The 139,613-nt window shown below is 40.2% G+C and overlaps 2 protein-coding genes across 6 annotated transcripts; both read left to right on the forward strand.

The window, feature by feature from the left end:
* The first annotated feature begins 1,966 nt into the window (after positions 1–1,966).
* On the forward strand, positions 1,967–52,454 carry LOC110302686 (E3 SUMO-protein ligase RanBP2). 2 transcript variants are annotated; one of them, XM_085842819.1, is made up of 30 exons: positions 1,967–2,334; positions 8,688–8,755; positions 10,023–10,134; positions 11,255–11,407; positions 11,899–12,129; positions 12,722–12,867; positions 14,660–14,852; positions 19,040–19,127; positions 20,358–20,567; positions 22,373–22,554; positions 22,637–22,812; positions 22,958–23,081; positions 23,619–23,780; positions 23,996–24,133; positions 24,214–24,360; positions 25,641–25,820; positions 25,912–25,995; positions 28,990–29,125; positions 33,604–33,698; positions 34,520–39,182; positions 39,677–39,754; positions 41,374–41,544; positions 42,239–42,325; positions 42,769–42,947; positions 44,034–44,235; positions 46,166–46,267; positions 48,116–48,261; positions 49,945–50,218; positions 50,336–50,670; positions 51,212–52,454. In XM_085842819.1, exons 1-30 carry the CDS (start codon positions 2,263–2,265, stop codon positions 51,515–51,517), a joined length of 9,240 nt encoding a protein of 3,079 aa, XP_085698945.1. In that variant the 5' UTR covers positions 1,967–2,262; the 3' UTR covers positions 51,518–52,454. The 2 variants fall into 2 exon arrangements, with proteins under 2 accessions (XP_085698945.1, XP_085698944.1); XM_085842818.1 differs by lacking the exon at positions 39,677–39,754 and having other exon boundaries at positions 1,969–2,334.
* A 3,138-nt stretch (positions 52,455–55,592) lies between these two features.
* Ccdc138 (coiled-coil domain containing 138) lies at positions 55,593–113,945 on the forward strand. Of its 4 annotated transcripts, none has more exons than XM_021174251.3 (16): positions 55,593–55,698; positions 56,828–56,872; positions 57,025–57,082; positions 63,165–63,285; positions 65,079–65,206; positions 68,666–68,844; positions 75,343–75,501; positions 78,540–78,659; positions 79,519–79,596; positions 80,078–80,185; positions 83,486–83,647; positions 86,014–86,130; positions 90,268–90,460; positions 105,985–106,161; positions 111,287–111,425; positions 113,385–113,945. In XM_021174251.3, exons 1-16 carry the CDS (start codon positions 55,606–55,608, stop codon positions 113,548–113,550), a joined length of 2,043 nt encoding a protein of 680 aa, XP_021029910.1. In that variant the 5' UTR covers positions 55,593–55,605; the 3' UTR covers positions 113,551–113,945. The 4 variants fall into 4 exon arrangements, with proteins under 4 accessions (XP_021029910.1, XP_085698947.1, XP_029338032.1 ...); XM_029482172.2 differs by lacking the exon at positions 55,593–55,698 and adding an exon at positions 55,714–56,322; XM_085842820.1 differs by lacking the exon at positions 55,593–55,698 and adding an exon at positions 55,714–56,286.
* Positions 113,946–139,613: the final 25,668 nt, after the last annotated feature.

Raw genomic sequence — 139,613 nt, forward strand, 5'->3', positions numbered from 1 at the left:
GCATATCTTCTAGGCTCCATCCAACAGTTACCTGGCAATGGCCAGGTACAAGCCAGGAGTCAGGCATGTAAGGAATGTTCAAGCTTCTCTCTCTCTCTCTCTCTCTCTCTCTCTCTCTCTCTCTCTCTCTCTCTCTCTCTCTCTCTCTCTCTCTCTCTCTCCTCTCTTCATTTCCCCTTTCTCTCTATCTATGCTCTCTCTTCCTACATGTCCCCAGCCTGTCACTTCCCTTCTTTCTCTCTTTCCTTTTCTGTACTTTACTGTCTTCTTCCTTTATCTGACTTTACTCTCTTCTCCAGACTCTGCTCCCTTCCAGGCCTCAAGTAAACTTCCTTTTATACTAGGCCTGTCCTATGGCTGACACATCAAAGGGACCCCTCAAACATGGGCCCACTAAGACACCCTCTCCTGCCACATCATACTGTGTTTATAAAGCACACAGCTTGGGAACACAGATTTAGGTTACCTCAAGCCCAATCACTCAACATGAAAAAGTTTTATAGTTTTATAAAGAAAGTCATATAAATAAAGGCAAGCTTAACATATATTCTGATATATGAGAGATGTAGTAACAGTAAAGCAGAGAAGCTTTTTATAGTCCTAGGACACTGCTGACATTTTGGGCTGTTTGCCGGTAGAAGCTGGTAGTCCTATAAATTAATAGATTCCAATGATTTTTAATCTATAGTTTACAGAATGTTAGTTCTGACACAGAGGTGAGCAAGATGCTGTTCTGGGACTAACCTAGTCCAAGGTAAGTGTATGCAAGGGCAAGGGGCACAGTAAAGAGACTGAAACAGCCACTCTTTGGGTAGACAAGGTAAAGTTTATTCCAAACAACAAAGGTTGTCTCTCTCAGGAAAAGCTGAGAGAAGGGAGATGGGGGAATATGTATCTGGGGGAGGAGGGGAGCAAAGAGCCAGGATGCTGGCAAGGGAGCTTTGAAGTGTATACAAGTACTTGTAAGTATGGACTGGGGAGCCTGGGGGCTAGCACAGAGCTGTAAATCCATTTCTGCCAGAGGTAAGGGAAATTACTCCTTTGGTAGATAGGAAACAGTTTCACAAGTTCCTAAGGAATGCAGGCTTTTATTTAACCACTAGAAATCCTCCACAGTCCAGGCTAAGTCTAAGTTAGATCCAATTTTGGAGTCAGGGGCATTTTGGGGGGATGGGTGGGGTACCCTTTGGATCTGACAATAAGGTATTTAACATCTGGAAATGCACCACTCTAACCTCTCCACTGCGGTTTTGATCAGTCTTTGCAGACAAAGATTCTTTTCAGCAGTTGTCGTTTACGACAGTTTATTCACAATCTTGAGACTATTACTTAAAAAAAAAAAATGTGTGTGTGTGTGTGTGTGTGTGTGTGTGTGTGTGTGTATACATGAGGACGTGTGTGCGTGGGTTCTACGGGGGTCAGAACCCGGATTTAGATAGATGCCTTGGAACCGGCTGCTGAGAACTGAACTTTGGTCCTTCAGAGGACCAACAAGCACTCTTAACTGCGGAGCCATCTCTCTAGCACGAAGAGATTATTACTTTTAATATTCTAATATAATCTGTTCTGCTCATTGTTAAGTCACAAAACAGGCCCCAGAAGGCAATTGTTGCTGACAGCGTCCTAATAGCCGCCTCGATTCTCACCCAAATAGAAACCTAAAGTCATCATTTCTCAAAACCTCGTGAAGCCTGTTTCTGTTTGCCAGGAAAGCCACCACTTCCTCCTCTGCCCCTAACCGTCAACTACCCCGTGAGGTGCATCTCATCACGTAACGCTAATATTTCCACACCGATTTATCTAAGCAGAAAGACACTGTCCAACCAATATTAATCTTTATTCTGCTGAAACCGGAGGCAATGATGACGTTTGTCTCTTTAGAAGGAAATCAAGTGTTGACCAGATGCAGCACCCGAAAAGGTCGGATTTATTTAGGGCACTGCCAGCCGCACTGCCATTTTAGGTCCGCTTTGTGACGTAGCACCAGTGAGATTTATAAAGCCTTTCCCGGGGAAAGGGAGTTCGTCTAGATCGTTTGCGAAACGGTCACGTGGTCTGGAGCGCGGGCGTGGCGGGGTGACAGAGAGCAGGCGCTCCAGGCCGCAGCGCGGCGCACAGTGATGACGCGCGCCGCACGCCCTGTCCCCATCCGCTCGCGACGGAGCTGCGTCACGGGTGTTCGGCGCTCACCTCCTGGAGCCCGCAGTCGCTGTAGGCCCCAGGGCTGGTCTGCCGCTCCCGGGGAGCCTGGTCCGCGGCGCGATGAGGCGTAGCAAGGCCGACGTGGAGCGGTACATCGCCTCGGTGCAGGGCTCCGCCCCGTCGCCCCGAGAGGTAAGCAAGTCTGGCCCGGTGGCGGTGGCGGTGGCGCCGGCGTCATGGCTCTCGGCGGCCTCGGCTCCCCGCTGGAGTGGAGGCGGTCGCGGGCGGCGTGGCGCTGCTGAGTACCGGAGGCGTGGGGACTGCGGCCGCCAGCGTTTCCTCTTCATGGCGATCCGCGGGCCCACTCGGGCCTGGCTTCCTCGGCCTCCGCTCCGTAGGCTGGCGTGGGGCGCTCTGCGGGGTTCGCCCGCCCGGCGCCGTCCGTCGGTCTCCCGGATAGCTAGGCCCTGTCACGGCTGCCGTGTCTCGCGGGGAGGCTGACACCGCACGGCGGTGGGCTTGCGCGGTTGTGTGGGTGGCTCCACGGACGAAGCAGGGCGCGAAGGAAGGGCGCGTCAGCATAAACGACACGGAAGGCCCATAATTTAAGTCTTCTAGTGCTGTGCCCCGCTTCCCCAAACCCCTTTTGGAGGCTGCTAGTCGGAATTCCTTCTAGGCGGTAGTTGCAATACCTTAACATTTCTAACGCTATTTCGCAACGTGTTTTGTGTGTGTGTGTTTAAGATCATTAACGTGTTGTGTTTTATTTTGGGTTCTTAAAGAGTGTTGGCCGGTGGAGAGAGATGTACAGAGGCTCTAGAGTCAGTTATTTTTTGGGCGGGGGAGGGGGTGTGTTGAACAATCAAGTTCTGCCATTTGTAAACTAATTTGGTACAGTGTAGACTCTTCATCAGTAAACGGCATTTTGACCTTGTTAGTGTTACCGAGGATGGTTCGTGTTAAACATTTAGGGCAGACTTTGAGATACAAAAGTCAGGACTTCGATTTTTGTTTACAAACGCCCAATTCAGTTGTATATTATTTTTTTTACATTCTGTCTCTGAGGGTTTTATGGTCATCTATATAAACCAAAGTTCGTGAACATACAAGTCAAATGGCATAATTTTTGTCGTTGTTACTTACTTTAAAGTCTCTTCTTTAGATGGCTTCTGCAGGCTAAATAATCAGTCCAGCAAATCTACAACCCTCTCCCCCAAAGCGATTTTAAAAGTCTCAAGTTCATTTAGTGCTGGTATGCCCAAAGTGGGTAATTTTACACCCAGTTTCCTCTGATGGATCAAAATCAGAATGCTAGGGTACAAGAGTTATGTGAAAGTGCTTTCAGGTTTCTGTCTATAAGGTGTACATTTTAGATAAATGTGTTTATATTTAGATTTAGGATCTCTTACCAGGATATCTAACATGCTTGAAGATATTTAGAAATCTAAAAAACAAACACTGAAGAACCAAGACCCTGAAATCTAAAAATGCCAACCATTTCAGATAAAGCATACTAAAGTATCTAATACTATTGTATTAATTGTATGTAAATGTGTAAATGGTTGTTAAATTATGTTAGGAACCATTTCAAAGTCTCTACATATTCAAATATGACTTTTTGAGTTGTTTTTCTTTGTTTTGAGACAGAGTTTCTATTATGTTCTGGAACTCACTGTGTAGACCAGGCTGGCCTCAAACTCACAGAGATCCACCTGCCTCTTCCCGAGTTCTGGGATTGAAGGTGTGTGCCACCACATCCTGCTACCATTTTTTTTTTTTTAAATATTTATCGAAGGTTGGTTGGGTTGGTTATTATTGATTTGGATAGTATGACAACTATAAAACATTTTTTGTTTTAACTAGTTCCATTGTTTTTGTTTTTTGTTTTTTTTTTGGACAGGGTTTCTCTGTATAGCCCTGGCTGTCCTGGAACTCACTTTGTAGATCAGGCTGGCCTCGAACTCAGAAATCCGCCTGCCTCTGCCTCCCAAGTGCTGGGACTAAAGGGGTGCGCATCATGCCCGGCTCAGTTATAATTCTTATTTCCAATTTTTTTTTTTTTTTGTATTTTTTAAAAAGATGATGCCAAACTCGTTCTATTAAGAAGTAATGCCACAGGCCCTTCTTTTCTGTGTTCCTGGTGACCTCTTTTTCTATTTATGAATTTGGTTATTTTTTATTTTTCATTTGTAGGATCTTATATTTGTCCTGTTAGTATATTTTTAAGGTCATCCATGTTGTAGCAGGTGTTGGGAGTCTTATTCCTTATTAAGTCCTTATTATTATTACTACTATTAATCATTTCTTTTAAAGATTTATTTGTATTTATATGAGTACACTGTCACTGTCTTCAGACACAGCAGAAGAGGGCATCAGATTCCATTACAGATGGTTGTGAGTCACCATGTGGTTGTTGGGAATTGAACTCAGGACCTCTGGAAAGAGCAGTCTGTTTTCTTAACTGCTGAGCCATCTCTCCAGCCCTTATTGTTATTCTTTAAATAGTTTTTCAGATGGGGTTTCTGTGTGTAGCCCTGGCTATCCTGGAACTAACTTTGTAGATCTGGCTAGTTTGAATTCAAGAGAGCAGCCTGCTTCTTCTGCTATAGTGGCATTGAGTGCTGGGATTAAAGGCGTGTGCTACCACTGCCCAACTTTTTTGTGGGGAGCTGTGAGTGGCTGAATATTTTAAGATAATTTATAAGATATTTATATAAGATATTTATAAGTTAACATTATAAGATAATATATTACCTTAGGTATGCCACATGTGGTTATTCATTCATTGTTGATTGACACTTAGGTTGTTTATATCTTTTGCCTAATACATATAATGCAACAAACATTGATATAAAAACATTTGAGTGCTTGCTCACCAATGTTCTGCTTGATACTTAAGCTTAATACCTTACTACATTTTATTTTGGGAGCGTGTGTGTGTGTGTGTATGTGTATGTATGTGTATGTATATGTATGTATATGTGTATGCTCACGTGTGTAGAAGTTAAAGGTAAGTTTGCTGCAGTTGGTTCTCTTCTACCATGTGAGGCCTAGGGATGGGATTTAGGTCTTTAGGCTTAATGCCAGGTATATTTACTTACTGAAGCCACGTTGTCAGTCCTAATTATTTTTAGTCTTTAAAAAAAATTTAAATTTATTTTTATGTGTGTAGGTGTACTGCCTACATGTATGTCTATGTATCTTTGTGTGTGCTTGTGCTCAAGGAAGCCAGAAGAATGCATCAGATCCCCTGCAGCCCCAGTTATCTTAAATACTATGTTCATATAGTTTACAAATTTATAGTAGCGATATATTTCTTCTACTTGTCCTAGTGAACTTGCAGATATATACGTTGATTGTATATTTTAATATGGTTTTTGAATAACTAAAGCTAATACTGAATTACAAGTTCGTCTGACTTAGCTAAAAATTTAAGGGGCTGGAGAGATGGCTTAGAGGTTAAGCACACTTACTGCTCTTGCAGAGGACACTGTTTTAGTTCTCAGAACCCACTTGGTGGCTCATAATTTAAGTTCCAGGGGATACAACACTGATTTCTGACCTCCTCCAGCATCACACAGGTATGTGGTGTACATAACCTACATGCAGACAAGTAAAATGGATAAATAAAGTGTAAAAAAAAATTTGAAAGTAAAATACAACTTGCTATTATCATGTCATGTTCAATTTTCAAATATAATCTTGTAAATCATTTGTAAAGTTGGGTAGCAGAAAGAGGTATTAATAAATTAAGACTACAACACATAAAAGATACGTCCTAATGCATAGTAGCTCATAACCTTAGGTAACCCCAGTTCATTTGCAGCCTGGGCTGTAGTGGCATTTCAGGTCAGTTTGTGCCAGAGCAAGAAGATGGCTTCAAAACAGAACCGGATTCTGTTACACGTGAACATTTGGTTCTTTCCAAAATATGGAGAAAGGTATTGCTTTGTTTAATGGGTGGGTTATCTAGTAGGCATTGCTTGAAAATTGATGGTTGGTTTTAGAAACAAAGGCTCCAGTGTATATATACTACTTGGAAAAATAAGTCTTATATTTCAAAGTAATTTTAGAGAAACTGAAAGAATATAGGGATGAAAATTTTATGAATCTCAAGTGAGAATAGCTTTTCTTAGCATATTACCACTAAAGTAAATAGCAAAGAAAACAATTTCATTGCTTAAGAAATCAGTCTTGAGCCGGGCGTGGTGGCGCAAGCCTTTAATCCCAGCACTCGGGAGGCAGAGGCAGGCGGATTTCTGAGTTCGAGGCCAGCCTGGTCTACAAAGTGAGTGCCAGGACAGCCAGGGCTACACAGAGAAACCCTGTCTCGAAAAAAAAAAAAAAGAAATCAGTCTTGCAAGCCGGGCGGTGGTGGTGCACGCCTTTAATCCCAGCACTTGGGAGGCGGAGGTAGGTGGATTTCTGAGTTTGAGGCCAGCCTGATCTACAGAGTGAGTTTCAGGACAGCCAGGGCAACACAGAGAAACCCTGTCTCGAAAAACAAAAAAAAACCAAACAAACAAAAAAAAAAAATCAGTCTTGCTTTTGTAACCCCTCTTCTGCATACTAAGTTATCAGACATTGAAGAAATGGGGGAGGGGGGAAGGACAGATGTTCTTATACATTCTAATACTGAATAGAACAAATGGATACAAACTTTATGGAGAAAAGTTGGTAATAGAAGGAAAAGGGTAAAGTTTTATATTGTTGGAACTATGAAACTGATCTTAAGGAAGTCATGGCTATGAAGATTTATGTGCTCTTTAGTGTGTGTTGAGTACCTACCACTGGTGGTTCTGTGGTTGTGACCAGGGTCTTCCTACCTAAGTGGGCCCTATAGTTGAAGGGATGGATTAAACTCCTACAAAAAACCAATCAGGACTGTGGGGTGTTAGCATAATGTCGTTAGAATGGTGGTGCCCTGACTGAGTCAGAGGACACTGAGAGACTAGCTGAAACAGTGCTGTATTCCCCTTGATGCATTCAGCTATAATGTTCTGATAATGGTTTAGGTTCATTAATTTAGACACGAGCTATCTATTTTAGTTCCCAACCCCACACCCCGCTTCTGAAAGATAATTGCTGAAACAGTCAGTAGCAGACTAAAACTACTATCTGTCACTAATGTCTGAACCAGTTCTATTAGTAACAGTCCAAAGATAGGTAAATTATCTTTCACATAAATAAGAACACACAAAAAAGATTGCCTCACCCCTTGAAAACAAAATTTCTCTACAAATACTTGTGTCTCCAAAGCCGCTGTCCACTTTTAGTTTTTAGTTTCATGTGCACGAGTGATTTGCCTGCATGTAAGTATATACACTTGCATGCTTGGTGCCTATGGAGGTTTGAAGAGGGCATTGGATCCTTGAAACTGGAGTTACAGTTGTAAGCTCTCATGTGGGTGCTACTCTTAGCCACTATTTCTCTACCCTCGAACACAATCTTGTGACTGGATTTTGGACTTGTCAGTTTATGCTAATAAAGATTGAGGGTATGAAATGGATCTCAAAGCCAGATGTGATATATATCTAATCCTATCACTTGGGAGGAAAAGGCAGGTAGATTTCTCAGTTTGAGGCTATCCCCGTTCTACTACTTACTGCACTCCACGATAGCCAAGGCTGCATAGTGAGATCCTGTCTTTAAAAAACAAACAAACAAAAAAAAGGCACAGGCCTTTAATCCCAGCACCTGGGAAGCAGAGGCAGGCGGATTTCTGAGTTCAAGGCCAGCCTGGTCTACAGAGTGAGTTCCAGGACAGCCAGCCAGGGCTATACGGAGAAACCCTGTCTCGGAAAACAAAAAAACAAGCAAACAAACAAAAAAAAAACAACAAAAACCTAAACCAAAACGAAATACCAAATTTTATTTTAGCCTTTTAAAATCCTTGTGTAAAACACTGGCCTGTAAAGAAAATAGTACGTTGACCAGGGAATTCCCAGTACCTTAATGGTTCTGAAATGCTTTCCCAAGGAGACTTCTTACACATGGTAGGAAAAGAGTGATTTCTAGTGTATGTCTCTTTCTCCAGAAAAGTTGTTTTCTGTGTACCTCTCTGTAGAGTGATGCCAGTGAATCAGTACAAAACATGCTGGGTAATACTTGGTGGGTAATACATAAAACATGCTGGGTAATACATGGCCAAGCATCCCTAGCCAGTCAGAGTGAGTGAAACTGTGTGTGTGTGTCTGTGTCTCTGTCTCTGTCTGTCTGTAAGTTCAGGCTGGTTTTGAGTTTAGGATGGCCTTGAACTCATGATCTTTTTGCTTCTATTTCCTGAGTGCTTAGGACTACAGATATGAATTACTTTACATGCCTTGAAATGTAGCTTTTGATGTCTGTTTTAACTATCCTTGAATTTATTTTTTATGATAGAAATTATAATATTTGGAACCATTAACTTTTAAAACACCAGGCAGCATTTTTTACCTTTTATATAAAAAAATAGTATTAAACTTGTTAGGGCATTCTTTTGTACTTTGAAAAAGTGCAATATTTAAAAATGTGAACAGTAAAACCACTCAACTCTTTTTTTTTAGAAGTCAATGAAAGGATTCTATTTTGCAAAGCTGTACTATGAAGCTAAAGAATATGATCTTGCTAAAAAGTAAGTACCAAACTGGAAATATGTTTTAATTTTTCATCCTTGTAATAGGAAAAATGCTAAAAACCACATTTTTCCTTTCAAGTGTATTCTGGAATCAGGAATTAACTGCTCTCAGACAATTGTTAGATTGAACCTCTAACAAGTATTTCTTACTGCTTTCTGTTTATATCTAGTGCAGAAATTACTTGGTTTAAAACACTTTTTCTAAAATTGCTCTCAGGTAGGATGAAAGAGCTCATTCCTGTTTGTAAATTTCTTCTTGGTTAGATATCTGGTGCTTCAGGTGGCTGGAGATAAGCAACACACAGACTAAGTGCTGACAGTTGAGCAGTTGCTGTCTTGTCAATAAGGCAAGAGACTTGCTGGTTCTCACTTCCTTACTCAGTAGCCTAGAGGTGGAAGTTCAAAAGGAGACAGATGTACTTAGAAAATATGAAAGCAGTGATAGGAAGAGGAGGGGACTTGGTAGTGAGAAAGGCTGCATGTAGCCTTGGGTTTAAAAGGATAGTTCTTTAATGCCACACGTAGTTACTTATCTCTCTGATGAATTTTATGTATGACATAATGTATTTATGTATACATTTTCTTGTTTAGACACTATTCTCTTAGTTTGGGAAACTTTAGTGTTTTACATATTTTCACTTTAAAATTTTATTGTTTGTAGATTATAATCATTTTGCTTATCTTATGTGAAATTCTTCAATGCTTTATTAAGTGTGATCAGGAAGAAAAAACATTTTATGTGTTCATTTCTGGTAGGTAGCAGTGGAAAATTATTTGAGGAATATAGCACTTGTAGTAAAATGAGGGGCAGGAGAGGTGGCTTAGTGGTTAGGAGTGCTCAGAGGCTCTTGAAGAGGAAGTGGGGACTTCCTAACACCCGTAACTTGAGCTCCAGGAGACCTGGTGCCACCTTCTGGTCTCCATGGGCACCAGGCACCATTGTGGCACAAATACTTTTATGCTGGCACTTAGATACACATAAAATAAAAGTGTCTAAATCATGAATAAAACAGTAAAATGTGTAAACATGTTATTAGCTCTGTATGGTCATTAGTTACTTTGAAATGAATATTTTTGAACTCTATGTTAAATAAGTAATGGTAGCCAGTAATTGAGCTACAATAAAATAATTGGATGGTTGCTTGGTTTAGGCTGTAATCTACTATCAGTATTTCAGTCTAGTTGTATTTTTATTTTAAATTATTTTAATGTACATACTAGGTACAATATATGTTTAATTTGTTATTTTTGTATTTTAAAACAGATACATTTCTACGTATATTAATGTGCAAGAGAGAGACCCTAAAGCCCACAGATTTTTGGGTCTTCTTTATGAAGTCGAAGAAAATATAGACAAAGCTGTAGAATGTTATAAGGTAATTATATGATTAAAGTACAGGTTATATGAGACTGGAATAATTAAGAGCACAGGCTGCTCTTCCAGAGGAGCTGGGTTTCCTTCCCAGCACCCACATGATGGTTCACAGACTTTTGTAATTCCAGTTCAAAGGCATCTGGCATCTCGCTGGCCTCCCTGACACATACAGAGTGCACAGACATACTACAAGCAGGCTAAAAAGCAGTACATGCTTAAAGGAAACATATGACCTTACAGGGTTGGAATAAGTAACCCAGGGTATGTAATAGATAACCACACCCATTTTATCCACGGAGTGAAAACAAACCTCAGCACTGCTAAGTGGCTTCGCTTGGAACATACTTGAGATTTTGAATATTTAAAACACAAATTTTAAGTCCATCCTGGTGAGATGGCCCAGCTGGTAAAGGCACCTGCTGCAAAGGCTGGCCATTTGAGTCTGATTCCTACAACCTGCAAGGTAAAAAAAGGGTCCCGTGGTACATACACCCCTGGAATCCAGAATAAATAAAAATGTAACTTAAAAAAAGGTCAGAGATAATGATTTCATTTATTCTTTTAATTTTCCTAAGTAATGCAAAAGTCATTTGATTTGTTCTTGCAAAAATTTGTTTTTGCTTTGTTTTTCAAGGGCATCTTATATAGTGCTGGCTGAACTAGAATTTGCTATGTAGGCCAAGCTGGTCTTGAACTCACAGATCTTCCTGCCTCTGCCTCCTGAGTTCTGAAATGAAAAGTGTGGCATATGGGGGCACCACACCACTCCACAAAAAACTATGGATGCTTGCCCAGCTTTAAACTAACATCATTTAGGAACAGGATTTTCAGAGGCTCAGCAGAAGACTGCTTCTACTCTCGTACTGAGTGGGGTCCCAGCACCCATATGGAACTGCTCAGCTACCTGTACTTCTAGCTTTAGGGCATCTGACACCCTCTTTAGGCCTCTTTGTGTACCTACATTCATGTGGGTGTTCATGTGCAAATACATATAATTTTTAAAAATTTAAAAGTCTTTGAAAAATAGATAATATTTAATGTGCACAGCTTTTTGATGACTTTATGTACTTTATGTATACAAGTTAAATTTTCTATTTTCGGTATTTTTTTTCTGACATCAGCGTTCAGTGGAATTAAACCCAACGCAAAAAGATCTTGTGTTGAAGATTGCAGAATTGCTTTGTAAAAATGATGTGACTGATGGAAGAGCAAAATACTGGGTTGAAAGAGCAGCCAAACTTTTCCCAGGAAGTCCTGCCATTTATAAGTTAAAGGTAAAGCCTCAAACCAAGAAACTTATGAATGGAGAAAACTACGATACAATCATTTTTAGTATTTTGAAGCTTAAATACTTCTTAGTAGCAACTTAACAGAAGAACATGTTCCTGCTTTCTTTAAGTAATCCCTTTAATACATTTCTGAGTGTTGTCTTACTGGGTAACATAAAACTTTACAAATGCTATCTCAGTTATTTTTCTGGAATCATGTTTTAGTGATTATACAGTTTCATAGTTTGTACAGTGTAGTTGGTATGGTTGACTGTATCATATTGTAATCAGTGGAAGTAAGGTGAGGGTGTGTGCAGCTAAGGTGTAAATGAAGCTCTGGAATAAAATCATTGGTTCATTAATTATCTACAGGTCAAAAGCTTAGAACTATTACAAAGAAATGTGTTGTAGCCTACCATAGTAGTGCATGACTTTAGTCCCAGTACTTGGGAAGCAGAGGAAATTACTCAACATTTAATGACTTTTCTCCCATATAGGAACAACTGTTAGATTGTAAAGGTGAAGATGGATGGAATAAACTTTTTGACTTGATTCAGTCAGAACTTTATGCAAGACCTGATGATATTCATGTAAATATCCGACTAGTAGAGCTTTATCGTTCAAATAAAAGATTGAAGGATGCTGTGGCCCACTGCCATGAGGCAGACAGGAACACAGCTTTACATTCAAATTTAGAATGGAATTCATGTGTTGTACAGACTCTTAAGGTAGGTGAAAGCTGTTTCTCTACAGTGTTCTAACACTTCAATTTCTTTCATTGATATAGCACAGCTATAAAATGAAATTTTTGCCAACCTCAATTTAAATCGATAAATTGGGAAAATAAATTTGGTGTGAGTCTTTGTGTGTATTTGGTATTTTTATTTATAAGGCTAATGTGAAAACTCATTTTCATAACCTATAATTTGCTCTGTGTGTGTGTTTGATATTTTTATTTAAAAGGCTAGCGTAGGGGGCTGGTGAGATGGCTCAGTGGGTAAGAGCACCCGACTGCTCTTCCGAAGGTCCAGAGTTCAAATCCCAGCAACCACATGGTGGCTTACAACCATCCGTAACGAGATCTGGCGCCCTCTTCTGGAGTGTCTGAAGTATAGCTACAGTGTACTTACATATAATAAATAAATAAATCTTTAAAAAAAAAAAAAAAAAAAAAAAAAAAAAAAAAAAAAAGGCTAGCGTAAAAACACTCAGTTTTGCAGTTTTAATAAGAGTGGGCCAAGTAGTTTGTAGGGATACAGTGGTCAATTTTTCAAAGTCTATTGAAGTTTTGTAACTTACTGTGTTTTTCTTAAAAAATAGGAATATCTGGAGTCTCTGCAGTGTTTGGATTCTGATAAAAGTACTTGGAGAGCAACCAATAAAGACTTACTTCTAGCCTATGCTAACCTTATGCTACTTACACTTTCCACCAGAGATGTGCAGGAAGGTAGAGAACTATTGGAAAGGTATGGTGATATTGAAAGAGTGTGCACAGGCACACACTTAACAAATGACAGGTTTTCTTTTTTGCAATAATTGGTCTAGGTTCTTTACATTGTTAGCATTCTTCTAGTTTACCTACAGTCCACAGAGTAAAACACTCAGAGGAAAATTACTTTTTGATTTGATATAATTATACAACTTATTTTTAGAGAATTATTTTCTTGTAATTTTAAGTTACATTCTTTTATGTATGAGGTGTCACATGCTGTGGTGAGTTACCAGGATAACTTAGAGGAGTTAGTTCTGTTCTTCCACTTTGTAGGTCCCGGGGAATGAATTCATCAGTCTTGCTATAAATAGCTTTACCCTCTTAAGCTGTATTGCCATCCCCAGAAGATTATTACAGTTCATCTTTTAAAATTAGCCTCACAGCTTAATATTCAATTTTGGCATGCTTAATAGTACAGCCAAGGGCTGGTGAGATGGCTCAGTGGGTAAGAGCACCCGACTGCTCTTCCGAAGGTCCAGAGTTCAAATCCCAGCAACCACATGGTGGCTCACAACCATCCGTAATGAGATCTGGCGCCCTCTTCTGGAGTGTCTGAGGACAGCTACAGTGTACTTACCTATAATTAAAAAAAAAAAAAAATAGTACAGCCAAATGAATGTTCTGGCTGTCACTTTTTATTTCTAATGTAATTTTGAGTAAAACCCATGAAGGAAAGTTCTTTGTCTTTCAGTGGCCAGGTTCAGAGATTTGCTAACATAAGCATTTAGCGTCACTATATTTTGGAAAACATTGTTTTGGCTTAGGAACACAGTAATTCAGACATAACAAGTTTTCATGTTCACCCTACTACCCCCACTTTAAAAAATTTTTTGAACCAAATTTCATATCACAAAAACATCGCTTTGTATTTGTGTAAGGACGGGCTGATAGGAGTTTATGGATCACTACTTTGAAAATAAAGGATTCACTGGACAGAGGTGCCAAAATTCGCTTGACTTTAATCCTAGCAGTCAGAATGCAGAGACAGGCAGATTTCTTGAGTTTGTGGCCAGCCTGGTCTAGAGAATGAGTTCCAGGACAGCCAGAGCTAAAGAGAAAGACCCTAAAAGTTAACAACAAAGTTGTGAGAAAATAAGACATTGTTATACATTTTGGTTATGTAACATCTGTCTTAATTGAACACCGCTAAGTTCTCAACTATGTCATTATGTTTCATATTTGAATTCTCTGAAAATTCATTTAGACATGTGTGGGGAAAAGAATAAAGGACAAAACATTTCTTGTTTCTTACTATTACTACAAAAATTGTTTTAACCTCAAGGAATTCCCTAAGAGATCTTTGAGAACCCATAGAAATCCTCAGACATTATTTGGTAGAAAGTCTGTTGTTCTCATTTCTTGAGATAAGCTGCTTTAAAATAATCCTTCACACAGTGTGAAACTTGTAGGGATTGGTCACTACTAGATTTTAAAAATGTTAGTTAAAATATAAAATAAAAATTTCTGAACTATGTCTTATTCTCATTTAATATTGGATATTCACATTTTATCAATAATTTGATTTGTTTCTTTTTGTGTAACTAATAGCTATTTTGGAGTAGGATATCCTTGTAGAGTGCTGGGTGAAAATTCCTACTAGCTCTTTGATGTGTGATTATCCACTAGGGTGCTTCATCTGTGAAGTGTGAATGAAAAAGATGAAATTTAACATAGGTCTTAGTAATTTTATTTTGAATTAAATAATGAAACTGATTAGTCACATTGTTTTAGGTGTGGAGTACCTGCTTACTCTTTTAATTTTACAGTTTTGATAGTGCTCTTCAGTCTGTGAAGTCTTCTGTGGGTGGAAATGATGAGCTATCAGCTACTTTCCTAGAAACGAAAGGACATTTCTACATGCATGTTGGCTCTCTGCTTTTGAAGATGGGTGAGCAGAGTGACATTCAGTGGCGAGCTCTTTCTGAGCTGGCTGCATTGTGCTATCTTGTAGCATTTCAGGTAAGCTTTTCCAGTTTTAGGTGTATTTATTATTTCAAGAAGACTGTTGTGTTTCTTATAGTTAATGTCATAGTGTATAATAAAAATATGTGAATAAATATTGTGTTAAAATTAGGATAAAAGCTAATTTGATAAATAATTATAACAAGGTCAGTGCATTGTTTAGATAGGTGAAGCAGGTGTTAATGCATTCTTGTGGACATTCTATATTGGGCTTATTTATTTGTAGATCATCTTGAAGCATTTGTTCTTTTAGCTTGGCCATCTCTAGGAACATAATATTAAAAATGAAATTTTATTATTAATGTTTTATTTTTATTTCATGACACTGGTGTTTTGCTTGCATATGTCTGTATGAGGCTGTTGGATCTCTTGGAACTAGAATTACAGTTGTGAGCTGCCATGTGGGTACTGGAAATTGAACCCAAGTTCTCTGTAAGAGCGGCTACTGTTCTTTTTTTGTTTTTGTTTTTTTGTTTGTTTGTTTTTTCAAGACAGGGTTTCTCTGTGTAGCCCTGGCTGTCCTGGAACTCACTTTGTAGACCAGGCTGGCCTTGAACTCAGAAATCCACCTGCCTCTGCCTCCCAAGTGCTGGGATTAAAGGCATGCGCCACCAGCGCCCAGGGCAGCTACTGTTCTTAACTACTGAACCATCTCTCCAGCCTCTAAAGATGAAATTGCATATGGGCTAAGCCTGATTCAAAAGGTTATATAGGGCGATGACCTTCCCTCCCTCCGTCCTTCCACTTTCTCTTCTTCCCTTCTTTCCCTTTCTACCTTTCTCTCCCCTTTCCTCTTTCCCTTCACATATTTGTTTTTCTCCCCACTCTCCCTCTCCTCTCCTTCTTTTGCTCTTTTCTTCTTTCTCTTTCTCTCCCCTTTCTCTTATGCTCCTATCCCTCTCTGTCTGTTTCCTTTGGCAAGCTTTTTTCAATTGAAGCTACTTTTATTCAGTATACTCTGGTTATTTTTCCTTCCCTTACTACCCTCAGTTCCTTCCTGTCTTTTCATCTTGATCCACACACTTTCTGTCTTCAATAGAAAAACAGACATCTAAGGAATAATAGACAAAAATAGTAAAATAAAAACAAAAAATTGGAATATGATAAAACAAGATGAAGAAGAACCAAAGAAAAAGCACAAAAAGGGTATAGATGTAGTGACACTCATATTTGCACACTTAGAATTCTTATAAAAGTCCCAAACTGGAAGCCATAATTATGTGCAAAGGACCTGTAAGGTTAAAAAAAAGAAACAAACAAAAAACTTCCCTGACATAACATGAGAGAAAGAACCTTCAAATATGCTGTTCTTTTTGTGGCCTAATGCTGGCCATGGGGCCTACCAGTAAGAGTGGTCTGTTTCTTCAGTGACACTGTCTTGGAGGAAACTTTCATTTGCAAGTGGCAGTCAATTGGAGATAGCTTCAGGGTTAGGAATGAGATATTTATTCACTTTCAGCTCTGGGACCTTATGGGGTGCAGATCCATGCAAGCCCTGTGCAGGTGTCACAGTCTCTGTGAGTTCATATGTGCGCCAGCCCTGTTGTATCTAGAAGGCCTTGATTCCTTGGCTTCCTTTTTTATATCCTGGCTCTTAGACTCTTTCTGCTGCCTCTTCTGTAATGTTCCCTGAGCCCTGAGTGGGAAGGGATTTGATTGGAACATTACTTTTTTAGGGCTGAGTGTTCCTAGGTGTTTCATTCTTTGTATAGTGTCTGACTGTGGGTCTTCATTTGCTTCCATCTGGTGCAGGAGACAGCTTCTCTGATGTTAGTTGAGCCATGCAGTGATCTATGAGTATAGCAGAAGGTTGTTAGGATCCATTTTATTGCAGCATTCCTTTAGCAGAGCAGTAGTACTTGGTTTTTCCCTAGATCATTGGCCTATTTAGTCTTAGTCACCCAGGTCGCATTGGGCATAGGTTTCATCTAATGGAGTGAGGAGGCTTAAGTCAGATCAGTTACTCGGTGGCAAGCTTTGTACACTGTCAGTGTATCTTGCAGGCAGGTCACCTTTGTAGAGTGAAGGGTGTGTGGCTGGGTTGGTATCTTAGTTTCATTGCTATGCACAGATACAGTGACCAAGAACTCTTCATAGAAAGACAGTTAATTGGGGCTGGCCTCCAGGTTCAGAGGCTCAGTGCATTATCGAGCATGGCAGCATCCAGGCAGGCATAGTGCAGGAGGAGCTGAGAGGTGTACATCTTCTTTTAAAGGCTGCTAGCAGAACACTGGCTTCCAAGCAGCTAGGATGGATGAGGCTCTTGAAGCTAATGCCCACAGGGACACACTTCCTCCAATGAGGCCACACCTACCCAAACAAAGCCACACCTTCTAATAGTACCACTCCCTGGGCCAAGTATATACAAACCATCACAGTTGGTGTTTACCATTCTCCTTTGGTAGTGTGAAGAATATCTTCCAGTACTATGAACACTATTCTGTAGGACTGAAGGCTCTAGTTAGGCACCTGCTCCCCTTCTCCATGTTCAAGGTGTTTGACAAGATTTTCATAGCCTTGGTTTGTTTGGAAGTCTGTGTCTAGCACAGGCAGGCCTTGAACTCACAATAGATTCTTCTGCTATCTACTATACCCTAATTAAAATACTCTTGGTACTTTTTTTAAAAATAGGTTCTTTTTTTTTTTTATATTTTAGGTATTTTCCTCATTTACATTTCCAATGCTATCCCAAAAGTCCTCCATGCCCCCCCTCCCCCCACTCCTCTACCCACCCACTCCCACTTTTTGGCCCTGGTGTTCCCCTGTACTGGGGCATAAAAAGTTTGCAAGTCCAGTGGGCCTCTCTTTCCAGTGATGGCCGACTAGGCCATCTTTTGATACATATGCAGCTGGAGTAAAGAGCTCCGGGGTACTGGTTAGTTCATCATGTTGTTCCACCTATAGGGTTGCAGATCCCTTTAGATCCTTGGGTACTTTCTCTAGCTCCTCCATTGGGGGCCCTCTGATCCATCCAATAGCTGACTCTGAGCATCCACTTTGGTGTTTGCTAGGCCCCAGCATAGTCTCACAAGAGACAGCTATTATCTGGGTCCTTTCAGCAAAATCTTGCTAGTGTATGCAATGGTGTCAGCGTTTGGAAGCTGATTATGGGATGGATCCCCGGATATGGCAGTCTCTAGATGGTCCATCCTTTCGTCACAGCTCCAAACTTTGTCTCTGTAACTCCTTCCCTGGGTGTTTTGTTCCCAATTCTAAGAAGGGGCAAAGTGTCCACACTTTGGTCTTCATTCTTCTTGAGTTTCATGCGTTTAGCAAATTGTATCTTATATCTTGGGTATCCTAAGTTTCTGGGCTAATATCCACTTATCAGTGAGTACATATTGTGTGAGTTCCTTTGTGATTGGGTTACCTCACTCAGGATGATGCCCTCTAGGTCCATCCATTTGCCTAGGAATTTCATAAATTCATTCTTTTTAATAGCTGAGTAGTACTCCATTGTGTAAATGTACCACATTTTCTGTATCCATTCCTCTGTTGAGGGGCATCTGGGTTCTTTCCAGCTTCTGGCTATTATAAATAAGGCTGCTATGAACATAGTGGAGCATGTGTCCTTCTTACTGGTTGGGACATCTTCTGGATATATGCCCAGGAGAGGTATTGCGGGATCCTCCGGTAGTACTATGTCCAATTTTCTTAGGAACCGCCAGACTGATTTCCAGAGTGGTTGTACAAGCTTGCAATCCTACCAGCAACAGATTGGGAAAGGATCTTTACCTATCCTAAATCAGATAGAGGACTAATATCCAATATATATAAAGAACTCAAGAAGGTGGACTCCAGAAAATCAAATAACCCCATTAAAAAATGGGGCTCAGAGCTGAACAAAGAATTCTCACCTGAGAAATACCGAATGGCACAGAAGCACCTGAAAAAATGTTCAACATCCTTAATCATCAGGGAAATGCAAATCAAAATAACCCTGAGATTCTACCTCACACCAGTCAGAATGGCTAAGATGAAAAATTCAGGTGACAGCAGATGCTGGCGAGGATGTGGAGAAAGAGGAACACTCCTTCATTGTTGGTGGGATTGCAAGCTTGTATAAAAATAGGTTATTTTCTAATTAACTGGAGATTATTTAAGAAATAGTATGGAAAGGAACATCTAAGTGTTGGGAATATGGGTATCATTGAATTAAATTACTTTTATTCTAAAATTGTCAGGTTCCAAGACCAAAGGTTAAATTAATAAAAGGAGAAGCTGGACAAAATCTACTGGAAACGATGGCCCATGATCGCCTTAGCCAGTCAGGTAACATAATATTTTAACTGATTAAATTCTGAAATGATAAAACATTTAAATTTTTTTCCTTACATTTATTTATTTGTGTGTATGAGTTGTATGCGTACTCACTCATACTGTACATCACTTAGGAGTTGATTCTGTCTTTACCATGTGGACTCTGGGGTTGAACTCAGGTCCTCAGACTTAGTGGCACATGCTCTTAAAGTTGAGCCATCTTGCCATCCTAAGATTCAAACTTTCTTTAGGCTTCTTTAGTTAAAGTCTTTATAGTATCCTTAGATAATCCTCCATAATTACTTGGCTTATTTTTGCCACATTTTGCTATATTCATACTTGTTCATACTTTGACAAAGGTGTTATGCATAGCAGAGATTAGGAAAAAAATAAGACATTATATCTGCCCCACTTTGCTCCCCCCAGAGGGTGTGGGCTGAGGACTGAACCTAGGACTCTGTACTTGATAGGCTAGGACTAAGCTAAATCCCCATTGCCTTCTTTAAAACTAAGAACCTACTTAGTTTTGTTTGCTTCCCAGTGGACATACCTGCTCTATCTGGGTGTTAGAGCATCCCTCTCGAGTGTGCAAAACATTTCTGTAGCCAAATGTTGTTTAACACTACTGCTTGGAGACACTGCTCTGTGGGGACAGTCTTTAATTGCCTAAATAGAATGATAGAAAATGCTTCGTAACTATATATTTCCTATATTTTTGGGGGTCCATCCATGGTGTAATATGTAATAGTATTTAATCCAAGTACTGGCTTAAATCCTTATCCTGAACTTGTGGAATAAAAAAAAATCCGGTAGAACCTACATATTGGTATTTCATTAATGTTCTTTAAAAACAGCAAGAATCTGAGAACCCAGTTTTAGCCATTAGAGTTTTAGTCATCAGGGTGTCATATCAGAGCATTGGGGCTTGGTTCTTGGCTGTTGTTGGAAGGTCTCTTAATTCCTATATTTACTATCTAAATGATAAGACCTTTAGCATTTTTAAATTCATTTTATTTCCCCTTCTGTTTGTTTTACTTTATGTTGACAGATACCGTGAAACCTGTATTGTTTATTTTTGATAAAGTACTATTTTTGTTGACCAGCTCTGATTTGGAGGTTGGAAAATGGGGTTTCAGATAACCTTGTTAATTTCTTCTTGGATGTCTCAATGAAATGATTAAGAGACAGGAGTAAGTAATTGTTTCATTATATATACAATGATGGGAATAATTTGTTTTTCAGGGCACATGTTGTTAAACTTAAGTCGTGGCAAGCAAGACTTTCTAAAGGAAGTTGTGGAATCTTTTGCTAACAAAAGTGGCCAGTCTGCTCTCTGTGATGCTCTGTTTTCCAATCCGTCATCCAAGGAGAGATCCTTTCTTGGGAATGATGATATTGGAAACCTTGATGGACAAGTGCCAGACCCTGATGACTTGGCTAGATATGATACTGGTGAGTTGCGTCTTTCAAAGAAACATTCTTCATCATAATCTGTTTCTACCAGGAAGGCTCAACAGTAATAATATATTTTGGATTCTTTCTAGGTTTAGTTTACAGAAAATAGATGTATGGGTGTAAATGACACATTATTTTTCTTTGAAATATTTGCTTGTTTTTATCTTTACTTTTCTGTCTCTCTCTGTCTCGCTCGCTCTCTCTCTCTCTCTCTCTCTCTCTCTAGACAGAATTTTTTTTTGTGTATCCCAGGCTCTCCTAGAATTTGCTCTGTAGACCAGGCTGGCCTTGAATTAATAGATCTGCCTGTTTTTTGCCTCCTGAGTGCTGTGATTAAAGGTGTGTGCCACCACTGCCTGGCAAAATAATTATTTATAAATAAATATTTATATATGTCTTGCTTTTGTGAATTTTCTATCCTATAGTATGTATGTATATATCTGTATGTATATGTTGTTTGCTAGGTACTTTGTATTATTCAACATTTAATTTATTTACAGTTTTTACTACTGTTAAATAATACTACTAAGAACTTTAAACAGGATCTTTTTGCTTGCTTTGAAACAGGGTCTCACTATATATAGTCTTGTCTGGCCTGCAATTAGCTATGTAAGTGATGGCCTTGAACTCAGAGATCCGACTGCTCTGCCTCTGAAGTGCTGATATTAATGGTATACTCTACTACACCTGGCCTCATTTAACCAGGTTTTAATGAAAGTTGTATTTAAGATTTTTCTACCTTTGCATCTTCTCCATGGTTTTCTTCCTTATATTTGCCCTTTTTTCCCTTGTTTATGTTCTAGGGTGCCTTTTTTTTTTTTTTTTTATCTTTGTGACAGCCACCCTGCTGGGGTGCATACTTATTTGGACAGGAGTGCCATTAGCCTTTTCTTGCTATACCTAGTCAGTGTAGATGACCTATTTCTTCCTATAAATCTGGACCACTTTGCTAGTCTGCTGACCTTTTTAGGGCCCTTGTACAAACTGAATAGCTTTATTTTTTCAGATGGGCAGTGAGGATCACAAAAGGGCAGTGTGTTAGAGAACTTCATTAATAGATAGTATGTGTTTTGAAATTAATTCCTTGGAGATTCCTAAAAATGAAACTACTGAGACAGATTTTTTTTTCTTGCAAATTGCTAGAAGTGTTATCGTTTCTAGGAAAGTTGGACTTTTTTTTACTTCCAGAATTTCATAAGCTTTTTCAGTATTAGATTTCTTATAGAAGAAAACATGTTTTTTTAAATATGCTCATAAATTAAGTATTCCATTGTTATTTAATTACTCCTTATTGAAAGGAAAATCTTGAAACTTTTTAATAATAATAATATAAAGTGCACATTAGTCTTTGACAGTTTAGTTTTATAAATTTTTAAGTTTTTTAAGTTTAATTTTTTAAACTTTCTTGATGGGTCTTATTTTCTTAGATGGCGTAGAAAACCTTTTTCATTTACACCATTTCTTATTAAAATTTATAAAGTGTAGCTGGGCATGGTGGCATATTCCCTTAGTCCCAACATTCAGAAGGCAGAGGTAGGTAGATCTCTTGAGTTCAAGGCCATAGCATGTGAGTTTCGAGACAAACTGGCTGCATATAGAAACCCTGTCTTGGAAAAACAAAGTTTTTAAAAGTATGAATATATTCAATAAAAATGTGAAAATTTTTGCTATTCTGTTCCTCAGTTTTGAAACAGAAAAATGTTTGTAATTAAATTTTTTTGCTAAATTAGTTGTTTATTTTTGTAATCTAAAGACCCAAAGAAAATGTATCATACATGGCAGTTTTTCCCCCTCTGTTTCAGGTGCCGTTCGAGCACATAATGGTAGTCTTCAGCACCTTACCTGGCTTGGCTTACAATGGAATTCACTGTCTACTTTACCAGCAATTCGAAAATGGTTAAAACAGCTCTTCCACCATTTGCCTCAGGAGACGTCAAGGCTTGAAACAAATGCACCTGAATCAATATGTATTTTAGATCTTGAAGTAAGCAATGATGATAATTAATTAAATAATTTTAGTGTTTGTAATTTGTTTTTCTAACTTACTATTTTTTAAAATCAAACAGGTATTCTTACTTGGAGTTATATATACCAGTCACTTACAGTTAAAGGAGAAGTGTAATTCTCACCACACTTCCTATCAACCATTGTGTTTGCCACTTCCTGTGTGCAGACAGCTTTGTACAGAAAGACAGAAGACATGGTGGGATGCAGTTTGTACTCTGATTCACAGAAAGGCCTTGTAAGTAGTAAAACAGTGATAATCCTTTAGATTAGGGCCCGAGTTTTACTAAGGCTTTAGTTTAATTGTCATGTGACACTTAACATATATGTAAGTGCTGAACTACATTTCTTTAAAATAATTCAATTAAACTTATTTTTTTAAGACCTGGAACCTCAGCAAAATTGCGACTTCTAGTTCAACGTGAAATAAACAGTCTGAGAGGCCAGGAAAAGCACGGCCTTCAACCTGCTCTGCTTGTGCATTGGGCCCAGAGTCTTCAAAAAACAGTGAGTTCATTGAAATGTTAATTTTTAAAAGAGAACTTTGGCTTAAATAAAAGTGTTTTACTGTAATAAAGTTAATTGCTTACACAAAAGTAATTAGTAAACTGCTGACTAGTGCTAATACTAGTAGTATGCCTTGTATATCAGAGTAGATGTGGCTCTTTAGCTTTTTGACCAAAGTGTTACTTTCAGAGGCAGACTTTGGTTCTCTAAAAATGTCAGGTTTCATTGCAGGGTGTTGTTACAGAGGAAATATGATACATAGTCTCACATAGCCTAGCTGGCCTTGAACTTGATAAATGGCCAGGGATGACTTGAAACTTCCAATTTGCTTGCTTCTACATCCCAGATACAAGGTTGTGAGCCAGTTGTGTGCCACCATGCCACTTAAAAATGGCAGCTCTTGAAAATAGATTGGGCTGCCTGTTGTAGGCAGTTAATAACTTTTCCTTTTGATTCTCTACTTAATTTTAATTTGAAAGTTTTCCCGGTTTCTCAAAAACAGTTATCATGTTGCGGACTTCTGACTTTCTATTTTAGGGCAGCAGTCTTAATTCTTTTTATGATCAACGGGAATACATAGGCAGAAGTGTTCATTATTGGAGGAAAGTTTTACCATTGTTGAAGATGATCAGAAAGAAGAATAGTATTCCTGAACCTATTGATCCTCTGTTTAAACATTTCCATAGTGTGGATATTCAGGTAATAAAGAATGCTAATGAACTGATTACTTATGTAATTTATACACATATAGAAAATAACTAAGCAAATTGTGTTGCCTTTTTATGATAGTTTTGCTTTCTAAATCTTGTAGCTGACAAGAATTATGACTAATGAAATGTTAATTTTCTTAAGATAAAATGTAATCTTTGGAAATTTGTGTTTGAAGCAGTTTAACTAATAATAAATGTATTTAGGCATCTGAAATTGGTGAATATGAAGAAGATGCACACATAACTTTTGCTATATTGGATGCTGTTAATGGAAATATAGAAGATGCTATGACTGCTTTTGAATCTATTAAAAATGTAGTTTCTTATTGGAATCTTGCACTGGTAAGTGATGTGAGAATTGAATTGAGTTTTGTTTGTTTGCTTGCTTGCTTGCTTTGAAAATCTAATTGTATTTTGTGTAGATTTTTCACAGGAAAGCAGAAGACATTGAAAATGATGCCTTGTCTCCTGAAGAACAAGAAGAATGCAAAAATTATCTGAGAAAGACTAGGGACTACCTGATAAGGATTTTAGATGATAGTGATTCAAATACTTCTGTGGTTCAGAAAGTAAGTTGCTGGCTGTTGTCTGATGTTTAGTATTGTTGATAACTGCCCAGGCTTTAAATGTAGGCATTTCTTATGTCTCTAAGTATCACTTATGATAGATGTGCTAGGAGCATGTGTGTAGTGTGAATGTGTACGAATGGTAAGTGTTCTTTTAGCTTAGCTTTGGTATTGGCAGTTGGGGTTGGGAAGATTGCACAAGTGTGAGGGTCTAGATTGGCCACTCAGTGCTCAAGTAAATTCTAGGTGGCCATGATAGGACATCCCTTGAGTAAGCTTACTAGTTAGATTAGATGAAGAAGCTCAGGATGTAGAGTCCATGGTTCCATATATAAGGTGGAGATCAAGTATATAAGGTGGAGATCAAGTGATCAAAGAAAATAGTTGGTATCAATCTCTGGCTTCCACATGCACGCATGTGCACATTCCTGCCATGCATACGTAAATATCTAGCTTGCTTGCACTCACACACTCACCTACCTACACAACAACTTTGCTATCTAAGTACATACTGATTTCTAAGACAGTAATTTTGTCTTTTTTTCATGTAATCAAAATGAATATGATAACTTGAGGACTAGTTTTTTTTTTTTTTTCGAGACAGGGTTTTTCTGTGTTGTCCTGGAACTCACTCTGTAGACCAGGCTGGCCTCGAACTCAGAAATCCGCCTGCCTCTGCCTCCCAAGTGCTGGGATTAAAGGCATGCGCCACCAGGCCAGGCTCGAGGACTAGTTCTTAATGAATTTTGGTTATGTAAAATCAGCATTTTTTCCTTATTATTTCCTATGGACTAGCTCTCAGCAGTTTCACACTCAAAGTGGTTTTCTGTTTAGCCTTCTTTCTGAGTATTTTGTTTATTAATGTGTATTGCTGATCTTAGGATTATATTGTCTGGTGTATTTCAGCATCTATATTTCACTCTGTACAAAGTATCTGAGAAGAATGTGTAACTTCCATATGGAAAAGCTTTCTAAGTTCACTTTTCTTTGTTACTATGACTTACAAATGTGATAGGACAACTTAGACTTTATATTCTGCAATGCTTTTATATGTATAACTTAACATGTACTAAGATGCTTGTTAAAATGTGCTGTGGTACACACATAGTCTTCACACTTCAAAGGCTGAGTAAGGACTGAGAAGTCAAGGGTACCCTGGGCTACAAAGTGAGTTCCTGACTCAAATAAAGAAAATAAGGGAAATGCGAACAGCTTAAAATTGGGTCTTTATTTCTAAGCTATTTTAGCATGATTTTTGCAAACTAAGGCATTTTCTTTTTCAGTTGCCTGTTCCTCTTGAGTCTGTAAAAGAGATGCTGAACTCAGTTATGCAGGAACTTGAAGACTACAGTGAAGGAGGTACTCTCTATAAAAATGGTTGCTGGCGAAGTGCTGACTCAGAGTTGAAGCATTCAACACCATCTCCTACCAAATATTCTCTATCACCAAGTAAAAGTTACAAGGCAAGTAGAATGGAAAGGAATCATTGTACTATGAGGTTGTTTTCTACATGTTGTAAACACTGTTAACATATTCGTGTGTTTGTATGTCTAGTATTCTCCAAAAACACCACCTCGATGGGCAGAAGATCAAAATTCTTTACTGAAAATGATCTGCCAGCAAGTAGAGGCCATTAAGGTAACATTTAGTTTGGTTCAATGTAACTCTCATGCTAAGATTTTTTTTTCTCTAATCAGTTCCTTACTTTGGTTTTGCAAGACAAAAGTTTTTCTTTGTAACCCTGGCTGCCCTGTCTCTGTCCACTGGGCTGGCCTTTGCCTCCTGAGTACTGGCATTAAGTGTTTTCACTACCACACCTGGCTTCAAGTTCATTTCTCTCCCTCTCTGCCCCTCACCCCCCTCCTTTCTTACAGTTCATCAAAGTGTACCCTTAGTATAGTTTATAGAATCAGTTTCTCTTGACTCTTAACCGTATTTTCTAAATTACTATTTCCACATGAGATGCAAGTCTTTTTTTTTTTTAAAGACTTATTTATTAATTATATGTAAATACACGGTAGCTGTCTTAAGACACTCCAGAAGAGGGTGCCAGATCTTGTTATGGATGGTTGTGAGCCACCATGTGGTTGCTGGGATTTGAACTCAGGGCCTTCGGAATAGCAGTCGGTGCTCTTCACCACTGAGCCATCTCTCCATCCCCCGTCTTTTTTTTTTTTTTTTTTTTTAATTAGGTATTTTCTTCATTTACATTTCAAGTCCCCCATACCCTCCCCCTGCAAGTCTTTTAAGATAAATTTTTATGTAAAACATAATTTGGTTTCTGTTATCCCACATGAGTAACTTGTACTACTATACACTATCATACTATTTTGTGTTAATTCATTTCTCAGCATGTCTGTTGAGAAAGTATATCAAATTTAGCATTGGGAATTGAAAAGTTGTCCGTACTTAATTGTGTGTGTGTGTGTGTGTGTATGCTTTTTATATGAATGGCTTAATTATAGTCTAGCATTTAGTGTTTTGTTTTTTAATTTTAGAATTACACAAATCTTTTTTAATGCCTATTGGCTAAGAACTAAATTATTCCTATACCTAATGTTACACTAAGTACATTTTGCTATGTGGTGATTATTATGGTATATATAATCAACAGTGTTCAGCTTTGAAAACTGATTAAATAACAAAGTTTTGGATTTGTACAATAATTTTTTGTGTGTGTGTGTGCTATATAAACCATACTAACACATTAGAGTTTCTTTCAATATACAGGTTTCAGTCATTTAGCACTATTCTGTGGAAATGTAATGGAGACCTTGTCTGTGAGCTTAGAAAACTGGTTCCTACACAGAACTCTTGACGCTAGTTATTCTTGGAAAATTTGTTTTTTTTCTTTTGTCTAATTTATGTGTTATGAAGTTTTAGAATTGTTGAAACCAGTTGTTACCACATTTTTTAAAATGTGTATGTACATGTGGAGGCCACAGATGTTGACCTCTGGTTGTCTTCTATTAATTTCCACCTTATTTTATTCTTATCGATTGTGCAATTCACCAGTTGGCTAGATTGACTGACCAGTGAGTTCTGGGGAATTCTCTCTCTCCACCCTGTAATGCTAGGATGTTTGGTTGACATCACTAAGCCCAGCTTTTATGTGGACACTGGAGTCTGAACACAGTGTAACAGACTTACGCTGTGTAACAGACACTTTACAGGCTGTCAGCTCCCCAGGGGCCCTAGCTCTTTCACTATTAACAGTTATGGTTGTATTGTATAGCAAGTTTAGAACTAAGGGCTAGCTACCCATCATGTTTTGTAGTTTTTTATTTGTGGATGTGTAGTGTCTAGACGGAGTTAAGGAGGTGGATGAGTGAGGACTATTTTGAACTTGAAAATTGAGGTAAGGACATATTTGAAACACATTTCTTTGTTTGTTTTGTGTTTGCGTCATTGTTTATAGTACTGGAAGGTTTGGAACTTGTAGCAGTTTTCTTGCCTTACTTTCCCTGTCACTGGGATTATATAGGGGAGCTACCTTGCCTAATGTAGTATTTAGATCAAGAAAGCAAGTACATTAGGTTTTTTGATCTCATTTATTATAAATTAGTTGGATTCTGTTTTCAAAAATTTGAAGCTGTTTTCAAAATTTACCAGTCATTTTATACCCAGATATATTTGATTTTTTTTTTTTTTTTTTTTTTTTTTGAGAAAAGTGAAATAGAAAACCAGGTGGTAGTTGCTCATAGTTTTAATTCCAGGACGTGGAAGGTAGAGGCAGGATCTCCAGTTTGAGGTCAGCCTGGTACGCGTAGTATGTTCTGGGACAGTCAAGCTTTATAGAGAAACTCTGTTTCAACAAACAAAAAAGAAACAATTCACTGGTAAGTCCCATATTAAAAGAGAAAGTTTTGTAAGTTCTTATGTTGGGATGCTGGCCATTTAATACAGTAACAGAGATAAGGTAGTCTTGTAGAAGGCATTAGTGTTTCTGCCATCTTGTCTGGCAGTAGAGAGTTGTTATGAAAACATTTTGGAGTCTGATGTAGATTAGGTACCAGTTCTGTCCTTTCTTGCATTTGTCTCTCTCTCCGTCTATTTGAAGTCTGGGTTATTGTTTACTAACTGACCTGACAGAGTGTGTATGTGACAAGGTCTGAGCATATACTGCTTTTAGTAGCTCTGAGCATTGGCTGTAAACTTGGACACGTGTTGGTTACCTTCCATGTGGGTAAGTATTAAGAGATGATTTTCAGTGTTGATAATCAGAAGAATATAGATGTATGAGACCCAGAATTTGGAAGCTGAGTAGGTAGCTTGGAGTGCTTAGGAAAGTGAGTCTCAGAAAAAGATGTTTTATTTGTAGGTCTTAGTTTTTTGAGTAGGTAAATGTTTTGGATGGATTAAATTTTATGAAGATAAATGTAAGTAAAAATGGAATGGAAATGTTCTGAGATCTCAGGAGTTAGCTCTTTGGAGCAGAGTTAAAGTGAATGAGTAGACTGATGTTCACAAATTGAGGAGTTGTGTTCTTGGCACTCCTTTCCAGTGGAAAGTATAATCTAAATGATGCCAACCACTTAGGTTTACAATATGTGTTGAGTGTTTGCTGAGACTGTTTCCAGCATTGTATAATGAAAACATTTAACATTCCTTCCTTCTTTTTTATTTAAATAGAAAGAAATGCAGGAATTGAAGCTAAGTAGCAATAACTCGGCATCGCCTCACCGCTGGCCAGCAGAGCATTACGGACAAGACCCAGCTCCTGATGGGTATCAGGGGCCACAAACGTTTCATGGGGCTCCTCTAACAGGTGAGCTGGCAGCTGAACAAACCCTGTATCCCAATAAAAGAATGCCTCTCTTTTTAAGTCCTTTTTCTTTTTTGTAGTACTAAGACTTTGGAGCTCATGCTTGCTAGATAGGTGTTCCTCTGATTTATACCCCAGCTCAGCCTTCTTGCCCCCATTTAAATAGGTAACTTGTGAATTTAACTTGTTTGTGGTTTTGTACGTTCTAGAATATGTCTACTTGTTTACCAAAACACTGTATTTAATATACTGAAATTTTATAAATCCAATCAGAAACAGAATAAACAAGTCTTAATACTCTAAATATATTAAAGCTAAATCTTTTTATGTACATTGTAACTAAACTGTGAAATGTTTCATAAATTGAAACATGTTAATTAATATAGTTATATATACTAAGAGGTGCCTAATAAGAATTTAAACTTCTTGAGTTATTTTGGTGTTTTTTTTTTATCTCTCCTGCCCTTATTTTCAAATATGATTATTCACTGGAAAGCCCATAATGAGTTGTTCTCTTGCTATATTTTATTATTTACCCTGTCTGTCTGTGCACCTATTTAGGGTCTGTGTCACTCTGGCTGGCCTGGAACTCACTTTGTAGGCCAGGCTGGCCTCAAACGCAGAAATTTATTTACCTACCAACCTCTTCCTACCCACTCGTAGCCATGTACTCCCACGGCTGGCTCCATAATAAGTTTTTCTTGACACTTGCTTTACATAATTACTATGAGTATTTGTATATGTGCAGGTAGGTATGGAATTTTTTTTTACTATCTAGTAAACCTAACGAGCCCAAGTTATTAATAGTGTTTTTTGTGGGTAGCTATGTGCAAAAGTACATCTTGTAGGTAATTTTATTACAGTAACAGGTTTTAAACACTATTGGTAAACTTGGTTCTATAGATGAGAAAATAACTTTAGAAGGGTTTTCTTTTTTTTTTTAAAGATTTATTTATTTAATGTATATGAGTACACTGTAGCTGTCTTCAGACACACCAGAAGAGGGCGTCAGAGCTCATTACAGATGGTTGTGAGCCACCATGTGGTTGCTGGGAATTGAACTCAGGACCTCTGGAAGAGCATGCAGCCAGTGCTCTTAACCGCTGAGCCATCTCTCCAGCCCCTAGAAGGGTTTTCTATTATTACTTACTATACAACTAGCTAGTGGTAGATGTGGCAGTCCCCTAATTGAGAAGCAACTTTCTAGTCTGATACAGTGCCACTTGGTATTCCTATTCTGACATTCTGAAATCTGTAATTCTTTAAAACCTGAGACTTTTGTGTGTTGTCACAGGATTATAAGTGGAAAAATCTTGTCAAAATATAGATCACTGAAAATTACCAGGCATGGTATGGTGGCAGACATGCCTATAATCTAGTACTCAAGATGCTGAGCTAGGAAGATCACAAGTCAAGGCCAGCCTGGCCTGCAGAGTAAGGGGCCCCATTTCAGAAACAATCCAGAGACTTTCAGAATATGTTCTGGATGAATTTATAAAACATGAATGAGTTTAGTGGTACTTGCATTCTATTTTTAAGACATTTTTATGTATATGCAAATATTCTGAAACCTGAAATACCTTTGGTACCAAAAATTTGGACAAGAGATACTTAACTAGAACTGTAATGTATATTGATTGGGGAGGTAGGTGGGCAGCATTTTACTTTGAGCCCAGGCTGGTCTAGAACCTATGATATATAACTCAAAACTGTCTTCAAACTTAGAGTGATTCTCCGATCTCTGCTTGAAGGATGGGATTGAAGGTCTGAGCCACTGTTCCCTTGAGTGCATGTTTTCTAACTGCTTTCAAACCGGGAAGGTTAGAGTGAGATCCAATTTAAATAAGCACATTTGGTTCATAGAGCCATACTTAAATCACTGTGTTCTTCTTGCAGTGATTTCTAAGTGTTAGCAAAGTTTTTTGAAGTTAAACTCAAATGTCATAATTCACATAGATAAGTATGTGTGTAGAGCTCAGCCCTTGCTTGCCTTCTGAAACCTCCTGTGCACTGTCTACCAGCTTACAGGGCAATCATCTCTCCAGTCCCTATCAGAACATTTGGAACATTGTCTTTTTTGATCATTCTTATTTGGCTACATAAAATGATTTTATATGTATAATATATATATATGAAGGCATGTGTGTGTGTGTATGTGTGTGTGTATGTGTATGTGTGTGGCCTGCTTTTTTTAAATGTTACTTTAAATTTGGAACATTTTTTGAAAAATCTTTGAAAACACAGTATGCAAATGACCACATGACCCTATTTCCTCATACGCAAATACTGCCAGTATTTTTTAATGTTTTAGTTTGTGCTCCTCTAAATAATGCTTGGTCACATTTCTAGGGTTGTTAGAACCCTAGAAATTTCATTTTCTTTTTCTTTTTTTTATTGTGCTGAAGCTTAATCCTAGGGTCTCCTACATGCTTGATATGTTCTACCATTGAATAGAACTATACATCTAAACTCTTCATGTGTTTTAAAAGTTCTGTTTTTGCTTTTATTACTAGTATCTAATAGTACCATCTTGTACTCTAAACTATACAAAAACCTGGCCTGAGTTGTAAGAACAAAATGTTACCAGGTTTTTTGTTTGTTTGGATGGTTTTTTCGAGACAGGGTTTCTCTGTATACCCCTGGCTGTCTTGGAACTCACTCTGTAGACCAGGCTGGCCTCGGACTCAGAGATCCACCTTCCTCCTGCCTCTCGAGTGCTGGGATTGCACCACCACACTCGGCTATGTTACCAGTTTTAATATTTTTATATAGTACATGCTTTGTATTTTACAGTCTCTTGAATTTTACCCCCAAATTGTCTGTTCATTAAGTTTATAAGAACTTCTAATTTTTTGTCCCACTGAGTTACTAGTCACTGATAGAGTTGCTAATTTTAATTGTAGACAAAATATGTCCTTTTTATTGTATGTATATATATATATTGTATGTGTATACTTATTTGGCTGCATGTATCTATGTGCTCTGTAGGCATACAATGCTGATAGCAGACAGTTGTGAGTTGCTTGTATGCTGTACTGTAAGGACAGCAAGTGTGGGTAATGTTAAGCCATGTCTCTAGCCCCTTATCTAGATTTTTCAGATTCTTGCCTCATGTCAATCAACCTGTTTCCATACTTGTTTGCTCCTCCCCAGGGGAGTTCCAAAATAACACTCCATTAGGTTTTTCAGATTCAAATGGGGAGAAGTATCTACTTTTTATTGCTTTTTTCAAGATTAATTCACAATTTCAGTTTTCTACTTCATGTACAGTATGAAAGGTGTTTTGTTTTGTTTTTGTTTTTGTTTTTTTTTTTTTTGGTTTTTCAAGACAGGGTTTCTCTGTATAGCCCTGGCTGTCCTGGAACTCACTTTGTAGACCAGGCTGGCCTCGAACTCAGAAATCCACCTGCCTCTGCCTCCCGAGTGCTAGGGTGTGAGCTACCACACCCGGCTTGGTCTTTTGGTTTTTAGTTCTGATAAAACTGTTGTAAAACAGATTAAGCATACCACTATAGTTTTGCGATTAGTATAAATGCCTTTTATAAACTTCACAGAACAGATGGAACATATAGTTTGTGTATCTGTATTTATATGTACGTATGTGTGCATGCATGCATGCATTTGTGCACACCTGTCTGCTTTAAGCCAAAGAACGAATTTGATGTTAATTTGTTTTTAAATGTTAATTTAAAACATTTGTACATATGTGTGTGCATGTGTGCGTGCCTGTATGTATGTATATATGTACATTCCACAGCATATGCAGAGATCAGAAGACAACCTACCTTTACATGTGTTCTAGAAATGAAAGTCATATTGCTGTGTTTATGTGGTAACCATCTTTACCTGCTGAGCCATGTAGTTGGCTTTATGTTATTGTGAGACCCTTTTCATAGTTGTACCAGGTTATTTTAAGCGTAAATCTGAGTAATTATTTGAGATCATATTCTGCAACCCTGTCATTCTATAGAGTTTCAAGTCCTCTTTTAAATGTTTAGGCCATCAGGTGTATTTTGGTTACTAAATCCTCTGTGATAACTTTTTTCCTAATGTGGAGCAGTTCTGTGCTTTTACATTCTGTTGATCTTGAACCATTTACTTCCTTGTTTTCATTTTAGAGATGAGATCTCTCACTATGTAGCTTTAGCTGAAACTTACAGAAATCTACCTGTCTTTGAGTGTGGGAGATCAAATGACATGTGCCATTATGCCTTACTCTGGCATGCTTGTTAACTACTTGTTCCTGTTGACAATAGTAGTGTTGTTTTTTATTCTTTGTGTCATTTAACTGGTTTTTCTTTTGAGTTCTTCATTTATTAATTGCTTTATGGTATACTTGAGTATGTAGAAATGTAAAGATCAGAATAATTAAAACTTCCTTTGATTCTTATCGTATATTTATAATTCTTGTCTAGGTAGTATTTTAAACTATAGAATAGACTTTTAACATTGTTTTCTTGTTTTTGTTTCTTTCACTTTAGTTGCAACTACTGGCCCATCAGTATATTATAGTCAGTCACCTGCATATAACTCCCAGTATCTTCTCAGACCAGCTGCTAATGTAACTCCCACAAAGGTAACAAAGGAAAAGCATACACAATTAGAACTATTTACATTTTAAATGTTTAGGTTTCTTTTAAAGAAATTGAACGAAGTAGTTCAGTATTGGAGATATGTGACCTTTGATATAGGCATTTCATAGTCATCTTTTTTTGTGTGTTAACAGTAAGTTGAAACATTTGGAATATTTTAAATTGGAGAATTGGATGGTTTTGGCCCTTGTATTATTATTCTATTTTGATAGGAGTAAGGCTAGTATGTTTTTGCTTTGCTAGGCTGATTTATTGTCATCCTTTTAACTCAAACTGGATTATTATGACAGTAGCTCAAAACTGTGACTTCCCAGACAGAGAGCTGGGGATGTGTTGGTACATTTAGATCCCTGTTCTTCTGCTTATTGAGAACTTGGGCAATTTGTTTTAACCTGTGTACCTCTTAGGCCACCTGCTTTTAAATGAGAATAATACTATAGTTAATAGAGTTTTTGAGGCTAAAAACCTTTAACTTCTAAAGTAAAACTGCCTAGTTGATACATTAATAAATGCTTAATGAATTTTAGTAATAATCATCACTGTTAACATCATTTAGTAATTGTTTAGTGAATGAAGAAAATATATTTTTCTATTCATTGTCAGTACAGATTTTTAAGGTGCTGTCTTATCAAATATATTCAGGTGTCTTTGTGGCACCATTGGTGTCTATTAATGTGCTGTGTACATTGGTTCTTTCTGCTGAATGATACTCTAATTTGAGGTTTGTGAGAGTTGATTTGTTTGTAGATTTTTATAGTTTTATGAATAATCCAGAAAGTATTTTGATTTTTTTTTTCTCTTTTAGGGTCCAGTTTATGGCATGAATAGGCTTCCACCCCAACAACATATTTATGCATATTCACAACAGATGCACACACCACCAGTGCAAAGTTCATCTGCTTGTATGTTCTCTCAGGAGATGTATGGTCCTCCCTTGCGTTTTGAGTCTCCTGCAACAGGAATTCTATCACCCAGGGGTGATGATTATTTTAATTACAATGTTCAACAGACAAGCACAAATCCACCTTTGCCAGAACCAGGGTATTTCACAAAGCCTCCACTTGTAGCTCACGCTTCAAGGTCAGCAGAATCAAAGGTTATAGAATTTGGAAAATCCAATTTCGTTCAGCCCATGCAGGGTGAAGTAATAAGGCCACCTTTGACAACACCAGCACATACAACACAGCCAACTCCCTTTAAATTTAACTCAAATTTCAAATCAAATGATGGCGACTTCACATTTTCATCACCACAGGTAGTGACACAGCCTCCTTCAACAGCTTATAGTAACAGTGAGAGTCTTCTAGGCCTTCTGACTTCAGATAAGCCTTTACAAGGAGATGGCTACAGTGGACTAAAGCCAGTATCTGCTCAAGCTAGTGGGTCTCGGAATACATTCAGTTTTGGAAGCAAAAATACACTTACAGAAAACATGGGCCCAAATCAGCAGAAGAATTTTGGTTTTCGTCGCAGTGATGACATGTTTGCTTGTCACGGCCCAGGGAAGTCTGTATTTACAACAGCTGCTTCAGAGCAGGCAAATAAAAGTCATGAGACAGATGGAGGAAGTGCTCATGGGGATGAGGAGGATGATGGCCCTCACTTTGAGCCTGTGGTACCTCTTCCTGACAAGATAGAAGTAAAAACTGGCGAGGAAGATGAAGAAGAATTCTTTTGCAATCGTGCAAAGTTGTTCCGTTTTGATGGTGAATCCAAAGAATGGAAGGAACGTGGGATAGGCAATGTAAAAATACTAAGGCATAAGACATCTGGTAAAATTCGCCTTCTGATGAGACGAGAGCAAGTATTAAAGATCTGTGCAAATCATTACATAAGCCCAGATATGAAACTGACACCAAATGCTGGCTCAGATAGATCTTTTGTATGGCATGCCCTTGATTATGCAGATGAATTGCCAAAACCAGAACAGCTTGCAATTAGATTCAAAACTCCTGAGGAAGCAGCACTCTTTAAGTGTAAATTTGAAGAGGCCCAGAACATTTTAAAAGCCTTAGGAACAAACTCATCTACAACACCAGATCACACTCTGAGAACTGTAAAGGAGCCTGCAGCTCAGGAGAACAAGGATGTTTGCAAAGCTGATGGTGGAAACTTGAATTTTGAATTCCAGATTGTAAAGAAGGAAGGGCCTTACTGGAATTGTAACAGCTGCTCCTTTAAGAATGCTGCAACTGCTAAGAAATGTGTATCATGCCAGAATACAAACCCAACCAGTAACAAAGAGCTCCTAGGTCCTCCGTTAGTTGAAAATGGCTTTGCTCCTAAAACTGGCCTGGAAAATGCTCAAGATCGATTTGCAATAATGACTGCAAATAAAGAAGGCCATTGGGACTGCAGTGTTTGTTTAGTAAGAAATGAACCCACTGTTTCTAGGTGCATTGCATGTCAGAACACAAAGTCTGCCTCTTCGCTTGTTCAAACTTCTTTCAAATTTGGTCAGGGAGATCTTCCTAAGTCTGTTGACAGTGATTTCAGATCTGTTTTTTCAAAAAAAGAAGGTCAGTGGGAATGCAGTGTATGCCTAGTCAGAAATGAAGGAAGCTCTAAAAAATGTGTTGCTTGTGAGAACCCAGGAAAACAGTTCAAAGAATGGCATTGTAGTTTGTGCTCGGCGAAAAATGAAGCACATGCTATAAAGTGTGTTGCTTGTAATAATCCTATTACACCAAGTTTATCTACTGCACCTCCCTCTTTTAAGTTTGGTACCTCAGAGATGAGTAAGCCTTTCAGGATTGGATTTGAGGGTATGTTCGCCAAGAAAGAAGGACAGTGGGATTGTAGCTTGTGTTTTGTCCGAAATGAAGCCAGTGCTACTCACTGTATTGCTTGTCAGTATCCAAATAAACAGAATCCGCCTACATCTTGTGTGTCAGCTCCTGCCTCTTCAGAGACAAGCAGGTCTCCAAAGAGTGGATTTGAAGGCTTATTCACCAAAAAGGAAGGAGAATGGGAGTGTGCTGTTTGTTCTGTACAAAATGAGAGCTCTTCCCTAAAATGTGTGGCTTGTGAAGCCTCCAAGCCAACTCATAAGCCTCATGAAGCTCCTTCAGCGTTCACAGTGGGCTCAAAGCCACAGTCAAATGAATCTGCAGGAAGTCAAGTGGGAACAGAATTCAAAAGTCACTTTCCAGAAAAGAATTTTAAAGTTGGCACTTCAGAGCAGAAATTTAAATTTGGGCATGTGGATCAAGAAAAAACACCTTGCTTTGCCTTTCAGGGTGGCTCTAATACAGAATTTAAGTCAATCAAGGATGGATTTAGTTTTTGCATTCCTGTATCTGCTGATGGGTTTAAATTTGGCATTCAGGAAACGGGAAATCAAGAGAAAAAGAGTGAAAAACATCTTGAAAATGACCCTAGTTTCCAAGCTCAGGATACTAGTGGTCAGAAGAATGGTAGTGGTGTGGTCTTTGGTCAGACAAGCAGCACCTTCACCTTTGCAGATCTTGCAAAGTCAACATCAAGAGAAGGGTTTCAATTTGGCAAGAAAGACCCTAATTTTAAGGGATTTTCAGGTGCAGGAGAAAAATTATTCTCATCACAAAGTGGCAAAGTGGCTGAGAAGGCAAATACCTCTTCTGATCTTGAGAAAGATGATGATGCATATAAGACTGAGGACAGTGATGACATCCATTTTGAGCCAGTAGTGCAGATGCCAGAAAAGGTGGAACTAGTAACAGGAGAAGAAGATGAAAAAGTTTTGTATTCACAAAGGGTGAAATTATTTAGATTTGATGCTGAGATAAGTCAGTGGAAAGAAAGGGGTTTGGGGAATTTAAAAATTCTCAAAAATGAAGTCAATGGTAAACTGAGAATGCTGATGCGAAGAGAACAAGTGCTAAAAGTTTGTGCCAATCATTGGATAACCACTACAATGAACCTGAAGCCTCTCTCAGGGTCAGATAGAGCATGGATGTGGCTAGCTAGTGATTTCTCCGATGGTGACGCAAAACTGGAACAACTGGCTGCAAAGTTTAAAACACCAGAGCTAGCTGAAGAATTCAAGCAGAAATTTGAGGAGTGTCAACGTCTTCTCTTAGACATTCCACTTCAGACACCCCATAAACTTGTAGATACTGGCAGGGCTGCTAAATTAATACAGAGAGCTGAGGAAATGAAGAGCGGACTGAAAGATTTCAAAACGTTTTTGACAAATGATCAAGTAAAGGTAACTGATGAGGAGAAGGCAAGTTCAGGTGCAGATGTTCCCAGTGCTTCCGACACTACAGTCAAGCAGAATCCTGACAACGCCGGGCCTTCCTTAGAATGGGATAACTATGACTTACGGGAAGACGCCTTGGATGACAGTGTCAGCAGCAGCTCAGTTCATGCTTCTCCATTGGCAAGCAGCCCTGTGCGGAAAAACCTCTTCCGCTTTGGTGAGTCAACTACAGGATTTAACTTCAGTTTTAAATCTGCTCTGAGTCCATCTAAGTCTCCAGCCAAATTGAACCAGAGTGGAGCTTCAGTTGGCACTGATGAGGAGTCTGATATTACTCAAGAAGAAGAGAGAGATGGACAGTACTTTGAACCTGTTGTTCCTTTACCTGATCTAGTTGAAGTATCCAGTGGTGAGGAAAATGAACAAGTTGTTTTTAGTCACAGAGCAAAACTTTACAGATACGATAAAGATGTTGGCCAGTGGAAAGAAAGAGGCATTGGAGATATAAAGATCTTACAGAATTATGATAATAAACAAGTTCGCATCGTGATGAGAAGGGACCAGGTATTAAAACTTTGTGCCAATCACAGAATAACTCCAGATATGACTTTGCAAACTATGAAAGGGACTGAAAGAGTGTGGGTGTGGACTGCATGTGATTTTGCAGATGGAGAAAGAAAAATAGAACATTTGGCTGTTCGTTTTAAACTACAGGATGTTGCAGACTCATTTAAGAAAATTTTTGATGAAGCAAAAACAGCCCAAGAAAAAGATTCGTTGATAACACCTCATGTTTCTCATCTGAGCACCCCTAGAGAGTCACCATGTGGCAAAATTGCTATTGCTGTTTTAGAAGAAACTACAAGAGAAAGGACAGATTTAACTCAGGGAGATGAAGTAATAGATACAACTTCAGAAGCTGGAGAAACATCTGGCACATCGGAAACAACACCAAAAGCAGTAGTTTCTCCTCCTAAGTTTGTATTTGGCTCAGAATCTGTTAAGAGCATTTTTAGTAGTGAAAAATCCAAGCCATTTGCATTTGGCAACAGTTCAGCCACTGGTTCTCTGTTTGGATTTAGTTTTAATGCACCTTTGAAAAATAGCAATAGTGAAATGACTTCCAGAGCTCAGAGTGGATCTGAAGGAAAAGTAAAACCTGACAAATGTGAGCTGCCACAGAACTCTGACATCAAGCAATCTTCTGATGGCAAAGTCAAAAATCTCAGTGCCTTTTCCAAAGAGAACTCTTCAACTAGTTATACATTTAAAACACCAGAAAAGGGTAAGTACTTAGTATTACAGTTAGTGTTTACATTTGACTCTTTATAGGAAACTCATATTTAGTCAAAGTTGTGTCATAAACACTAGTTTATAAATGTTCAAAAGTATTTGGACAAGTTTAATCCCTAAATAAGCTTGTGAATATTACAACTAACAGATCACTGGAGAGACAGTATCATTATAAAGCAGTGCAAAAGAACCTAGTATAATATAAGGACTCATACACTTGAATCATGAGTATTGAGTCTTTTACATGTTGATTCTTCAACATTGTACTTTAAAAATCACTTGAAGCGTGTGTTACTGAGAAGTTGCATGCATGTTCTATAAGTTAGTGTTGCCACCATTTATTCAGTTGGCAAAGAAAGAGACCTTGTGCATAAAGTTAACATGTAAGATAACCAGATTGGTATAAAAGGAGAGGTCTAAATTTTTTAAGTTATTCATTTTGTTTCACAGATGCTAGAAAAAATGAAATATTCTTTATGTTCCTAGGATTTAATTTTAGCCTTTTTAAATCTAATCCAATGGCCTTTTGGACCAGCGTCCCTACCTCACAACCTGAGAGCAAAGGTATAGAGCTAGCGTTCTCAGTGTGAGGCGGCTACTAGCTGGTAGTCCTTAGCCAAGGAATTGTGGCTGTATGAATTGGAGTAATTAACACTGCAATGTGCATGTTAAAGAGTGACATTTTACAAAACATACTTTTTGAGTGGTGATGCAACAGCCTTTAATTTAAATTTGTATCTGGATGCTGTCTATGTGTTATTATGCTGTCTTTGCTTCATTTTCAACTCTGCTTAATTAATATCTGTCTGTCTGTCTTTGTCTTACTGCTTCATTGAACTTTTCTTTATTCTTTTTAACTCTGTAATAAAGACCTGTTTTTTTCTCACTGTTGACCTTAGCCACTACTGCCTGCCAGTATTCAGATATATGGATATAATACATGTCTACTGAGGGTTTAGAGACTATATTTGAAATTAGACCTCATTTTGAACAGCTATCATTCTGTAACATATGTTTCTTATGTAATGCAGGTCATTTATAGAAATAAGTGTTGCTTCTTGACTAAAATAATAAGAACGCAAAATTTGTAGAAGCCCATTACGAGCAAATGGGGGAAATATGTGTAGTATTCATCTTGACCTTGCAGAAAAATGGATACCAGTTCTCTTTAGTTATGCTAACCAGTAGAAATATAGTATGATCTGTCTAAAGTATTCTGAGAGCAACATAGAAAATGAAACACTAAAAGAAATAGGTAGCATAAAAGGAAATCAGTTTAGTAATTATTCAATATAATGTATGTATACAAAATATTTCAACTTTTAGTCAATTAAGATAAAAAAAAAACCACACACATTATTTACATTCTTTCTTTTATGCCAGCCATTTGAATCCAGTGTACAGACTTTTAGTACCTTTAGTACATCTTAGTTTGACTTAGCCATCTTTCAGGTATTAGGAAGCCGCATATGGGTAAGCCTACCATATTGGACAGGGGGGCTTTAGAGGATAGTTCCCCTGTAGTGGCTGGTACATATATGTTTCATGACTGGTTTAAGGCACTGTTTTATCAGTACCTACAAGTTAGAGATTCTTAATATATCAAAACAGACTTTATGTATAGGGTTCATTTTTTGATCAGGTGGGAGTAGATGCAATGTTTTTAGCCACTGAAATTGTCTTGATACGTAAAGTAGCAACATAATTTTATCTAGTTTCACACTTGGAAGTATGCAAAAAATGGATACGATGCTATCACTTGCCATCCTTTGCTGTTAAAAAAATTGTTTGCTTCCTTTATAGGAACTAATAAAGGTTGTATTAATATTTATGTTGGATAATACCAGAGGTACTTTCTCAGTAGTAAATGCATGGATACTTTGCTTAATAACTGTTTAGTGTATGGAGTGTGATTATAGCAACACTTTTTAAATTACAGAAATTAGTAATTTCCAGTGACCAGTAAAAGGATTTTTAAAAGCTTTGTATTCTCTAAAAGTTTTAATAGACCACTAAACCAGGCTTTTAATTCAAAGTCGTGATCATTATAGAACTTGGTTTGTTCCAAAGTATGTGTTTTTATTTTATCAGTGTGCTGTTTTAACTCAGATAAGTTTCATGTTCTTTGTGTTTTTAATTAGGCTGGTTATGTTGACTTCTCAGTTGTTTTAATTTGGTTACAGCACAAGAGAAGAGTAAACCTGAAGATCTCCCCTCAGATAACGATATTCTCATTGTGTATGAACTCACTCCCACTCCTGAGCAGAAAGCCCTGGCAGAGAAACTTCTGCTTCCTGCAACTTTCTTTTGTTATAAGAATAGACCTGGCTATGTTAGTGAAGAAGAGGAGGATGGTAAGTTTGTTGTCAATTGATAATCTTAGTAATTGGGAGTATAGTTTACTTATTTAAAGCCTGACTTTTTGCCAGACATGACGGCTCATGCTGTAATCCTAGCACCTGATAGACTGAGGTAGGATGCTTATGAATTCATATTCATGGGGAGTGTCAGACTACCTTGGGTTAGAGAGTGACACCTCATCTCAAAAAAACCAAACAAAATTGAAACAGACTTAATACCCTTAGTGGTGGGTTTTTAGCCTGTGTATATAAAATTGTCAGTGAATGAAATGATGAGAAGAATGGCATTCATTAAAATAAGCCCTTAACAAAGATGGTTATCACATGCCAGGTAGATGTTTTAAGGAAATTGAAAGTAATCATAATTCCAAATGTATTCAAAGTCAAATAGGGAGAAGGATAACATCCTCAATGTCCCAGTAAGATCCTTTGCACAGTGGTATTATAGAAAATCTCATGTGGGACTGAGTGACCATGTGTTGGCATCTGTGTTGAAATGACAGAATGGCTAAGCGTGAGGGGAGCACAAATGGGAACTATGAACAGCAGTAGGAGGTTAAAGGTCAGATTGTCAGAGCTCAGGGCCATGTGTGAGAGAGGGAGAGTGTGAAGATCATTTCTAGGTTTGTGGATGGGAAAACCTACCTACTAAAATTATTTTACTCAATATGATCAATTTCATTTGAAGATGAAGATTATGAAATGGCTGTCAAGAAGCTTAATGGAAAACTCTATCTAGATGACTCAGATAAACCATTGGAAGAAAATCTAGCAGGTATGTTTATACAATTTTAATATTTTAAGTGCCCCCTCTTTTTTTGGAGACAGTATTTCTCTGTGTAACAGAGCCATGCCTACCCTGGACTCTCTTTATAGACCAGGTTGGCCTTGAATTCACAGAGATCTCCCTCTTTGACCACTGCTGGGATTAAAGGCATATGCCACAATACCTGGGTAAGAAAGGTTCCTTTTCCTCTGAGAATTACCTGTAATGTCCAGTTTTATTTACGGGATACACCCATGCGCATTTACAGTATTAACAAAGTAATACTAGTTGAAAGACACTGATTCCTTTTGGTACCCATGGACTGGTTTCATGAGCATTCCTAGTCCTTGTTATGGAGGTCTTTAAATTGTATTGAAAACCCTTCAGACTGACAATTGTGGAGTGGTTGGGTTTCTGATTGTGTCTCTGCTTGTGTTGTATGGCTTTTTCAGATAATGACAAGGAATGTGTTATTGTTTGGGAAAAGAAGCCAACAGTTGAAGAGAGAGCAAAAGCAGATACTTTAAAGCTTCCACCTACATTTTTCTGTGGAGTCTGCAGTGATACTGATGAGGACAATGGAAATGGGGAGGATTTTCAGTCAGAGCTTCGCAAAGTCTGTGAAGCTCAGGTTAGACTGTCTCCATTGTTTGCCACTCAGTTCTCTTGGTACATTTTAAAATCTTACTATCAGATGTAATAGTTGACCTTAGCAAGCACATGTGTTAGATTATAAATAGAGAACCGTGTTACTGTTCGTGAATGAGAACTCTCAAAATGATCAGGATATTGAATCTGAGGCTAAACTACAGGCTTAATATCCTGTCAGTTGAAACACCACCAGGATTCTTTGTCGATCTAAACAAATCAGCTTCACAATGTCTTAACTATTAAATTATAGCAATATGAGTAAGTGTTTTTCCTCTTTTATTGAAAATATTTTTTTCCTCACACAATATATTTTCCATTTCCCTCCTTCAACTCCTCTCTGTTTTTCCCTATCCTCCTATCTGGATCTACTTTTGTCTCTTATTAGAAAATAAACAGGCTGCTAAGGGATAATCTTCGTCTTCATCATTATGCCCCCATCCCTCTAACTTCTCATTCTCCTAAACCTGTTAATGTCCTCTGTGTGTTTTTCCATGGAACCAAACCCAGGGTCTTGTAGTTAAATGTGCAAGCGTGGGCACCAAGATAACTCTCCAACCATGGTGTTTTCTGTAGTAAAAACAAATCTGATTGAATAATCTTTTACGAGTGCTTAGACCATTTGACATTCTTTTAATCAGAGAGGTAGGCTGGTTCTAAGTTCATTTTTAATTTTGAGGTAGGTTCTAAGTTCATTTTTAATTTTGCCTGTCCCTTTGTAGTTTTCATTTCTGTTAATTTTCCTGTCTTTTCAGTGATTATTATAAAGACATAAAATACACACCAGGGACTGGAGAGATAGCTCAGTGATTAAGAACACTGGTTGCTCTTCTAGAGGTCTTTTGAGTTCAGTTTCCAGCAACCACATAGTGGCTCACAACCATCTGTAATGGGATCTAATGTCTTCTTCTGATGTGTCTGAGGATAGCTATAGTGTACTCACATAAAATAAATAATAAATCTTTAGAACACATATCAAACTTTATAGAAACTACCTACTATTTTTCTATTTCTTTTGGTGACTGTAGAGGATGATTTAATGATATGTTTTATTCTTTCCTTTTTGCAGAAATCCCAGAATGAGAAAGTGACTGATAGAGTTGGTATTGAGCATATAGGTGAGACTGAAGTAGCAAACCCTGTTGGCTGTAAGTCTGAAGAACCTGATTCTGATACCAAACATAGTAGCTCATCCCCTGTTTCTGGGACTATGGACAAACCTGTAGATTTGTCCACTAGAAAAGAAACTGACATGGAATTCCCAAGCAGAGGTAAAAGTTGATTATGTGTTTATATTATGCAATACATAGGGTTTTGCCTATGTGTTTGAGAAAATAGAGTAGATTCTAAGAGCTTAGTTGAAAATGTTTAAGATGAATATAGGAGCATAATGTATTTGTCACAGTAATCAAACAATCATTGCCTTCTCAAAAAATGAAACAGTAAATAGTAACATTTTATCATTTGGTATATTTTATTTTATTTTTATTTTTATTTTTTGGTTTTTCGAGACAGGGTTTCTCTGTATAGTCCTGGCTGTCCTGGAACTCACTTTGTAGACCCGGCTTTTATTTTAATTTTTAAACACAGGGTCTCTCTGTGTAACCTTGGCTGTCCTGGAACTCATTCTGTAGATCAGACTGGCCTCACACTCAGGGATCTGGCTGCCCATGCTGCATTAAAACACCCAACCTATTTTTTGATTTTAAGCTATTAGAGAATAGAGAGCATTGTGATTGGCCTGTCTGCATAAAATAGAATAATTTGCTTGCATGGTAATTTTCTTGATGTTAAATAATACTTTAACTTAACTGTTGTTGAATTATATATTAGTATTACCCAAACATATTCACGGTGCTTTAGTTAAAGATTATTACTGTAGAAACTTCACATTTTTATGATACTAAAATTTGTACAAGCTCCAAAACTCACTTGTCATTTACAGTAATTACTGTTAGTGTTACTATGTGTCTTAGTTGCTCTAAGTGGGAAGAAGTGTCTTTATGAATTGCGTTTCTTTATACATGGACATCTATATCACCATCTTTTCCTTTCCAGAAGTAACCCCAACATAGGTCACAAAGAGCACATTTATGGCACTCATCTTTAATATGCTGGGACAAAATAGTATACTGTGCAACCAAAAGCTCTGTTTTCAGATAAAATTAAGTAGGCCAAAGCAATTTCAGAGATCATGAAACTAGTAGAATTTAGACAAGGTAAAGAACACAGAAAAATTTAGTGTAAGTGCCCACTGCTTTTGCAGAGTTCAGTTGCTAGCACCCATGGCAGGCAGGTAACCTACACCTTCAGCCTTTTTTCTCCTTTCTGGGAGCCTGCACTCATGTGCATTTATTTACTCACACATAGACATGCAGAAACACACAGTTAAAAATAACAAGTCTTGCCAGGTGGTGTTGCTGCACGCCTTTAATCCCAGCACTTAGGAGGCAGAGACAGCTGAATCTCTGAGTTCGAGGCCAGCCTGGTCTACAGAGTGAGGTCCAGGACATCTAGGATTACACAGAGAAACCCTGTCGGGGGTGGGGGGCAAGTCTTTAAAAAAAAAGTTTAGTACAGAGTTTTTCTAAGATCTTACCTTTGACTGCTTGATTGGGTGTGTAAGAATCTTGATATGTAGTCTCATAATGTAGCTTAGTCAGTGGATTTTAAAGGAAAATTGGTTTAGGTTTTGGGTTGGTGTTCATTGGGCATAGTACCTGCAAACTTAATATTACTGAGCAAGCTTGAAATTGAATGTATTTTGTAACTTAAAATATAGTTTGTAGGGGCTAGAGAGATGGCTCAGTGGTTAAGAGCACTAATTGTTCTTCCAGAAGTCCTGATTTCAATTCCCAGCATGATGGTTCACAACCATCTGTAATGGGATCCAATGCCCTCTTCTGGTGTATCTGAAGAGAGAAACAGTGTACTCATAAATAAAATAGATCCTTTTCTTAAAAAAGGAAATATATACATATGTACAAATACATACATACATACATTTATATAGTCTGTAAAAAAAACAACTCAAAAAACTTAGTGAACTTGAAGGCATTTTAAAAGAGTAAATACTAGATTTAAAGAGTGTATTTTATACCTTGCCTCACCTGGAGTACTGGGTAAGGTTTTGATATATAGTCTTATCTCAAACTGAAAGTTGTTTTTTGTTTGTTTGTTTGTTTGTTTGTTTGTTGTCAGGAGAAGACAAGACTGTTTTGTTTGGATTTGGAAGTGGTACAGGCCTGTCATTTGCAGACTTGGCTTCAAGTAATTCTGGAGATTTTGCTTTTGGCTCTAAAGGTAAGATCAAGAGGAAAAAGATGACTATTGATTTCAGCCAAGTGTAACTGAAAAAAGCAGTTCTTTCCATGTTGTGACTTAAGTGGAATGGCCCTGTCCTTGGTTTGCTTATTAGTAACTAGGATTACACAGTCTGGCATTGATGATAACGGCTATAAGAATTTTCTCTTAATTTAGTTTAAATCAATACTGATAGTCCTTCCTTTCCTCATATACATGTATGTTTTTCAGTTTTGGGAAAACCCTGACTTGGTTTTAAGACAAAGTGGATTTCTGCATTAGGGCTGTAGAAATTTACAAACTAGTATTTTTTCTCATTTATTAGTGGTGTGTATATTTTTAAGAGTCATTTATTTGTGAGTGTGTTTCTGTCACATATGTTTATTTCTACCACATGTATGCAGTGCCCTTAGGGGGCACATCCTCTGGAACTGGAGTTACAGATGGTTCTGAGCCATGCAGGTGCTATTTGTTCACTGTCTTTACTCATAATATAGCACAATGCAAATTATTCTTTAAGATGTTTGGAGACATTTTAGAATGGTGAAATAATCCAATTTAAGATTTTAGTCCTTTAAGTCCTACTTAGATCTTTATACATTTTTAGGTTTATGCTATTTACAGAAACACATTAAACTTTTAGAAATGATTGATAGGGCTAGACAGTGGTGGTACACACCTTGAGTCCCTGCACTCTTGAAGCAAAGGCAGGCAGAGCTCTCTGAGTTCAAGGCTAGCCTGGTCTACAGAATAAGTTCCAGGATGGCTAGGGCTATACAGTGAGAGCTTGTCTCAAAAAAAAAAAAAAAAAAAAAAAGAAGGAGGAGGAAAGAAAGAGAAAGTTATGCCAAGTTACTATTGTTTTGAGACAGGGTCTTGCTATGTATCCTTTCTAGGCTGGAACTCTTAATGAGTAGACTGGCCTCCAATTCACAAAGATCTATCTCTTTCTATTAAAGGTGCAACACCAAGCTTTTCAACTTTAGTTTTAATGTATTTAATAGATTAGCATTAAAAGATGGGTAGTGAGTAAATATACCAGTACAGTAGGTAAACTTATCTCCCCCGAAAAGCCAAGTGAGCATTGGTAGTGATGGCTTATTGTCACTATTGTACAGCAAGGATGAGACGGACAGAGCTTACCAGGCTAGCCTTGTCTTAATATAAATAGTATCACTGCATCCTCTCTTCACTTCTCTTTGCTTGTTGGTTTTGTTAACATAGGGAGTGTGAAGCCAAAAGTAGATTTTTGCTTTATTATTTCTCTGCTTTGCTTATATTTTATTTTATTTTCTTCATTGTATTTGTTTTCTTCCGTGTTGAATCCTTACATTAGTTTACACATCTTCTGTTCTCTCTCTCTCTCCCTCTCCCTCCCTCCCTCCCTCCCTCCTTCCCTCCCCTTCTTTCTTTCTTTCTTTCTTTCTTTCTTTCTTTCTTTCTTTCTTTCTTTCTTTCTTTCTTTCTTTCTTTCTGTGCTTTGAAACAGGGTCTCACTATAGTAGCTCTGGCTGTAGGAACTCACTGTGTAGACTAGGCTAGCCTTGAACACACAGATGTCCACCTGCCTATCCTTCCTGGTGTTAGTATTAAAGGTATGGGCCACACTGGCACTTTGCTTTCTTAAAATAGTATTTAACCTAGAAACACACTGCAGTCAATTGTATTCCATAGTTGTTGAAATGGCCAGAATAATATTACTTTGAACATCTCAAATAGATGTGTTTATGACATTGTTGAAAATTACATTTACTGATTTCATCATCGAAACAATCTAAAAATGCAAAATTCTTTTTTATAAAAATTTAATAAGAGTTCACTGTTTAAATTGCCTAATTTATTTATCAGATAAAAATTTCCAGTGGGCAAATACTGGAGCAGCTGTGTTTGGAACACAGTCAACAAGTAAAGGTGGCGAGGATGAAGACGGCAGTGATGACGATGTAGTTCATAACGAGGACATCCACTTTGAACCTATAGTCTCCTTACCAGAGGTAAGTGCCAGGAAGTAAACACTTCACTAGTGATGATGTAAAAACAACTCCCTGCATCCATTTTTTTTTAAATACTGCTATCTACATTCTTTTCCCAAAGCAGTTAAATATTATGTTCTATTTGTTACATTTCCAAACTTCTAAAAAATTATTTATTTTATGTTATGAGTCTTTTGCCTACATGCATGTCTGTGTATCATGTGTGTGCCTATAGTCATATCCCCTGAGGGTGTCATTTCCCTTTGGACTGGAGTTATATACAGATGGAGTTATAGATGGTTATGAGCTGCCTTGTGCACGCTGAGAATTGAACCCAGGTCCTCCGAAAGAGTAGCCAGTGCTAGTAACTGCTGAACCATATCAGCAGCCCAGATTTCCAGCCTTTTCGTAGGAAATGTTTTGAGTTAGTTTTGAATGTAGTGCTGAAGACAGAATCCAGGGCCTTGCTCATGTTAACAAGCACAATACTACTGGTGCCCACTCAACTTTTCCCGAGTTCTTGTGTCTAGAGAGTGGGTGAGAGGGAGGAAAGAAGGTAGGTATGCACATACCACAGAGAGTATGAGAGAACACAAGCAGGTATGCATATGCCATGGTGTTATATGGAGGTCAGAGCATAGCTTTCTCCGCCTTGACCTCAGGTTTTTAGGATTGGGTAGCTAGCAAGCGTGTTTACTCACTGGCCATCTTGCTCAGCCATAGGCATTTTTGTCTTTTCATTAGGAGTTCATGTTTGTCTTCATAAAATAATTTTAGGTAAGAAATGGAGAAGACTGTTTGTTGTTTTTAGAAAATTATGATGCCCATTTTCAGTCTCAGTTACTGTCACAGTACAAGAATCAGCACTGCTGTGTCTGCAGAGATCTGCTCAGAGGTGGTGTTTGTAGTGTTCTTGTTGGTTCCCAGCATCCACGTCAGCCAGCTCACAGCTGCCTGTAACAGGGAGATCAATGCCTTTGGCTTCTGTAGTCATCTGCATTCATATGCACATACTCACACATACATAAAATTGAAAATGAGTACATCTTTAAAAGAATGGAAAGGGTTGGAAAGATAGCTCAGAGGCTAATTCCTAGTACACACCTGGTAGCTAACAACTGTCTGTAACTCCGTTTCCATGGGATCTGATACCCTCTTTTGACATCGGGGCAATAGAGGAATTCAATGCCTAGATACACAGGCAGGCAAAACAGCCATATATATAAAGTTATAAAAACAGAACACTTTTTACTGGGACATTAGTTTTTGAGACAACATACTGTTACATAGTACTAGCCCAGACTGGCCTCAACTGTTCTAATCTTCTGGCTCCCCAGGCTCTGGAGTGCTGGGATCACTGCCCACCCATGCAAAAAAACACATTCCTTCCTGTATAGCCCAGGCTGACCTTGAACCGACATTCTTGCTTCCACACTCCAAATGTTGGGATTATTGGTGTATACTGCCATGCTTGGCAAGAACCAGCATTTTCGAAACCTCTTTTGACCTTTAAAGGCATTTTCTTTTCACAGAGATAAATAAAATATTTAATGATAAATCACATCTTTACTGCTTAACCAAATCAGATATATCATTAGTATTAGGGTATTAATTAGATACCATGATAGAGTAAAACCTGTTGGCATCGGTTAATGGATTTGTTATGACTAGTTGTTTATATAAATTATTCTCATCTCGTCATAGGTAGAAGTGAAATCTGGAGAGGAAGATGAAGAAGTTTTGTTCAAAGAGAGAGCCAAACTTTATAGGTGGGATAGAGATGTCAGTCAGTGGAAGGAGAGAGGTATTGGAGATATAAAGATTCTCTGGCATACAATGAAGAATTATTATCGGATCCTAATGAGAAGAGACCAGGTTTTTAAAGTGTGTGCAAACCATGTTATTACCAAAGCCATGGAGTTAAAACCTTTAAATGTTTCAAACAATGCTTTAGTCTGGACTGCCTCAGATTATGCTGGTGAGTCTCTACCTTCAAATGCCTTTTAATTTGATTGACTTCTGAAATCTATATCATACACATGCTTTGCAAGTAAGTTTAACATTAAGGTCTTCCCACCTCCACTCCTTACAACAGATGGAGAAGCAAAAGTAGAACAGCTTGCCGTGAGATTTAAGACAAAGGAAATGACTGAGAGTTTTAAGAAAAAATTTGAAGAATGTCAACAAAATATAATGAAACTCCAGAATGGACAAACATCCCTTGCAGCAGAATTATCGAAGGACACCAATCCTGTGGTGTTCTTTGATGTTTGTGCGGATGGTGAACCTCTAGGACGGATAATCATGGAATTATTTTCAAATATCGTTCCTCAAACTGCTGAGAACTTCAGAGCATTATGCACTGGAGAGAAGGGCTTTGGTTTTAAGAACTCCATTTTTCACCGAGTAGTTCCAGATTTTATTTGCCAAGTAAGTGTCACTATACATACGTCATGGTTATATCTGCTAAAACTAGACCACAGCATCTCGGGAAGGTATTTCTTCTTCCCTCATCCTCATTCATCTTGGGAATTTTCAGTTTTCCCACTCTGTAACTGGACACTCTACTTCTTTTCAAACACTCAGTCTGAAAGGCTCCAAACTTCTAATGCTGTGTACCTGCTGGAGACAGGAGGGGACCCCCAGACCTGACCTCCCCACCCAGAACAAAACAGCAATACATGTATTTCTTAGTTTTCAATTTTTTTTTTTTTTTAACCTTCTTTTGAGACAGGGTTTCTCTGTGTTGTGTACTCCTGGCTGTCCTGAAGACCAGGCTGGCTTCAAACTTACAGAGATCTACCTTTCTCTGCCTTCTGGGTGCTAGGATTAAAGGCGTGCACCACCACTGCCTAGCTGTCAAAATGTATTCTTAAAGAAATAGAGCATTCGTGATTTACCCTATCATGATTTCTGTGTGCTTTAATGTTTAGTCAGTATTAATAGAAATTTTGTTTTATTTTGTTTTCAGGGGGGAGATATTACCAAATACAATGGAACAGGTGGACAGTCCATTTATGGAGCTAAATTTGACGATGAAAACTTTGATTTGAAACACACTGGTCCTGGCTTACTATCCATGGCCAATTACGGCCAGAATACCAACAGTTCTCAATTTTTTATAACACTGAAGAAAGCAGAACATTTGGACTTTAAGCATGTAGTATTTGGGTTTGTTAAGGATGGCATGGATACTGTGAGAAAGATTGAATCATTTGGTTCTCCCAAAGGGTCTGTTAGTAGAAGAATTTGTATCACAGAATGTGGACAGCTATAAAATAATTTTTCACAGTGAGTTTTATCTATATAAGCAGTTGAATTGATGCGTAATTGTTACAGACAGTATAGTAATTATGTTCACCTTTTGAAAACAGATGTTTCCGATGTATAAATGTAAAATTGTAGCTTATAGCTGTTGTCACTTTTTAGTGTGTAATAATTGATCTTGCATGGTGTGAAATAAAAGTTTAAACACTGGTGTATTTCAGGTGTACTTATTTTTATGTACTCCTGACATATCTATATTAGAATGGCTAATACAAATTTTGTTAAAAGCAATAGAATTTCCCAGACTATTGAAGTAATATGATATATGCAACTTATTTTAATTCCTGTTAAGATATCTTGACTTCCTGCATGGTACTTATCATTGAATAAGGGGACCATAATGCAGATAATTTTATTTTAGATGTGAAATATATATATATATGGTAATCTTAGCTATTCCTGTGCTCATTAATGTATAGACTGACATATGGATAGAGCCACAGAAGATAGGAGTTAACCAAAGTGCTCTTCTGTCATTTTTATGCTCCTGTGTAGTTAAAAATTAACTTTTAAGTAGGATACTGTCTTTTCTTGATATGTTGTGCTCTTTTGAAGACATTAATTTTTACATTTTAAATAAGTTGATCATTTCCTTAGCTAGCCTTCTCTCCTTCCTCCTCCCCATCCTCCTTTCTTCTCTTTCTTTCTTTCTTTCTTTCTTCTTTCCATTCACATTTCTGTTACCTGTCTCTACTACCTCAGAAACTTCAGCTTGGTCCTGATGATAGAATTGGATTTTTCTCTAGTTCTTGTGATAAAGTATCAATATTTTTAAAAGATCTATACCATGTTCTTTGGTTAAAGATTTGCTTTATATTAGATTGTTGCAGTACCTTTTTCTGGTGAATTTTGTAGCAGAAATAAAGTGATAATTGATACAGCCATGACATTTAAAACATTTGATTACTTGTGCATCTAAGTTGTCTGTTCCTTCCGTAACTAGATGTGATTTCTGCCCAGTGCTCTGAGTGTGAAAGTGAAGAAATTCAATGAAGCACGGGTAAATGGCGGGAGTAACTATCACTCTCTTAAGGGAGCCAAATGAAGGAGGTTCCCACAGTCCCCACCTCCTATCCACTGAAACCACAGCCAAGCGAATGGGCCTGGTGGGATCAGCAGGGGAAGAAGACCCGGTTGAGCTTGACTCTACTCTGGCAAATGAGATCAGCTAAAGGCCAGCACTCTGAGCTCGAACTTCAACATCAAGAGTTTGATAAACACTGAAAATGTACTTGGATATGGTTTGTGTTAAGTTAGGCAAACAGAAGGGGATGTTCTTATGGGCTTACTCAATATAGAAGTAAAAGGAATCTAGTTAGACCATACAATTCTCTATATGGAAGTATTGAGTCATTTCTGTTTTCTTGTGTCCAACCATTAGATTAGGTAAGGCAGGTTATGGCTTACTCAATGAATTTATACAAGCACCACTATAAAAATACTTAATCCTGCAACCAGGTACATCAAATAAACCTACTTCAATTTGGCCTTGTAAAAAGAACCATGTCCATTTAGTGGCTTTTTTGGAAACCTGTATAATATAAATTCATATAAAAATATTAAAGCCTTTCAGCTGAGAAGCTAATGCCGTATTTTTAAGTAAATGGAATTTTTAAAAATTTTTAATTTTTCTGTACCCCGATTGCCTTGAACTTGGAGCTGAGGTTGGACTTGAATTCTTGATCTCCACTGCAGTTACAGGCATGTGGAATGGTTGCAAATACTTTTTAAGAGATATTATTTCAAAACATTAAGGTTACTAAAGACATTTTAAAAAAGATTTATTATGTATACAGCATTCTGCCTGCATGTATGTCTGCAGCCAGAAGAGGGCACCAGGTCCCATTATAGATGGTTGTGAGCCACCACGTGGCTTCTGGGAATTGAACTCAGGACCTCCAGAAGAGCAGTCAGTGCTCTTAACCTCTGAGCCATCTCCAGCCCAAAGACCTTTCAAAAACATGACAAAATGGCATGTTAAGCTAACTATTGTTATTTACTTATAGTAGAGATGTTTACAACTTGACGAGTTACCAAAGGTTGTGAGCCACCACCATTTGGGTGCTGGGAATGGAACTCAGCTCCCCCAGGAAGAGTAGACAATGTTCTTAATGGCTGAGCTATCCAGCTCTAACAAAGAAATTTAAAAATAAGCTTGTGGCATTTTATACGATGCTTGATATTTAAGAACAATGTGATCTGTTGTTTATTCACTGATGATGGTATAAACTCACATTGATAGGTTTTATGCTCATTAAAATCTACCCCCAAGCCAGGCGGTGGTGGCGCATGCCTTTAATCCCAGCACTCAGAAGGCAGAGGCAGGCGGATTTCTGAGTTCAAGACCAGCCTGATCTACAAAGTGAGTTCCAGGACAGCCAGGGCTACACAGAGAAACCCTGTCTCGAAAAACAAAACAACAACAACAACAAAATCTACCCCAAAGAATCAAAACAATTACACAGTTTAGGTGGTAGTTTTGTTTGTTTGTTTGTTTTTTGTTTTTTTTTTAAATATTTATTTATTTATTATATGTAAATACACTATAGCTGTCTTCAGACACTCCAGAAGAGGGCATCAGATTTTGTTACAGATGGTTGTGAGCCACCATGTGGTTGCTGGGATTTGAACTCGGGACCTTAGGAAAAGCAGTCGGTGCTCTTAACCATTGAGCCATCTCACCAGCCCCTAGATGGTAGGTTTTTTTTTTGTTTTTTTTTTTTGTTTTTTTTTTTTTTAGCAAAAAGTATTTAAAAAAAAAAAGATTATTTTATGTATAGGAGTACACTGTAGCTGTCTTCAGACACTCCAGAAGAGGGCATCAGATTTTTTTACAGATGGTAGTGAGCCACCATGTGGTTACTGGGAATTGAACTCAGGACCTCTGGAAGAGCAGTCAGTGCTTTTAAGCACTGAGCCATCTCTCCAGCCGGCAAAAAAGTATTCTTTAGGCAATGTTTTGATAGTGAGTTTTCTGTCCATTGCTAAAGTATCAACTTCTGTAAGTTAAAAGTTATCCAGAGAATTTAGGAGCTGCTACAACACATGCCTACTATTTCTCAGTGTTAGTGTATCTCAAAGAAAAACTGAACAGGTAGGAGCTTGTGTGATAAAGTTGAACACACCAAGTACTATGTGCTGTTGTATAGCTGGGAAAGAGGTTTTGTGTTTTAAACGAACCTTTTTTCATTTTATGAGGCATAAATCCTCCCTTGAGAGCGCCATTCACTAGGAGAGTCTTGCCATTTTTGAGGCGGGCCCCCACTGAGGTCTTTGCTAATATCTTGTAGTTGAGGCAGTTAATTGTCTCAACTGCTTATGACCCTGTAGCCCAGGCTGGCCTCCTGCCTCCACCTTTCCTGCCTATACTCGATTATTTTTGAACCACCTATGAAAACTGGCAAAGGAGTATAATCAGCAGTTAATTCGCTTAGCGCTCAGACATGTCCTGATTTTTCTGTGATTGTAAATCACTTTTGATGAAGAGACCCTGTTAGTCGAATTCTATGTAGTGCACAGTAAATTTTACCCTGTAGTCCCTGTGGTCTCCAGCCCTGGGGAGCATTCTGGCTCTCGGCTGTGCAGAAGTTATTCGCCTTCCTGCTGGCCGAGCCAGCGCGCTCAAGGGAAGATGGAACTCCCCTTTTCTTTTTCCTTTCCTTTTCCTTCCTTTTTTTTTCCTTTTGGTTTTTCGAGACAGGGTTTCTCTGTGTAGCCCTTGGCTGTCCTGGAACTCACTCTGTAGACCAGGCTGGCCCGGAACTCAGAAGTCTGCCTGCCTCTGCCTCCCAAGTGCTGGGATTAAAGGCGTGCGCCACCACTGCCCGGCAGAACTCACCTTTTTCATGCTTCACATTTATGACGGGTAAAAGACCTGGAACTGAGAAACTCTTAAGGGGCAACCGAGAACTGAGTTGTAGTGTATCCTCCTATCGGCTTCCGGCGTCCCCGGGGGCGGAGCCAGGCGTCGTGACGTACTACCCGCCCTGACGTGGCTGTGAACGCGGTTTCCCGGGCGACCGCAGTCTGAGACCCACCATGGAGCGCAGGGTGGTCAAGCCACCGGGGCAGGATATGGTAGTGGAGCGTCTCAAAAGCCGCTACGGCCTGGCGGGAAGGTGCCCCGTGGAGGTGAGATGGGTGGAGGCTGCGGTGGGCTCTGCTGGGCGGCTGCGGGAGGTCGCTAGCCCTGCCTTCCTCGGGGCGGCTCACCGGAGAGCGCCCGCCCTCGGGGAAACCGCCTCGACGGAGGGGGCGTGGCTTTGGTCCTGGTAACCAACGCTGGCGGTGACCAAAGTGCTGCAGGCACGGAAGACCCTGTAGTTCCTTCTGGAAAGCATCTTACTCCGAAGTAATTGCAAACTTACAGAAAAGTTGTGGCGATGTGCATTCTTGTAATCCTCCCTTGAGAGCGCCATTCACCAGGAGAGTCTTGCCATTTGTGAGGCGGGCCCCCACTGAGGTCTTTGCTAATACCCTGTGAGAGGTCGGCCAGATCACATCTTCGATGAATCCTGGAAGAACAGAAGCGGGAGACCAATTGCATACCTCAGTTTGCACGACCGGATTCGGTTTTTTTATTTTTATTTTTTAATCCTCACCCTCCTTTGATGACAAGAGTTAGGTGTTTACAGTTCAGCTGAGAAGCCTGCTTGACTGCCCAGCATGGTCAAGGTTATATAAAGCATAACAGTGTTGTCTTCAAAAAAATCATCTGAGGTATGGGAACATCATTTACCCTGACTTCTCCAGAAGGTGAGCAAGGTCGCAGGCATTCCTCTGTTCCCTCCCACATTTGCTGGCTTTCCAAAACCCCTTCTTGAGAAATAGCAGTATTTCCCAATGTTCCCGTGACCATGACACAAATTCATTCTATCGTCACATAACCTTAATTGAGACTCTGACACATACTCCTCTAGCTTGCTTTTCCTGTGAAGCACATTCTCTTTAAAAGCCTTATTGATATTTTCCAAGAAATTTAGTATTGCGACAATAAACAGGATAGTGTATAGTTTGTACACAGATTACCACAATTATAAACTTTTGTAGAAAGCGTACCCTGGTGCAGATACTACCTGGGGTCCGAACATTACATTTGGTTGTGTGTGGTTGCCTTTAATCTACGACAGATGTCCACACCTAGTTTCTTGTAACATTAGTGCTTGCACAAGGTGGAAGACGTGTGTGTTAGAATGTCTCTCAGTTTGAGTTTGTCTAACGGATAGCTTCTGATTTGATTCTGGTTTTGTATTCTTGGCAGGAAAACGACATGACTGGTGTGTGGGCTGCTCTGATGAATCAGCAGGTACATGCTGTTTGTTTGTCTAATTAGTGATGCTGATCTTGGGTTGAGTGGTGCCCCTAAGTTTGTCCATGCTAACCTTTGTAATTATGGAAAAGTATTTTAAGCAAATAGGTCTTAGTGTTTAACTTAAGTGTATCTTTCTCCTCACCTAGCATGAACTTTCAGATTTTGACCAGACTAAATATAAAAGAAGAATTGTGACCTCCCCAGGTAAGCCAAAAGAAAATTTTGTATATTTGAGTATTTTAACAAATTTAACTTGAGAGAGATTTATAGAAATGTTTAGACCTAGGCTTATTGTTGCTCATTTTTCATTTAAAAAAATATTCAGTCTGGTAATCACCTAATTGTGAATTTAGAGTTGAATGTGTGAGGTGTCTTCTAAAATTAAATTTATCGAGGGATTTGTGTGTGTGTGTGTGTGTGAGAGATGTAATTTATAATATGCGTGCCTTTTACTTTTCTTTTGTGGTACTGGGAGTCGAATCTAGACTATTAATCCGTTCTAAGGAAGTTGATCAGTGCTTAGCAAGTGCTCAGTCACTAAACCATGTCCCCAGCTGGCATGTTTGCTTTCGAAAATGTTTAAAAAAATTGTACAGAGTATACTGCACGGAAAATACTAGTAAGTATTATTTAGGCAAGAAAGAATGTACCAGCCGGGCAGTGGTGCTTTAATCCCAGCACCCGGGAGACAGAGGCAGGTGGATTTCTGAGTTTGTGGCCAGCCTGGTCTACAGAGCAAGTTCCAGGACAGCCAGGGCTACACAGAGAAACCCTGTCTTGAAAAAACAAAACAAAACAAAACAAAACAAAAAAAGAATATACCAGAATAAAAAATAAAGGGAAAATTTATCAAGTAAATGTACTTGGAAAACTGTGGGTTGTAGTGTTTTTTGATAAGCTGAAACATTTTTATGGTAATAATATTAACAATTAATCCATTAACTTGTTAATACTTCAGAGCTAATATTTATTAGTTAAACATAATAATCATTAAACTTTGGTAGTTACAGCATGAATAGTGTCTTTAATTTCATCAGATATGGGAGCTGGGACTGAGGACTGGCTGGGACTGAGCTGGGTCTGAGGACTGAATGGAACTGGCTGGGTCTGAAGACTGGCTGGGACTGGCTGGGTCTGAGCTGGGTCTGAGGACTGACTGGGTCTGAGCTGGGTCTGAGGACTGGCTGGGACTGGCTGGGTCTGAGCTGGGTCTGAGGTAAACTGGAGAGCTGTATAGGTCTGATTTATACAAGTCAAGGGGCTCAGTCTAATTTCTAAAATATGTTACATAATGGTAGGAGACAAACTACACTCTTGGATAAAAGCATAAATGAACTTGATGATAAGTTAAAAAAAACAGTGAAATACCCTGTCTGTAAGGATTTGAGTACAGCACTTTCAGAAAAGTTACGTGTGATATTAAAGGCAGAATGGTTACAGTTTCTGGAATATCAGAATTAGGTCTGTAGACAGATCAATTAAAGGGAAAAAAAAAGAGGTAACCAGTTAAAGTTGGTTTTAAGTAGTAGTCAAAAATAGCTGGGTGTGGTGGTGCACGCCTTTAATCTCAGCACCCGGGAGGCAGAGGCAGGCGGATTTCTGAGTTTGAGGTCAGCCTGGTCTACAGAGTGAGTTCCAGGACAGCCAGGGCTACACAGAGAAACCCTGTCTCGAAAAAAAAAACCAACAACAACAAAAGCAAAAACAAACAAACAAAAAAAGAAATGACTGCAACTACTCTGGATCTTTAGAATTTATTAGAAGAAAGGGATGATTTCCACCTCTAACCCAGACAATGAAGAGAGATTAAAAGGCTTTAGAGATTAGCAGACTTTTAAAAAAAATCGACTTGGACTAGAAATTATAAGATTATCTGGTAATAAAGTGTGCATTCACTGAGTTTATAGGCACTAGTGGTATAGTCACTAGTCACTACAGTCTAAAACTGTAAGCATCCTTTGAGACCTGAGTCTTAATGACTCAATATGCACTGATTGATTGTGCTTCTTGAGTTCACAGCAGAACTTCTGGAAACTGTACGGAACACCAGCAGTTTTCAAATTTCTTGCCAGTGTCTGTATAGCTTTACTTTGTGGTTTATAATTTATAAATATCACTCGAAAACTGCTGGTTTTTTTTTTTTTTTTTTTAAGTTGAGAATCATTTTGTAACAGAATTGTCAACTGTTATATACCTGAAATTCTTTGGTACTGTGTGATGTTTCTGTGTTGTATGAAGAAAGCTAGAATACTACACCCCCAAATATGTCCCTTAAATTTAAATACTATAAGAAGCACTAGAGTCAGAAAAACTTCATGAGATGGAGAAGATAGCTTAGTTGGCAAAGTGCTTGCTTTGAAAGCATAAGGACCCCAGTGTGGGTCATCCAGAACACGGAAAATCCCCGTTAGGCAGTATGCCCTTGTAACCTTGTTCCTGGGAAGGTAGAGATGGGTGGATTCCTGGGAATTGCTGGCCAGTGTCTCATCACTTGTTTAAGAACCTAATCTTTGTTGAAGATTCTATGTATGTCAGAGGTCTAAGCCATGCTTTGAGTAAACTTTCACTGAAGCTTCTCTGTGTGAAGTGTACTGTGCATTAATAAACTTGTTTGCTTTACTCTTGTTAGCTTGTCTTTGGTCACCAGTGTTTCTCCCAGGTATGAATTTATGAGAGTTGAAGAGAGATTGTATTTGCTCCCTGACAGATATATTTGTTTAATTAAAAATTTAAGGGAGAATTGATAAACCATGTGCCCTTTATACAGTGACTGAGGTCATACTGCAGCATGCATTGCAGGAGCCCCATCTTCCACCCTACCTCCATTCCTCGCAGTGTGTGTGTGTATGTGAGTGTGCATTTCTTGTTTTTCTTTTTTTTTTCTTTTTGCTCTTTTTTGTTTTGTTTTTGAAAGAAAAAAGTACATTGGGAAGGAAAATGGGTAGGATCTGGGAGGAGTTGAGGACAGGAAAATATAAAAATATATTGCATGAAAAAATGTTTTCAGTTAAGAAAGCAATGATGGGGTTAGAGAAGTGGTTTAATGGTTAAGAGTGCACACTGGATGCTAGAGAGGTGGCTCGGTACACACTCTGCTCTTGAAGAGGATACAGGTTTGATTCCCTGTACCCACGTGGCAACTCTAAACCGTTTGTAACTCCAGATCCAGGGGATCCAGTACCCATTTCTGGTCTCTGCCAGGCACTATTACACACAGTCATACATGAAGGCAACACATTCACATTAAAACAGAAACAAACCCAGAATGCACACTGCTTTCCAAAGGACCTAAGTTTGGTTCCCAACACTCTCATTGGTTAAAAATCACCTATAACTTCAGCTCTAGGAGAAGGGAGATCTCACACTAACACCCTGTTCTGGTTACTGGTATACACACACACACACACACACACACACACACAATCTCTATCTATCTATTCATCTATCATCTATCTAATCTATCTATCTATCCATCACCTATCTATCTGAATGAATGGCAGTTAATTATCATTTGTAAAATTTTTGCGTCAGATGTGGGGTTGTTTGTGCCTAGCACTGAGAAGAGGAACCTGTGTGACCTGCACTGTATCTAACTTGTCTTCAACCTTCTGAACCACAGCTTCTAAAAGGGTTAGCTCTTTGTATTAAAACATTAAATATTTAGAGTTTTTTTTTTCTTAAAAGTTCATTAAATGTTCAACAGACATGCCCACATCTGATGAAGACAGTTCTCCCAGAGACTCCTTTAGTCTCTAGCTGAAATTGACTGTTGAAGCAAGCCAAGAGACCCAGGCTGTCCACCAACTCCTTGTTAGTCTTCCTGTCCCCGACTTCCCAGTGCTGTAATTATGCCCATAACAATGCCTAGTTATTTTGAATTTTTGAAATATGCATTATTTATGGATGCTTGCTGTGGTAGATTATACCAGGTAACTGAGTCAGTAATTGTGGTGGTTTGAGTAAAGATGGCCTCCCTAGGCTCATAGGGAGTGGCACTATTAGGACATATGGCTTTGTTGGAGGAAGTGTGTCACTGGCGGTGGGCTTTGAGGTCTTAGAAACTCAAGCCAGGCCTAGTGGTTCATTGTCTCTTCCTGTTGCCTGTGGATGTCAGCTACCTCTCCAGCACCATGTCTGCCACCACCTTGCTTCCACTATGACTGTAAGCGACATGGCATCTCTTTACAGAAATTGAAGCCCTAACCAAGATAGTAATCTATTTTATATTTATCTGAAGGGAGTGTCTTTCTTTCTCCTGAATTTGGATAGAGGCTTACAGTTGTTAAAAAACAAATGCTCTGGGACCTGCTATATAGGTGGCAAGAAGGTTGGGTTCTGATTTCCAGGTAATACAACTGGTTTGGATCGGTTCTCTGGTCTTTAGGACCCTAACGTGTACAAGAGACTTATATTTAAGGCACCTAGTCTTACTTCAGAGTCATTGCCTGGATCAAATAAGAGTGGAAGAGCAGGAGGCTGGAGGGATGGCTCAGAGGTTAAAAGCGATGATTGCTTTTCCTGAGTTCAATTCCCAGCAATCACATGGTGACTCACAACCATGTGTAGTGGGATCTATTGCCTTTTCTTGTGTGTCTGAAGACAGCTACAGTGTACTCATGTAAAATAAATAAATAAATCTTTAAAAAATAGAAGAGCATTGTGTAATCAGTAAAGTACAATATGAATATGAAATTCAGTGTGTATTCTCTAAACTCACATTAGAGAGACAGTGATTTTTTTTCTTTTTTTTAAATTAGGTATTTTTCTCATTTACATTTCCAATGCTATCCCAAAAGTCCCCCATACCCTCCCCCCACCCAACCCCCCACCCACTCCCACTTTTTGGCCCTGGTGTTCCCTTGTACTGGGGCATATAAAGTTTGCATGTCCAATGGGCCTCTCTTTCCAGTGATGGCCGACAAGGCCATCTTTTGATACATATGCAGCTAGAGACAAGAGCTCCGGGGTACTGGTTAATTCATAATGTTGTTCCACCTATAGGGTTGCAGATCCCTTTAGCTCCTTGGGTATTTTCTCTAGCTCCTCCATTGGGGGCCCTGTGATCCATCCAATAGCTGACTGTGAGCATCCACTTATGTGTTTGCTAGGCCCCAGCATAGTCTCACTAGAGACAGCTATATCAGGGTCCTATCAGCACAATCTTGCTAGTGTATGCAATGGTGTCAGCATTTGGAGGCTGATTATGGGATGGATCCCTGGATATGGCAGTCTCTAGATGGTCCATCCTTTCGTCTCAGCTCCAAACTTTGTCTCTGTAACTCCTTCCATGGGTGTTTTGTTCCCAATTCTAAGAAGGGGCAAAGTGTCTACACATTGGTCTTCGTTCTTCTTGAGTTTCATGTGTTTTGCAAATTGTAACTTATATCTTGGGTATTCTAAGTTTCTGGGCTAATATCCACTTATCAGTGAGTACATATCATTTGAGTTCTTTTGTGATTGTGTTACCTCACTCAGGATGATGCCCTCCAGGTCCAACCATTTGCCTAGAAATTTCATAAATTCATTCTTTTCCATAGCTGAGTAGTACTCCATTGTGTAAATGTACCACATATTTTGTATCCATTCCTCTGTTGAGGGGCATCTGGATTCTTTCCAGCTTCTGGCTATTATAAATAAGGCTGCTATGAACATAGTGGAGCATGTGTCCTTTTTACCGGTTGGGACATCTTCTGGATATATGCCCAGGAGAGGTATTGTGGGATCCTCTGGTAGTACTATGTCCAATTTTCTGAGGAACCGCCAGACTGATTTCCAGAGTGGTTGTACAAGCTTGCAATCCCGCCAACAATGGAGGAGTGTTCCTCTTTCTCCACATCCTCACCAGCATCTGCTGTCACCTGAATTTTTGATCTTAGCCATTCTGACTGGTGTGAGATGGAATCTCAGGGTTGTTTTGAGTTGCATTTCCCTGATGATTAAGGATAGTGAACATTTTTTCAGGTGCTTCTCTGCCATTCCGTATTACTCAGGTGAGAATTCTTTGTTTAGTTCTGAGCCCCATTTTTTAATGGGGTTATTTGATTTTCTGGAGTCCACCTTCTTGAGTTCTTTATATATATTGGATATTAGTCCTCTATCTGATTTAGGATAGGTAAAGATCCTTTCCCAATCTGTTGGTGGCCTTTTTGTCTTATTGATGGTATCTTTTGCCTTACAGAAGCTTTGCAGTTTCATGAGGTCCCATTTGGAGAGACAGTGATTTTGATCTTACTTTTAGGAGGCCAGAATGAGACCATTAGTATTTGACTAATGTTTTTCCTGACAGATGGTTTAGATCCTTACAGCTCTGGAGATAAAGTTGGTTCATCACCGAGATACCACGCTGATGAAAGGAATCATCCCACTACACCTTTCTGCAGTTCCTTCAAACATTTAAATGTGAACTGGTAAGGCATTTAGAAGAATAAATACTATTACTGTGCTTTTAGCAGCTCAAGAAACAGTAGTGGAGAAGAGGGGTGTGTGTGTGTGTATGTGTGTGTGTGTGTGTGTGTGTGTGTGTGTGTGAGAGAGAGAGAGAGAGAGAGAGAGAGAGAAAATCCTTAGTCATAATAGTCTACTATGAGTATGCTGTCCTGCCAGTAGATACGGGTCACAAATAGTTATTACTTGAAAGTGTCTAGTCTGAAAAGAAATATACTATAAATATAATATTTATACTGAGGTACTTCAAGATAATGTAAAACCCTTTTAGTCTGTTCTTGTCACTGTGACAAAGTCTGTGACATTAACAAAAGAGGGGGGTTTATTTTGGCCCATGGTTTCAGAGTTATAGTCCATAGTTGCTGGCTGCCATATTTCTAGGGCTGTCGTGATGCAGAATGTCATGATGGAACCTATGGTAGAGCAGAGAGCTACAATTTATGGCTCCTGGGAAACAGAGACAAGACAAATCTTTGAAAAACATGTCTGCCTACCAGATGTGCAGGCATAAAGAGGGAGCAGAAAGTGAGGGAATCAATGATTGGCCCCACTCGAGCCCCATGCCATTAGAGAGAGCCCACCCCACCACTATTAATGATATTCTGCAATGCTTACAGACAGGAGCGTAGCACAACAGTCATGATGAAAACAGCTGATGAAAACAGATGCACAGACATTAGGCAGAGCTCAGGGAGTTTTGTGGAAGAGGGGAGGAAGGATTAAAAGATAGAGAGGTAAAGGACACCACAAGAAAATCTTCAGAATCAACTAACTTGAACCCATAGGGGCTCATAGAGACTGAACTACCAACCAGAGCGCATATGTAACAGATTTACAGTTTGGTCCTAATGTTGGACCTATAACATCAAGAGCAGGGACTGTGTCTGACTCTGTTGCCTGCCTTCCCCCAACTGGACGGACGGTCTCATCTAGCCTCAGTAGAAGAAGATGTGCCCAGCCCTACTACAGTTTGAATTGCCAAGGCAGGTTGATATCCATGGGAGGTCTCCCCTTCTCTGAGGAGAGAGAGGAGAAGGACAGGAGGCAGGGGAAGTTTCAATTGGGATGTAAAGTAAATAAATTAAGTAATGAAGTAGGGAGAGGGGGGAGAAAAACACGTTGGTAGTGACCAGCTTTCTCCAGTGAGGCCTCATTTCCTAACTGCTCATTTAGTGTGATGAATAATTAGTGGATTAACCTGTTAATGCAGTCATCTGGGGACTTGGAGCCCCGAGGAGTACTTTACACATGACCATAATAACCTTCATATCTTAACGTTCATTCTGTGGTGCAGTGACATTTTATATGTACTGTGAAAGTCTTGGCTCATTCTGTTTTTAATGTCCTTCTAGAAGAATGACCAAATGTGTCTGTAAGCAGGCGAGTCGTGCTGCCCTGAGGTAGCCCCAAAGCATGGCTTCTAGTTTGTAGGGTAGCTGTTAATTATCTTAATCAAATTAAAGACCACAGTGCCCATCTTATCAGAGTTACTGGGTTTTGGAAGAGTTTGGTGGCCGCAGATCATTCTAAAAGTTTTCAACTGTTTTAAACATGCAGACAGATTGAAAAGCACATGCAGAGACTTTCAGGAATCTTAACTTAGTTTGTATGTTTTACGCTCATAGTCTTTTGTATTTAAAAATGATTTCTGCATTTTCCTTATTTGTGGTGTTGCTATCTGAAAAGCAGTTTTGTTTGTTTGTTTTGTCAGTGGTTGTAGTGAACTTCCGGATTTCTGATATTTATATTGTTAAAGCCTAGGTGATGAACTGGATTCTTTTCATGACTTAAAGAAATGGGAAACAGAAAAGGAATTCATGGGAGATGGTCATAGAGATGGTGCCTCCAAAATAACAAAGCAGTCTTTCAAAGAAATGGAAACTGGTAGGAAAGTTTGTAAGGGAATAGTAATTTGTTATGTATAGAAAACCATGCTTACCTCATAGCAGTAACTGCTCCTTAGGACTCTATGTATTTCTGTGTTCTGAGTTTTTATATACCATATTATACTTTGTGTACTTGTCGTTAAGCTAAAGGAAAAGAAAAATAAGCATACTGTTTTCTGGTTGTCTTCTTCCATCCTCAAAACCTATCCAAATAAATTGATGGTTAGTTGAACTTTATGATGCCTTTAGCTTCTTTACAGGTTTTTCTTTGTGGGAAGGACCTCCTAGAATCTGACCAACCCAGGGCTTTGAGAAAGTACTGAAAACTGCTCAGTAGCAGGGCTTTCTGTCTGCCCGAGTAGATCCCACAGTTTCCTCTGGCTCTCAGGGAAAGCAAGACCAGAAGTGGTGTCTACTCTGTCCCTTTGGCTGCAAGGTGTGGGGCACACCGCCCTGTGGAAGCCCTGGGCACATGCAGTCTCCATTTCTTTTGTCTTCTTTGCCCTACTTCATTCCCTTTGTTCCATTGGTCTCAGCACTTGAAGATGATATCATTTGTGTTTCCCATTAGGTGACCAGTTTTTTTACTGAAAACATAAGAGAAATTTACTTTTAAAAGTTGAATGTATTTGAGGGCCCAGGTTAGGGATTGGCTAGTCAGGTATGGTTTTTCGCTCATTTGCTTATCTCAGTAATGAAACTTTAAAAAAAAAAAAATCATTTGATTACATGGTTTTGTTTTCAGTTATGTTTTCACTCAGTAGCTCAGGCTGACCTTGAACTTGTGATGCCTGTGCCTCGGTCATTTGCTGGGATATGGGTATATGCCAGAGATCAATTAGGTTTTCGTGTTTTGAGAAAGGGTTTCTCTAAGTAGTTCTGGCTGTCCAAGAGCTCTCTTTGTCCTCAAACCAAGCTGTCCTCAAACGTAGAGATCCTCCTGCTTCTGGCTGCTAAGTGTAAATTATGTATGTATGTATGTATGTATGTATGTATGTATTTATTTATTTATTTATTTTGGCTGGTTCATGGTCTGTCCATGGGGGAGTATAATGAAAGATTCTTAAAGCATGAGTTCCCAAGGACACTGTGACAGAGAATTTTGTTTTCTAAAGTTTGAGTTTTTATTGGCTCATACTCTTTATGGTACTGGGTTTCATAGGACTGCTTTTCATACAACTATGGAATATACTTAGAGCATATTTTCTCTATATTAACCCATCCCACTTCCTGTTATTCCCTTTTGTCTCTAGAAAATCTTGCTTTTATCTTCATGTCATGTATACATACACAGTTTTATGTGTCTATTTTTTTGTTTGTTTGCTTGTTTTGAGACAGGGCTTTACATAGCCCTGGCTGTCCTGAAAGTTTTATCGACCAGGTTAGCCTTGAACTCACAGAAATGTGTCTTTCTTTACCTCCCAAGTGCTGGAATTAAAGGTGCCTGACACCATGTCCAGCTCACATGTCTTTTTATTATTATCGTTTTTTTTTTTTTTTTTTTTTCATTTTGGTTTTTCAAGACAGGGTTTCACTGTGTATCCCTGGCTGTCCTGGAACTCACTCTGTAGACCAGCCTAGCCTCATACGCAGAGATCTACCTGCCTCTGCCTCCCAAGTGCTGGGATTAAAAGCGTGTGCCACCATTGGCCAGTGTGTGTAATTTTTTTGAGGGGGGAGGAAGCACACATGTAAACGTGTGTGTGGATGCCATCAGAGCTGGAGTTGCAGGCATTTGTGGACAGAGTACCATGTGGGTGCTGGAAATCAAACTCTGGTCCTTTGAAAGAGCATCAACTTTTGAGACATCTTTCCAGCCCTTAGTTTATGCATCTATATAAAAATCTATAATAAATAAGAGAAAACGACATATTTGTATTTGAGACTGAGTCCATTCACTTAATATTATAATCTCCAGTTGAATCCATTTTTCTACAAATGACAGAATTCTGTTCTTTATAGCTGAATAAAATTGTGTGTATGTGTGTGTTCATGTGTGTAGTGTATCCCATTTTCTTTGGTTATTCTGTTGTTGAAGGATCACTAGGTTGGTTCTGTCACTTGTCTTCTGAATAGTGCTGCAGCAAACATGGATGCACAAGTGCCTGTGTGGCACATTGACTTTGAGTCCTGCACCAGAAGTGATATGGTGACTGTTGTAATGGTAGATATATTTTTAGTCTATTGAAGCGCCTAAACTGATTTTCTTAGAGGCTGGACTAGTTTATATTTTACTTTTTTAAAAAAAGGATTTATGTGTGTGCATGTTTTACCTGTGTGTGTGCGCATCATGTGTGATCCTGGTTCCTACGGAAGTCAGAAGAAGGCATCAGATCTCTGGAACTGGAGTTATGGATGCATGTAGCTTACAGTCGTCTGACCTCGATCCTCTGCAAGAGCAACAGGGGCTCTTAGCTGAGCCATCTCGCTAGCCCCAGGGCTTCACTTTTTGTAAGAGAGCGTTTATTAGCAGAAAGAAGGTTCTGATCTATACAATATTGGTAGGGATTGGAAGCAAGTGAAATTTATCCACTACTGTTTAGACTGTTTAATCACTTTAGAAAACAATTTGTTGCCGGGCAGTGGTGGCGCACACCTTTAATCCCAGCACTTGGGAGGCAGAGGCAGGCAGATTTCTGAGTTCGAGGTCAGCCTGGTCTACAGAGTGAGTTCTAGGACAGCCAGGGCTGCACAGAAGAAACCCTGTCTCGAAAACAAACAAACAAAAAACACCAAAACTATTTGTCATCATTAGTAAAGTTGAACCTGCACATAGATCCTAAAAGCCAGGAATTTTGCTATTAGTTATGTTTATACCCTAGATAAATTTCTGAACATGTGTGGTAGGAGCCAGATGCATGAGTGTGTAAACTCTACCTGAGCAAAGCAGCTTAGATACATGTCTGGGAGAATGTTATTGTATATTTATAAAATAGAATAAGCAGTAAAGACTTATAAGCCCATCATTCTGCAGTCAGTATGTTCAGAGAAGATGTTAGTGTTTAAAGGGAGAGGTTATAGAAGTCATGTTAACCACAGGCATATAAAGTCTAAAATAGACAAAACATGAACTTTTAAAATGTTGGTAGAGGGACTTAAAAGCAAAGGCAATGGTTAGCACTGTAAATCAGTTGGTGGTTAATTTGGTTTTAGGGTGCAGAGGGAAACATGATTAGGAGTTTATGAGGTAACATTCCATGTCTTGGACTAGGCTAGTTAATTCATGAGTGTTTTCATGCACATTATAGTTAAGTCTAAAACAATTTCAGATTTACCAGAAATGTTTCACAAAGTGCAAATCATTATTTATACACTGTATCCATATCTTTTGTTACATTTTACCAGTTTTTTTTTTTGCTATATCATTCTTTCCATATTTTCTAACAATACTGTAATGTTTATTTAAAGCAACACTTTCTGAAGATTCTCTGTCTGAAAACATTTTAAATTTTTGCAGATGCCCTGATGACTAGCATGGCCTCAGGACTTGAGACTGAATGCTGCAGTGGTTCCATTGACAGTCCTCTGAAGCAGGCCATGTACCCAAGACCCAAAGTGTCAAAGAAGCAGGGTGTGCTTCCACATGAAATAAATCAAATATATGATGAATTATACCAGATACATATGAAACTGCAGGTAAAAACCAAATGCTGAATTGAGAGTTCAGAAATATTTGTGTTCTAAGACTATCTGCAAAACTTCGGTGTAAGGACTTTGATTTCAGTTATACATAAACAGCTCAAGGCAGTTCAAAAGGGGCAGATTTGGTTGATAGGAACTGTTGAATGGAAAATGTAGTAGCTGAGAGAAAAGTCAAAGCAATGCTAGTTTGCTGGTAGGTGTGTCTTAGATATTAGACTGTCTTACGTTTATTTTCAACCCAGCCCATTCTTTTTTTTTTTAATATTTTTTATTAGGTATTTTCCTCATTTACATTTCCAATGCTATGCCAAAAGTCCCCCATACCCTCCTCCCCACTCCTCTACCCACCCACTCCCACTTTTTGGCCCTGGCGTTCCTCTGTACTGGGGCATATAAAGTTTGCAAGTCCAATGGGCCTCTCTTTCCAGTGATGGCCGACTAGGCCATCTTTTGATACATGTGCAGCTAGAGTCAAGAGCTCCGGGGTACTGGTTAGTTCATAATGTTGTTCCACCTATAGGGTTGCAGATCCCTTTAGCTCCTTGGGTACTTTCTCTAGCTCCTCCATTGGGGGCCCTGTGATCCATCCAATAGCTGACTGTGAGCATCCACTTCGGTGTTTGCTAGGCCCCAGCATAGTCTCACAAGAGACAGCTATATCTGAGTCCTTTCAGCAAAATCTTGTTAGTGTATGCAATGGTGTCAGCGTTTGGAGGCTGATTATGGGATGGTTCCCTGGATATGGCAATCTCTAGATGGTCCATCCTTTCGTCACAGCTCCAAACTTTGTCTCTGTAACCCAGCCCATTCTTAAGATATCAAACAGAACGTGCTGATAAAAAGTGTGTTATTTGAAGACATTATAAATTCATTGTTGTAAGTACCTCTATAAAAGAAGTCCATTGGCATGAGTTTAGTGCAGTTCGTATGCCTCTTTTTATTGAAAGCAATCATATATAACTATGAAATAATTGAAACTATGATTACTGTGGTATTTAAGAACAAGATTATTTTTATCCTAAATCAACCAGAAAGTATTCTGGGAAAGACTGAGCCTGGTCCTCGATGGGAGGTAGAATTTAGGTAGGAGAACAGTGAGAACAGCATTCTGGGTACAAATGGCATTGACCTGATGTGGTAACACATACCTTAGGCTCAGCCACAGGGTGGCAGAGGCACGTGGATTTCTGTGAGTTCAAGACCAGACTGGTCTACACAGTGAGTTTCAGGCCAGTCAGAACCATATAGTGGGACCCTGCCTTAAAAAGAAGATGGTGTCCATGGTCCTTCTGCAGCAGAGGGCCACGTTAATGTCTATGGTCGGTCCTCCTACCAGACACCATGCTAAGGTCCATAGCACATGCGGAGGCCAGAGATTCACGGTTAAGAAAGAATGGCATGGAACCTTCTGTAACAACCCTCACCTACCTCACCTCCCCTAAAAATAAGCCTACCCAGAAAGCCATTGAAGAGAACTTAGAAACTGTGGTAAGGATGTTGAAATGTAGCTCTGCACAATTCATGGCTTCTGGTGGTGAGGAAGGACTCAGTTTTCTTAAAAGGGATGGCCACTGGGAGTGTGACCATGCTCCAGTGAGTATATAGTTGACACAGACTGGACAACGACCTCCTCCTTCCTTCTCTTCCTCCTCTTCTTCCCCATTCTCTTCTTCCTCCTCTTCCTCTCCCTCCTCCTCCTCTTCTTTTTCTTCCTCTACTTCTTTTGGGGTGAGGAGATCAAAAGGGTGGGTGGTAAGATCTGGGATGGCTGGGGAGTGTGATTGAGCTGTATGATGTGAAACTCCCAAATAATCAGTAAAAATACTGTGTTAATAAAAGAAAAGAAAGAAAGAAAGAAGAAAGAAAGAACTAACGAAGGAGGTGCTTACAAGGAGAAACTGCCAGGTGGTGAATTAAGCAGACCCTGTAGTGAAACAAAGTTGTGAAAATCCATGCTGGCTATCTTAAGGAGTTTTAGTCTAAAGAGCCCCTGACTGTGAGATTAGTAAGCTGGGTAGGATAGGAAGATGTGATTTCAATATAAAGTAATTAGAAATGGTTTGCTTTGATTTTTGGTTTGCCTTGGAGGTTCTGATCTATGATTGTCCTAGTTTCCTTTCTGTTACTGTGATAAAACACTGTGGCCAAAACCAACATGGGGACATCCAGATCACAGTCCATCATGAAGAGGAATCAGGGCAGAAACTTAAGACAGGAACTAAAGAGAGGCAAGAGAGCCACACACTTTAGTAACTTGTGCTCCATTGCTTGCTCAGCCTGCTTTCTTATACAGCCCAGGATCAACTACCTCAAAGTGGCACTGCCCTTAATGCCTCTTTGCCTCAGTCATTAATCAAGAAAGTGCTCCACAGACTTGCCTAAAGGTCAGTCTGATGGAGAGGTTTTTTGTTTAGTTTTGTTTTTTGTTTTTCCTTAATTGAGTTTTCATCTTCCCAGATGACTCTAGCTTATATAAAATTGATAAAAACTAAAACAGTGACTGTGGTATAACAGCATATGATAAAAGCATTGACACAGCCAAACTCCTTTTATAGCCATCAACTAAAGGAGAAAGTACCAGGGTCCCATAATATGCCTCCAGAGTCAACTCCAGTGACCTAAGGACTTTCCATGAGCAGGTACCTCTAAAAGGTTCTAGCACCTTCCCTTACTACCAGTGTGGGGACCAAAATACATGGTACTTTGAGATGTGTCCAACTCACAGACCACAGGCTATGAAAGCACACTTGCAATTATTTTGCCTGACACACGATGTTGTCATTTGTGAAACTTATGCTTGAGAACTGTGCAATGGAGTTATAAGTCAAAACAAACAGAAACACTTCGTGTTTTATAAGTCTATAGTTTTGTATTGGATCCTATTCATAGCTGTCCTGGACTGCGCTCCACTATGGGCTGTGAGTTGGACATGCCTAATTCTCAACTACAGTATCTACGTTTAGGTTAGTATATTAAGTTGTCATCAGTTAAGAGCTAGAGAGGTGACAGAATGCGTACTGACAGTGGCAGTCTGATGATGTCTTGGATTAGGATAAGGGCCAAGGATATAGAGACATGGATGAACTGGAGAAATATTTAAATGATGGGTTCCATTAATGATACTGAGATTATTTGAGTGTGCAGTAAAGCTTAGTCAAGGAAAAAAACCATGGATTTTTAGATGTGGAGCAGTTGAATAAATGCTGAAGCTGTTTGCTGAGCTATAAAACTACATTTTAAATTTATAACTCATTAATTTTATAATCTGTTACTATTTTTAATATACTCATGGAGTTGTACATCATATCAACCAAATTTAAAATATTTCATCATCTCCAAAAGGCAACCTCTAATCTACTTTCTGTCTCTGTGGATATCTTGCATATGATATCCTACAGTGTGTAGTCATTTGTGACTGGATCCTTTCGTTTAGCATATTTTTAAGTTCTTTGTTGCCTCATGTATTGGTGCATGTTTTTTTATTGCTAAGTATTACTCTGTTATATATCACATTTTCTTGCTTTATTCATTAATTGGACATTGGGTAGTGTCCCAGTTTCATTTCTGTTACTGTGATAAAATACTCTGGCAAAAATCAACACAGGAGAAGGAATGGTTTATTGGCTTGCAATCCCAGGTTGTAGTCTATGTGTCTTAGGGTTTCCATTGCTGTGAAGAAGTATAATGATCAAGGAAACTCTTAAAAAGGACAATATTTAATTGGGGCTTGCTTACAGTTTTACGAGGTTCAGTTCATTATCATCACAGGGGAAGCATAGCAACATCCAGGCAGACTTGGTCCTGAAGAAGGAGCCGAAAGTTCTACATCTTGATCTGAAAAGACTGTCTTTTGCAGGCAGCAAGAAGGAAGACCTCTTCAGCACTAGGTAGAACTTGAAGATAGGACCTCAAAGCCCTCTGCACTGTGACACATGACCTTCAACAAAGCCACACCTACTCCAACAAGGCCACACCTTTCACTAGTGTCACTTCTTGTGGGCCAAGCATATTCAAACCACCACATTCCTGGCCCCCATAGGCTTGTTCAAACACATGAGTCTATGGGGGCCATACCTAGCCATAGCATAATACAAAAGAAATTTAGTCCAACTTCAAAAGTCTCCATAGTCTATAACAGTCTAAACAATGTCTAAAAGACTAAAGTCCAAAGTATCTTAGGAGATTCATCATTTATTATATATAAGTACGCTGTCGCTATCTTCAGACAACCTAGAAGAGGGCATCAGATCTCATTACAGGTGGTTGTGAGCCACCATGTGGTTGCTGGGATTTGAACTCATGACCTCTGGAAGAGCAGTGAAGGCTCTTAACCACTGAGCCATCTCTCCAGCCCTCATGTAGTCTTTTAGCCATAGTCCTCTATAAAGTCAAAAAATAAAAAAAGCAGATCACATACTTCCAACATATAGACATTACCATTCCAAAACATAGGAAAGAGAACACAGTAAGGAGATACTGGACCAAAGCAAGACCAAAAACCAGCTAGGTAAACTCCGAACTATGCATTTCCATGTCCAATGTAAAATGCTTTTCAGATTTCCAATTCCTTCTATCTTTATTGATTGCAACAGACTTCTTTCTCTTGGGCTAGTTCCACTCCCTGTTAGCAGCTTTCCTGAGCAGGTATCCCATGGCTCTAGTACCTCTAACATCTTAGGGTCTCCAAGGCAACTTCAACTTCATAGTTTCTTGTTCCAGTGTCTGGGATGGGCACATGATCTTCTGGGCTCCTCCAAAGGACTTGGGTCACTTTTCCAGCTCTGTCCTCTGTAACACTCAGGCTCTGGTTGACTCCACTCCATTGTTGTTGTTCTTGGTAGTCATTCCACTAGCATTTCTAATATGCTGAGGTCTTCCACTGCAATTAAGCTTCACCAGTAGCCTCTTATAGACTCTCTTCAAGGTGCTAAAGCTGCCAAGTTCTGCTGCTTGCTGGGGCTGGAACATGGCCTTCCTTTTCTATTGCATCCTTCCTTGCCTAAGCTTGGCTGTCCTAAAACTTACTCTGTAAACTGATCTTGTACTCAAGAGATCTGTATACCTCTGTCTCCTGAGATTAAAGGCATGTACTACCCTTTATTCTTTGAACCATATGTTTTGTATTTTTCCTTTCTAAGCTTGCTAAAGTTGATCAGAGTGTTCTTCATAAGAATGAACCACAGGGGCAGAGTCTATGCTAATTTTTTGAGACTTCCTGTATCAGTGTAAATTAATCTACATCTTTTTACCTTAGCCTCACGCAGACTCTTTGGACAAGGGCAAAAAGTAGCCACAGTTTTCACCAAAATATCCCACGAATGATTTCTAGACAATATACTAAAATTTTCCTCTGAAACATCTTGAGTCAGGCTCCCACAGGTGAAATCATCCTCGACACCACTGTCTTCCATGTTCCTACTTAAGCCCCACTTAAAACACTCCAATGCTTTCCAAATCCAAAGTCCCCAAATCTATATTCTTCTAAACAAAATATGGCCAGGCCTATCACAGCAATACCTTAATACCAATACCTTGGTCCCTGGTACCAACTTTTGTCTTTGGGTTTCTATTGCTGTGAAGAGACAACATGACCAAGGCAACTCTTATATAGGACAACATTTAATTGGGGCTGGCTTATAGGTTCAGAGGTTCAGTCCATTATCAAGGTGGAAAAGCATGGTATCATCCAGGCTGACTTGGTGTTGGAGAAGGAGCTGAGAGTTATCATCTTGATCCAAAAGCAACCAGGAAGAGACTGTCTTCCACAGGTAGCTAGGAAGAAATTCTCTTGAGCACTGGGCAGAGCTTGAACATATGACCTCAACGCTTTCTCCCACAGTGACACATTTCTTTATCAAAGCTACACCTACTTCAGAAAGATCACACCTCCTACTAGTGCCACTTCCCATGGATCAAGCATATTCAAACCACTACACCATAATAGCAGGGACATCAAGGCAGCAAGACCTTAAAAGCAGGTAGTTATATCATATCCACAGTCAAGAGCAGATGAATCTTGCTTGTCTAGCTTTTTGTTCTGTCTTACATAGCTCAGGACCCCCTGCTGAGAGAGTGGTACTGCCCACAATGGGCTGGGCAAAACAGTCCCCCATAGACATGCTCATGGGTCAGCCTGCTCTAGGTAATCCTTATTAAAACACTGTTCCAAGGTAATTATAGGTTGTGTCAAGTTGACAGTTATAAAACTAACTAGTTATAGGTTGTTTACAATCTCGGCTCTTGTGCCGATGTTGCTGGGAGCATTTGTGTTTAAGTTTTGTATGGATAAATGCCTTCACTTCTCTCGGGATGCTGGAGTCAAATGCTAATTATGTTTAACATTTTTGAGGAACTACCAGACTGTTCCAAAGTGACCACACCTTTTCGCGTCAGCAAAACCTTTTGATTAAAACAGTGCCAGTGGATTAAAACATTATTTGCAGAATTTGTCAACTAATTAATAAAAATCGTTTAAATTGTTTATTTTGGTAGTATGAAACTACAGCACAGAAGAAATTCGCAGAAGAACTTCAAAAACGAGAACAGTTTTTAGCAGAACGAGAACAGCTGCTCTTCAGACATGAAACTGCCTTGAGCAAAATTAAAGGTGTGAAAGAAGAGGTTCTGACAAGATTTCAGATTTTAAAGGAGGTAATCCTACACTGTTCGCTCATCAAGCATCTTCTTTTCTTTGAGCTTCATTGTGGCAATCTTGCCATATTTGCTTACTTCGCCTCTCTTCCTCCTCTTTGTAGCCACACACACACACACATTAATTTTTCTTTTTTGTTGGAAATAATTTTTTTCATTCACTATATTCTAACTACAGTTTATCCTCCCTCATTTCCTCAGATCCTTCCTGCCTCCACACCCATTCTACTTCATGCCTTTTCTTCTCTCTTTAGGAAACACACTAGCAAACAAAAACAAAAAGAAAACCAACCAAAAAAAAAAAAAAAAAAACCAAAGAAAAACCATGAGAGACATATACACACACAAAAAAATGCACCAACAAAACACTCTAAAAATACCATTGAGTTTGTTTTGTGTTAGCTATCACTGAGCCTAGGGCCTGCCCTTAAGTGTGGTATGCATATTCAGAGAGACTCCATTGGAGAAAACCAGTTTTTCTTTGTGACCAGTTAACAATTGAAGATAGCTTCTGGGTTTGAACTTGTGTTGGGATCCCATCTGGTTTGGCCCTATGCAGGCCCTGTACATTCTGCCACAGACTCTATAAGTTCATATGTGCGTCAGTCTTGTGTCTGCAAGGCACCATTCCCTTGCTGTTTTCCGTCCCCACTGGCTCTTACAGTCTTTCTGCCTTGTCTTCCACCTAATATCCTGAGCCCTAAGGAGAAAGATACGCCAGACATCCTATTTAGGACTGAGTGTTCCAAGGGCTCTCACTCTCAGCACATTGTCCAGTTGTGGCTCTCATTAGTTCCTGTCTCCTGCAGCAGCAAGCTTCTATGATGGCTGGTCTGTGAGCATAGCAGAATGTCATTAGGAGTCATTTTATTGCTATGGTCCTTTAGCAGAACAATAGTATTTGGTTTTCCTCTAGGCCCGTGGCCAATCTTGTCCCTGTTTTTTGGCCGTCTGAGCAGTGTTAGGCATGGCTTCCATCTCTTGGAGTGGACCTTAAATTCAGTCACACAGTGGTTGGTCACTCCCACAGCTATTGAGTCAGCGTATCATACAGGCAGTTCACTGTTGTGGATTGACGGGTTTATAGCTGGATTAGTGTTCACCTTTCTCCACTGGTAGTGTGCTGGGCACCATAAACAGTCAGTTGGGCACCAGCACAGCTTCTCTGTGTTCAGTGAGATTTGTAGGTGTCTAGTTCCCCTTCCTTGGGAGTTCTTTTTCTTCACCTATTCCCTTAACCTCCATGGTTACACAGATTGTATGCCTATCCAAGGCTTAGAAGCTAACACCCACATGTAAGATAATGACATTTTGTCTTTTTAGGTCTGGGTTACCTCACTCAGGATGATTTTTCTAGCTCTATCCATTTACTTATGAATTTCGTTTTTCTTTAAGGCTGAGAAATACTCAGGAATATGTAAATGCACTACATTTTTATTGGCCATTCATCTGTTGACGGTCACCAAGGCCATTAGCATAGAACAGCAATGAACATGGTTGAAGTAGTATTTCTAGTAGGATGTAGAATCTTTTGACTATATTGCCTGTCTTAGGGTTACTGCTACTGTGATGAGACACCATGACCAGACCAAGGCAACTTGGGCAGGAAAGGGTTTGTTTGGCTTATGCTTCCACGCCACTGTTCATTATCAAAGGAAGTCAGGACAGGAACTCCATCAGGGCAGGAATGTGAAAGGAGGAGCTTATGCAGAGGTCAGGAAAGTGTCCTACTTACTTACTGCCTTGCTCCCCATGACTTGCTCAGCCTCCTTTCTTATAGAACTCAGGACCACCAGCCTCAATAAAGCTTGGTCCTCCCCATCAGTCACTAATTAATAAAACACCCTGTGGGCTTTTGCTTTTTGGTCTTACATGGACATTTTCCCAGTTGAGGCTCCTTCCTCTCTTGATGACTCCAGTTTGTGTCAACTTGATATAAAACTAGCCAGCGCAATGCCCAAGAGTGGTAAGCTAGATCTTGTGGTAGATCAAATTCCAGTTCCCTGAGGAACGACCGCACTGATTTTCATAGTGGCTGTTCATGTTTGCACTCCTACCAGCAATGGGCAACTGTCTCCCTTCCCCCACATCCTAACCAGCATGAGCTATTAGTTTTATTGATCTTGGTCATTCTGATTCTGGTCAGATGAAATCTCAAAGTAGTTTTGGTTTGCATTTCCTTGATGACTAAAGATGTTGAACATTATTACTTTGTTTCTCAGCCAGTCCCAGCAACCACATGGTGGCTCACGATCGTCTATATGGGATCTGATGCCCTCTTCTGGTGCACAGGTGTCCATGTAGAGAGAGCACCCATATACATAAAATGAATAAATAAATCTTTAAAAAAAAATTAGGTGCCCATAGGTATGTGAATTTATCTGGGCCTTCAATTTGATTACATTGATCAATATGTTTTTATGCCAGCACCATGCTGTTTTTATTACAATAATAGCTCTGTAGTATAACTTGAAGCCAGGTGTGGTGATACCTCTAGCAGTTTTCTTATTATTCAGAACTGTTTTAGCTATTCCATGTATTGGGTTTCGAAATGAAAATGAAAGGTTTCTTTCTTCAATTTCTATGAAGAATTGTGTTGGAATTTTGATGGGGATTGCATTTAATTTGTAGATTGCTTTTAGTAGGATGTCCATGTTCATAATATTAAACCTACTGATCTATGAGCATGGGCGGTCTTTCCACCCTCTGATAACTTCTTCCATTTATTTCTTCAGTGCCTTTAAGTATTTATTATACACTCCTTTCAATTGCTTGGTTAGAGTTACTCGTGTGTGTGTGTGTATACACATATACACATGTATACACATTTATTTAACGAAAGGTTTATATATGTATATATGCCTAAATACATTTATTAGAGTTTTTTGATGGAAGAATTCCAGCTTTAATTAATGTTTAATAGCATTTGATTTATTTTATTTTTTTTGGTGGGAATTTAACTTGGGACCTTGGGCATGTTAGCCCTACTGATACGGGATTCTTCGCTGTTATTTTGATTAGACTTCCCTTTCTTCTAGCAACATGGTACGGAAATTGAACACTTAACTGAAGCTCTTAAGGAAAAGAATAAAGAGAACAAGAGAATGAGGTCCTCCTTTGATACCCTGAGAGAGCTGAATGATAACTTAAGAAAACAGGTATACCTATTCCATATGTATTCGATGTTAAGATGATATTTAAGAAATTTAAGTCAGTCTTAAAACATTTTAGCTAGAAAGAATTCAATAATTCTGTTAGCTTTATTATAACATTCTTGTAAACATAAATATTTAAATTCCTGTTTCCTCTTTTTCATCTAGCATATACTTGGCAATTTTGGCAATTTGAAAAAATTAAAAATAAAAGAGCTTTACTAAATTACAGCAAGCACAGGGACTGAAGAGATGTCTCAGCCCTGACTGCCCTTCCAGAAGACTGGGTTCTAACATCCACATGGCAGCTCACAAGTGTCGCTACCTCCAGTTCTAGGGGGATTTGATGCCCTCTTCTGGCCTTCACATGTACTGCATGCATGTGTACACAGACATGCTTGCAATCAAAACACCCATAAGTACATTATTTTTAAAGCACTCATAAGAAAAAACTTAGTAAATTGAGACTGGATCAACTTCCTCTTTATATGCAGTCTAGGACCCAAGCTCTCAGATAGTACCACTGAGTTTTAGGGTAGGTCTTCCAACCTCACTTAACCTAATCAAGAGAATCCCTCAGCAGCGTGTCAGAAGGCTAACCCAGTTTAATTCCATATAGATGGGGACCTTCCTTGTGAATGGTTACAGACTCTGGCTTGTTGATAGTCAACATCATAGGAGTTTTGAAAATTTTTCATAAAATGTAAAGTTTCTTAGCTACTGCTAACATTTTCGAACGAAGTGGGAATTTTTAGCTGTTCTGCTACACTGATTAAGTATCTGATAAGATTAGACAGTACACTGAGAAATAATATCAAGATAGGTTACATCTTTTATTGAAATATGTAATTTTTCTCTTCCTCAGCTAAATGAAGTAAGTGAGGAAAACAAGAAGATGGAGATTCAGGCCAAAAGGGTCCAAGCTCGTTTAGATAACTTACAGGTAAGTTGCCTGCTTTTCTCTCATATGTGTGTGTCTGGGTGAGTGTATGCCATGTGTGTGCAGTTGACTACAGAGGCTATAAAAGGGCATTGGAGTCCCTGAGACTGGAATTCTAGGCGGCTGTAAGCTACCCAAATAATATCTGGTCCTCTGGAAGAGCATTACCTTTTCTTAATTGCAGAGGCACCGCTCTAGTTCTTGTCATAATTTTTAAATTAACTCTTTTATGTATATGTGTATTTGTGGTATGTATGTGTGTACACTCTGTGCACACCTGGTGCCCATGGAAGTCAGAGAGGATGTTGGATTTCCCTGGAACTGGAGTTACATATGGCTGTGAGCCACTATGTGGGTGCTGGACATTGAATTAGGGTCCTCTGGAAGAGCAGCCATACATCTTTCCAGCCCTGTCTTGAACTTTTAAATGATTCGCTGCGTTTTGTAAGATTGCTCCTTAATTTCTGACTATGTGCTGTTGCAGAGGAAGTATGAGTTTCTGACAGTGCAGAGACTGAAAGGAGACTCCCATGCTGCTCACGAAGTCAAGAGTTCAAAACAAGAAAAGGCCCCAGCTCCAAAACCCTTCAAGGTATGATGTAAGGAAATGCCTCCAGCAGAGAGCGAAGAAGTTTTCTTCAAACCTTTGACGATTTTTCTTTCTTTTTAAAGTAAAATGTAATTGTTTTGAAAGAATTCATCTTAATTATTTTATAGAGACGTATCTGTGTAATTATTTATACACACACACACACACACACATACATGCACACACATGCACACATACACATACACATTTTTTTCCTTTCCAACCAGAAACAAAACAGTGTTCAGCACTGCCTTTGTGGCAGTGACAAGTCACAGTTTCTTTAAAGTTACTTGTTAATAAAGTTATTTTCTTGTCAAAACCACGCACTGACTGTGTTAGCTTTTATCAACTTACTTGATTTGCACAAGAGGTTTATTTTAGTTCACGATTTGAGTGATTTCAGTGGCTGTTAGGTTTCTTTGTTAGCTTTACATAAGTTAGGTCATCTGGGAAAAGGAAGTCTGAGCAGGGGATTTCCCAGATTACTTGTAGGCAAGACTGTGGTGGTTTTTTTGTTGTTTTTTTTTTTTTTTTCCTTTTTTTTTTTGATTGCTGATTGATGTCTTCTCTGCTGTGGGGTGCCACCCTTGGACAGGTGGTCTTGGTGGTATAAGAAAGCAAGCTGAACAAGCCATTAGAAGCAGCCAGTAAGCAATACTTCTCCATTATTTCTGTTTCAGTTCTTGTGTCTAGTTCCATCCTTGGGTTCATTTTATGATGAACGATGATCAGGTTGTGTAAGCCAAAGAAGCCCTTTCCTCCCCAAGCTGCTTGGCCTTAGTGGTCATCACAGCAATAGAAAGCAAACCAGGATAGGGCCTACAGTGAGGCCAGACTTCCTGACAGACAGAAGGACATGTAATAAAGCAGACCTACACACCTACCTCATAGCCAGGAAACAGAGTTGGAGGAAGACCAGGTCCCTAGTGACATTCCTCCACTTCCTACTTCCTGAGCCCTACTTCCTAGTTTCCACTTCTCCCAACCATGATTAGCTCACAGGTGATCATCATTGACTAAGTCGTTGTTAGTCTGTCACTGACTGAGTCAGAGCTCTCATGATCTGGATAATCTCCCCCTCCAAGCCCTGCCTCTCAACACTGCAGTTGGGTTGGGGGCGGGGGACGTTTTCTACTCAGATCATAATACTACCCCTGACTGGGCTTGAGGTATAAATCACATATAACAACAAACTATAGTTTTCTCATGTAAAGTATGGTGAGTTTTGGTAAATGCTTTTCCTCATACCATGTATAAACAACTGTAGCAACAGAATGTTCCTCTCTGTCCTTGTCTATTCATTTCTGCCAGTTGGAAGTGTTGACTTGAATTCTTTGTTTGTTTGTTTGTTTGTTTGTTTGTTTTACATTTCAAATGTTATCCCCTTTCCCAGTTTCCCCTCCGAAAACCCCCTATCCCATCCTCCCTTCCCCTACTTCTATGAGGGTGCTCTTCTACCCACCCACCCACTTCCATCTCACTGCCCTAGCATTTCCCTACACTGGGGCATCCATCCTCCACAGGACCAAGGGGCTCCCCTTCCATTGATGCCAGATAAGACCATCTTCTGCTACATAAGCAGCTCGAGCCATGGTCTCTCCATGTGTACTATTTGGTTGGTGGTTTAGTCCGTGGAAGCTTTGGGGGTATCTGGTTGGTTGATATTGTTGTTCTTCCTAAGGGGTTGCAAACCCCTTCAGCTCCTTCAGACCTTTCTCTAACTCCTCCATTGGTTTCCCCATGCTCAGTCCGATGGTTTGCTGCCAGCATCTGCATCTGTATTGGTCAGGATCTGGCAGAGTCTCTCGGGACACTATACTAGGCTTCTGTCAGCAAGTACTTTTTTTTTTTTTTTGAATTAATTTTTTTATTAGGTATTTTCCTCATTTACATTTCCAATGCTATCCAAAAGGTCCCCAATACACCCCCCCCACGCCCCTACCCACCCACTCCCACATTTTGGCCCTGGCATTACCCTGTACTGGGGCATATAAAGTTTGCAAGTCCTATGGGCCTCTCTTTCCAGTGATGACCTACTAGGCCATCTTTTGATACATATGCAGCTAGAGTCAAGAGCTTTGGGGTACTGGTTAGTTCATAATGTTGTTCCACCTATAGGGTTGCAGTTCCCTTTAGCTCCTTGGGTACTTTCTCTAGCTCCTCCATTGGGGGCTGTGTGATCCATCCAATAGCTGACTGTGAGCATCCACTTCGGTGTTTGCTAGGCCCCAGCATAGTCTCACATTTTGTAGTTCTTTATGTAAGCTGGAAAAAGGTGGAAGTTTTATAGCCAGGTACCAGCTTGGAGAGATGGCTAAATGGTTAAGAGCACTGGCTATTCTTCCCAAAGACTTGGGTTCAATTCTCAGCATGCGCATGGCAACTCACAACTGTCTGTAACTTCAATTGCAGGAAACCTAATGCCTTCTTCTAGCCTCTTGCAGACATTGCATGCATGTGGTGTGTTTCAGACTTAGGGTGGGTCTTCCAACCTTAAATGATCCACTCAAGAAAATCTCTCACACTTTTGTCCAACTGCTTGAGTTTTCATGTATTTTTTTTTTATTTTTTTGTGGGACCAAGAACAGGTCTCATACATGGTAGGCAAATGTTCTACAATTGAGTTATGCCCCTAGACTTTTGTCTACTCTCTTTCTCTCCCATTTTGGTAGGCTCCCAGAGAATAGAATTTCCAGGAAAAAAATTACACATCATGTTTATATCAAGTTATTATTGTAAAGAAAATAAGTTTTGTGGGAAGAAAATATGAAATCCCACAATAGAAACTATTTAGTTTTGGTAATCATTAAGTCTGTGTTGTTAGGCTTTTTTAGACAAGGTGATTTATGCTGATAAATAAAAGCCAGTTTTTACATTTTTGTATTATCAAACTTAAATAACTTTGATGACAGTTATTTAAATTTTTGTTGTTGTTGTTGGCTTGGAGACAGGGTCTGGAGTGTGTAACCCAGTTTGGCCTTAAACTCATTGTCTTCTTCTTTCAGCTTCTCTGGTGCTGGGGTGGGGTTATAGTCTAGGACCACTATATACAACCACTTAAAATTCTTTATTATAGTAATAAGGGAAGCTTTCATTTTTCCTTATTATGATGAATTTACTTGTCTTATCTAAGCATGCATTTAATGTCTTTAATATTAATTGACAGTATTTTATTTGGAATTTATTTTTGCTTAGGTAAATACGTAAATACTTGTCTAAGCATACTTTAGGTAAATTATTGTATAGTCACCAAACTTAAGGCTTTCTTTTTAGTTTCTGTGTGGTTTACTGTTTGGTCACCAGGCAGCACTCAGTGGACAAGTGTATGAGCTGCTCACTGTTTTCATGGATTGGATATCAGACTGCCACCTGAGCAAAGTGGAGCCTGAGGAACCTGGGGTAGACGGTGAAAAGCCACCAGCCAAGCCTTCCCAGAGAAGTGACATTCAAGAGAAATGTGTAAAGGTTGGTTTTTCAGATTTGACTTATTTTTATTTGATCTGTGTAAGTGTTGTGCTTGCGTACAGGTAAGGGCCACCTGTGGTCTGGTGCCTGTGGAGATCAGAGTAGGTATTAGATCCTGGAACTGAACTTACAGGTGTGAGCCGGGTTATTGCTTCCGTCCTAACCTGGGTCCTTTGTAAAAGCAGTAAGTGCTTTTAACCTCTGAGCCATGTCAGCAGCCTCCAAGTGTTTTTGTTTTTGTTTTGTTTTAATTTGAAATACATGATGATTTAGTAAGGAAAAGCTTGTCATTTTTATTTATTCATTTTATGGTAGTTTTAAAAAATTACATGTATTTAGTTGGGTGTGTCTGGGAGCACACACCATCACACATGTATGGAGGTCAGAGGACAACTTTCTAGAATCAGTTCTCTCCTTCCACTGTGTGGATGGCAAGAGTGGAACTCAGGTCCCCAGGCTTGGTGGCAAGCACCTTTTCCCCCCAAGCCATCTCACTGGCCCGCATTTTCCCTGCATGTGCGTATGTGTACCACATGCATGCATGATGCCTGCACAGTTGAGAAGCCTACTTTGGATCCTCTAGGAATTGAACCCCAGTGCTCTGCAAGTGCAGCAAGTGCTGCCGAGTCGTCTCCCCAGTCCCAGCTGCTGACATGTTTATAAGTGGGGAATGATACACAGCCTAGGCGGTCCTCAAACTCACTCAGCACTTCAGGATGGGGTTAAACCTAGGATTCTCTCATCACTGCCCCCACTGTTGCTGGGATTATAAATGTGTGCTTCTATATTTGGAGTAGATGTAGTTTTGCCTGAAAATTGTCTATACCAACAGTTTTTTTGGGGGGGAGGGGGTTGGTTTTTCGAGACAGGGTTTCTCTGTGTAGCCCTGGCTGTCCTGGAACTCATTTTGTAGACCAGGCTGGCCTCGAACTCAGAAATCCGCCTGCCTCTGCCTCCCAAGTGCTGGGATTAAAGGCGTGCGCCACCACGCCTGGCTATATACCAACAGTTTTTAACATGATTCATTTCAGACTTCAATATTAATTCATACTAAATTTAAAAGGTTTATTTTATGCATATGGATGTTTTGTCTACATATATGTGTACCAAATGCAAGCACTCTAGGGGATGCCAAATTGACAGTTAAGGGTGACCAGGGCAGGTTGATACTGTATTTCTTCTAAGAAAACTAGGATTGCTTAGTTTTGAAAACCAGTGTCTTTAGAAATGACCCAGGGGGCCTTTTGACACATTTTGTTGTGTGTGGTTTTTTTTTTTTTTTTTTAATCACAGTTAGGACCTATTACCATTTAAGGGTCATAAATATTGATATGCTCAATATTGAAAAACATAAAAAGCCATTAGAGACTAGATCTGATACATTTGTTATGACCAGACTGGATATACTTTATAAGACTGATTTTCTTTTGTGATTTAAAAACAGATGGGTGGGACATTTTTAAAGAACTTGAGAAAAATCAACAGTAATAGCAACAAAGTAGTACACTATAAAGTAGAATCTACTAAGTATGCTACAAAAGTGAAAATACTTAAGTGTCAAGAGATGTAGTCACAGGGAAGCCCATGTGAGCATTGATTGTGTTATTAACTCCGTGTATTAGAAGCCTCAGGAGGAAGAGAAGAGGCAAGCTTATTTGGTAGGATAGGGGGTGAGCACAGCCCGCACGTTTTTATTGAGGAAATAGACACACAAAGCCAAGAAGCCAAAGGAACTCCTGACTAAGATATGCGCCAAAAAGATTAACCCCAAGGTACATTATCACATGTCCAAAAGTCAAAGACAAAAAAGATCTTGAAAGCAGCCAGAGAAGAACAAGTTGCCACAGACAAAGAAATCTCTGTGAACATGCTAGCAGCTCTTGCAGCAGGTCTGTGTGAGCCAGCTGGGGTGGCACAAAATACTGAAAGTAAAGCTGTCAGATGCACTGTATCCAGTATAACTGCCTTTCATAAATGGAGACATAGTGACTCAGACAAAAGCTGAGGGGTCCCTTAACAGCTGTCCAGCTGGACTGAAAGCTCACATAGGCCATATGTAAGAGTAGTTTCGTAAGTAGCAATGTAGTAGTTTTGATATAAAACAGGCAATATGAAAACCGTAAACTATTTTTGAGAGAAATTTAAAATATCTAAGTGAACTTAAATAGTCCAAAAGACCTAATATTTTTAAATGTCAGTTTTCTACCCCACATGAATTGTATACTCAATGCATTATTCAAATTTCAACTGGCTTTGAGGACCAAATCGATACACCAGACCTAAAGGTCGCTCAGCTCCTGTTTGGGGAATTGTGGCAGTTAGTTTCAGGTGTCTAAGCAGGATGTGCTCTTGTCTCCCGCCTGCAGCTGTTGCCTATGATGACAGAGCAGCTCCAGTGGATGCCGCTGGTGAGCGCCAAACTGCATGAGCCTTTCGTAAGGTTTATCTATTGGTCTCTGAGGCAGCTGGATGCCAGCGCACAGGTACTGACTCATTGGAATCTGTCTTACCATCAGTTCTCTTGGCTATGTTTCACGAAGAAGAGATCGCTAGTGTGCATACACTCTGTTCTTTTTCTGTTTGAGAACAATCTTCTCTGTACAATACTGTCCTAAGGTTCTGATAGGAATTGTATTCAACTTGTAGACCAATTTCATGTGCTTAGTCTTTTTAACATAGGAATGTACCCATCTTTTCACTCACAACGTCATGTTCTTGCATCAGTATTGTATAATTTTTGCATAAAATTCATGTGAATGCTCACAAGTCATCCATTAGACGGAGCACAGGGTCCCCAATGAAGGAGCTAGAAAAAGTACCCAGGGAGCTGAAGGGGTTTGCAGCCCCATAGGAGGAACAACAATATGAACTAACCAGTACCCCCAGAGCTCCCTGGGACTAAACCACCAATCAAATAACAAACAAACAAGCAACAACCCCCGCCACACACATACCCAGAGGGACTTGTTGCTCTAGCTGCATATGTAGCAGAGGATGGCCTAGTCGGTCATCAATGAGAGGAGAGGCTCTTGACCATGTGAAGGTTCCATGCCCCAGTATAGGGGAATGCCTAGGCCAGGAAGTGGGAGTGGGTGGGTTGGGGAGCAAGGGGAGGGGGGAGAGGATAGGGGATTTTTGGAGGGGAAACTAGGAAAGGGGATAACATTTGAAATGTAAATAAAGAAAATATTTAATAAAAAATTCATGTGCACACTCCTTTAGATCTTCACCTATTTAAGTGATTTTTATCTGTTAACCTTTGTAGTCTATATATTTATGGTGCTAGCATGTTTGCCTACATGCATGTAAGTGCACCCTGTGCATGCAGTGTCCAGAGAGGTAAAAACGAGCATTGGATAACCTGACTGGAATTACAGAGGGTTGTGAGGTATGTGAGTGCTGGGAACTGAACCCAGGTCTTCTGCAAGACCAATAAGTGTTCTTAAGCCATAAGCCATCTCTCTAGGCCTGAGATATATTTTGAGGAAAGTTTTAAATTATGAATTTAATTTTTATTAAATTTTTATAATATTCTGTGTGTGTGTGTGTGTGTGTGTGTGTGTGTGTGTGCACGAGCACACCCCATGCACACGCAGCACATACATGGGCCCTTAAGCCAGCAGAGGTCAGAGGACAACTTCTACCATGTGGGTTCCAAAGATTAAAGTTAGGTTGGCAAGTTAGGCAGCAGGGGCCTTGCCCTGCTGAACCATCTCCCCAGCCCCAGATCCGGGTAGTTATGCGGTTATTGTGATTTCTCTAACTTCTTGTAGTTTGTGACTTTTGAGGAAACGGCTTATTTTGTCTCACTGACAAATACACATCTAGGATTTGGAATGTAAAGATAAGGTATGCTCTCTGACATCAGCCGCTGCACGGAGACAGACAGTGTGTTTTCACAGGGCCCTCCATCTCTTTGTGCCTCAGTGTCCAGAGCAGTGGCTCTGTTACACATCAGTGTGGACAATTTGTGGGCATTTACTTCTTTACCTTGGCTGCTTTTCCCAAACTTTTTTTTTTTTATTGATCTTTCAAAGGATCGTTTCTTTGCTTCAATTTAATTAATTTCTTCTACAATTTTTGCTTTCAATCTAATTAATTTCTTCTCCTCTCTTATTTTCTCCTACTACTTTAAGTTTATTTTGCTCTCTTATTTCTAGGTTACTGAACTGAAAATTTAGATTACAGTTTTAAGACTGTTTATCCTTTTCTGTATGTTGTAGTGTTTGAATTGACATAATTTTACTGTGTAGCCTAGGCTGGCCTTAACTCACAGGTCTGTCTTAGCAGTGCTGAGATTACAGTGTATGTTACTGTGCCAGCTTCTCTCTTCCCTCCTCCCCCCTCCTTCCTCTCCCTCTCTTCTCCCTCCTCCCCTCCCTCCCTCCTCCCTCCCTCTCTCCCTCCTCCTTCCCCTCACCCATTCAGGTTCTTATGCTTGATTGTTCAGCAGCCACCTGAGGCATCTCCCTTATCCTACATGTTTTGATAGCCACATTTTCATTTACACCTTTAAAAATATTTATTTTACTTTTATTTATGTGTTTGTATGTGTGTGTGTGTCTGCATGGGTTTGTGCCAGAAGAGGGTGTCAGATATCTTGGACCTGGAGTTAGAAGCAGTTGTGAGCTGCCTGGCCTGGGTGCTGGGATGTGAACTCTAGCTGTCTACAGGAGCAGCAAACACTCATGAGTGCTGAGCCATCTCTCCAGTCCCTTCATTTACGCTGAACTCAGCGAGTGTTTAAATTCCCTTAGAACTTCCTCTCTGTCCTATGTCTTACTTAGAAGTTCCTTGTAGGTCTTTCTGTTTTTGTTTTGCTGCTGCGTCTGTATTGTTGAAGTTAGTTCTTTGATATTTGTTCTGTTGTAGAGTGTTTTATAAATGTTAACTGGTGGTATTTATATCCTCACTGATACATTTAGTTCTCCTATCAGTAGAGGATAGTGTGCTGAAGTTATGTCACAGTCTGTGCATCTGTGTTAGAGGATAGTGTGCTGAAGTTATGTCACAGCCTGTGCATTTGTGTTTCTCTTGGACCATCTGTTTTTCTCTCACATTAAATGTTAATTTAATTATTTTTTTTTTTCATGAGAGCTGGGCGGTGGTGGCACATACCTTTAACCCAGCACTCAGGAAGCAGAGGCACATGAATCTCTGATTCGAAGCCAGTCTGGTCTACATAGCAAGTTCCAGTTTGTCTGAGGCTACACAGAGCAACCCTGTCTCAAAAAACCAAACAACCAAACAACCAGATTATGTGCATGCACATTTTACCTGTACGTGTACCACCACATGTATGCAGTACCCGTGGAGATCAGAAGAGGGCCTCAGATTAGCAGGAGTTGGAGTGAGCTGCCATGTTACGCTGGAAACCAAACCCCGGTCCTATGCAAGAGCAGGAGGTGCTCTTAGCACCGCACCAGCTCTCCAGCCTGTTCCACATGGGACAACTTTGTTGGCTGGTGGATATACACTCAGGATTATTACGTCTTCTTGAATATTGACCCTGTTTCCATTATGTAATTTTCTTTTCATTGTGATCATTTTCTTTAATTTTTTTGAATGACACAAGTTTTAATTGTTTTAGACTTTTAAGAATAGAAACATTCTGAGCTTAGAATCAGTTTACAAATCCTCATGAAGATGTGGAAAATTATGAAAATCAGTGACAAGGGCAGGAAGAATTAAGTCACAACACGGAAACCTCTTAAGTTATTTCTAAGTCTAGCATAAGCGTTCTTGTTTCCAGTACTTTGAAATGGCTTCCTTGTGTTTGTGTCATGAGACTGCAGAACACCACCAGGTTCCATGTTATTGTAGAGATACCATTATCTCTGTTTTGTCCATTTTCTTGTTGCAATATATTCCATGAGAATTTTCCATGATTCTGACTCATTATTTTTTTTTTCTTTTGAACTTACTACGTTTTCAGAGTCCCTGGGGGTATCTATAAGCAAGACTGATCTGAAAATGTGAAGTCAGTCATTTGACAAGTAAACCCTTCTGTGTCCTTGCCCAGGACATGGCCTGGGGCTGGGACATGGCCTGGGGCTGGGACATGGCCTGGGGCTGGGACATGGCCTGGGGCTGGGGCTGGGGCTGGGGCTGGGGCTGGGGCTGGGGCTGGGGTTGGGGCTGGGGCTGGGGTTGGGGCTGGGGCTGGGGCTGGGGCTAGCCTAGGGCTGGGGCTAGCCTAGGGCAGGAAGGAGTTAAGTTAGTCTTGGTTCCTGGGAACCCAGCTTTTCCTCCTTGAAGAGATTTAGGCCATCTGTGCTCAGTCTCTGAGGCTTCCTCTGTGCAGCATTGCTTGACAAGCTTCCTGCTGGCTCCACCCTTTCATCTGGTCCTCTGAGAAAACCTTGGGATGGCCTGGCTCCCAAGAGGGAAAGTGGTGAGCTCACAGGACTCCAACTCCCCTTTTGTGGTATTTTTCTATGCCAGATTTGACCTGATCATAACTTCTTAAGAAAACATTTCAAGAAGAGAAGTACATACTTGGTTTTTAAAAGTTAATTATATAGTCTTAATTGTAATTTTGCTTATTTTCAATTCTATTTTTCATGTTTGCATACATTTGATCAAACTTTAAAATAGATGATTGCATATATTTTTAATAGCATTCAACTATGGCGTCAACATTGAGGAGATTGGGGGAAGACATATTTAAAGGAGTTACAATGAAAGGAACTCAGGATAATTCTTTAGAGCATTCTGTGGAGAACAAAGCAAAGACAGCAGTGTTCTTCAAGAGCTCCAGCTTGCCACTGAGATTCTTATCAACCTTAATTGTCCTCAGAACGGTCACTCAAGGTAAGCTTGATCATTCACTGAGTAAAGTCATGAGCAAATGCTATAGAATAAAGCATTTCTTTTATTGCCAACTATGTTCAACATTTTCAGAATGCGATTTTGAGTTATTTTATAATAGTGACTGACCCGTCCAGCAGGTCCAGTTATTCGAGGGTCTCAAGGGACCTTCTCCTAATAACCAAATGGGGGGGTAGAGAGAGACGAGAACCTTGTGCAATGAACAACACACACGGAAGCAGTCTGAGTAGCATCAAGGTCCCACTGTATTAGCAAGGCTCAAGGTTTAAATGCACAAGCAAAAGAGGAAGTAATTCTCAGCAGGAGGGATGGGGCAGCGGAAAATTTTCTTTTGGTGACTACACGGGGAAGCAGGAACTTGGCAGTATCAGGGTACATCTTGAGGTTAGGGATAGAACAATCTGTGATTGTTCTCGGAGCGGTGCATCGGTGACCCGCTTTTGACCCCCTTTTCTTCTGGGGAGGGGGGAGAGGCCTAATTCAGAGATCAGGACAATTGTGTTGTCTTAATAGCTCCCAACATGTTCAACATTTTCAGAATGCGATTTTGAGTTATTTTATAATAGTGACACATTCTGAAAACAATTACTTGTAATTGCTGAATTTAAGAAAATAAAGTCAGCCAGATGGTGTGAGGCATTCTTGTAATCCCAGCACTCCAGAGGCAGGGGCAGGGGCAGGGGCACAGGGGCAGGGGCACAGGGGTAGGGGCACAGGGGCAGGGGCATGCGGGCAGGGGGGCGCAGAGGGGCAGAGGCAGGCAGATCTCTGTGAGTTGGAGGCCAGCCTGGTCTATAGAGAGAATACCAGGACAGCCAGGGCTACACATGCAGCCCTGTCTCAAAAAAAAAAAAAAAAAAAAAAAAGAGGAGGAGGGGGGAGAGGAGGAGGGGAGGAAGAGGAAGAGGAGGGGAGAGGAGGAGGAAGAAGAAAAGAAGAAGAAAAGGAACTCTTTAGACTGTCTTTAGAGTATTGCTTTCTTTTAGAGCCTTTGTTGATTTGGTGTTATTTTGAGACAGGGTCTCTCTATGTTTTGGAAGTCATTATATAAAACAGGCTGGTTTCAAACTTGTTTGGGTCCAGGAATCGCCTTAGAAACCCAAACCAATCTCAGTCAGACAGGGATAGTTTATTGAACAAATGCTCCAGGACTGGCTGACCAGAGCCATGGTCCAGATTTGGGAACTGAACCGTGACACTGAGTTAAGATCCTACAGGGTTTTTAAGCCCCAAATCCACAAACATCTGTGCCAAGTTATTTCTCCAATCAGGATTTAGGGATAGCAGATTTCCGTGGGAACATGTCTTTGTTGTTTGTTTCCAGTAGAGAACAGGATAGGAAACTGTTGCCTGTAGGCTCATACTGATTTGTAACTAGTTTCCCCCATAGCCACACTCATTGGTTATGGACCATGTATGGCTGTTTTGCCCCAGAACACAGGTGATTAGTTGACAAGAGAGACTACGTGGCTGCAGAGCCTGTACCACAGTAAGGCTCTGACCCTTACAGAAAGAGCAGCCTTGCACAGCCTGTGGGTTCACTGAGGGGGACTCATTGTGTGTGGCTCACTCAGTGCTTGCTGTGTGCACAAGAGTAAATAAGGCAGTGGAGGAGCAAGAGCATCACTACAGCCAGAGACAGACGGGGTTAATGCCTATTTGTGGTGTCGCTGTAACCAGTTATCTCTTTCTGATTGGGTAAAAAGAGGCTTTTCATAAAAGGGAGAATGCCAGCAAGTATACCATCCTTCTGTCTCTCCCTGTGTGCTGACTTATCGCAGTCAGAGCAGTGGGTTTTCTCCCTGGGTGTGGCAGTGGTGCAGGGCTTCCTCTGCAGTGTGTTCTGCTAAATCACTCCTGATGGCTCGAAACCAAGTCCTAATTCTAACTTATGATTTGGTTACTTTATGGTTATGAGTCTCAAATTTGTAGTAACAGACCTCTGATAACTTTGAAAGATCGCTTATGAAAAGGCACTATTAGCCCAAAGGAAAATTCACCACAGACCTATCTTGGAAACTTCTGCACACGCACACATATTTTAGCAGGCAGCACAAAGCTGCACATAAAAACATGTACATTCACCAGGCAGTGATAGTGCACACCTTTAATCCCAGCACTTTGGAGGCAGAGACAGGCGGATCTTTGTGAGTTCAGGCCAACCTAGTCTATAGAGCGATTTCTAGAACAGCAAGAGCTGTTATACAGAGAAACTATATAAAAAAACTAAAACCAAACCAAAACAAAACAAAAGAAAAAAATCAACCAAAACAAACCATGTATATTCTCCACAGGTAAGTAAAGTCAAGATGGGGAACTCAGAGCCACTCGGTTAATCAAGGAGAATATTCAGAGTCATATGTCAACATATCTAATAACATCATCTAATGAAATGTAATGACTGTAAATTTTTAATTACATTTTTAAATTATTTATTTATTGGGGGGTGCATGTGGAGGTCAGAAGATAGTTTCTAGGAATTAGCTTTTCTCCTTCCAGCATATGTATTCTGCAGATCAAACTCAGGCTGGCAGGTTTGGTGGCAAGCACCTTACCTACTGAGCCCTCTTGCCAGCCCATAACGTTCATTCTTGGTAAACTCTGAAATAGCAAACATTGAATAAGGTCTATTTATTTGGTGTAGAGAAATAAAACTGAATAAGATGCTCTTTGCCCTACTTCTTGTGTAGTACATGTAACAGTACAGAATTGAACATGCTGCTGTGGGAATATTAGAAAACAATAGAGAAAAGTATAGAGTTTTATTAAAAAAAGAACTAAAACAGTCAGCAAAGGAGAATTATGGGAAATATGCCAAAAAGATGACAAATACCATAATTAAAAAGTAAAACTTTCGGGAGGCAGAGGCAGGCGGATTTTACCCTGGGGGGCCTTACCACACCATGAGGAACTGTATTAATGGGTTACAGCATTGGGAAGGTTGAGAACTGCTGGGCTAGAGCAGTAGCTCAGCAGTTAGAGCTCTGAGAGGACCCAGGTTTAATGCCCAGCACCTACATGGTAGCTCACCATGTAAGTCTAGTCCCAGGGGATTCAAGGCCCCGTCCTGGCTTCCTTGAGCAGTGCACTGTGGCAGACAGACATACATGCAGGCAAAATACGCATTCACACAAAATAATAAAGTAATTTTAAAAATAAATCTTTTTTAAAAGTAAAGTGGGTTTGAGCAACGTTATCAACCAACTTGATCTGTTTATAGAAACAACAGAAGAAAACACTATAATGCTCACGGTTAGGACATTGGTCATAGGTCATGAAACAAACTAATGAATTTAAAAAGATTTCGATTGATAATCAGAAAACCTTCAAATATTTGAAAAGTAAAGTACTTGTTTGTAACCCATAGATCACAGAAGATGAAAAGAAATGAACTCAGAACATTCCAAGCTCCATGGAATGTGGGGAAGGTGCCATTCAAAGGCACTGCATTCCTTCAAAACAAAGGGGAAAGCAGTAAAGCAAATAAAAAATAAATTGTAAGGTTATAATCACAGGCGGATTTCTGAGTTCGAGGCCAGCATGGTCTACAGAATGAGTTCCAGGACAGCCAGGGCTACACAGAGAAACCCTGTCCCAAAAAACTGAAAAAACAAAACAAAAAAACATAAACACTGTAGTATCATAGAAATATAATTAAATTATGCCAGGCGGTTAATCCCAGCACTTGAGAGGCAGAGGCAGAGGCAGAGACAGGTAGATTTCTGAGTTCGAGGCCAGCCTGGTCTACAAAGTGAGTTCCAGGACAGCCACGGCTACACAGAGAAACCCTGTCTCAAAAAAAAAAAAAAAAAAAAAAAAAAAAAAAAAGAAAAGAAAAGAAAGAAAGAGAGAGAGAAAGAAAAAGAAAGAGGTTATAATCAGCAGAAGGAGTCTGGAAATAAAATTAATGAAGAAAAGTCAGTGAAGACCAAAACCTTGTCATTGAAAAAGCTAATAGACTGATAGGTCTCTCTAGTGAAGCTGAAGAAGGAAAGAGAAGGTGTGGACTACAGTCGGCAGAGATGAGGTGGTCAGGAGTCAGAAGAAGAGAAGGAGTTCTGGACAGGGTAAAGCAACACCCTTACCGCTCCCGAGGAAACGACGTATTTCAACAGTAGAAATACCTAATCTCCTAACCTGCATGCCCTATGTCTGAGTAGAAGTTGGCTGTGTAGTTGCTAAGTTTCCTTTAGGAAAGTTACAGGCACAGATGATTTTACTTAGAGCATTGTACTATGCATTCAGTGGAAAGGCTTCTAGAATACAAATGTGAACTGTCTAAACATGTGGGAGACAGAGTACATAAAATAATGGAGATTGTATACTAAAAACCAAAATTAAGTTGGGAAGCTGAAGGTCAGTAGGCAGACACATTTAGACAGATGTGCCTTTACCACTTGGTGCCGTTCTTTCCAAGTTAGTTGCTGTAACCTCACAGTGATCAAAATGGTATTAAACTTTTAGGTAGAACTTGATAAGCCAATTTCAAAGTTCATACAGAGACCCGGAGGATTTAGAGTTCTTAACACAGTTTCTTTTATTCTACCTGACTTCCAAAGAGTATGCTATTGGTGTAAAGCCAGACATCAGTGGGACAGAATGGATAATTCAAGACAGACCTACATGTACATATGCCAGCTTATTTTCAGCAATGTGTCCAGTCAGTTCAACATGGACAGGGACAGTCTTTCCTGAAAATGACACTAGAGTGATAATATGTCGTATGTGATCATATGATATCAGATGTGGGGTGGCGGGATGGGGCATGGTGGGGTGTGGGCGGCTTGTACCCTCACATGCACCAAAAAAGAAACTCAAAATACACTACAAACCAAAATTAAAACACTTGAACTATAAAACATCAAGAAGAAAGCACAAGAGATTATGTTACTAAACTTGGGTTTGGCATAAAAATTTCCCCTCTTTTTAAATATGGTGTCATAAAACCCAGACTAGCTCCAGATTTGCTATGTAGCTCAGGCTGGCCTTGAACTTGCTATGTAATTCAGGGCAATCTCATGATTGTGGCAGATCTCCCAACTCGGCCTCTACACCTATAATACTGGGACTATAGGTGTATGTCGCCCCAGCAGGAAAAAATATTTTAAACAGAGCATAATTGTCCTGATTTAGGAAATGATAATTTGACTTTATCAACATGAAAAAATCTGGGAGGCTGGAGAGATGGCTCAGCCATTAAGAGCACTTGGCTACTTTTGCAGAGGACCTGGGTTCAGTTTCCAGCACTCATATTGGGTGGCTCATACCTATCTGTAACTCTAATTCCAAGGAGATATGTTGCTTTATTTTGGCTTCCATGGTCACTGCACGTACCTGGTAAAACTATTACACACAAGTGGGTACACATATACAAAATACATACATTTTTATAAAATTAAAATTTTGAATTTTCAGTGTGTGTGTGTGTGTGTGTGTGTTGTTCAGATCAGGTGTGTGGAGATCAACATTGAATGCCCTTCTCAGTCACGTTCCACCTTAGTTTTTGAGATGGGTTTTCTGGGAACTTACTGTTTTGCGTAGACTTGCTGGCCCTCAAACCCTAGGGATCCTCCTGTATACAGTTTCCTGAAGATGGGATTATAGGCACGTGATGCCATTCTCGCTTTTTACATGGGTGCTGGGCATTCAGATTCAGGGCCTCATGCTTGCACACCAAGCACTTTACCAATTGAGCCATCTCCCCCACCCTCAAGTGTGTGTATTTAAACATATGATTTTTATGAAAATCCATGTTGCAGACTGAAATTGCATGTCCAAGAAAAAGGAGTTGATGCATAAGAAGACAGCCTCATTAAAATGGTGAGAACAGTTAGAATCCTAATCAAAGAAGACCTGAATGGCAAAGATGCACATGTAAAGATGGTGGGCATCCTCCTTTAGGAAGCTTCCAGCATTAGCCAATGTGATCACTATGGAAATTAGGTGCTGCTGTGATGAAATGTCCTGACAAAAGCAACGTAAGAGAAGGGGCTGATCCCAGCTCACCACTCAGTACACTGATCTCAGCTCACCGCTCAGTACAGTCAATGTAAGGGAAAGGGGCTGATCCCAGCTCACCTCTCAAGAACAGTCCTTCATCCACTTTGGGGAGGAAGTGCAGGCAGCAGGAGCTCAAAGCATCTGGTCATGTTATACCCAAACAGAAATCAAAGAGCAGTGAAGAAATAGACTGTTACTCAGGCCCTTTCGTAGGCCATGCCACTGATGGCTCTAAATGTCTGATTGCGTGAGTTACCTTGCCCGGAATAGTGTGGACTGTTGTGACTTCCTCACGGAATAATTGGGTAGCCTATTAAAAATTATACCTCATACTGTAACACATAAAATGTAGCATGTCTTATTAGCATGTCTTATTCATTCTGTCCCAATGCATTTTCCCAAGAGAAAAGAAGCATACCTTTGCATGCAGGTCAGTGTGTGATTCCGGTGTAGCCTCCTGTGTACTGCCCCAACCCGAAAATGATCCAGACGTCCATGAGAGACTGAAGGAAGAAAGAAATGATGCTATGGCCATACAATGGAATGCTACTCAGCAATAAAAAGGAACAGGCACAAGCGAGTCTAAAATAATCATGCCAAGTGAGAGAAGCTAAAATACATTGGAGACGATTACTTAAATATATTGCGGAAAATACAAATACCTTGAAATGACAATGATGTAGCCTGAAAGGACAGAAAGTGCCACCCCATGACAGAAACCTTATTTTTTTTTTAATTAAAGTACACATCATTTCTCCCCTTCCTATTGACACAAACTTTTTTTTTATTACGTATTTTCCTCAATTACATTTCCAGTGCTATCCCAAAAGTCCCCCATACACTTCCCCCCACTTCCCTACCTACCCATTCCCAGTTTTTGGCCCTGGCATTGCCCTGTACTGGGGCATATAAAGTTTGCATGTCCAATGGGCCTCTCTTTCCAGTGATGGCCGACTAGGCCATCTTTTGATACATATGCAGCTAGAGTCAAGAGTTCCGGGGTACTGGTTAGTTCATAATGTTGTTGCACCTACAGGGTTGCAGATCTCTTTAGCTCCTTGGATACTTTCTCTAGCTCCTCCATTGGGGACCCTGTGATCCATCCAATAGCTGACTGTGAGCATCCACTTATGTGTTTGCTAGGCCCCGGCCTAGTCTCACAAGAGATAGCTATATCGGGGTCCTTTCAGCAAACGCTTGCTAGTGTATGCAATGGTGTCATCGTTTGGAGGCTAATTATGGGATGGATCCCTGGATATGGCAGTCTCTAGATGGTCCATCCTTTTGTCTCAGCTCCAAACTTTGTCTCTGTAACTCCTTCCATGGGTGATTGTTTCCAATTCTAAGAAGGGGCAAAGTGTCCACACTTTGGTCTTCGTTCTTCTTCGGTTTCATGTGTTTTGCAAATTTTATCTTATATCTCGGGTATACTAAGTTTCTGGGCTAATATCCACTTATCAATGAGTACATATCATATGAGTTCTTTTGTGATTGGGTTACCTCACTCAGGATGATGCCCTCCAGGTCCAACCATTTGCCTAGGAATTTCATAAATTCATTCTCTTTAATAGCTGAGTAGTACTCTATTGGGTAAATGTACCACATTTTTTGTATCCATTCCCTGTTGAGGGGCATCTGGATTCTTTCCAGCTTCTGGCTATTATAAATAAGGCTGCTACGACACAAACTTTTAATGATTGCTTAGGTCTAGAGTTGGTGATAGAAGGAAAAATTATGAAAGGTTTGAGGAAGCTTTTTGGAGTGACAGATGTAATAACAGTCACAACTGGAATAGGCTTAGAGGTATAAAAACATAATAAATCAAAGAGCATCGAGCACACAGTAATAATCATTCATTGTTAGGTTGGTGTATTGGTGAGTTTATTAGAGTTACATGCAGGGATGTGGGTCAACAATAGACTACCCAATTATTCTACACTTAAAGAAACACAGGAGACACAAAGGCCTATTCCAAAACCCCACCCTAGTGGGTGGTGACTTAGGAAAGCTGAACCCTGAAGTTCCTGCCCAGATTGCAGGCAGTGCCACCAGAGGGTCTCCTTTATATGCCTACTGCCATGTTTTCGTAGTACATAGAACTCAGCTTCATAAAGACATTGTAAGTGAGTCTGTAACATACTTTGAGCATGCCTTCCCCCATACACCATTCTCTTCCCTTTCTCTTGCCCCTTCCCATTAGTCCCCTGTGTTCCCCCAAACAGTTCTGCATTACTTTCATGCCTTGTGTACATATATGATTTTATGTCTATATAAAATCCAGGGTCCACAGGTAAGAGAAGACAAGCTGTCTTTCTGAGACAGAACTGACTTAATATGGTAATTTCCTGTTCCATCCATTTTCCTACAAATGACAGTTTTATTCTTCTTCATGACTGAATAAAATTCCATTGTGCATACATACCACATGCTCTCCACTCCTAGACATGCCCAGGTTGGCTTTATAACTCAGCTTTTGCAAACAGTACTGCAAGTGTCACCGTGATGGATACTTGAATCCCCTGGGGAGGTTCACATGAGTTGGGTAGCTGGGCCACAGAGTACATCTGTTTTAAATTTTTTGACATACTTCCAAACTGGTTTTCATAGAAGTTGGCCAGGTTAACATTCTCCCAAGCAGTGAATATAATGATCTAGCCCTGAGGTAGGGTTATGTAGGGGTGTGTGTGTGTCTGTGTGTGTGTGTGTCTGTCTGTCCTGAATTTCTTGCCAGCATTTATTGCTATTACTTTTCTTTTTAGGATTAATTTATTTATTTTGTGTATATGAGTACACTTTTGCTGTCTTCAGACACACCAGAAGAGGGCATCACATCCTATTACAGATAGTTGTGAGCCACCATGTGGTTGCTGGGAATTGAGCAAATGTACATCTTGCTTATGTCCCCTTCATTCTCCTCCTCCGTTGCCTTTACCCTCACCTCTCCTAACACACCCCCCTCCCTATGAAATGGATGTTCTCCTTTTAAAATATTTCTGATCCCCAGTCATACTGCCAAGGACAGGTCCCTACCAGTGTTGCTTTTGATTTCCATTTGTAACTTAGAGGAAACGTACACAGTGTACAGAGTTCTTGATGTTCTATAGATGAAGGAAGAGGATGTCCTCAAATTCCTTGCCACAGGAACCCAACTTGGGTAGAACCAACCTTGAATTCCAGATGGAATCCTCAGAAGGAAAAGTGATACTATCTATTGACATCTTAAATCCGAAGAGGGCCTGGGGAAAGTTGTGGTCTGAAGCTCGAGCTATCATTGCCTGAGGATGGCTTCATCATCTTCTCTGGGAACACTAGCCAGCAAGCCATGCTGTTGTTTGCTGCTGCTGCCACCAGGGCCACTCCAATTGCTGCCTCCTTCATTCCTGGGACTTTAACCAACCAGATCCAGACAGCCTTTATGGAGTTTCCTCTTTTGGTGGCCACGGATCCTACCAGCCCCCATCTTATGCCAACCTGCCTACCACGCTCTGGGTAACACAGATTCTGCTCTGCACTAAGTGGACAGTGCTATCCCAAGCAATAACAAAAGGGGGCTCACTCAGTAGGTCTGATGCAGTGGATCCTGACTTGGGAAGTTGTGCATATGCACCATCTTCTGTGGGCACCCGTGGGCGGTCACGCCCAGTCTCTTCCTCTACAGAAACCCTGAAGAGATGGAGAACAAAAGCAAGCCACCACTGAGAAGTGGAATCAGGGTGCATGGACTGTGCCAGCTCCTGAGTTCACTGCTCCTCAGCCAGCAGTGACAGACTGGTCTGAGGTGTGCAGGTACTCTCTGTGCCTCTCCAAGAGATCTCTACTGAGGACTCTACTGAGTGCCCAGCTGTCCCCCCTGAGGACTAGTCAGCAGCCCCACATACAGGCCACTGAGTGGTCATTAGCTTTTCTACACACATGTGAGCAAAGGGAAGGATGATGGAGGGAAAGAAAGTTTATAAAAGCTGGAAAAAAAAATAACACACTGAATCAGAGTTGGAATGCCCAGATGTGCATGGGTGTGGAGTTGCCCACTGAGGCCTGGGCAACCAACCTATCAGTGGCCACTCAAAGAAAAGCATCTGTCCCTCTCTCTGCCAGCAGCGGTCACCTGCCAGGACCTCCTTAGCCTCTCCCTATATACCCATATAATGTACTTTCATCAAATCTATGCCTCATTCCCGACTTTTCCTCTATACTCTACCACATCTCCCATCAACTTCATGAATTCTTTTAAAACTCACCCAGTTCACTTAGTGCTGCCCGAATGTGTGGGTGCAGAACCATCTCCTGGAATGTGAGTGGTTTCCCAGGCCACATCCTCTCCTTCAGTTGCCACTAGTTACCTAGATGTAGGATTCTGTAACCTACTTCTTTCCCATCCATGCTGAGCCCATGTCTTTTAATCACAAATGTATTTTATTTAACTTCAGATCCATATGTATAGACTAAATCTGTTATTTTAAAGTAGTCTGTGTATCTTCTTTTTTCTTCCATTTATTTTTTATTAGATATTTTCTTTATTTACATTTCCTTTTTTTTCCATTTTTTATTAGATATTTTCCTCATTTACATTTGCAGTCTGTGTATCTTAAAAAAAAAAAATCCCAACTTTTTAGCCAGTCAGCACTTAGACATGATATCAATGGAATATTTCATTCATTTATATTTGACACTGCAAATATTAACATAGACTTATAATACATGCCTTAGCATTTTTAAAATGTATAATAAACTAACCAATATGACACTGATGTATGAAAGGATATGCCATCCTAATTTTAGCAGACATTGCCATCTTTCTCAAAAAGTGAGGCTATTATATCCTTGTGTGTGTGTGTATAAATAAATATGTTTGTGCGTTTTGTATATGTGTGTGGATGTGTGTGGGGTGTATGTATATGTATTGGTGTCTGAGGAGTGGCTGTGTGTGTGTATACCTACATGTTTGTGTGTGTATGTATGTCTCTGTGTATGTGGTGTGCATGTACATGTGTGTGTAAGTATGTGTGGAGGTATCTGTGTGTGTGTGTGTGTGGTGCCATTTCTTGAACCATCCATTCCAGCATTTAGGGTTATTGATTTTTTTTTTAGTACTTTCCAGTCTTATTTAATGAAAATATGACTTCATATAATGACTTTATTTGGGTTTGTCTTTGAGATAGGGTCTAACTATGTAGACCAAACTAGCCTGCAACCCACAGAGCTTTTCTTGTCTCTGCCTTGTGAGTGCTGGGTGTAGCACCACTCCAACCTTTTGCATGTGTGTAATTTATCAGTTTCTTTTCTACAGATTTTTCTGTTGATAGCCTTGATCTCTTTTCTGCTAGATGATATCTCTCTTACTGTTTTAAAATTATGTCAGTCCTTTATCTTTCATGGTTTTAAGAGGATTTCTTTTTATTGAATGTATAAATGCTGTGCCTGTGTGCATATATGTGACTGGTACCTATGGAGGTCCAAAGATCTGTCCTGGGTCGCCTGGAACTGGGTTGCGAGTGGTCATGAGCTGCTATGTGGGTACTGGGAACCTAACCTCCTAACCTAGGTCCTTTGCAAGTGCTCTTAGCTGTGGAGCCAGCCCTCCAGCACCACGGGTAACTTAATTTTTTAAAAGATTTTATTTATTTTATTATATGTAAGTACACTGTAGCTGTCTTCAGGCACCCCAGAAGAGGGCATCAGATCTCATTACAGATGGTTGTGAGCCACCATGTGGTTGCTGAGATTTGAACTCAGGACCTTCGGAAGAGCAGTCAGTGCTCTTAACTTCTGAGCCATCTCTCCCTCTAGTTGTCTTCAGACACTTTTTTCTCTCTCTCCAGGCTAGCTCACTCTGGGCGCCCCACTACTTTTTGACATGGGCAGATCATGTCTTTTTCAGTTTCCATCATGATATTTTAGACAGGTGGGCTTGAGACATCTCATTGTATGTCAAGGGTCACCTGGAACTTTAGATCCTTGTCCTCATTGTCCCAAGGCCTGATGGTTATACATGTGTAACACTGGCCTAGTTTACATCCCTCCCCTCCCACTTTGGTTTTTCAAGATAGGGTTTCTCTGTGTAGCTAGCCCTGGCTGTCCTGGAACTTACTCTGTAGACCAGGCTGGCCTCGAACTCAGAAATCCACCTGCCTCTGCCTCCCAAGGGTTGGGATTAAAGGCATGCGCCACCACTGCCTGTCTCTAGTTGACTTTTAAAAAGCTTAAATGAAAGAATTAATATAAAAGTTCAGTAAAGATTGTCATATAGTAAGTTCTTAATTAGCCAATTGTTGTTATCAATAGACATGTTAATTTTTAAGAATTGGTTTTACTTGAGATCCTAGTTAAGGTTTTTTAGACTGTATTAGCTGTCTTTTGATATAATAAAACACCAAACAAGTAACTTAAAACAACATATATGGGGCTGAAAGGTGGCTGAGCATTTAGGAATACTTGCTGCTCTTACAAAAAACCTGGCTTTGGTTCCCAGCACCCAGTAGGATAGCTCACAATTGCCTCTAACTTTAGCTCCAGGGCATCCAATGCCTTTCTCTCTGTGGGTACCAGGCATGCATGTGGTGCACACATACTTAGAAAACAGAAATCTTTTAACAGTCCTCTCAGTTTACTAGCTTACAGACCCTTGCATTGGGAATTTGGGCTGGGCTTAGCTCCCTGATCTTTTCTGCACTGATCTTCCTCTCATCGTGGGATCTATTCTGGATCTTCCAGAAGACTCAAGAGCCCCTGAGGCTGGGTGCTTGTCCACAAGACATCAGTTTTACTGTGCTCTGGCCAAGTCACCAGGTTCGGCAGGGGTCAGAGCTGGCAGCAGAGCTCCTTCCTCATAGGAGTCGCTGCAGAGAATTTCTCACCTTTAAAAAAAAAATCTACCATGATTGAGATAAACAGATTGGCTTCTGTTGAGCAGCGCACAGCACCTGTAACCAGTTCCAGATGATCGCACACCCTCTAGTGGCCTCTTCAGGCACCACATTCATGGACACGTACCCTCTATGCCCCACATATACAAGTAAATAAAGACTTTTCAAAAGATAAGACCGCTTTTGAAAAAAATAACCAAATACTATTTTCTACCTGTGAAAACTGTTAAGGGACAACTTTTTCCCTCATTTTTAAAAATTGAAAATAATTTTTCCTTCATTATATTCTGATCATGATTTCTTCTCCCTCATCTTCTTTCTCTAAGCTCCTCCCTCCGCACTAACCTAACTACTCCTGTTTCTCTTTAGAAAACAAACAGCCAAAACAAAACAAACTTTTTAAATAAAAAGAGTTAGCACAAGAAACACACACACCATAAAAAACACAAAAACAAGAAACTGTAATATACAAGCAAAAGACCAGACCAAAAGATTAAAGAGAAAGAAAAAAGAATGAAAGAAGAAAGAAAGATGGATCGTCTTTTTAAGTTTGTAAGTTAAATATTTAACAAAAAAAGTACCATGAAGCTGGATGCAGTGGCGAACATGTACAATCAGCTCCAGAGAAACCAAGACAAGAGAACTCCGGCACATTTAAGGCTAGCCTGATCTACACATGATGTTTCAGACCAGGCAGACCTCACACAGTAAGACTATTAACAAACAGCCCTGTGATAATCACTCCACTTAATCATGCTAGCTGTTGTAGGTAATCTCAAATACAGTAGAGGGCGCTGCTGTGAAGCTAATTTCTGTGAAGACAGCAGGCTTCTCTAGTATATCTGTATTGTTGCTTTTTAAAAAAAAGTGTGGGCCTGGCAGATGACTTAGTGCCTAGGGTGTCTGCTGAGCAAGCGTAAGGACCTGAGGTTAGGTCTCTAACATCCGTATGGAAGCCGAGCACAACAGTGTGTATCTCTGACCCCAGCAGTGAGGGCTGTATACTGCTTGGGCCCACTGGCCAGCAGCCTGTGTAGCCAGAATGCTGAGATCAAGTTCAGTGAGAGAGCCCAGCTCAAAACAAAGAAAAAAGAGGCCAGGGGCCATGAATTTGAGCGTGGGGATGTACATGGGGGCTTGGGGAAGAATGAGAAAGGGGAAATGATATAATTATATTTTAATTTTTTTTTAAAAGGACAGAAAGACACCTGTGTCTTTCCTCTGCATGGACATGAGCAGGCAAACGTACACAAATGAGAGCTGGAAGCCAGGAGGCTCGGAACAGAACCTAGCCATTTGCTTCATATGCATCTGTTTGCAGAGTTTCATTTATAAGTAAAAGATTAAGTATGACAGTAGTGTTCCTTAGTTTTTATTAGCGGGAGCCAGAGGTGTCCATTCCTGTGGAACTGGAGCCTAGAGGGGGTTGTGAGCCACCCAACACCGTAGCTGGGCACTGAACTTAGGGACTTCACCAGAGCATGACAGTCAGGCCGCGGTTGCTTCAGTGGGCGCAGCTCCTGACAGATTGGTATTGTAGCTTGCAAGGTTCATGGCTGCATAAGACAACTGTTACACTGGCCTTTTCCTGCAGCAGCCTGCTCTCTAAGAGCCATAGTTCTGGTCTTGGTAAAATCTTGCTGTCTTTCATAATAATGGGTGGGTTACAGAATGTAGTGGACCAGAGGATAGCCCGGTTTTTTGAAATTGTTTTTGAATGGTGTGATACTTGCTCTTTAGTAAGAGACAGAAATCCTTGTTTAAAACTCACTGAGCAAGTTTGTGTATAGTGACAGTTTTAAATGAGGGGGTATTTAGAAGTCAGTAGTAAGGTATATGATCTTAGAAGCTATTTTAAAGATACAAATACTGGGCTGGAGAGATGGATAAGAGCACCAACTGCTCTTCCAGAGGTTCTGAGTTCAATTCTCAGCACCCACATCGTGGTTTACAACCATCTGTAGTGGGATCCAATGCCCTCTTCTGGTGTGTCTGAAGACAGCTACAGTGTACTCATATATATAAAATAAACAAATCTTTAAAAAAAGATATAAATACTAATATTGTTTAAATTCATAAAAGTATGTGGTAATTACAACCAAATATGGCAATGTATACTATTGTACTATTTAATATTAATTACTATTTAATAATACTATTTAATAATAATTATAATATATAAGTAATACTATTTAATAATAATTAATATTACTTTTCCTTTTTTAGTATAAAAAATTGGGTTATTATTATTATTATTTTGTTTTTTAGAGACAGGGTTTTTCAGTGTAGCCTTGGCTGTCCTAGAACTTGCTCTGTAGACCAGGCTAGCCTTGAACTCTCGAAGATCTGCCTGCTTCTTCCTCCTGAGTACTGGGATTAAAGGCATGTGCCACCATTGCTCAGTGGGGCTTATTTTAATACTGAAATACGAATGTGCTAAATGAGTTTATGCCGTTGTAATTGGACTACCTTTTCTCTCTCCTGTTCCATAGAGTTCAGTGAGGGGGTGAATCTAAACTTAGGACCTCTTGTTAATTAATTCTTTTATATCTTTATTTTATTAAAGTGATGGTTCTTTTTTGTTTAGCCTTCTGTTTCTGATTGAATAACTGACGCACAGGCGGTTGATTGTGTTGTTTCTAGCTGACTACCTAGCTCAAGCGTTTGACTCCCTTTGTTTGGACTTGAAGACAGATGAAGGAAAAACCTTATTTTTGGAGTACCAAGCCATTCCAGTAATCCTAAAACACCTGAGAATATCCAGTAAAGGGCTCTTATCCAATGTCATCGACAGCCTGCTTCAGATGACAGTAGAGTCAAGTAAGTTTTTATCTTTTATGTCTGTAAAGAAATGATTCTTTCGTTTCCCTCTGATCAGAACGTGTTAACCCCATACACCAGGCACTTCTGCACAGTGCTGTAAATGGTGGCTGTTTGGCAACTTGACACACATGTGTCATACTTTGTTGTGTGCCCTGGCCCCCTGCCCTCCTCTGTGCCCCTTTACCAGTTGGCTTCGGTCTTCCTCCAGCTAGTCCTCCTTTGTCCCTTCCTGGCACATGTTTCCTGGTGTCATTCCTATTTCCCACATCCCCTGCAACCTCTTCCTCCCCTGTCATGATTCCTTTTCTACTTCAGTATCCTGCAAAAGCAAACATATAGATATAGCTATATACCTATGCATATAATCTAAAATATAAGCTCCTTGTATGAGAAATAATGTGATCTTTGTCCCTGAGTCTGGTTTATTTCATTTTTCATAATTCCATTTGCATCTGTTTTCAGAAATGTCATGATCTTGTTTCTCTGTATAAAGTTCCCTCGAGTATATGCATATACCATGTTTTCTCTTAACTCACTTGTTGATGGACTTGAAGGATTCGTCCATTTTGCAGCTGTTGCGAATAACGCAGCTGTGAACGCGGATGCACAGAGCTCTGTGGTGTGCTGACCTAGTAGTGAAGATGGGTGACAGCGTAGTTCTATAGTAGTTTTTTGGGGATCTCCATACTGATTTCCACAGTGGCTTCTCAGTATTTCCAAATTCCTAGCATGTTGCTCTTTGAGATTCAGACACAGTAAATCAGTATCTCAGGAATTCTCATAAATTTCAAAATGATGACTGTACACATTTCCTACTTCTTTCTGTGTTAACTGGATTGCTAAAACTCATATTCAAAAATAAAATACACTAAATTAAGGAGTATTTACAAAGAACTACATCCTACAGGAATATTTAAACAGCAAAAATCATAATTTAAAATTTATATCTCCCAGTCAGGTAATAGCAGCCCCTCTTGGAATCACAAAGTGGCTACCACCCACTGAAGCATGTACTTTGCACTGAAGATGTGTTATGCCTGAGAAAGTATCCAGAGGACTTAACTGTCTAGAATGTACGTGGGAACTCACTAGTGAGCCTTTTCTCTGTCTCACTGCCTTTCTTGTTCCTGGTGCTAAATGCCGTACTCACATGTCTGTTTGTTTTTATATATACATGTACACATTGTGGGTTACGATCCACACATGGAGGAGAAAATGGATTTGATTGATTTTTTTTCTCCCCCTGAGATTAGGAGACTTGCTTAATACTTTGCATTTTAAGTCCATTCATTTTCCTGCAAGCTCTGTAATTTTGTTTTTCTTTAGAGCTAAATAGTACTCCATTTTCTGTATGTTTAGATTTTTATTACTCATTCACTTTTTGAAGAGCACCTAAGTTGCTTGTGTTCCCCTGCTGTATTAAATATAGCAGCAGTGAACCTGGGGCGCAGCTCTCTCTGCTGTAGCATAAGGAGCTCTCTGTGCGTATGGCCAGGAGGACAATAGCTGGAGCATATAGTAGGTCTGTTCCCAGTTTTCCCAGGCTCCGCCAGGCTAATTCCCATCATGGTCGTGTAGACTCCCACCAGCAGTGTATAACGGCTCTTCTTTCTCTCCATCCTCAAATATTTGTCAGATTTCTTGATGACAGCCACTCTGACTAGGCTAAGGCATTGCCTCAAAGCAGTTCCCTGATGACTAGGGATATTGAACATTTTAAAATGGTTATTGGCCCTTCAGTCATTTTGTCTTCCTCCCTCCCTCCCTCTCTCCTTCCCTCCCCTCCCCTCCCCTTCCCTCCTTCCCTTCCTTCCTTCCTCACTTGCGATAATTCATTATCCCATTTGTTGATTTGCAATTTCATTTCCTAGGTATTTAATTTCTGCAGTTCTTTGTAAATTCTGGTTATTTGCTCCATATCTGAAGTATAGCTGAAAAGGTCTTTTTTTCCCCCATTCTCTAACCTGTTTGTGGACGCTGCAGATGTAGCCCCATCTATTGATTTTGGGGACTAGTTTTTGTGCTCTTGAAATTCAATGTCCAGAAAGTTCTTGCCCACCTTAGTGTCTTGAACAGAATTCCTTGTGTTTTCATCTAGACGTTTCAGCTTTTATTTTTCTTTTCTTATTTTTCCTAGTACAGTGTGTTTTGTGTTTGATCATATACACTCCCTTCCCCAACTCATCTCAGATCCACCCTCTCTTTACTGTCCACCTCTTTGTTCTCCTCCTACCAAGACCAGTTGGTGCTGCCCAACTGTTCTCGGCTGTGTGCTCCTCCCTTGGAGCTTGTTTGGCGTACCAGGGGTTACACTCTTAGAGGAGACTGCCTCTCCCTCTCAGCAGCTAGCTTTGCTAATCGCTCCATGGTTAGGGGTGGGATTTTATGCCTAACTCCCTGTTTCATGCTGAGATTTGGTCTGGTTCAAGCTTGCACAGGTCTTGTGCCTGCTGTCACAAATGCCATGAGTTATATGTGCAGCCACCGGCTGTGTCCAGAGGACACTGGTGTCAGGCACTGCCTCTGGCACTGGCACTTTTGCCTTCTCTTCCTCAGTGATCCCTGAGCCTCAGAGGAGGCCTGCAGTGTGTGTTCCACTTACGGCTGAACATTCTGCAGTCTTTGAATTTTCTGTACCTTGGCCAGTTGTGGGTGGGTCTGTGTGTTAGTCAAAATCTAGTACAAATCAAAGTTTATGGTAAGCTGGTCAGTGCTGGTGCATACCTTTAATCCCAGCACTCAGGAGGCAGAGGCCGGCCTGGTCTATAGAATGAGTTCCTGGACAGCCAGGGCCACGCAAAGAAATACTACTTTGGAAAACAAAAACAGTTGACCATTATGTCTGGTTAGCATAATAATAATAGTAGGTAGTCTTCCCTAAGGCCTAAGTCCTGTTTAGCCATAGGTTCTTAGCCTGAGAATAGTGACAGGTATGGGTTTGGTAGCTCATATAGATTCCTTTCTTCTTTCCACCTGCTGATTTCTGTTTCCCTGGCTTTCCTTATAGTTTCAGACTTTATTGCTTCAGTAGTTTAATTTAATCAATACTGTCTCAAGATAGTAACATACAAGTCTTCTAAGTTTTGTTTTTACATATAAAAAGCAAGATGAATGCAAAGCTATCATGGGTTTATATCTTTTATGGGAAATAACTTACTTGCATTCATTTTTTTTTAAAGCCTTTACTAAAGACATGGTTTTTAAGGGTACAATTTGACATTGGGTGATTTTTGTTGTTAGTGTTGTTTTCCAACCTCCCCTAGCTAGCTAGCAGCAGTAACTTAAGCTTTCAAAGTATTTTCATTTGTAATGAACACAATGAGTGTAGGACTTCTTACCTTTGCATGCGTCTCTATTGCATGGTTCTTGAAGGCACAGTTTCATTTTTTTTTTTTAATTATTTACTTTTATTTTATGTGCATTGGCATTTGGCCTGTATGTGTATCTATGTGAGAGTGTCAGACCTCGGAGTTATAGACAGTTTTGAAGATTCCATGTGGTTGCTGGGAATTGAACTCAGGACCTCTGGAAGAGCATTCAGTGCTCTTAACTGCTGAGCCATCTCTCCAGCCCCAAGGTAGAGTTCTTAAGTAAAAGGAATTGTGCATTTAAGGTGTTTGGTAACAAATTTGGGAAATTTCTACTATTTTATTCTTTGTTAGGGAGGTGGGGGGTTTCAAGTCAGTGTTTCTCTGTGTATCTCTGGCTATCCTGGAACTCACTCTGTAGACCAGGCTGGCCTTGAACTTGGATATCCACCTGCCTCTGCCTTTTGAACACTGGGATTAAAGGCATGTGCTGCTACCACCCAGCTTAGTATTTTATTCTTTTTTTTTTTTTTTTAATTTTTTTTTTCGAGACAGGGTTTCTCTGTGTAGCCCTGGCTGTCCTGGAACTCACTTTGTAGACGAGGCTGGCCTCCAACTCAGAAATCTGCTTGCCTCTGCCTCCCAAGTACTGGGATTAAAGGCGTGTGCCGCTACTGCCGGCTATTATTTTATTCTTAATGAGATTGAGTATATTTTGTTCTCTTATAATTGGGTTAGTTGTGCTCATTAAAAAAAATAGGTACATCTTTTCTAATTCATTTATAAGATCTCAGTAATGGCTTCAATCTTAAGGCAAATATAAGCAAAGTCTTCTTTCATTTCCTCTCTTTTAAGTTTGAAATTTCTTTTTTGTTTTGATTATTTTAGTTTTTTATTCTTATTTTAACTTTTCAGATAAATTCATTTTATGTGAACTCTCAAGTTTTTGCTTATTCTATGTTTTGAGATTATTATATAATTACATCATGAACTATTCCCTTTTCTCCTTCAAACCCTCCCATATGTCCTTCCTTGTTCTCTTTCAAACTTGACACCTCTTTTTTCATTAATTGTTAAACATATATGTGCATAAATAAACACACATACACACACATGCATATGCCTAAATACATGAATACAAGCTGCTCAATCTGTAGAATGTTACAGGTATGCGTATGTTTTCATTTGGTATAGGGTAAGCAGTAGGTGTGCTCTTCCCTGGACACCCCCCCCATCCATCCCTCCCCCCATCCTCCCCCATTCCCCTTACCCACATTCTTAGTTGCCTGTGATTCTTTTCGTAGGGCTAAGGTCTCATGGTGCCCTAGGAGAGTCTCAGAGCAAACTCCTTGATCCTCAAGTTTCTGCCTGCTCTGTTCTTCTACAGTAATCCCTTAACATTTTTATTCTTAGGTTTTCAATCTGTTAGAACTCTCATTCATCAGCTCTCATGCTCAAAGTGTTCTTTCCTATCTAATACAGAGTTGTTATTGAGGTTTTACAGAAAAATAATTTATACTTCAACAGAATTTCTTTTTACAATCCCCTGGACTAGGCTTCCAGTTAGAAGTTTATTGAAGGAACATGTTCTCCTTTTCTTTCACGCATGCTTTGTGTTAGATAATAACCTGCTCCTCAGGACGCCCAACAAGAGTTTGCTTTTGCTTTTCAAATGATAATTTTGTCCTAACGTTTAAGGATGAAAGCATGACAGTCCAAGCCAGTGTTGATGCATGACTCACACGGTTCTGGTTTGGCTTTTTAAATTTCCTTTTTATACTCCTTAACATTAAGCATGGTGACTTGTTTTGCAGAGTCCCTGCAGCCGTTCCTGGAAGCCTGTAGCAACTCTCTATTTTTTCGTACTTGTTCTGTGCTGCTGCGAACCCCGAAACTTGATCTTCACATCCTAGAAAAGCTCAGCATCATCCTACAGAAGCTTTCCAAAATCAAGTAAGAAAGCCTTTTTTTGTAATTTTAATTGACAGTTAGATTGTGATCATTACTGGGGCTGCTTCTTCAGTCTCAGTCTCAAGCCAGTTTTACTTTGATTGTTATTTGATTCTAATTTTCATTAGGATTTCCAGCCTATAGATGTAAAAATTTAAGAATCGTGAATATTAATTATCAGAGACCACTTATTTGGGGCTGGGCAGAGGCTCAGCAGGTAAGAGTAGGTACTTTATAAGCATGAGGACCTGAGTTCAACCCTCAGGACTCATGTGAAAGGCTAAGTGTGACTGTGTTCACCTTTGAGCCCAGCACTGTGTGGAGTACTATGGGGATAGAGACAGGAGGATCACCAGGCCTTGGTGGGCACTGGCATAACTCCAGCTTCAGTGAGAGACTTGCTTCAAAGGAATAAATCAGAAAGTGGTATGCCAGACATCCTCTCTTGTCCTTTATGAATACACCCACCTGCACATCCCTGTACCAAACAACACACACACATGCACACTCACACACACTCATATAAACATATACACTCACACACACACCTATGCATACACACACTCACATAAACATACATACATACACACTCAAACATACACTCACTCTCTCACATACTGTTTCTCTTACACACACACACATACTTTTAAAGACACACACACACAGATTTAATAATGGACATTAGTCTTTGAATATATAGTTGCTTCTCAGTTGGTTCAGTTCATCTAAGCAAACTTTAAATATCAGCGACAGCATGAAAATCCAAGAAAAAGGCTTTCTTATTTAAGATGTTGAGTGGGAGACTACTTGTATATTGGGTGTTGCTTTTGGTTTTCATGGTACTGGGAACCCAGGACTAACTACATGGTTCCTCCACTAAGAACAAGTTTATTAATCAAGTGATAACATCAGAACAAATCACTGCACACTGACATTTTATATAAGACAGATGAGAAAATCAAAGTGATAGTAAACATGCATTTTGGTAATTCCTTATTAATGTACTAAAGTATGTATTTAGTGAAACAGGCGAAAGAATGTGTATGCCTTTGTCTGTGTGTGTATGACTCTGTATGTGTATGCCTGTGTGTGTAAGTCTCTGTGTGTATATCTCTGTGTGTGTGTGTGTGTGTGTGTGTGTGTGTAAGCTCAATGCTGATATCAAGTGTCTTCCTCTTTGTTTTTTTGAGTCAGGGTCTCTCACTGAACCTGGAGCTTACTGATTGGCTAGGCTACATGACCCATGAGCTCTGGGAAACCACCTGTCTCTACCTCCTTTAATGTAGGGCTATTCGATAATTTCTCTCAAGAGGCAGATACACCCAGATAAGAAAATAAAATATGATGGAGTTCTGTTTTACATTTAAGATACAATTCTAACTAAAATGAAATTACTGAATGCCTTCTCTTCCTCCTCTTCCTTCTTCTTTCTCTTCCTGCTCTTCTTCCTCTTCTTTTCTTCTTTGTTCCTCCTTCTCCTTTTTCTTCTTTTGTTTTGTAAGACAAGGTCTTTCTATGTAGCCCTGACTATCCTAGAACTTGCTGTGTAGCCAGGCTGTCCTGGACCTCAGATCTGCCTACCTCAGAGTGCGAGATTAAAGGTGTGCAGCACTGCACAGAGCCTGAGTGTCTGTGAAGGAGGAAAAGCAGCACATTCATTGTAGATCCCTCAGGTAACAGTTAGGTTCTGTCCAGATGGGAAGCAGGGCTTCCTTGGACCTAGTAGATTTTTTTTTCTATTAGTAAACAGGGATCAGTTTTCAGGATATAAACAATTTTCTTTTTTGCCTTTAATGTCTTTCCACTCTGGGCTTAGCTTCTAAAACCTAGTTTTCTTAGCATCTTAATCCTTTAGTCAGCCATTTTCTCCATTGTTCTTAAAAAGCAAGTGCTATTTCCTCACATTTGCATACGTTCTCTCAAGTTTATAAGCAATTAAGTAACGTGCCCATTCTTTTACAGGAGTAACAAGAAGCTCTTTGAAGTTTTTACCATTCACCTAATGCTTCAGGAAATACAAAGGACAACACATCCAGAGCACGCCTTTCTCTGTATTAATCTGAATTCAACTCTGTTCAACCTGGGTTTGACAAAATGTAACTCCCTGGTCACCAGTACAAGCCATTAGAAAAGTGTGTGTGTGTGTGTGTGTGTGTGTGTGTGTGTGTGTGTGTGTGTGGTATATGTATGTATATGTGGTTTTTATTTGTAAAAGTGGAAAAATCACTAAAATACAATTCCTCAGAGTAAAATTATCAACAGCATCATTTATCATGAAAGATATCTAGAAAGATTTTTCAGCAACGTAAATGAGACCCATAGAAGGTATGGCTGTTTTAGAATGTTTCAGTTTAAGGTAATACTAATGTACAAGATGACTTTTCCAGAATTCAAGGCATCAGGTTTAGAATTCAAAGCAACAGGGTTACAGTTTGTAAAAATATTTTAGGAAAAATCTTTCTTGAAATTATGTGATTATTTGGAATATAATTTGTCCTTATGTGAAAATAAACTATGTTATCATTTTTCCCTTAATATAGTAGAGTCCCTTCTTTTGATAACATGTTTTCCTTAAAGACAGGATTTTTATGTAGTGCTGGGTGTTCTGGGTCTGGATGTATAAATCAGGCTGACCTGGAACTTATAGCTTCCTACCTCTGCCTTCTAAGTGCTGGACTAAAGGCATGCACCACCACACCAGGTAAATACTTATCTTGTATTTGTTCATTCTGTTTTTCTTTTACCTTTATCTGCATTGTGGTTGTTTGGCAGGTACTATACTCGAGCCCAAGAGTGTATATGGCTTATACAGTATTATGAAATTGGGTGCATATGTGTTAACAGTCATTATGATCTCTTGATGTTCTCTTAAACAACAGGAAGTGACCATCTTTATCCTTTATCACTAGTTCTGGTTTGAGCCTGTTCTGTTAGATGTTAGAACCCTGGCACTTGCCACTTAGGTCCATTTATTTAGAACATCTCTTGGTATCTGTCCTACTTAGCTTTCTATTGCTGTGATAGCACACTGACCAAAAGCAACTTGGGAGGAAAGGACTTTTATCTCACACTTGGACATCATAGCCTGAGGACAGTCAGGGCTGTGACTTAAGCAGGAACCTGGAGGCAGGAGCTGAAGCAGAGATCATGGAGGAGTGCTGCTTACTGCCTTGCTCCCCATGGCTCACTGGTCTTTTTTTTATAAAACCCTGGAATGCCTGTCTAGGAGTTACTCCTCCCATAGTTGTCTGGCCCCCCCAACATCACCCATTACTCAAGAAAATGTCCCACACACTTGCCTACTAACCAGTATAGTCTGGGTAAGCATCTCTATCCCTAACTTTAGAAAACTGTCTCTTTCTATGCCTTTAGAACTAGATTCCCTTTCTATGCCTATTGCTCAAAGGTTTGAACTTTCCAGAGTGTCACATATGTCATGGATTTCCCACTGACATCTTCTGATTTTTATCCTTGCTTGATTATTCCAGTTCTAGGCTTTATCTTCAAGCTCAGGTAGTCTGTCTTCTATTTGATCCATTCTGTTTCTGAGATTTTCTACAGAGCTTCTTCTATGAATTAGTATGTTTGTCATTTCCAACAGTTCAGATTATTTTTTTCTTCAATATTTCTGAGTCTTTTTAAACTTCCCCTTTCCTCCTGGTCTGCATTGGTTTCCTTGTGCCAGTCCCACAACACCCAGAGGGGGCTCCACTCCCAGGCACTCTAACACCTAGGATCACAGGATCACGGGAGCTTGGTCACACCAGGTTTTCAGGGTCCCAGAGGCAGCTTGACTCCCAGGAACTCTGACATACCCAGGATCTCAGGATCACAGGATCCCAGAATCACAGGATCACAGAGACAGCTGGACTCTGAGGAGTTCTGACACAACCAGGATTACAGGAAGGACAGGCTTCAGTCAGATATAGAGAGGTCAGTTAGCACTAGAGATAATCAGATGTTGGGAGGCAAGCTTAAGAACATAAGCAACAGAAGCCAAGGTTACTTGGCATCATCAGAACCCAATTTTCCCACCATCGCAAGTCCTGGATACACCATCACACAGAAAAAGCAAGATTCAGATCTAAAATCACTTTTCATGACAATGATAAAGGACTTCAAGAAGGACATAAATAACTCCCTTAAAGAAATACAGGAGAACACAGGTAAACAGGTAGAAGCCCTTAAAGAGGAAGCACAAAAATTCTTTAAACAATTACAGGAAAACACAATCAAACAGGCGAAGGAAATGAACAAAGCCACCCAAGATCTAAAAAACGGAAATAGAAACAATAAAGAAATCACAAAGGGAGACAACCCTGGAGTTAGAAAACCCAGGAAAGAGATCAGGAGTCATAGATGCAAGCATCACTAACAGAGTACAAGAAATAGAAGAAAGAATCTCAGGGGCAGAATATACCATAGAAAACATTGAAGCAACAATCAAAGAAAATGCAAAATGCAAAAAGCTCCTAATCTAAAACATCCATGAAATCCATGATACAATGAGAAGACCAAACCTAAGGATAATAGGTATAGAAGTTTCCTAAAGAAAGAGATGCACATGAACATACAAGAAGCCTACAGAATTTCAAATAGACTGGACCAGAAAAGCAATCCTCCTGTCACATAATAATTAAAACACCAAATGCATAAAACAAAGAAAGAATATTAAAAGCATTAAGGGAAAAAGGTCAAGTAACATGTTAAGGCAGATCTATCAGAATTACATTAGACTGTTCAACAGAGACTATGAAAGCTGCAAGATCCTGGGCAGATGTCATACAGACCCTAAGAGAACATAAATGCCAGCCCAGACTACTATACCCAGCAAAACTATCAATTACCATAGACAGAGAAAACAAGATATTCGATGACAAAACCAAATTTACACAATATCTTTCCAAATATCCAGCCCTACAAAGGATAATAGATGGAAAACACCAACACAAGGAGGGAAACTATACCCTAGAAAAAGCAAAAAAGTAGTCTTTCATCAAACCTAAAAGAAGATAGCCACAAAAACATAATTCCACCTCTAACAACAAAAATAACAGGAAGTAACAATCACTATTCCTTACTATCTCTTAACATCAATGAACTCAATTCCCCCAATAAAAAGACATAGGCTAACAGACTGGATATAAACAGGACCCAGCATTTTGCTGCATACAGAAGAAAATGCACCTCAGTGACAAAGACAGACACTGCCTCAAAGTAAAAGGCTGAAAAACAAAATTTCCAAGCAAATGGTCCCAAGAAACAAGTCGGACTAGCCATTCTAATATTGAATAAAATCGACTTTCAACCGAAAGTTATCAGAAAGGATAAGGAAGGACACTTCCTACTGGTCAAAGAAAAAAATCTACCAAGATGAACTCTCAATTATGGACATCTATGCTCCAAATGCAAGGACACCCACATTCAGAAAAGAAACTTTTTACTAAAGCTCAAAGGACACATCATACCCCACAAAATAATAGTGGGAGACTTTAACACCCCCACTCTCAGCAATGGACAGATTATGGAAACAAACTAAACAAGGACACAGTGAAACTAACAGAAGTTATGAACCAAATGGATCTAACATATTTATAGAACATTCCATCCTAAAGCAAAAGAATATGCCTTCTTGTCAGCACCTTATGGTACCTTCTCCAAAAATGACCATATAATTGGTCACAAGACAGGTCTCAACAAATACAAGAAGATTAAAATAATCCCAATGTACCCTATCAGATCACCACAGACTAAGACTGGTCTTAAATTTCAACAAAAACAATGGAAAACACACATACACATGGAAACTGAACAAACAACTCAGCGATAACTTGGTTAAGGAAGAAATAAAAAGAATAAAGGCTTTTTAGAATTTAATCAAAATGAAGACACATCATACCAAAACCTATGGAACACAAAGCAGTGGTAAGAGGAAAACTCATAGCTCCAAAGTGCCTCCAAAAAGAAACTGGAGAGAGCTTACACTAGCAGCTTGACAGCACACCTGAAAATCTCTAGAACAAAAAGAGCAGATATACCCAAGAGGAGTAGACAGCAGGAAATACTCAAACTCAGGGCTAAAATTAACCAAATAGAAACAAAAAGAACTATACGAAGAATCAACAAAACCAGGAGCCAGTTCTTTGAGAAAATCAACAAGATAGATAAACCCTGAGCCAGATTAACCAGAAGGCACAGAGACAGAATCCAAATTAATAAAATCAGAAATGAAAAGGGATGCACAACAATGGAAACTGGAAATCTAAAAAAATCATCATATCTGACTACAAAAATTTATATTCAACTAAATTGGAAAATCTGGATGAAATGGACAATTGTCTAGACAAATACCAGGTGCCAAAGTTAAAACAGGATCAGATAAACTATCTAAACAGTCCCATAACCCTTAAGGAAATAAAAGCAGTCATTAATAGTCTCCCAACCAAAAAAAGCCCAGGACCAGATAGGTTTATTGGAGAATTCTATCAGACCTTTAAAGACCTAATACCAATACTCTTCAAACTATTCCACAAAGTAGAAACAGAAGGAACACTACCCAGATGGTTCTATGAAGCCACAATTATATACCTAAACCACACAAAGACCAAACAAGGAAAGAGAGTTTCAGGCCAATCTCCCTTATGAACACTGATGCAAAAATACTCAATAAAGTTCTTGCCAACCGAATCTAAGAACACATCAAAATGATCATTCACCACGATCAAGTAGGCTTTATCCCAGGGATGCAAGGGATGGTTCAATATATGGAAATCCATGAACATAATCCACTACATAAACAAACTCAAAGAAAAACAAACACATGATCATTTCTGATCATTTCATTAGATGCTGAAAAAGCATTTGACAAAATTCAGCATCCCTTCATGTTAAAAGTCTTGGAAAGATCAGGAATTCAAGGCCCATACCTACACATAGTAAAAGTAATATACAGCAAACCAGTAGCCAACATCAAAGTAAATGGAGAGAAACTTGAAGCAATCCCACCAAAATCAGGGAGTAGACATGGCTGTCCACTCTCTCCCTATCTGTTCAATATAGTACTGGAAGCTCTAGCTAGAAAAATTAGACAACAAAAGGAGGTCAAAAGGATACAAATTGAAAAGGAAGAAGTCAAAATATTACTTACTATTTTCAGATGATATGATCGAATACTTAAGCAACCCCAAAAATTCCACCAGAGAACTTCAGCAAAGTGGCTGGATATAAAATTGACTCAAATCAGTAGCCTTCCTCTACTCAAAGGATAAACAGGCTGAGAAAGAAATTAGAGAATCAACACCCTTCATGACAGTCACAAATAATATTACATACCTTGGTGTGACTTTAGCCAAGCAAGTGAAAGATTTATATGACAAGAACTTCAAGTCTCTGAAAAAAGAAATTGAAGAAGTTCTCAGAAGATGGAAAGATCTCCCATGCTCATGCATTGGCAGGATCAATAGAGTAAAAATGGCTATCTTGCCGAAAGCAATCTATAGATTCAATGCAATCCCCATCAAAATTCCAAATCAATTCTTCATAGAGTTAGAAAGAGCAATTTGCAAATTCATCTGGAATAACAAAAAACCCAGGATATTTAAAACTATTCTCAACAATAAAAGGACTTCTGGGGGAATCACCATCCCTGACCTTAAACTGTATTGCAGAGAAATAGTGATAAAAAAAAAAAAAAAACCTGTGCAGTATTGGTACAGAGACAGGCTGGAAGATCAATGGAATAGTATTGAAGACCCAAAAATGAACCTACTCACATATGGTCACTCGATATTTAACAAAGGAGCTAAAACCATCCAGTGGGGGAAAAGACAGCATTTTTAACAAATGGTGCTCGTTCAACTGGCGGTCAGCATGTAGAGAAATGCAATTCGACCCATTCTTATCTCCTTGTACAAGTGGTTCAAGGATCTCCATATAAAGGATCTCCAGATACACTGAAACATATAGAGGAGAAAGGGGGGAAGAGACTCGAACACATGGGCACAAGGGAAAAATGCCTGAACAGAACATCAAGGGCTTATGCTCTAACATCAAGAATCGACATAATGGGACCTCATAAAATTGCAAAGCTTCTGTAATGTAAAGGACACTGTCAATAGGACAAAAAGGCAACCAACAGATTGGGGAAAGATCTTTACTAATCCTACATCCAATAGAGAGCTAATATCCAATATATACAAAGAACTAAAGAAGTTAGACTCCAGAGAATCAAATAACCCTATTTAAAAAATAGGGTACAAACCTAAACAAAGAATGTTCAAATGTGGAGTATTGAATGTCTGAGAAGCACCTAAAGAAATGTGCAAAATCCTTAATCATCAGGGAAATGCAAATCAAAATAACCCTGAGATTCCACTTCACACCAGTCAGAATGGCTAAGATCAAAAACTCAGATGACAGCAAATGCTGATGAGGATGTGCAGAACAAAGAACACTCCTCCAGTGCTGGTCGGATTGCAAGCTGATACAACCATTCTGGAAATCAGTTTGGCGGTTCCTCAGAAAATTGGACCCAGCTATAACACTCCTGGGCATATACCCAGAAGATGCTCCAACATGTAATAAGGACACATGTTCCACTATGTTCATAGCAACCTTATTTATAACAGCCAGGAGTTAGAAAGAATCCAAATGTCCTTCAACAGAGGAATGGATGCAGAAAATGTGGTACATTTACACAATGGAGTATGATTAGCTATTAAAAACGATAAATTGATGAAATTCTCAGATAAATGCATAGAACTAGAAAATATCTTGAGTGAGGTAACCCATTTGCAAAGGAACACACATGGTATGCACTCACTCACTGATAAGTGGATATTAGCCCAAAAGCTCCAAATAACCGAGATACAGTTCACAGACCACATGAAGCTCAATAAGAAGGAAGACCAAAGTGTGCATGCTTTGGTCCTTTGTAGAAGGAGAACAAAATAATCACAGGAACAAATGTGGAGATGAAGTGTAGAGCTGAGACTGAAGGAAAGGCCATCCAGAGACTGTCCCACCTGGGGATTCATCCCATATACAGTTTCCAAACCCAGACACTATTGTGGATGCCAAGAAGTGCATGCTGAAAGGAGCCTGATATGGCTGTCTCCTGAAAGACCCTGCAGAGCCTTACAAATACAGAGGTGAATGCTTGCAGCCAACCATTGGACTGAGTGCGGGGTCCCCAATAGAGGACTTAGAGAAAAGACTGAAGGAGTTGAAGGGGTTTTCAACCCCATTGGAAGAACAACAGTATCAACTATCCAGGCCCCCCATAGCTACCAGGGACTAAGCCATCAACAAAGGAGTACACATTGGCTCCAGCTGCACATGTAGCAGAGGATGGCCTTGTCATGCATCAATGGCAGGGGAGGTCCTTGGACCTATGAAGGCTCAATAGATGCTCCAGTGTAGGAGATTCAAGGGCGGGGAAGTGGGAATGGGTGGGTGGGTGGAGGAACACCCTCACAGAAGCAGGGGGAGGGAGGATGGAATGGGGGTTTCCAGGAGAGGAGAAACCGGGAAAGGAGATAACATTTGAAATGTAAATAAAGAATATATCCAATTTTAAAAATCCCCTTTCATGTCTTGCATTAGCTTCCTTATTTTATTAAGCTGTTTGTTATTCTCTCAATCAGGAGATTCAAGAGCACATGAAAAAGTTTATTCACCATGATCAGGTTGGCTTTATTCTAGAGATACAGAAACAGTTCAACATGCATAAGTAAACATGCAATAATAGAAAACATTACATAAATGGACTCAAAACAAAACTCACAAGATCATCTTAGTAGGTGCAAAAAGGGCTTTTGACAAAATCCAACAGACCTTCAAGATAAAAGTCCAGAAGAAAGTGGGAATAATGAAGGTTAATATGGCATACTTATAGCTAATATTATACTAAATGAAATGAAAAATCAAAGTATTTCCAATCAAACTAGGAACATGATATGTGTGCCATCTTTCTCCATTCTCGTTCAATACAGTACTAGGAGTCTTAGCCTAGTAGGACAAGGTATAAATGAAAGGAATACAAATAAGAAAAGAAGGCACTAAAGTTTCCTAATTTATAGATTCTATGATTTTATATAAAAGAAAAACCTAAAGACTCCATCAGAAAACTTGACTGATAAACACTTTCAGCAAAGTGGCAGAACGTAAAATCACCACACAAAAACAGTGGCTATACTGTATACCAATAACATTCCAAGGAAGAAATCAGGAATAGAAGCTCATAATTGTCATGAATAGCATACCTTCTGTCAAAGGAAATGAAAGACTTCTATAATGAAGAAAGAAATGGAGGAAGGCACTGGAAAGATCTCTTCATAGATTAGAAGGTTCACTGTTGTGAAGATGACTATCTTAATAGAAGCATTCTACAGATTCAATGTAATCCTCATCAAAATTCCAATGCCATTAATTATTAACGAAGAAGAGGAGGAAGGAAGAAGAGGAAGAGAAGAAAGGAGAGGAAGAGGAGGAGGAAGGAGAAGAAGAAGAAGAAGAAGAAGAAGAAGAAGAAGAAGAAGAAGAAAGAAGAAGAAGAAGAAGAAGAGGAAGAAGAAGGAAGAGGAAGAAGAAGGAAGAGGAAGAGGAAGGAAGAGGAAGAAGAAGGAAGAGGAAGAAGAAGGAAGAGGAAGAAGAAGGAAGAGGAAGAAGAAAGAAGAAGAGAAGAAGGAAGAAGAAGAAAAGAAGGAAGAGGAAGAAGAAGGAAGAGGAAGAAGAAGATGATGATGATGAAGAAGAAAGAATCATCATCATCATCAATTGCCTGGAAGCTAAAACTCCTCAGCCAAATCTATCTGGGTAGAACCTTTCCTCACCCTCTTCTGTACTGTTCCCTGAGTTTTCCCCAGTGGTGCAGATGTCCATACAGGGTGGAACACTCGATCACTTGTCCATGACACTTTGGGAAGATGTGTGTTTCTGCATTAACTGCCTCCATTACAATAAGAAGCATCTCTGACAAAGGCTGAGTGTAGCATTAATTTCAAATGGCAGACTTGGAATTCAGAATAATGATGTTGTATAAACTGTGTCTCCCTAAAAATTAGCTTTAAAAATCTTGATAACTTGAAACTTTAAAATTAAGTAATGTTGGGGTGAAAAGTTGGCTTAGCAGTTAAGAGCACTGACTGCTCTTCCAGAGGTCCTGAGTTCAGTTCCCAGCAACCATATGGTGGCTCACAACCATCTGTAATGGGATCTGATGCCCTCTTCTGGTGTGTCTGAAGACATTGACAGTATACTCACATACATATAATAAAAAAAATTTTTTTAAAGTAATGTTTACTTATAAAAATATCTGAATAGGTGGGGCTGGAGAGAAGGCTCCCTAGTTAACAGCACACTGGCTGCTCTTCCAGAGGTCCTGGGTTCAATTCCCAGCACTCATATGTGGCTCACTGCAGTCTGTAACTGTAGATCCAGGACATCCAGTGCCCTCCTTTCTCTTCTCCAGGCACCAGGCATGCGTGTGGTATACAGACATAAATGCAGAGAAAACATTCAAATGCATTTTTTTGAAAAAAAAATCTGAAGAATTCCCAAGTTAGTTGAAAGGCAGTGTTGTAACTTTTCCTGTCTTAAAATTGAAACATTAACAGAAACCTGCTGTTATGGAATCCAAAGCCTACTTAAAGATTTGTTTTCTTACATAATTCTAGTCAGACTGGTCAGTTCCAGTAGAAATGTAAACATCAAAGGAGTTAACTCATTTAAGACTTAGGAAGCAATACTTTATGTCTTAAGGTTTATAGTTGTTTACACAAAAGTCTAAAAGCACTTCTCGATAAATCCACAGGAGTTGGTTGAGAGGAAGCCGAACCAGAGGAATGTCTGTGGCTGCTGTTGCTGTTCGTCCTGTGAAATACAGGATCACATGCAAGGTGGCCCACTGTGTTTTGAGCATTGTCTGGCATCTGACTTCTCATCTCTTTCAGACACTAGAGCTACCCCCTTGTGATTTCCCACACATTAGATATAAACAGCTTGGGCAGGAGAGCAAGCCAGTGTGGACCTCAGTGTCAAGGAACTGGGGTTGCAGACAGCTGTCACCCTTGCTGCCAGTGAAAAGCCTCTGCAGAGCCATCGGTCCTGGTAAAGAAAGAGGATGTGGGCTGTCTGCTGCTAGTCTGCTTGGCTGTGCTACAGTGTTATGTGTGCCCCCTCTGCACCCACTCTACACTCTCTTCTGGTGGAAGACCAACCTGAACTTCTACTGGACTTGGCAAATCTCAAAGGACATCAGAAATTTAACTTTCCCACTGTTTCCTCAGGTCCAAGCCCTGCTGGGTTTATCCTTGTAAGAACTGAAATTGACAAAGGAAACAATGGGAGATGGAGAGATGGCTCAGTGGTTAAGAGCACCCTCTGCTCTTCCAGAAGTCCTGAGTTCAATTCCCAGCAACCACATGGTGGCTCACAACCATCTGTAATGAGATCTGATGCCCTCTTCTGTTGCGTCTAAAGACAGCTACAGTGTAGTCATATACATAAAATAAATAAATCTAAAAGAAGAAAGAAAGAAAGAAAAAGAAAGAAAGAAAGAAAGAAAGAAAGAAAGAAGGAAAGAAAGAAAGAAAGAAAGAAAGAAAGAAAGAAAGAAAGAAAGAAAGAAAGAAAGAAAGAAAGAGAAAGAAAGAAAGAAAGAAAGAAAGAAAGAAAGAAAGAAAGAAAGAAAGAAAGAAAGAAAAAGAAAGGAAGAAAGAAAGAGAGAGAGAGAGAGAGAGAGAGAGAGAGAGAGAGAGAGAGAGAGAGAGAGAGAGGAGAGAGAAAGAAAGAAAGAGAGAGAGAAAAAGGAAACAATGAAAATTCAGACCAACCTCACTAGCAAGAGGCAGACCTATTTAGCCTGCAAGGGGCATCCCTAGCCCCTGCAGCACTATGACTAGACGCACAGCATATGATGTGAGTGGGGTCTTTAGAGTTAAGGGTGAGTAAGGGAAGGACAAGGTTTTATTGGGGGCAGAATGGGGGAAATAAGCTGTTTTTTTTTTTTCTAGATAAAGTTTGTGTTTTAACTACAGGAGGAACAATAGGTCTGCTGTCTGTTTCTGCAACCACCAGGGTTGGAGTCAGCTGCTTTTCTTTTTCAACCTTTGGGAATTATATAAACAGCTGACTTCCTTGAACTTTGAATCCAGTTTGGGGCCTTGGTTTTAAGGAGAGATGGAAATTTCCCTTTTTCCAGATCAAAGTTACTCCAGAGCCAAGAATCCCAAATAACAATCCACACCCCCCCCCAAAAAAAATCAGGGAGTAGTTATATCCAAAAAAGTGGTGCCCCATATATATGGATGCTGCCATGTTTCTCACCTTGAATATAATGTACTGAATCTCTGAAAAAGTGTGCCAGCCCCAATGAAAGTTTGCCTTTATAAGAGTTGTATTGGTCTTAGTGTCTCTTTAGAGTAATAAAACCCTAACTAAGACATACGTATATATGTGTATATGTGTGTATATGTGTATGCACCTATATCTATATATCCGAGAGGAGCATGACTTTATCTTGTCTAGTGCTGGGTGATAGCAGTAAGCACTCCAGGCAGAATCTCTGTATACAGTGCTTAAGCAACAAAGTAAAAATGTATCTGGAGGAAGCGGAGGGTCCTGGATGGGAGGGAGTGGAGGGCTTGTCTAGAGTGAAACTTGTTGAGGTTTTTGTGCCTGGTTTCTAAGTCTTTGGGCTCCAACCTAGTTCCGATTTGCTGGTGTAGAAGCAACATTATTCCTATAGGAAAGTGCATATCCCGCTGTGGACTGTAGGCAGGAGGTCTAGCTCTCTGCAGTGTTGGAGCTTCTCCATAGCCAAAGTACCAAGTAGATTCTGAAGGCTGTCGGCTGATCAGAAATCCCCTCAAGGCTTTCTCAGAGCTGGAGAGACACAAGTTAACTGATGTAAACATCCCTAGGCCTGCCTCCCAGTTCCAAGCCTATAGAGGATGAGAGAATCAGTAGGCAAGAGTGGGCCAGGGTATACAAATCCCTGTCCAGTTACCAGGCAGACATAGGTAGGCATTTGACCAGCAGATCCAAAACAGCCCTGTGCTGTAGGAGAGACACGGATAAGGTTGGAACAGGTTATTGGGCACAGTTTACCTTTCCAGTTGTGCCATAAGGAAAATGAGTGCCCTAGGGACAAGGTGGTGAAATGTTATAACCTGATTAGGGGAGATTAGTTAATTGCGGGGGTTTTCCTTAATTAGGTGGAAGGTACTAGTGTCAAGGAAAAGCAGTATGGTGTGGAGGTGTTAGGAGCCAGCAACTGGGAGTGGGATTGAATGTGAATGGGGAGGATTTGGGTTTGGGGGAAGATTCAACTAGCCCTGAGAAATCAGGTCTCTTCTCTTGCCCTCAGTGATACTGGGAACTCTAGGTAGATTCGAACAGACTGAAGGTCAGGAGGGCAATAAGACAGACATTTTCTGAAGAACCTTGGGTTATAGAGGAGTCTTACATGTTCCTTTCAGACTGGAGGGGGAGGTAGGAAATATAGTGAAGATGAGGTTGCCTTGACATGACAGGAGGTAACCAACAGGAGGGATGAAGGGAAGCAAGGCCTATGGACACATAAGGGGGCCTCATAAGCTAGGGCTACCTGGGCTTAGTAAGATCCTTAAAGCAGGCACTGTGGGGGGAGGATAGAATTTTTTATGCTGTAGAAACGTGATTGATCATGATTTGTTTTCTCCAGTCCTCTACACCAGTCCAGAAATCTCCCTGTGTGTTTCTGGATTCAAAACCAATCCACTGGACACCCTTTTTAGTTTGTTTGGTATTATGTGAGGGATGAAATAAACCACTGAAATGGCTCCTTGGTTGGGGGAAAGATGTGTGTGTGTGTGTGTGTATGTGTGTGTGTATGTGTGTGTGTGTGTGTGTGTTTGTGGGAGAAAGATTGAGAGACAGAGAGAGACAGAGACAGAGAGAGACAGAGAACACAACTAGAAGAGTCCAGAGCACAGAAAAAAAGAAGCAGACATGACCAGGGCCAGAGAAGGGAGGAAATTGAGACTAGTGGGGGCAAGGAGAAAACCCTTGTTATAAAGAGAATAGGGATCTAGAACAGCCTTGGGGCTAGCATAGTGCTGGGGCAGTGGGGGAAGGGAGCAGGGCCAGGATGCTAGCATGGGCTTTGAAGTATATAATGAGCATTGATTGTGAATAGGGACCATAAGAGCCTGGAGGCCTGCATGGACTTTGGAATCCTTCTGTAGTCTAGTTTAAGTTGGGCCTAAACTCAACTTCGAGCCAAATCAGTGGGCCTGCCCTTTTTGGGGAGTAAGGTGGGAATAACCTTTGTACCTGATGTGTATATATTTAAATTAAGAGATGTCAGTATTAGGAGTGAGATGAAAACCCAGAGGAAGTAAGCCAAGCAGGAAGAGGTGTGGAAAATGCCTGCCCTGCTGTCTGGAAAAGGTGAAATGAGGAGACAAAGGAATGCTATTTTTTAAACGTTTGAGCAGGGTGGTGGTGCATACCTTAATCCCACTCAGGAGGCATCAGCAGGGGGATCTTTGAGTTTGAGGCAAGTCTGGTCTATAAGATGAATTCCAGGACAGCCATGGCTACAGTGAGAAATCCTGCTTTGATACAAACAAACAAACAAACAAAAACCAAAAGTTGTGTTATCAGAGACTTTCACTTAGGTAGTTTGGGAAAGTAGGAGTCTGAGGATGTAGGTGCTCTGGGAGGGGAGTAAGGTGTCTCAGGTGACCCAGCACATGTAAGTAAAGCAAGGGTAAATAGAGAAAAAATAGGTTCCTCATAGCAGGTAACAGCCTTCTCGATGGCAGGAAGCTAAGGGGATATTTTTAGTCACATCCATTTTTCTGGGAATTACTTTGGCTAACATCATAGAAAGCATCAGGCTTATTGTTACTATGAGAGTCTGTGAGAATCAGTCATTGTGACCCCTATCTCCAAATGTCAACCACTGAATCTGTGTTGTCTGCAGGCCTATTAGCCACTAGGTTTATTTGACCCTTTGGGGTTTAGTGAGGAGGTAGGAGGGGTGTGAGAGAGTGAATGGAAGAAAATGAAGCGTCAGTGTGACAAACTCTGTTTGATCAGGGGTGAAGGAGAGGAAGCTGCCCTGTAACGAGGATGTCAGTGGCATCCAGAAGTTTGTCATATGTTATGACTGACTGGTCAGGGGATAAGCCAGACTAGTTGTATTGGATCAAGATCAATCATTGGAGGATGAGAAACTGCCAAAGAAGTTTCCTCTGGACTGGAGAAAGCCTAGAGATTCAGAGAGAAGTTGGGTCTGTAAAAATACAGTTATATACAGGGGTGGGAGCAGATTGAGTTTAGACACCCTAGGAGTTTTGCTGCTGTGGGGTAGTGAGTATGACTTTAAATGGCCCTTTCCATGTTTGTTGTAGGTATTTGATGTGTGTTGAACATTGAGATATACCTATTGTTCAGCCTCAAGAAGGAGGTTTTGGGTTAGTAGAGGGTATTTGGAGCGTTTGGTCTACCTACATCAAGAGGATTATGCCAACTGGTATGCTCACTATTCACTGTTACAATTCATGAGTGCAACATCCATCTTATGTCTAGAAAACAGTGTCTGTGTCGTGTGTCCTGGTCCTCCAGAGCTTATGATAAGTCTATCCAACTACTCCTGGCTAAGGAACCTACTACTGTCCTTTTTGTAAATTGAGATAGCATTGATGTGTATTTTAAATTACTCTAACTATCCTAACCCCTCAATAAAGAAACTTTTCCCCCAGAATACTGAGGCTTCATCAAAGATTAACAATAGCTCAAAATGTGGAAACTAAATGAACATGGTGTTCTGCTCCTCTCTGAAGACATCTACAACACATCTCCAACACCTACGGCTCAGGGAAACGCCAAGGAGAAAAGAAGGGGTGGAAAGTCCGTTAATAGCTCATCTTTTTTTTTTAATATTTTTTATTAGGTATTTTCCTCATTTACATTTCCAATGCTATCCCCAAAGTCCCCCATACCCACCCACCCCCACTCCCCTACCCACCCACTCCCCCTTTTTGGCCCTGGCGTTCCCCTGTACTGGGGCATATAAGGTTTGCAAGTCCAATGGGCCTCTCTTTCCAGTGATGGCTGACTAGGCCATCTTTTGATACATATGCAGCTAGAGACAAGAGGTCCAGGGTACTGGTTGGTTCATATTGTTGTTCCACCTATAAGGTTGCAGATCCCTTTAGCTCCTTGGGTAATTTCTCTAGCTCCTCCATTGGGGGCCCTGTGATCCATCCAATAGCTAACTGTGAGCATCCACTTCTGTGTTTGCTAGGCCCCGGCATAGTCTCACAAGAGACAGCTATATCAGGGTCCTTACAGCAAAATCTTGCTAGTGTATGCAATGGTGTCAGCATTTGGAGGCTGATTATTAGATGGATCCCTGGATATGGCAATCACTAGATGGTCCATCCTTTCATCACAGCTCCAAATTTTGTCTCTGTAATCCTTCCATGGGTGTTTTGTTCCCAATTCTAAGAAGGGGCAAAGTGTCCACACATTGGTCTTCGTTCTTCTTGAGTTTCATGCATTTAGAAAATTGTACAACCACTCTGGAAATCAGTCTGGTGGTTCCTCAGAAAATTGGATATAGTATTACCGGAGGATCCCGCAATACCTCTCCTGGGCATATATCCAGAAGATGTCCCAACCGGTAAAAAGGACACATGCTCCACTATGTTCATAGCAGCCTTATTTTTAATAACCAGAAGCTGGAAAGAACCCAGATGCCCCTCAACAGAGGAATGGATACAGAAAATGTGGTACATTTACACAATGGAGTACTACTCAGCTATTATAAAAAATGAATTTATGAAATTCCTAGGCAAATGGATGGACCTTGAGGGCATCATCCTGAGTGAGGTAACCCAATCACAAAGGAACTCACACAATATATACTCACTGATAAGTGGATATTAGCCCAGAAACTTAGGATACCCAAGATATAATAGCTCATCTTAACGAGTGTGAAGTGAGGTCAATGGGATCATGTTAAGTGTCTGTTCAATACTTGCTCCAGTTCACTATGTAGAATAAGAGCTAAGTCGCCCACCTGTAGTTTCTTTGATATCTCTCTTATTTTCTTCTCTTCTTTATCCTATTCTACTACTCTATTTCTGCTGCTTTCAAATACTTTCTCCTGGATGAACTTAAAGTATGAGGAAGCCTATCTCAAGCTCTGTTTCTTGGAAACCTGAACTAAAACCTATATTTGAGATTCTTTTTTTTATTAGGTATTTTCCTCATTTACATTTCCAATGCTATCCCAAAAGCCCCCCATACCCTCCCCCCCCCCGACTCCCCTACCCACCCACCACCACTTTTTGGGCCTGGCGTTCCCCTGTACTGGGGCATATAAAGTTTGCAAGACCAATGGGCCTCTCTTTCCAGTGATGGTTGACTAGGCCATCTTTTAATACATATGCAGCTAGAGTCAAGAGCTCTGGGATACTGGTTAGTTCATATTGTTGTTCCACCTATAAGGTTGCAGATCCCTTTAGCTCCTTGGGTACTTTCTCTAGCTCCTCCATTGGGGGCCCTGTGATCCATCCAATAGCTGACTGTGAGCATCCACTTCATGCCAGGGCAGCATGATTTGAGTGGGCTTTGTATCTAAGGGATGGGCATCAGGGTCTCACCAGGACAGAACTGGGAAGTAAACTGCTTTTTTTCTAGATAAGCTATAATTTGAAACCACAAAGGGAAGGGAAGGTTTTCTGTGTGTTTCTGTAAGTGCTGGGTGTCTGGGGTGGGGGTCAGCTGCCTCTCTTTTGCAACCTCTTGAGAGTTGTACAAATACTTGACTTCCCTGAACTCTGAGCCCCTGTTAGGCCCTCAGCTTTAAGAAAAGAGGGACTTCCTTTAATCCTTCTAGCTCTAGAGTTTGGAAACTGATGCCCTATCCCTCATCATTTGCCTAGAGCCTGTTCCTCCTAATAAACAGGTCTTCATGGATCCCAGGTACCATAGTTTGAATGAGAAGTGTCCTACTTAGGTTCATGTGTTTGAACAACTGGTCCCCAGTTGTTGGCATTGTTTGGGTTTGTTATGGAATGTTTGGGAGGTATAGCCTTGGCAGAGGATGTATGTCACAGGGGACAGACTTCGAAGGTTTATAGCTTTGTCCTACTTCCTGCTCTCTCTCTCTCTCTCTCCCTCTCTGCCTCTATCTCTCCCCTCCCCTCTCCCTTGCCCCCCCCCTTCCCTCTCTCGGCTTCCTGTATGTGGATAGTAATGTGAGCTCTCAGATTCTTATTCCCATTGCCTACTGCCATGCTCGATTCATCTCCACACATGATACACTCCTACTCTGTAACCCTCTAAATTAACTTTCCCTTCTACACCTTCCCTTGATCATGGTATTGAATCACAGCAACAAAAAGTAACTAAACACCTATCTGAGTACTCAACCACTTCTGGGAGCCAGCCTGGCCATCAGCTTCTGTGTGAACCCCAAACTGTCCTTAGTTCTTGGGGCCTAACCCGCCTTGCTTGTCAAGAGAAGCCACCAAGGTGCCATTGCACTTTTCCCATCCATCAGAAGACACATGTTCCTTTCTGAGTTGTTGCTCTCCAGTGTTGTTAGTATAGACTTCTACAGCGGACAGAGGTTGGAAGGTGCTAATGTACCACACTGATTTATTGATGAATGTTTCCCTCCCAGGAAAAGTGGAAGGGAGGTTTTTCCCCCCAGTTTGGGCCACGTTTCCAGATTCCTGAAGATGCACCTGTGCAGGAACAAAAGACACATGAAGGGCTAGCTTATTGTGTTGGAGTCAAGCCAGCACATGTAGATTATCATTTAAAAGTCACTCCAGAAAGTGTTCCATTTGTTTTAAACAAATAGGCTTCGACTCTCGCATAAGCATTACATATGAAAAGAAAAGACCAAAACACTGGAGTGTGTCAAGCAGGTCTCCTTGTTTGGATTCGGTCTGTCTAAACAACTGCCCGAGGCATTTGTATATATGACTATCTTGCTTTCCTGTAGGCAGGGCTGACTTAGAGAGCACAGCCAGCATTATCACTTGCAATGCTCACCCTGCACACAGCAGAACCCTGAGATCATTTAGGAAGTAGCTTATGAGCAGTCAGTGGGCAGTGACAAAGTACACTCTGTGCTAAAGCACATACAACTTCCTGAAGAATTCTCGGATTGCAGCTGCAGTGGTCAGCCATCCTTACTCAGCCCATTAGGGCAAGGTGTACTTTTCAGGTGGCTACATGTTCAGTCCTTTCTAGTCATGCCCTGTGACTTCTGATGACAGGGAAAATAAGTTTTTGAGTCCTGCCAGTGAACTGGGCCTGCTGCGAAGGACCATTCTGGGAGAAGAGCAACATTCCTCAGAGTCCAGGCCTTCCAGCCTGAGTACTGGAGCAAATTCAAGATCAAGCCAACTGGATCTGAAGAGATAGTTCAGTAGTACAGTAGCATCAGGAGTAGAACCTGGTAAGAAAGTGCCCTGAGTTCCATTAGGCATCCTTCCCAGGGCAAGCTACCCCCTGTAGTGTGTTGGTCCACCACTCCCTGAGTCGGGCCTCACCGCTCATTTTCATGTCTGTCTTTCATGGCCTAGGACCCTTGGGCTTTTCCAGTGAGAACCCTAGCAAGAGAGTGGAGGAAGAGCAATGTATTGGGATTCTTAAATCCCTGCTTCCCACTGTGGGCTTGAAATAAGTGGAGGGTTGACTGTAAGTCAGCCCTGTAAAGCTGAACTGAATCCACTCCTCTGCTCTCAGTGAACCTGCAACCACCTTTCCAAAAGCATCCCTTCTCCTCACACTTGAGACTTCGGTCTCCTACTTGGATGTCTCTCGACAATAGACTTTCTCTCTTGCAAAACTGCTTTTAGTGATTGGCATACTAAGGCAAAATGGGCCTGGTTCAGTAGCTTCAGTCCCTTCAGCTGCATCCCTGCTGTGGTTTGAATAAGAATTGTTCTCTGGTGATTGGTTCTCAGCTGGTAGTGTCGTTTTGGGAGGTGCCAGAGCTTTAGAAGCTGGGATCCAGCTAGGGGAAGTAGGTCACCAAGGGAGGTAGGCTGCCCTTAAAGTTATCCCTGGCCTCTGTCATGGTGTTTCTAGTCTGCCATAAGGAGAGCGGCCTCTGCCCTACATTCCTGGCTCATAATGCTCTGCTCACAGCACATAAGCAGCTATTTGTGGAAACCCTTTGAAACACTGAGCCATAACATGTCAGCTACTTTAGGGATAATAAAGGTGATTGAGACAGTCCTCAGAGGAGCACAGTCTCTTCACGGGTCTCCTTTCTGCTCTTCCCTCCTTAAGTAGCCTGTGGTTCTGAACCCTGTCTACACCAGAGGCCTTAACCTGGTCCTGTCTGACTGTGCTGCCTATGTTCTGTAGGACTGTGATAGATTTAGTGTAGGCTCCCTGCGTTCCAGCAGCCTCCTCCTTTCCCCAGGGTCACAGAAGGAGGTGGCCCCACCTGCACTGGGCAGGGCTAGCCAGGATCCTTCCACTCCCTCAACACCCATTTCGCTATAAGATCTAATTGAGGATGATCATGGCTGTTGTTCTGACCTCACTTTGGCGGTTTCCTCTTTGTGATTGAGAAGCTGTCCCCATTCACCCTTGTGTGTGTGTGTGTGTGTGTGTGTGTGTGTGTGTGTGTGTGTGTGTGTGTGTGATACTGTGTTTTGCCCAGCTGTAAGGTGGATATGTGCTTTCCCCACTCTGTCCTTCTCTGCTATTCCCAGGGAAGGCAGCTGCCTGACAAACACCATGCTTTTACATCAGTTCTGGTAGCAGGAGCCTGTGTGCTTCATTTCTGTCCCCAGCAGGGTAAGAAATTGTGGTACTAATGGACCGGATGAGAAAAATGTAAAGTCAGCCTAGTGGGGCAGTGTGTACTTGGGAAGCGGAGGTGGGCAGATCTCTGTGAATTTGCAGCCTGGTCTCCAATACTGGATTGCAGGCCAGCTATAGCTACATAATAAGACCCTGTCTCAAAAGAGACAAATGCATGAATATTAAGGAGGTGAAATGAGAGGTGTTAGAAGGACAGAGGAGGCAGGGATGCTGTTGAGCAGGTATAGAGAGCAGGACAGTCATGCATGTCTGTCTGTGTGAGACCCAAAACCAGAAGTGGAGCAAAGCCTCCCAAGCATTGTACAGAAAACTAGTTTGCAATAAGACAAAACTGAAAGTGTGCTGTTCGCTAGTACCACTTCCTTGTTGGGATGATGTGCCCCCCCCCTTACACTCAGTTTTTTATCATCTATAGGTGGCTAGTAACCCAAGCCAGTTAAGTCCACTTTCTGCCCAAATGCCCCAGTCTGAGTTCCTTGCCCCCAATTACACTTTGTCTGTGATGCTTTGGGGCTCACATCTGAAGCTTTCTGTGACTGAGTCTCTGAGGGGGTTACAAGCTCCATCCCCCTTCCACTTATCTGTGTTTGCCTCTGTCACTGGGAACCTCTTCCTGGTCAGCTCTCAGGGGACTGCACCAAACTTGGCATGGCATGACTCAGGATCCCTGTAGCTTGTCTGGGTGATGGCTGAAGTTTGGCCTTGTCTGGCTGTTATCTCAAGGGCCTTCACTGTGGATCTCAGCTCTGTCTCTATGTCACATCCTTCTCTGATACATCATCCACCCCAGCCCCGTTGGCATCCCTGGGGCACAGACAGTCTCTCTGCCTGACAAGGTGACAAGCTGTCCTTAGCCTGGTAGGGGTTGGAGCATCTTGGTATAGCTGGATGCTGGCCTTCCTGCTGCTTTGTCGAGAAAAGCCTCACCTGTGCACGTTTCTCTTTAGCTTTTCTTTATAGGAATGGGGTCTATTGCTTTTTTTTTATTCTAATTCCTGTCTTTCATATAGTGGTACATAAGCAGATATTAATCTACCATATTATCCAGAAGTGATAAATACTAATGGTGATCTTTTAGTTATTTCCCTTAAAATAAGGTCCTATAAACTCCATTTGTCATGAAAATGTGATGGAGTATATATAACTATTAACTAGTCCTCTAGGTTTGGGGGATTTGGCCTAAGTAAATAATTTCAAATAAGGAATATATATTAAAGTGCTGGTAGTGTTTGTAGTAATGTAATTTATAGCTATAAAAATTTTCAAGAACTTGCTACATACCTGAAGTTTAATAAACCACTTAACATATTATAAAAATTGACCCGTCTAGCAGGTTCAGTTATTCAAGGATCTCGAGGGGACCTTCTCCTAAGAACCAAATGGGGGGAGAGAAAGACGGACACCAAGTGCGAGGAACAACATGGAACCAGTCTGAGTAGCATCAAGGTGTCACTGGTCACTGTATTCAGCAAGGCTCAAGGTTTAAATGAACAAGCAAAAGAGGAAGTACTTCTCAGCAGGAGGGATGGGGCAGCAGAAAAAGAGGAAGTACTTCTCAGCAGGAGGGATGGGCAGTGGAAATTTTTCTTTTGGCAACTACTCGGGGAAGCAGGAACTTGGTGGTATCAGGGTACATCTTGTGGTCAGGACATCCAGCGCTGACTTAGGGCTGGAACATTTTGTGGTTATTCTCAGAGTGGTGCATCGGTGTCCCGCTTTTGACCCCCTTTTCTTCTGGGGTGGGGGTAGAGGCCCAATTTGGAGATCAAGACAATAGAGTTGTCTTAATAGCTCCCAACATAAAATGACCATTGTCTGGATACATGGAGAAAGCAGGCTGAAACTGTTAAATGGATATAAACAAACCTGCAATGTTATACACTTAGTTGGAATCCAATAGTTATTTAAGAGAAGAGGCCAGGAGTAGAGACTTTTTGATGAGCATCCCGATTAGTAAGGGCCTTCATACAAAAGGGACTGAGTATCAGTTAGTGAGCTGGCACCCTTTGGAGCTGGCTTCCCACTTAGGGGAGGTTGGGGACAGAACTGCAAATCTGCTCACTGACTATGAGTCTGAGATCTTCCATTCATGGGTACTTGGCAGAAGTTGAGTTTAACTTGGTTTTGTTGTAGATCCAAGCATCTCTAAGGTGTGTACTCTGGAAAAGGGTCAGAGCCAGGAGCAGTGTGGGGGCTTCTGAGAACACAACACATTTTTTCCTGTGGATAGCCAGGTAGTAATTTCTGGTACTATGTACCAGGTCCAGGTCTACATAGCTGTAGTGCTTAAGACCTAGGCCCTACAGCCATACCTGCAACTACAATTCTCCACGGGTCAGAACTGGTCCACATTCCATTATATTGATAAATTTGCCCATTTAATTAAAAAAAAAAAGTGCAGAGCAGTAACAATGAGGTGGGGATATCCAAATAAAACCATAGTAACCTTGAGGTGATGAGATATTAGGGTGGAGTGGAGCCAACACCTACCTCCTCCCACCCTGGGCCACAGTGTTTCCTCCAGGTATCATCAGACTTCATGTCTGAGGACCAGGCCTTCCTAGACTCATCTCTACCCAATGAGCTACCCTGCCAGTGTGGCCACAGGCATGTCATGATTGTGTGAAGTTCCCTTCCTGAAGAAGAATCACGTGAGTTCCTGATAAAGATATATTTGACACAGTGCCACTGAAGATGATGTCTCTGTAATTGTGCGGCCCGAGGCCACACAACACTGTAAGGGATTGTTCCAGCCCCCTTCTGATACCAAAGCTTTAGGTTACGAAGCCAATGGCAGCTTGGACTTGAATTCTGGAAGATGTAACCATATTTGTTTGGTGTACTGCAACTTTGAAGGACTCTCTTATCCATGTTGTACACTGAAGTTTGAATTGCAAATAAATGTTTGGTTTGTTATTAGAGGTCAGGGTAGTTGACGGCAGCTGTCTCTAGCATTTGGAAAATGAATTTAAAGACCAAAGTAGGAGCCATGTACCTTTCATGCAGTGGTTGCCATGATCTTGGGCCAAAGGGCCTAGAGACAGAGCCTTCTGTGAAAAGGCTACAACTTATTTGTGGAGCTCAAGAATCTGTGTGCTCCCTTGTCGAAGATCAAGTGACCATAGGTGTGTGGGTTCATTTCTGGGGAAGAAAGACAGCATTTTCAACAAATGGTGCTGGCACAACTGGTTGTTAACATGTAGAAGAATGCGAATAGATCCATTCCTATCTCCTTGTACTAAGGTCAAGTCTAAGTGGATCAAGGAACTTCACATAAAACCAGAGACACTGAAACTTATAGAGGAGAAAGTGGGGAAAAGCCTTGAAGATATGGGCACAGGGGAAAAATTCCTGAATAGAACAGTAATGGCTTGTGCTGTAAGATCGAGAATTGACAAGTGGGACCTCATGAAACTACAAAGCTTCTGCAAGGCTAAAGACACCATCAATAAGACAAAAAAACCACCAACAGATTGGGAAAGGATCTTCACCTATCCTAAATCAGATAAGGGACTAATATCCAATATATATAAAGAACTCAAGAAGGTGGACTCCAGAAAGTCAAATAACCCCATTAAAAAATGGGGCTCAGAACTGAACAAAGAATTCTCACCTGAGGAATACCGAATGGCAGAGAAGCACCTGAAAAAATGTTCAACATCCTTAATCATCAGGGAAATGCAAATCAAAACAACCCTGAGATTCCACCTCACACCAGTCAGAATGGCTAAGATCAAAAATTCAGGTGACAGCAGATGCTGGCGAGGATGTGGAGAAAGAGGAACACTCCTCCATTGTTGGTGGGATTGCAAGCTTGTACAACCACTCTGGAAATCAGTCTGGCGGTTCCTCAGAAAATTGGACATAGTACTACCGGAGGATCCAGCAATACCTCTCCTGGGCATATATCCAGAAGATGTCCCAACCGGTAAAAAGGACACATGCTCCACTATGTTCATAGCAGCCCTATTTATAATAGCCAGAAGCTGGAAAGAACCCAGATGTCCCTCAACAGAGGAATGGATACAGAAATTATGGTACATTTACACAATGGAGTACTACTCAGCTATTAAAAAGAATGAATTTATGAAATTCCTAGCCAAATGGATGGACCTGGAGGGCATCATCCTGAGTGAAGTAACACAATCACAAAAGAACTCACACAATATGTATTCATTGATAAGTGGATATTAGCCCAAAACTTAGGATACCCAAGATATAAGATACAATTTGCTAAACGCATGAAACTCAAGAAGAATGAAGACCAAAGTGTGGACACTGTGCACCTTCTTAGAATTGGGAACAAAACACCCAGGGAAGGAGCTACAGAGACAAAGTTCGTAGCTGTGATGAAAGGATGGACCATTTAGAGACTGCTGTATCCAGGGATCCGTCCCATAATCAGCTTCTAAACGCTGACACCATTGCATACACTAGCAAGATCTTGCTGAAAGGACCCAAATATAGCTGTCTCTTGTGAGACGATGCCGGGGCCTAGCAAACACAGGAGTGGATGTTCACAGTCAGCTATTGGATGTATCACAGGGCTCCCAATGGAGAAGCTAGAGAAAGTACCCAAGGAGCTAAAGGGATCTGCAACCCTATTGTTGGAACAACATGATGTACTAACCGGAACCCTGGAGCTCTTGTCTCTAGCTGCATATGTATCGAAAGATGGCCTAGTCGGCCATCAATGGAAAGAGAGGCCCATTGGACTTGCAAACTTTATATGCCCCAATATAGGGGAATGCCAGGGCCAAAAGAATGGGAATGGGTGGGTAGGGAAGTGGGGGGCGCTATGGGGGACTTTTGGGATAGTATTGGAAATGTAATTGAGGAAATTATGTAATAAAAATATAAAAAAAAAAAAAATAAAAAAAAAATAAAATTTGAAAAAAAAAAAAAAAAAAAAAAAAAAGAATCTGTGTGCTAAGAGTCCAGCCAACTTCCTCTTTCCTTCTACACCGAAACTAATTCTCATTAGTAAGGGCCTTCATACAAAAGGGACTGAGTATCAGTTAGTGAGCTGGCACCCTTTGGAGCTGGCTTCCCACTTAGGGGAGGTTGGGGACAGAACTGCAAATCTGCTCACTGACTATGAGTCTGAGATCTTCCATTCATGGGTACTTGGCAGAAGTTGAGTTTAACTTGGTGTGATCATAGCAAGTCTTATGGTAATCTTTGTTAACCAAATACTACATAGAAAACTTTGCAGTGAATTTATTGGTTTTCATTGCCTGAAAGAGCAGCTAACAGTGCTGTGAGTAGAGTGAACATTTATTGACCATTCCATGTCAGAGAAAGTGCTTTGTATTGATTACTTAATTCATACAGCAATCCCCCAAAACTGTATTATTATTGTCCTGTGTACAGAGAAAAAACTGAGGCATAGAGAAGCTTGCCATTGCTGTCAGAAGAGGAACATGGTCCCTAATTAAAGATAACCCTTGCCAGGGATGCCAGCCAGCAAGATGCACACAGGCACCAGCACACAGGAACACCAACAGGATATACCAGGAATACCAACAACACAGAAGCATCAGCACACAGGAGCACCAGCACCCAGAAACAGCAGCACACAGGACCACCAGCAACCTGAATCCTTAGAACCTTGAGATGTTTGTAGGACATGTGATGTAATATGTTCAGGGTGACCATCAGGCAAATAGGTGTAACCATCTCTTCCCTTTATAACCTTCTTACCTCCACACTAGGATTTTAGAAGTTAATGCCATTATGGGAAACAAAAAAATCCTGATATTCTGGAGCATTCAGACCCCAGACCAGTTTTGTACCCTTACACGGAGCCTTTCTCCAACTCTGAGTACCCAGAGGATATCTACAGCTCAACTGTGGCTGATCTGCGCTGGTGGCCAATCAACACAGTCTTACTTCCCATGCTCTTTGTGATTCTGCCCCTCCTCCTGCACTGGGGTAGTCTCTCCTTTCTTACTCTTGTCTCTGGGTCTGGACAATTGATTTGCTTTGCCAATAGGCTAAGCCAGAAATGACAGTTCTGAGGCCAAGGCTTCAGATGGCCTTCATCCTGCTCTTGGCTTCTGGGCTTGCCATGATGAGCTTCATGTCAGCTCAGGTTCTCCAGCTGCTTTGTGGAAGAGGATGAAGAAGATGAAGGATGATGGAGAGGATGAAGGATGATGGAGAGGATGAAGGATGATGGAGCAGAGCTGCCCTTCTCAAGGTTGTCCAGCAGGCAGAGAACTGGTCACAGTCTGGGCAAGCTGACCCCACTGGCCCTTACTGACTCCAAAGCTAGACTGAGAAGTGACTGTGCTCCAAGACACTGAATTTGGGACAGCGACAGAGTGAGTTTGTAAC

The sequence above is a fragment of the Mus caroli genome, unplaced genomic scaffold (genome assembly GCF_978045245.1).
Source record: "Mus caroli unplaced genomic scaffold, Mus_caroli_1 scaffold_9, whole genome shotgun sequence".
Taxonomy (NCBI): Eukaryota; Metazoa; Chordata; class Mammalia; order Rodentia; family Muridae; genus Mus; species Mus caroli.

What these genes read in the sequence shown, in the direction of transcription:
- LOC110302686 (XM_085842819.1), top strand. Translation starts at nt 2,263, where the DNA reads ATGAGGCGTAGCAAGGCCGACGTGGAGCGGTACATCGCCTCGGTGCAG. An exon ending in ATACTTCTGTGGTTCAGAAA is followed by an intron (nt 24,361 to 25,640) that starts GTAAGTTGCTGG and finishes TTTCTTTTTCAG; the next exon opens with TTGCCTGTTCCTCTTGAGTC. An exon ending in TTTTGCTTTTGGCTCTAAAG is followed by an intron (nt 46,268 to 48,115) that starts GTAAGATCAAGA and finishes TTTATTTATCAG; the next exon opens with ATAAAAATTTCCAGTGGGCA.
- Ccdc138 (XM_021174251.3), top strand. Translation starts at nt 55,606, where the DNA reads ATGGAGCGCAGGGTGGTCAAGCCACCGGGGCAGGATATGGTAGTGGAG. An exon ending in AAGAATTGTGACCTCCCCAG is followed by an intron (nt 57,083 to 63,164) that starts GTAAGCCAAAAG and finishes TTTTCCTGACAG; the next exon opens with ATGGTTTAGATCCTTACAGC. An exon ending in GATTTCAGATTTTAAAGGAG is followed by an intron (nt 75,502 to 78,539) that starts GTAATCCTACAC and finishes CCTTTCTTCTAG; the next exon opens with CAACATGGTACGGAAATTGA.